Here is a 143,687-nt window from a genome sequence, read left to right as displayed (position 1 = left end):
TTTGAAAAAAGAGAGAGAGAGAAGATTAAATTATTAAATTGAATTTATAATGCCGTTTCTGGCAAGGTCTGTTTGCTGTTTGAAAGGGCAGACATGGATGTGACTGTGTGCCACCATGGGATGATGCTGCCTAGCCGAAGGCAGATGTTCCTCATCGCCACTTGGGCTCATGGCATACCCTCGGCTCTCGCCCCAGCTTGCTTTAGCCCAGCAGAAGAGGAAAGTGCCTGCAAAGCACTTTTCCATCAGCTTTAAGAGCTGGCAGAGGTGCTAAGTGCCCTAACGATGCGATCCTGTTTGCACAGAGTTGTGGGAAGCGGGAGAGAGGATTTCACGGCTTTGGGAATACAAAGGGCAAACACTGTTGAAAGAATAACACTTTTGTGCAGCAAACCAGAAGGTACACAGCTGCCCACTGGAAGCCTTTTAAACATCGGATGGCCATTAAACATACAGTCACAGTCTTGCAAAGTGCAGCGCGAGAGGGAGGTTATTTCTATTATTACGATTTTCTGTGATACTGACGTCTTCTGAGCAGCCTGAAATTGGGCAAGAGGTTTAGGGAAGGCTGGGAAACGGAGGCAGGCAGCGTTCCTGCTGCTTTTGCCCCGAGCTACAAAACTCCCTGTGTTAAAGAGGTTTTCTTCAAACACAGGTGCCATCGCTGCTTCATCCCAGGGCTATGAAATATTCAGGCGTCCCGTTGTGAAGGGGAGGAAACCAACCCCCTTTCCGGGGAGTCCTCTGGCTCCATGGCAGCGCGAGCCCTGGCTCTAGAGCACGGATTTGAGCACATACCCGGAGATTTGAGTGCTCGAGTGCTTTGCTGAACAGGCTTGCTTTAAATATATGTTTAAAGTTAGGCATTTTTCAGCCTGGGACCTGGCACTAACAGACACATCAGCACCCAGCAAAGGACTTTTCTCACCAGGATCTCGCAGCGCTTCGCAAAAGGGGAATGAGATGCTGATCTGCCCTTAGCAAAGGGTGAAAAAAAGGAGAAAGAGGGAAAGGGAAAGAAAAATTTTGGAAAAGTAAAAGAAAAAGTAAAAGATAAAAAGGAAAGACAAAGATAAAATGAAAAAAGAAAACAAAAAAGAAAAGGAAAACAGAAAAGAAAAAGGAAAAGAAAGAAAAAGAAAAAGGAAGCTAAAACTAAAAGTAAAACTAAAAAAGAAAAAGAGAAAACGAGAAAGAAAAAAAGAAAAAGAAAAAGAAAAAGGAAAAGGAAAAGAAAAAGAAAAAGGAAACTAAAAAGAAAAAGAGAAAAAGAAAAAAGAAAAGGAAGACTGATGGTAGACTACACCCTTTCGCATGATGTTGTTTTCATGGTTGGTTGGCAAATAGGAAAGATGCTGGTGATGGGAAGATCAGACTAAAGCTTTAAGGCTCATTTGCCCTTAAAAACCAACAAAGAGTATGGTCAGGTACAAATTAGGAGCCCAGAAGCTACTCAGTTCACATTCAGAGCTACTCAGAAACAGCCTGGAAAGGCTCTTCCGGACTCAAAATCCTTCTCCGGCCATGGAGAAGATGTGGGTTGAGCAGCTCCCGGCAGCTCCGTGCTTGTGACCATCTCTGAACTACTCACCAAGTGGGTTTCCTTGCAAAGAAAAATCAGTTTTCTTTCCAGATTGAGAAACATTGTTCCTTTTTCTTCAGCCTTGCAGTTTCTTTTTCATTATGGCTGGGAAAAGGGAACAGAAATATAGACACGGGCGAAACGTGACAGTATTCAGCTTAGTAGGGAATCTGGGGCAGTATTTTGCTCTTAGATCTGTACCGCAACTCTCATCTTTATTAGAGAGGTTGACAACTGTGCTTATTTCTCTGTGTGATAAATCTACTGTAGTAAAAGGCTGTTTCCAGATGGTAATAGCTGGCATATGGGAGTATACACACATATAAGCAAAACATCAGTACCCCCAACAGAAACCGTCAGCAGGCTGGTCAAAAATTCCTCAATTTTAATGGTGTGTGAAACGTCATGTGAAATGCATTCACTCAATAAAAATCACGGGAATGCTATTTTCAAATGAACTCTTTAATTAAGAATTTTTTCTTTAGTCTAAAAGTTTCACTTGGTCCTGGAACAGCAAAAAAAGCCAACACAGCCGATCTTAGCAAGATGAAACAAGAGTATTAGAAAACTAGGGGTGGGGGGGGGGATGGGGGTGTGTGGAAGAGATAATTTAGGTTGTAAAATGCTAATCAGCTTCTGGGATTGCAAAAGCATTTGCTTGGGGTTTTTTTGGCTGCAAATACATTTACCATGAAGACACACAACTGCATTCAACTTGGGGAAAACCAGGCTGGGAGCTGTCGTGCTTGCGGAGGAGGTGGGGTGGGAGCAGCTCTTTGCCCCCCGAGGCAGACACGAAGCTGTCACAGCTGTAATGTACCTTTCGAAGCAGGTTAAATCTCCCGCTCTTCGTTACCGTGTGATCTATAGGAAAGCGCTGGCTTTTGCCTGTTTGTTTCACATTTGGATGGTGTCGCTCACATCCGCACCCGGGACGGGAGGTGAGCAGGGTTGGGAAGTCACGCCGTGTCCTCCCCTTCCTCCCTCTTGCCGTGACTTTCTTCTGCTTCTGCCTGCAAATCTAATAAAACACAAACCCTGTGCATTTTGCAAAGCCTTTAATTTAAAACGCTATCCATATATCCAGTCAGCTTTATTTTGCCACGGATGGTTTTTTTAGCTGTATTTGCTGCTTTTGCATTTTTTTTCTGGGGTCTCTGCTCTGAATCTCCTTGGATTTGTGGTCAGGTTTTGCTCTAGGGACCACATCTGCCCCCACCCTCCTGCCTTCATACTCCTTCCCTGCACAAGTCCTTCCACGCAGCCACAGAAATATGCTATGTATTGCCTATGTGCTATATATTGTCCGTCTGCTCTATGTGATCTGTGTGCTACATATGGCCTACGTGCTCTATAGCTATATATTAGTATTCCAAATACATTTACATACAGTAATTGCTATAGGCACTAACAGATTTTGCCTAGAATCACCCAGGTTTGGTTTATTTTACGAAGGCAGCTCCCTAAGCCTGTCTTCGGGGACACACCAACCTCCAGCCTGCAGAAGGGTATGTTGTTTTTCCAAGGTAAACAGTCCCATATCCACGCTGGCTCCCACTCAGAACGTATTAGCGTATGGATTACATGTAATGCAACCCATTATGCAATGCAGCCGGGATTACAGCCCGATAAACTCCATGTAAGCGCGAAGCTTTGCAAAGCCGAAGCCGTCTTTAGCAGCCCTTGAGTGATAGTTACCGATGTGAGGCTGCTCGTGCGTGGTGTTTAAAGGCTCAGGTCCCACGGTTTTTAGCTTTCCATTTCAAATAACCCGGGGAGCTGAGCCTCCAGCCCGCCTCTCCCCGGGGAAACACCTCGGTACGGGGTGCCCATAACCCCAGGGGAAACATTTGTGGTGTTTCGGCTCCTGGGACACATCCTGATGGGGGATGCATCCCTGCCACAGGGTGTGATGCCTTTTGCAGCATCCTCGGGTCCTCCTCGCTCCGCTCAAACACTGTCCACCTGGTCCAGAATTACACAGCTGGGGCGATGTCTGCCATAAGGTTATGTTGTCCGCACGGCCTTTTTTTTCTTCTTTTCCCCAAATCCAACTAAACTATCTGCCATCCTTTGCCTTTTTGGAGTATCGTGATAATTGTGTTGGAACAGAGGCTTTCATTACTGAAAGCAATAGCTTGCAACTGGAGTGACATGAATTATTTCTCTACTGAATGCAGAATTATTTAATCCGAGGCCAGGATTTGAAGCCAGCGGTATGGGGTGGACGCGGATGCCACACAATCCCAGTAGTAGAGACATGGGGCTGCTGCTGATTATCTGGGGTTGGGGCTTGGGCAGGGCATAGCCTGCTTTTCAGGTAGGATTTTGGGGAATGAGGAGGTGTCTGATCTGATAAAAGGTGACCTGCTGCAGGAACCAGCCAGCATCAGGATTTCCCGAGCCTGAGGTTTAGCCTGTTCAAAGCTGTATGAGTCTGTCGTGGAAAATGAGAGAACCTGGAATTGCAATGGTCGTTGATAACGAGAGAGCTGGTGGGGATATTAATCTTCCTGCTTTCAAGGTTAAGCTTAATTAACCTCTGACTATTAGACGCCAGGGTGAAGCCTCGCAGGAGGGTTGGAGCACCCGAGGGTTGCCGGTTTCCATCCCTTAGAGCAACAAAGATTTTTTCCAGCCCACCTTGCCCAGTCAGCCCAGCAGCCCTCAAAATCCCTGTCTTGCCTTCCTGAGCTGGGACCGAAGGATGCAAATGGTAAAAACACTGATGAATACAGGAAAATCAAAATTTCCCAGGGGCGGGGAGGATTTGGGGTTGCCACCGCCTCTCCAGGTTGGCCCAGAGGAGTGGAAGCTGCAGAGCAGATGCAGTAAAATATGCTTGGTCCAGGGGAAACACTTCTCTAAGCTGTTGTAGGTTATTAGGACCGTACAAAGCCGGGCTGTGCCATAGGGATAGAAACCTCCGGGCTGCACGGCGCCTGCAGAGCAAGACCTTTTCTAATCCCTGACCTCTGTGCAGCTAATGCAGGAGGTTAAGGGAGTGAGGACAGATGCTCCACTCCTGTAGAAACACCCGACTCGGCTGCTGCCACACGTCAGGTTTTGTCCTCCCAGAGAGCTGCTGTTGAAGACGGGGAGAGAGGGAAAGCAGCAAGGAATCATGTCTGATTAATCAAATAAAAGCGCGCACGTCCGCGGGGATCAGATCAGCCCTGCACGGGAACATGAATGCCACCATGCCGGATTAAGCCCCCATCCATCTCCTTCAGCATCTTGCACCGATACTGGCCATCGCCAGATGTTTCTGGGGAAGGTGTAAGAAAGTCTGGGAGCAGTCAGAACCACCCCTCTCCCTGCCGATGTTTTCTCTCCTCTGCCTCTCTGCCCTATTTCTCTGCCGTGCAAACGGGACTGCGGTGGCCGCTTTGCTCCAGGCTGCAGGACAGGCTCTGTCTGCTGGAGGGTTTCTTTATTTTTTTTAATTTTTTTTTTTTTTGAGGTGCTATTTATCACCGTTGCAACTGGCAGAAAATGCTGCATTTGTGGTTGGCGGCGGAGGTCGCAATGTGACCCACGACACCCTGCCAAAAGGCACCGGGGACGTGGTGGGGACGGTGGGCTCCCAGCGCTGGGCTGGGCTGCTCTCTCCTGGGGACACCGCAGTGTCCCAGCCTCTCGTCCAGCAGCACGGACACAGCCGTAGAAATTCCAGCCAGCTCAGGGAAGGGAGCGAGGCAGCGGCTGGAAACACTTTGCAGCATTTCTTTCGTATTTGAAGTTTTCCCTGTCCCCCCGGCAGCTCGTACTCGGCACGTTAAATCACTTTGCCTCCTTCTCCTGGCACTAAGCCTGCCGGAGGCAGAGCCGCAGCCCCTGCTCTGTCCCCAGCCACGGTCCCAGAGGACACAGGACATGGATTTTTCCGAGCCGTTCCCTCCAGCAAAGGCAAACGACGGGCAAAGCCCAGGAGTGGTCAGCTGGGGACAGGCACTGGGGCCCCAACACGTGTCCCTGCCTTGGTGGATAACTTCAACACCTTCCTGGCCTTAAGGCACGACCTTCTCTTCATCTGCCCCTGCTCTCGCTTTATTGCCCTCCTTAACGTCTGGATCCTGTTGCTCTTTGCAGGGCGGAGGGCTGGTGTCCATCACGCTGCTGCAAATGTGTCTTGTGTTGAGCCTCCACGAGCGCAGCTGTGCTGCGGAGATGCTGATTATTTTTTTTCTCTAGAAATAAGATCCATCTTTTCTTAGATCTGCAGGGCTAATTGAGCAGAGGAATTGATTACCATGGGCATGAAAAATTTCTTATCTCTTTAAATCCATAAAGACTCGCACCGCTGTAGTTACAAAATCCCTGTAAAGTCCCTGAGGTGTGTTCTGCCGAAGAGCAGAGATGCTTGCGGGGTCCCTTCCTTGAGAAACACCAAATCCAGGGAGTGATGCCCTATTGCCTGATGCCTTTTCAGACAAAAGCCACGATTTTGTCTCAAGTGGCTCCATGTTGCTCCAACCAGCAGGACTTTTCCCCAGCCATAGTGGTGGAGACCATGGTGGCAGCTTGTTTTTGGCTGGGAATGGGGCTGATGCGGGTACGTCTGAGCTCACCGGCACCGGAGAGCGGGCACCGACATCTCCCCAGCTCCACCACGGCACTGTTCATCTTTGGCACACTCTTACCCACCGGCCTGAAATGCACGGGACTTAGAATCATGGAATCACAGAACGTTTTGGGTTGGAAGGGACCTTAAAGATCATCTAGTTCCAACCCCGTGCCATGGGCAGGGACACCTTCCACTAGACCAGGTTGCTCAAAGCCCCATCTGACCTGGCCTTGAACGCTTGCCGTTGCTTGAAAGAAATGAGATATACTTGGTGGTAGGAAACTTGTCACGGCGAAGGACCATGGTGCCAGGTATCTAATATTTTAATGTATGTATTTAATATTTTTAAAAGGTATTTTAAACTGAGCAAAGTTTCTGAACTCCAGGAGGAAATACAGTGAGAGGCACTGTCCCCTGATGCATTCAAACAGCTCTGATGTTTAAATTCTGCCTTTTGCCGTGAACCTCAGCATCCCTCGCTGACAACTGTGTGTGCAGTCACACAGAGTATTACAGGCACCAAGCGTTACAGTTTCAAGCCAGGCTTTGGGAGACTCTGTGTGTTTGTGACGAATCCTGGGCCATTAGCAATTGCTTCATTTCTTTTTCCTCTAGGATATTGTCAGCAGCCTAAAAGTGGATGCTTTTTTTTTTTTTTTTTTTTTAATGTATCCTTTGTGGGCAGAACCACGTAGTGAGTAATCTGTGTGCTCCAAACAAGATAATGCAATGATACAGTGGACCCCCTGCTTGGCTGGAGATTGCTAGATAGTATATGGTATTCTGGTGAGATAATAACCCCAAATGGAGCGAGTATTTCCCCCTGCAGCATTTATATCAAATACTTAAGGTAGCCCTTTGTGGACAGGGAAGTCAGAGGTGCTATCATCTGACTGGAGAACAGAAAATATTTGAAAAGAAGGGAAAAAAGAGCCAGTCATTGAGATGATCTTATTTTCTTGAACTTGCAAGGCTGGGAGGCTGGGGGATGAAAGGGGATGGAGGGAATAATTGGAGTTATAAAGTGTGGGCAGCAAGCTTGCTGCTGGGTGAGTTAATGAGCTATATGAAAATTAAATCCCTGGCCCCAGAACCCTGTGTGAAGATGCTCTCCCTTGTGTTTTTTCTTGCTGGCTGTCAGCAGGTACTAGAAAACAGGATGCACGGTGGCATGGGTTTTGCCATAGATGATGCCAGGCCAACCCGCTGTTACCCGATTTCTTTCTTCGAAACGGAGCAGACTTTCCGGACTTTACAGTGGCTGCGGTCTGCCTGCCTTCCCTAAAGCATCGGTCGTGTGCTGAGAGGAGATTACAGCAGGAGTTTGAGGGTCAGTGTTGTTATTGTGGGCTGGGGAATGGCTGTGAAAGCAAGGGGATGGGTTAGAGGTGATAAAAAATAGGGCAAAATGCCATATTGCAAAGGGGAGCTCATGAATTTGGGAGATGAAGCAGATTTTCCCATAAACTGAGGGCTCATGAGCGCAAATTACAATGAGGAGAAAGACCTTGGTGCATTTACTATGAGCAACTTATATGCGATGCTGCTGGAGAAAAGAAAAATGTGACCCTAAAGCGTAACAAGCAAAATAGAGATGAGGAAATATTTAAGCACCCTACGAAACGCTGGGGAAATCTCTGTGGGAATGTGCCACAGAGTTCTGGTCTTTGCCCCCAAAAGGCTGAGTTTAAATCGCAGCAGGTGCAGCAAAGGGTCGCTGGGAAGGGCAGGGGAAAAGGGGCCTATTTTAGGCAAGGAGATAAAAAATATCATCTGTGTTTGGCCGAGGAGGTTGGGAGAGGACGTGACGCCTGCCTATAAATACAGCAGGAATGTAAACATCAGGGAGGGAAGCAAACTGATTTAACTCAAAGGGCGATGTCAGCAGAAAAACAAATCGCTCTGAACTGGGCAGGAATAAATCTAAGAGGAGATCAGCACACAGTTATAGGATCCTGGCACGACTGGGGCTAATAGGATCATTGGGGGTGAAAGACCTCAAAACTAATTTTGAGGCAGAGCTTGTTAAATTGATGAAAGATCTGACAGGGCTGTTTCTGCTGGCAGCAAACTGGGGGCTGAGCTGGGAAATCCCTTTGGGTATGTATTGCTGTAAACTCCCTGACTTGCATCCACAGTGTCCCAGTGACCCTGAGCTTATGGTAATATTAGTAGTGACTTTTAATAGCACCACATGATTTTTTAAATTTTTTTCCATGCCTACCCCACCAAATAATGTGGAATATCTGAAAATGCCTCCTTGCACCAGGCTGGATGGCTGTCAGGGTTAGCACGGGGGGCTTCCCAGCAAGGTCCCTGCTATAAGTACAAAGGAGGGGCAGCAATGCAAAGCCACCCGTAAATGAGCTCACGCGGGTCCCGTGCTGATGAGCAGAGCGAGAGCAGAAATGCTGTTATTAGTCCCCGAGTGCTCAGGAGAGTTAATGAGCCTGGGCACGGGTTGGGTGCCGTGCCTGAGCCGGCTCCTTTCACCTGGGCTGGGGCGCTGAGCCGTGCCTCGGCGATGCTGGGTGGTCCCAAGGCTGTTTTTAGGAGCTTGGAGAGGGTGATAAAACCAGCACAGCTTCAACTGGTGAGGCAGGCACGGACCGGAGGATTTGGTGGGGTCTGGACGTTGTAAAAGTGGGCCAAGCAGTGTCGCAGGCTGCGTGATGCTCTGCCCTGGGGACAGGGGAGGCAGCGGGAGCTTGGAGGGACCGGGATGAAGGATGCTAGTGGTGGGGGATGCTCGGCAATGCCTGGAAGAAGGATGTGTGCGGTCGTGTGGGCACAGCAGAACCACTGTGAGCTGCTGTGTACTGCTCCTGTTATGGGAACCACAATATTGCATTAGTGCTCTATAAAACAGCAGCCCAGAAATGGGCAAAACTGACTTTTTTTTCCCCCTAGTTTGAATATTTCCTGCATGCTGAGAGCCTCCAGACAGATGAATTGTAAAGTCCTCTTGGTGCTTTTTGGGATAGGCCCTTGCAAGGAGGTTCATGGGCTGCCAGCCACACTTGGGATTTTGGAAGGGGTCATGCGAGGGAAGTGGGAGAGGCTTCCCTGGGGGGAAAGGGTGTTTGTTGCGCAGCAGGAACAGACCTAGGAATGATTTCCCTATTTTTTTTCCCTAGGCATTTCAGTTTTGTTAATCGGACGAAGCTTGCAGATCTGTTAATTCGTTGGACTGGAATATGCTTAACCTCGTGATGAGGGTGTTTGGATAATGCGTTTGGGAGGCTGTGCTGTTTGGGCACAAAGGGGTTTGCTAAAGCTCATGTGGGGTCACAGTGACCTAATTACGATTTAAGGGAAATGCTGCTTTTGTAAATGGGCTGGGTTTCACATAAAGGAAGAAGGTACCTGGAATGTGCTGTCAGATGTAGGATATGGCGTTAAATGAGCATGCAAATTAGATGGCTCTCATTATAAAAGGGCAAGTTTGATGAACAGTTCCTGAGAGCTTTCCCCAGAATGACGCCTTTGACTTCTGCCGCTCGTCTTATTACGGCAGGACAAGGAGGCTGGGCGGGTGGGAGGGATAATGAACTGCTGATAACGCTGTGCCTTGGAAGAGCACGGCTTTGATGCTGGCAATAAAGAGCGATCATTTTGCTGCTGAGCCCAGTGCCAGTAAATCTGTGCATCATCACAAAGTTTAGCACGGCTGCTCGGGAACACGGCAAAACCCCCATCAAGCCCGGAGCGGCTGAGGTTCGTTTGAAAGTCAAGGTCAGTGTCGGTGGAGGTTTTTGCCAGGTCTCATGTCTAATGTCCTGCTGGGCCTGGCATGGGCAGGTGAGTCTCTCCTGGGTGTATTTACAGTCAAACCCAGGGCTGCATGGGAATTTCCTCCCAGCACCTCCCAAAATTCTCCCCAGGAGCACCCCAGCACCAAGGGCTGCCACCAGCCATGGTGGAGAACAAGTCAAGAGTCATCTCCCCGCACTTGACTAAGTCTTAGGGATGAAGCAGAGCTGGTTTTTTTCCTGCCTAAAATAATCTTGACTATTAAACCTCAAGCACTAGACCTTCTCAGCCTGATGATATCATTTCAGAGGCATAAGATTCCTCTCGAGCTTTCTACTTGCTGGAACAACCTGTGTTTCAGCTCAGCCCGCGCGTGCCGGCTGTGTGCTCCAGCCCAGCCAAGCACAAAGGCTCTGGGGATGTAAGCAAAATCCCATTTATCTTTTCTGAACGCCAACGGTTGGAGGATCAGAGATGTCCATCACATTTAGAAGCAGGTTAGAGGAATTTTCACATGCAGGGAATAGATTTTGCTGAATAAGATGGTTTTTGCTACCAGTCCTGCACTTGAAGATTAAAGCCTGCTTCTCATCAGCTGCGTTCCTGACTTTGGTGGTCACCTCCTTCGGTTTATCGGAAATATGCTAACAGACATGGGGAGAGCCTTGGGGTTAATGGAGTGGAACTGTATTTGTGGGATCTGTGCTGGATCCCCCAAGCGAGGCTGCAAAGGGTTTCCTTAACTTCGCTGCTCTCGTGGAAGAGGTATTAGGCTCTGAGACACATCTCCAGCCAAATGTCCTCAGGTGATGTAGATTTTCGTGGTTCTCCTGGCTAAGTTTTCTCTGGGACAAGGAAACTGATGCCCTCAGTATCTGTGAATATATCAGACCCAAAGAATTTTCCTTTTGGACTCATATTCTTCTGGACCAGAAATGAAAAGCCGTCCCATGCATTCTCCATGCCGCTTTTCCTCATCTCTCCTGCACCCTTAATCTTTAGCTGCAGGTTTGTCAGGGCCAGGACTACCCCTCGCAGTGTGTCTGTGCGGGTTTAGGCAATGAGGTCCTGGTGTTGGTTACACTCCTCAGCAGGAATAGAAATTCCCTTCAGCTGGAAGCCACACGAATAAACCCTTGAACTGTAGCAGACCCTACGCTGCTTTCCTCACTCTGACTACAGCAGTTAGCAGCCCTGTCATTGTCACTGTAATTGTAGGGGACTTGGAAACCCTGAGCCCTGCCAGAAACATAACTTAATCTTTTCTGAGATGTTGCTTTTGGGGGCTGAGCAGAGGGATTTGCTCTTCTCGTGGTGGCAGGGGACCAACCCTGAGCCCAGGGCTGGCGGGGAGGGTCTGGGGGTTGCTGCACGCTCCTGGCACGTAACGAAGAGCCCAGGTAAGGGCAGCACGTAAGCTTGTTACAGGGGCTTATTCGCCAGATGGACGAGCCGTTCCCAGGTAGATCTTATTTTTCATTAATATGCCATTAGCCTTATTCGTGTGCCCTGCTCACCTCTGGCTGTGTCATCATCTGGCGGAGAGAGATTGTGTTTCCAGCTCAGCCTGTCCTTGGCATCGCATTGCCGTCGCTCCTCACCTCCCCAGCCGAAAACAAGCGGTGAGGGACTTCGGACCACCTGGCGACAGCCGCGACAGCCTGCTTGGCGTTCAGAGAGGTTCCCAAATGTGGCGCTGGGTCACGGTCCCGAGGCTATGGGGAAAGGCACTGGTCCCAGTGCAAGAGCACGGCTCTGCCGTCCCCTCCTCAGGTGATGTGCCATGGGGTGAGAGGGACTCTGCTCTGGCAGAGAAACAGGCTCCAGGGACAAACTCCTCCTCCTCGCTTCCCCTGCAGCCGAAATCGGGAGGTGACAAGCAGAGAGCGTAAAACCATCATGAAAAATTAATTAACCACGTTGCCCAGAGAGACTGTAGATGCCCCATCCCTGGAAACTTTCAAGGTCAGGTTGGACGGGGCTCTGAGCAACCTGGTCTAGTTGAAGGTGTCCCTGCTCGTTGCAGGGGGGGGTTGGACTAAATGACCTTTAATGGTCCCTTCCAACCCAAACCTTTCTGTGATTCTATGATTTGACTGCAAGAGATGCCAAAGGTTTCTGTATCTTCTCCAGGTGCACTCTCCTAGCATTACAAAAAAAGCCCGGGAGCTCAGAGCCGCTGGCAGGGTATTTGTGAGCTTTGCAGCATGTTGACACCAGGACAGGCAGTTTACACAAAAAACCTCGACCTGCGGCGCAGGGCAGAGTGATTCGGGGCCGGGAAACTGCTGGGTTCATCTGTAGCATCTATCAAACTCCCCTGAAAAACTAAAGCCTGGCAAAATCCCTCATCCTGTGTCATTCTTTCTTAAATGTTTTCCGTCAGTACATTTTGTTCTTCGTTTTCCTTGGGACATACTGAAGTGGGAGATTTTATAATGATTCACAGTGTTCTGCCGAGCAGCTTCAAGCAGCAACCAGGGAGTCTGTTAAATAGGCATCCAGCCCGGAATATTTTGTACACTATCTAAATGCAGCACTGTAATTAAAAGACATGCTTGAAATAAATGACAGAGGGCTTGGGGTTTGGGGTTTTTTTTCTCCTTTTTTTATCCCCAAGGGAGATGCAAATTGGGGGTTGAAGTTGCACTGAAGTATCAAAAGGCACAACAAGCACATTTGAACAAATAGTATCCAACAATGCCGGCCGACGCAATTACTTTCAAATACTAGATGTTCAGTTATCACCCAGGGAACTTTCTGTCTGATTAAAAATAATTATTGCTGGCGTTAAATCTGTTTAGAATTACTCGGTGCAATTCATCTCCTATCGCACACTGCTACCATATGCCTGGTTTGTTGAGTGGAAAAATGTCTCTTTCGTTCGGATAAATAATGCTTTGTAAATATTTAGAGATGAATGTTCTGGATCACTGAGCGGCTATATTTTTCTGATGATAAATATGTGCAAATGAGCTTGATTTTGGCGGCGGCTGCATTTGAGGCAGGCAGTATATGGGGCCGGATTAATCCCTATGTAACCGTGCAGGGGCCGTGCCAAGATGACTTACTACAGGGATGGCAAAAGGGTCATTTCTGCTGCTGAGTACACGGGGCAAAAGCAACTTTTAAAAGATTTAAAATCTATTAAGAGCAGTATCTGCAATGCTTTCCAGCTAGCCATGGTGGCGGGTATCTGGATATTTGGCAAATGCCGTGAATTTCCTTCATTCCCACTGCCGACATCCCGGGAGGACCCATGGGACATAGGGAAGGGCACAAAAGCTGGATCCCACATTGTGTCCGGATCTGACCCTGCTCCCCAACACCTGGAAGAAGGGTCTGCTCGAGGAGGGGGACGCACAAACCTCTCGGCATGCTCCAGACTCCTGCCAACCTGCCCACCGCCGTCGCAGGCTCATGGGGCTGGGTGGGACTGTGGGTTATTGCTCCTGAAACCGTCTGATGGCAAGGGAGCTGACGTTTTGCATCTTTCCCCTTCTGCACATCAAAAGCGCTGCGAAGAAACCGCTCAGCTCCGTGCCAAGGAACATATTTGCTGAACACATATAACCACCAGTACAGCTGCTCTGGCTGAGTCTTGGTGATTCACGGAAAGGGAATACAGCGAGGGCTGTCAGAGGGTGCACAGAGTATTTAAAGAAATATGGTTTTCTTTGTCCAGAGGCTTTAAACGGGGTGCGATCTCTCCCACCAGTAAGACAACGGGCTTTGCGAGGATTTCAGCTGGACACATCCCTCCGCTCCGCAGACACCTCCCAGGGAGCTGGGGTCTTAGATAGCATGTCTAAAAGATGAATTTCTTTCCCTCGGGATATGCATAGGAGAGAAGATGCAAGTCCCAAGCTTGCCGGTCATCTGTACTGAGGTCCTGCCACCTCTTTGTCTCCATCTCCTCTTTCTTCCAGGCAAATTAAAACCAGCAGGAGATCTCAGTCCTGCCTGACTGGGGCTGACTGTCTCAGTGAACGCTCTTTGGATGTATTTGCTTTGCATTCGATTAAAACATGAAGGCAAACAACGGGCATTAATGAATTCATTCGTTTATGATGACAATACGTTTTCGAGTCCTCCAATTGATTTGCCGAGCAAGCTGATAAAAAGAGCAAACCTTGCATTATTTACCACCCCGAGTCTAAATGTAATGTCTGAATCAACAGAGCTTGTTTGCTTTTTAAAATTCAAATGAGGATGACAATAATCTCCTTTTCAGGAGGCTGGCAGTCCCCCGCAGGAGGGGTTTTACCCACCTCTCTCAAAAAGATGTCAAGGCTTGAGGCCAGCCTGAAGGACCTGGTGTAACTCCTATTTCCCTGAGCTTCAAGGTCTACACTAACGCATACAGGGGCAGACGCAGGGTCAAAGTGTAAAAACTCAAAACCAGAGCAAAAAGGCTTTTGACAGTCAGCTGAGTCATCAGCTCCTCGTGGTTAATTAGACATAGTTCCTAATTAAAGTCATTATTTACCTTGGAAAGCAGGGAGACTGGGCTGCTCCAGCCCTCGCTGGGTGCAAGGCTTGGCTTTGACATGTTTTCTGGGGATGCCGAGAGGGAGGATGGGTGGGAAACGGAGGCACACAGTTCCTCTGGGTGCCTGGAGACAGAGAAAAAAACAGAAAGTAATAAATAGGAGCCACTGGGAGGGTCGGTGTCACCTCTAGTGCTCCGGAGTTTCCTCTGCACCATCCCATGTACAGTGGCAGCCACGGGATGGAGGGGGATGAGTGGTGGGAGCCCAGCTGACCATAGGCTGGATCAAAACCACCCCTGTGCAGGTTAATAAAAAAAAAAAATAATTAAAAAAGGTGGATTAAAGAAATTCCTTTCTCTCTCTGGAATATCGGAGGCAGCAGGCCATGTGTCTGCCTCCGTGCTCAACCCGAGAGTGGATGGAGCAAACCCATCCTCCGCTTTCCGCTCCAAAGTGCAACAGCATGTTCAAGCCTTGACCAAAGAGTCCATTACAAAAGCAAGTCAAAGCCTTGATTTAAACCAGCTTGTTTAAATATTTTCACGCTCCCTGTGGTTAGATTCCAGACTTTTGCTCCCTGATTACTTTAGCCTGGAAAAAAAAGCGATATGTCGGAGGGTGAAAAGAAAGGCCTGATTCATTGATGATGGCACAGCACTGCTGAACACAGGGTGCTACAGTTTCCCCAGGAATGCTTTTGGATCTTAAAATGTCCTGTAGTACATAAAAATAATGAAAGATTGCCAAGGAGCAGGGGAGATAATTTTGCCCAGTCTAATGACTTATGGGATGCTGTTTGGGTGAGTGGTGTTCCAGGGATGCTCCCTGGCTGCAATTAGCAATCAGTTGTAGTTACTAATGAACAGCCTGGGCTTTCAGCACCGTCAGATTATTTTTGTTCAAGATCCCGAAGGGACTTTGGGTTTCCTTGGCACCCCCTTCCCCGCATGCCCATGGCGAGGGGTCGGGATGACCCTCCCCATCTTGTTTCTCCTGAAGAGGCAGCTGTGGGAGGGCAGTGGGGGCTCTGGGGTTGTGCTGGCTCCGTGATCTGCTCCAGCTTCACCCACAAATTATTTTTGGTCATTACTGGCTTCCCGCTGCAGCCAGCTCCTGGGGTCTCTGGGGCATCTGCTGCCACGGAGACGCTCAGCGAGCAAAAACCTCCCAATGTGCTCACCTTGATGTCCAGACCCATATTTTCTTGGTTTTTTCCTTCAGCCAGGGATGTGCTTGCAGGAAGCCCTTCAAAAGCCACAAACTTTGATGTCCAGGGAAGAGACTGAGGAGATCTCGCCCATACCCCACATCTGACAGGCACTTGTGTCCTTCTCCCCTTTTGTTGGGGACATTGGGCCTGGCTGAAAGCCCATCGTGGCCATGAGCATCTCTCCAGGGCCATGGACCAGGCGCAGGATCAATGTTTTTTGCAGAAGATGATTTTTAGGAGGAAGGAGGCAGCTGATGGCAGCGTGCGCTCTTTCCAAACAAAGAAAAACAAGAGTGCCCCAAATAACTCCGTTCTTGCTGGCAAGGGGTATTTTTAACTAGCAACACGACACAAAAATAACACAGACGGCTGGAAAAAAAAAAAAAAGGAACGGCTGTTTTGCTGGGAGAGGAGTTTGTTGTGCTTCATGGGGAAAGCAAGCAGTATCTTTTCGGCAGGCTTCTCCCAGCTCTCCATTCACCATGCCATTCCCAGGAGGTGCTACCCATGGTGTTTGCATGAACATGGTGGATGTTTTTAGATGGCTGCTATAAAGTAGTCAAGGTTGAAAGGTCAGGCTTGGGTAAAAGCAGCTCCCAGGAGCCTGCTTTTACACCCTGGCCATGCTCTAAACCAAGAAAGAATTGGTCAACTTTACGGGTCCGTTCATCCAGAGATACCTTGGACATCTGGATGCTCTGGCTAACACTGTCGGAAGGCAGAAAAACCAGCTCTGACTCAGTGCCATGCCAAGAAATGACCTTTTTGCAACATGCCTGCCTGCAGCCTGCCTTCCCCATCATACAGCAGAGCCGAGGTTCCCCTGGACCACGTTGGGAGCGGGGCTGAGCCTGCCTGTGGAAGGGAGAGGGCTCTGGGACATCCTTTAGGGTGACCGGGGTTTTCTAGATGTGATAAGAGCCTTGTGGCTTTGGGGTAATTTATGTACATGCCTGTCAGCTGGCTCTTCCCTCAGTAAAGAGCAGGAAATGAGCTGGGGTAAGGATGGGATGTGCAGTGTGTGTGGGAAGTTTTGGAAAGAGGCTTAGACCCCTAGGCTACACGAGGCATGCGGAGGCTGCCAGAGATCTTATATATTTAGGTGGAAAAGCAGGCGTACCCCACGCAGGTAACATGCACACACATGCATATGGGAAATGAAGCCTCTCTTGCGCTTATCAGAGCTTCATTTGGGGAAAGCAGTCAGGAAAAAGAGCAGTTATGGAGGAAAATCACGTCCCGCGCTCATATAGCAGCCCCGTGCCGGGGGAAAATCAGGGCTCCCGTCTCGCCGGCCCCTCTCCGTGTTGCCGTGATGTGAGTCAGCTGCTTCCCTCCGCCTTCCCCTCCAGGATGAGTAATTCAGCCGTGATAACCTTTAAGGAGTCCTGGGGACTGTCACAGCTTCATATTTAAATGCAGCCTTGTGTTTTATTAGCAGAGCCCAGGATGGAGACAATGTGCCAGTGTAGGAAATGTGGAGGTGTCTGCTGGGGGTTCGAAGGAGAACCCCCCCCAAGAAATGCATTCAGTTCCTATAGGAGCATCTGCATTCGGTGGGGAGGGAGCCCCGTAACTCAGCCTTGCTGAAATTGCAGCAACTTCCAGTAAATCTTATTTGTGTTTTAATGCTTAAAAGCTCCAGCAGCTCCGAGAGCCCTTGCCGCAGCGTTGCAGCACCTGGAGCGAGCCTTTGCCGAGCAGATCCTTGCGGTGCCGCGGCCGTGCCTGGAAAAGGAGATCTGGCTGCAGCCTGTCCCCAGGGCAACCCGGCGGCGGCAGCAGCAATTCCGTCAGAGACTGTGGACCAAAATGTATGTTTCTGACTCAAAACCGGCCCCTCGATTTTCTTAGGCTATGGGCTCTCTGCAGGACAGGTTGCTTTCATAGAATCATAGAATCATTTAACTTGGAAAAGACCTTTAAGATCATCGAGTCCCACTGTAAACCTAACACTACCAAGTCCACCACCAAACCATGTCCCTAAGTGCCACGTTTCTGGCTCCTTTTATTCGTACAATGGCTTGGAGAGGTGAATCCTGGCCTGTGAGTGGGATATTTTGTGGTTCTGGGGTGCAAACTGGGGTCATTACCCCAAGCATGATGGGCTGAGTCCAGTGAGTGCTGCGATTTCCCCGAGTGGGTCCTGCACTGAGGCCGAGGGTAGCAAAACTCACACCAAGCCCTCTCCCTTTCAGACTCACACATAAAGCATCTATACCATGTAACCGATGTACCATAATTGCACTCGGGTCGGTGAATCAGACAGGCAAGCAATTTATGTCAAGATTTCCCCACCCCTCACCCCTTGCAAATTATAATGTACTATATTGTCATTATAGGATTATGATTATGTTTAATAAGTAGGAATTTTGGGTGCTGGCAACTCTTTAAACTTTACTGCGGTGATTTCTTTGCCCGTGCGGAGGCAAAGGCAGGCAGCAAAGTCACGCGGACAGAGAGGGCTGTGTGGCCGCCCCGAAGGAGATGGCTTTTGGAGGTCAGGATGAAAGGAGCTGTTGTGTGCGCACGTCTGCTGCCTGGCATGGGAAGGGCTTGGTGGTCAGCAGGGCTCATCATGTGTCAGCTCTGAGCAAAGTTGCCGCCCTTTGATTTTGGGACCGAGGGGTTTGTGTGATCCCCTGGGGTAACGTTCAGCTCTGTGTTGGCCATCATGTAGACCAGGGATGCTTCGGGCTTTGAAGTCATGGGGTTTTGCAGAAGTGTGTGATCATTCAAGGCAGCGCAAGGCCTTCGTTGTGGTCCTCTCTCTACACCAAGAACCTAGAAAGATGCTGGTGGCGATGCAGATGGTGAAAAAGCAGAGGCAAAGAGAGCAGGATGAGATGATAGCCACAGGTGAGCCATTTTAAAACCACTCCTGCTCTTAGGTGACTTGCACGTGCTGGTCGTGTCGTGCCTCTCTCACATGTTACAAGACCTATGCCTCAAGGGACTGTCCCCAAAGATGATGGGCGCGTGTGAGCCGTGTTGCTTGGCCAGCGACTGGTGACTCCTCGGCACCTCTCACTGCCCACGAGCTGTCCTGGTTAGGGGGAATAACGCAGGCGCTGATACATTAAAATATAAAAAGACATTTGGGTACGTGGACAACAGGTTGCCCAGAGCTTCTTACCTAACTCAGTTCCTCCACTACCTGGAAAACAGCCCTGCATGGGTTATTAAAATGTAAACTTCATTTTTTTGTGGGTACTGAGCAGTTTCAAAATATGACATTTCAAACCCCCAATGTCAAATTTAAAAAAAAGGGACTGCTTTCCATAATCTGCTGATTTTTTCAGTGTCAGTCTCAAGATTTTGGGGGGCTTGGTCTATACATGGACAATTGCAGCTGGTAAGACTGGACTGAAGGACTATTATGTGTATATTAAATCTCTGGTATTCAGTTATGTGTCATTTGTATGAAAATTGAAGCCACCTTCTTCCTCAGATCTCCTGCTAATAGTGTTGTTTTAATTTGGGCTTGTTAATGGGCTGTGTAATTTAAGGACAAACCCCTGTGTTTGAAGCATTCCCAATCACTTCAAGTCACTCATCAGTGCTAAGGACTGTCCTGCCTTTGCAGAAGGAGGCAGCTGGAAAAAAGCAGAAGTCTCCAGAGCCAAACTAGTGGTGAATGTCTCCATCTCAAAGAAGGGGTTATGTATGTGTACGTTTGAGTGCCCAAGAAATCCGGGGTCTGTGCATACTTGTGAAGATGCAGCAGGTCTTTGGGAAAGTCTGTCTCCCTACTGGCACAGCCCTTTGTGCTGGGGTAAAGAGTTGGGACAAGGGATCGAGTTAGTCATGCCCAGTTTGGCAGCCGATGCTCCAGCTAGGATTTCTTCTCCGGAGATGCTATCTACTGGGATTTTCCTCCCATTGCCTCCCTGATGGTCTGCTGGTCTCCTTGAGCAGGAGGAGGAAAAGGAGAAAGAAGGAGAAGGAGGAGGAGGAGGAGGAGAAGGAGGAGGGCTGTCACAGAGTGCTTGTTCTTCTGGGGAATTTTTAGCACCCGTGCGTACTCCCTGGGCTTCCTATCACGACCTTGTCCTCTGCAGAAGGTTCTTACTCTCTGTGCTTCTGCCATAGCTCCTACCTCACTCTGGGAAGAGAGGTCCTATCTCCTATAGCTTTAATTCATCCACCTCTCACCGTGCAAGACACAAGAGCAACGTTAAGCACATGCACACATCTCTGCTAATTTATTGTCCAGCTTGGGAACTCTGTGGCTTCTGGATATTGCTGGGTGGTTTTGCAAGCGAAATAAATATCATCCCTCCAGGATTCAGGCTGATAGCTTTATTTTAGGCATTTTACCCAAGAGGGAAATATAGAATCTACCCTTTAATTCTTTGCTGAAACCTGTTCCTTCTGAAAAATGTTTCTCAACTGAGTCATGAGGAGAAGAAATACGTCTAGTTGCAGAGCCAGTTCCCACCGCTTGGGATTTATGCCACAGACGACGTCATTCCATCAGGACGTAGCTGTTGTGGGCACCTCGCAAACGAGATAGTAAGTTGCATTTATCCTGCTGTGTGCACGCAGAACAGGTATCTTCACGATAAATCCAGTGCCAGTGCCTCACTGGAGGATTTTGTTTCTCTGGTAGGAGGAATCTCATTAACACAAACTTCAGAGGAATCCAGCGCTGCCAGCCAGAAGACAAATGCAGCGGTGCTGTCGTCATTTATCAAATGGAGAATGACCTTTGCTATCCATTAGGATGAAATGAAAAGCTTTGGGCTTTAACTTTGTTAAAATGCACATGGCTGTCTTTTTAGATCTCGGAGTCGGCACATTGCTGTTATTAATCAAATTGTGCATTTTGCTAGTGCTTAAACAGTATTGTTATATAATTCAATCTCTGTGTAATTTCAAGACAGCAGGCAGAAGAATTACGCTGAGCCTGGCTGCAAAATCATCCTGCTGTGGTCAATGGCTGAGGAGGCCGAAGGGGTTTGGAGCCAAGTGCCAACCTAATGTTTTTAAATCACATCACTTGCATTCAAGTTACTTTAGGCCAGAATTAAATATGTGTGTCTATAAAGCTGTGTGCGTATGCCTGGGAGAGCTCAACTGAAGGAAATGGGTGCATCTCACTCCGGTCTGCTATAAATCTCCCCATGGGAAGAGGAGGTAGGGATGGCTTTGGTCTTGTATTTCACTTTGAAAAATGCTGTTGTCCCAGGGAAAGGTGGCCATGCTGAAAAGAGGGAGAAGGCGGCATTGTTCTGCTGGCATCGGTCATCAGAGAAGGGACCCACAGAGGGAAGCGGGGCAGGGGGTGGGTGTCTTTACCTCTGTGCCCCTCCGCTCCCAGGGGTGGCTGGGGAAGGGGCTGGCATGCCAGGGCAGAGCATGGCTGGAAAATCTTCTTTCCACCAGCTATTTAAGCAAGAGGCCTCAGGATATGGGTCCGCCCTGTTTGCTCACACCTCGTCTCCGACAGTCATCTACCAACACAAGTTCAGCTGTTCCCCAGGAGAAGAAATCGGCTGGATGAGCACGTCCAAAGTGTTGCAGTCAGCAGCTCAATGTCCAAACGGAGATCATTTGGTGTCCCTCGAGGGACTCTGTTGGGACTGATGCTGTTCAGCATCTTTATTAGTGACACAGACAGTGGGATTGAGTGCACCCTCAGCAACTTTGCCAACGACACCAAACCGTGTGGTGCAGTTGATACACTTGAGGGAAGGGATGCCATCCAGAGGGACCTTGACAGGCTTGAGGAGTGGGGCCAGGCCCATGAAGTTCAACAAGGCCAAGTGCAAGGTCCTGCACGTGGATTGAGGCAATCCTCAGTATCAGTACAGACAGGACGATGAAGGGATGGAGAACAGCCCTGCGGAGAAGGACTTAGGTGTACCGGTGGACAAAAAATTGGATATGAACTGACAATGTGTGCTCACAGCCCAGAAAGCCAACCGTATTCTGGGCTGTATCAAAAGAAGTGGGGTCAGCAGGTTGAGGGAGGTGGTTGTCCCCCTCTACTCTGCTCTGGTGAGATCCCACCTGCAGTACTGCGTTCACCTCGGAGATCCTCAGTACAAGAAATGCAAGGACCTGTTAGAGCAGGTCTGGAGGAGTGCCATGAAAATGGTCAGAGGGCTGGAGCACCTCTCTTGGTGTGGAGGACAGGCTGAGAGAGTTGAAGTTGTTCAGTCTGGAGAAGAAAAGGCTCTGGGGAGACCTTATTGAGGACTTTCTAGACATAAAGGAGGCTTATAAGAAAGATGGAGAGAAACTTTTTACCAAAGTCTGTAGTGATAGGACTAGGGGTAATGGTTTTAAACTAAAAGAGGTTAGATTTAGATTAGATATAAGGAAGAAATTTTTATGACAAGGGTGGTGAGATACTGGAACAGGTTGCCTAGAGAAGTTGTGGATGCCCCATCCCTGGAAGCTTTGAAGCTCAGGTTGCTTTGAGCAACCTGACCTAGTGAAAGATTTCCCTGCCCATGGCAGGGGGGTTGGAACTAGATGATCTTTAAAGGACCCTCCCAACCAAAACCTATAATTCTAAAGCCTCACAAATCCTCCTGACCTCTTTGGCCACCGTCGCACGTAGCCTGAACCCAATGGCTCCTTGTGTGTGTCTGGCAATTCTCTCCCTCCCTTCCTACCCACATGCTCTCCCCTGCTTTTTTCTGGTCACAGTGAAGCCCACCTCCACCCTGGTGGTCATGTGGGCTGATAATTTGGGACCATCTGTGGTCTGGACAACTCTTGGTGTTCTCACACCAAAGATGAATCTATTTTTCTGCATAACCCCTCCAGTCCATTCATGTGTGAATTAGGTCTGGTGAAATCAGTCTGAGGTCTCACCTTACAGGCTTCTCCACGTGGTGGAACTGAAAAACTACGATTGGGTCTCTGGTTAGAAAAACTACTGGGTTTATAGGTTGTAACCCAACCTGTAGTTATTTCAATGTAGGTCTGTGCAGATGCTTTATGTAAGCCTAAAAAGATCTTTTTTTTTTTCTTTTTTTTTTTTTTCTTTTCTGCTTAATGTATCTGCTTATTTACAAACATAAACTAAATCTAGTTTAGAGCACATGATGTAACAGGGTCTTATATTGAAATAACAGCAAGCTTTGTGTTCTAGCTGGTGTAGCTCAGCTTGCAGATAAGACCGTAATACTTTTACATATAGACAAGCCCAGAAGCAAACATATATATACTTGTAGCTTCAATGCAAAAAGCAAGAAAAAGTAATGATCATGAGTGCTGGAGCCTTGTAAATCAACTGAGCACCATCAGCTAGTCTGACAATAGCTGGACAAAGAGCAGCTGATACCTCAGTGGAAATCAATCTGTTAATGGACAGGTTTCCTAGAGTTAATGTGAGTCTCTGCAAGAGAAAGGATCTGAAATAATTAGCTGGAAATACATCCTTGTTTGAGAAGGGTCTTTGGGAATTGTCTCTTTATCTAAAGTTATGTGAGCTTTCAGTGTGCTGGTGACATTGATGCAAATCACCTCTAAAGCGGACACAATCCTGAATTTTTGTTATACCAAATATCACGGATACTGGTATATAGGACGTGGCATTTACTTCTGGGTGCTTGTAATAAGAAAGTTTGCGTCACTCAGTTACAAATCCATATGTAAAAGTCATTCCCAGTGTGGACCGTGAATACCTGGAGAAGCTGTGTGGCACTGCATCCATGTCTTGCTCGGGCCGGCTCTCCCCTGGGAATGCCTCTGCTGTGAGAAACTGAGCTAGGAGGCTTGAATGAGGAACAAGTGACTAAATATTGACTCAGAAAAAACAAAGATCCCATTTAGATGTAAATGGAAAAGGTGGGGGGTGAGGGGGGTGTTGGAGAAGGAGGAAGGAAACAGAAATACATAAAATAAGAGTCTACAAGCAGAATTATCTTGTTGCAGAATCCGTTTTCCAGACTTCCCTTGGTAAGTTATCGGCAACACTCCACATATTTGTGCAGCCGAATAGCTGCAAGGCACAAGTACATTCTCTAGTAGCAAATAATTCCCTTTCTCGATAACATCTTCAGCAGGGCTTGGCTGCAACGTGCAAGCGCAACGGCACGGATTTTGCTCTGGAGGTTGGGGGGGATCCAGCCTGCTGTTTGTCAGGCAGCTCAAATTCAAAGCAAAAGCAATATATGCACCCAGGAGAGGAAGCTTTCAAAGACACTGAGGTTTTCCAGTGGGAGACAGGCACATTGGTGCCCGGGGGACCTTTAAGCACTGTCCTTCACCCTTTCTACATAGTCCGCATTCAATCAGCGAAGATAACCAAGAGGTGATGGGAGTGTTTTGGTTCTTAGCAGGATGGTGCCTGGGTACCAGCTCCAGACACAACAGATTTTTGGGTGTGGAAAGGGCTGGGGAAGAGACACAGGACAGGAAAATATATTGTTTTCATCTTGCTTCCTGGCTGTGTTGTGGGGCTGGGCTGCTCATAGGGTCCTCTAACGATGTCAGCATTTGGACCTGAGATGTGTGATGTGTTGGTGCTGCCAGAGCCGGGTCCGGACACTGGCCCTTCCCATGACCCACCAAATCCAGCCTCACCCAGCTCACCTCAGCCAGGCCTGTCCACCCTCTCCCTTGCTGACTTTGGTTATCTGCAAGCAGACCGTAGGCATATTGACAATTAAATGTACGTGCTCCATGGCAGATATCAGCATGGACATCAGCTCTGGGCTGCTTCTGAGTTAGAGCAATGGGAAGGTCTACCAGGGAAACCCTGCAAATTTAACAGAGTAGTTTCTTCTTTGCCACTAACACAGGATGCACCTTGGTGTGAAGCGTCAACACTTCGGCATTTGCAAAACAGGGTCTGTCAGACCTCTCCGCACGAACACTAATTGCTTATACGTGGTGAGGCTGCACAGCCCAACAGACAGACCTGGACAACTCTGGCCCTGGCCCAATTCCTCTGTGGCCGTCCTGTCTTTGAAAGACAGGTTGTCCGTGGGTGCCACCCATCCGCCTTACGTTGGTTGGGGAGTTGTCACCCCTGGGTCCGTGAGTGTGTGGCTCCAGAAAAGGCCACAGCAAGTTGGAGTAGATCAGATCTGGAAAGATAGAGTTCACCTGTCTCCCTGGCCAGCAGAATGAGTGCTCAGGATGTGCGAAATTAGGTTAAAATGATGTAATATCCATTGGTTCAGCTTTTTATTTCTCTTCTGTTGGTGTCACTAGCAGTAACTGACCAAGACAAAGTGGAGTACTTGGACAGAAGGGTAACTGCGCTTTCAAGGTCAATCATTTTTCTGAGCTCCAGCGGAATAATAAAACACGAAGGAGCAAAAGTCAAATCCCTGCTACAGGGTCCCAAGCCCACCTCGCAAAATCATGCCACTAGCAGGGGTTCCTCCGCTGCTGCTCAGATCAGTCCAAGCGTTCACATCAAAGCGTAAAACCTCGCAGGGATGTGCTTGCCCACGTTGGCTTGGCTGCACATGTGAGAGGTTACATGTGTCCTGCCCTCGCCAAGCAGAAACACCCCTTTTTTCTCTTTTTTTTTCCACTTGCTGAGAAAATGGAGGCAAACGCAGGAGTCTGTCATCCAGGTGCATAGGATTCAGCCGCTGCTCCGCACTGGAGGCACCAACACAAGAAAAATCAGTGCAAGAGCTCAGCCAAAGGACCCAGCCCCATCAGGGCTCCCATCAAGCTCTGTTTATTCCCGTCTTGAATTTTTCTGCAGATGAAGAGCATGTTATCCTTGGAGACACAACCAGGAGCTGTGCTTGCAAATTGAAATCTTGGGGCCTGCGCGCTTGCTGGGAAGCGGTGCGTCAGCGGTGAACGCTCGCAGCACGCTGTGCTTCACGGGGGCACATCTGCAGGGGCTTCGCTGCTTGTAAGGGTCTCTTGCTCCACAGCGGGGGAAAATGTGATTTTCCTGTGGGTTTTTTTTTTTTTTGGTGGAAGGCTTTACAGGCTGGGATTTGGAAGCTTTCCCAGTTCTTGCAAATAAAACTGTGAGTCTGTCTGTGGAGCGTTGGAAGAGGAATCTCAGGAACGTGGGAGCGTTCTCCCTGGAGCTGCTCTGGAGTTTCTCCTCTTGCTGCCTTGAAATACTCCTAAGGTGGTGGTTGTTCTGCACATCTCCATGTGCTGGAAACAAAGGAAAAGTGGGACCTAACAGCAATTTGGTTTGAAATAGGCCCCCCCCCCCCAAAAAAAAAAAAGGGTAGGATTAGGCCCTGCAGTTGCAGAACAAAAAGAAGGAAATATCAAGCCTATGTTCTGCACAGTAAATGTAGGACAAAATTAATACCAGCAGCGGTCCCTGCTTCAATCATTGCAGTTTGTAAAAGACCTCAGTGCATCCTTGCGCCCTGTTTTTCATGTCACCACACAATGGAGGCTGTCTATTTGGGGCAGCTAACCAGCTTCCTAGCTCTAATGGGACTTGAGCAAGCCAAGAGATATTCAGCGAGCTGAGAGAAAAGGCTAGAGCTGTCTCCCAGGCTGTATATATCGAAACGAGAGATGTTCCTCTCTTGTTGTTCCCCATCTACATGAAGGATATGATGACTAATCATAAAATTTTATGGAACAAAAGCTTACGGGCATTGTATTCCCTATTTTGTGAGTTAGGAGTTGCAGTCAGTTCAGGAACGTGATGAACCCTGAAAAGTAGAAATTTTATCTTCTTAACCAAGGACTGGAGCCATGCAGCACCACTGGCGGGATAATCTATTTCCTCCAGGCTGCTGCCTTAAAAATGTCAAGAAGTTAAAGGGATTTAAGTAAAAATAGAAAACGACATCCTGGATGACGGGGGAAGGCTTCGCATCCGGTGGGGAGCTGGGGAAGGCAGGAAGGCACCAGGCAAAGCCCAGCACCGGCAGGGAGCCCAACTCATATGGGGACCTGCGGAAAGTCAAAAATCCACCCTGGCCCTTTTTCTGGGGGAAACATGGGGTTAATTCTGCTTGTTCTTGCTACTCTGGCATGCACATGGGGTCAAAATGAGACAGGGGCCAGGGCTTGGGCTGGCTCTTGGGGCTGGTGAGGTGGCGGTTGGAGGGTGAAGCGCTTTCTGCTTCCCATGGCAGTGCCGGCCTGAATGGCAAACCCCTTGATTTATTGCACATGGGAAATCTCAGCAAACAGGAGATCTTGAAATTTCCTTTCGAGTAGCAGCGGATGGGCAATGGCAGAGACCCCGAGACGGAGATGCAGGGCCATCGAGAGCTGAGCAGTGGCATTTTTCCAGGGCTCGGTGCTGAAATATCGTCTCGGTATAATTGAGTGAAGAAGACTCAGTCTGTCCTCTAACAGCAAATTAAACACAACTTTGTGGGTTTGGTGGTTTGCTGCCAAGTGCCAATACAGCTCCATATTAATAGCTTATGACAGGATTATTCTCCCTGTTTTTGGCAGGAAGGAGCTCTTTGGCCTTAATCCTGCTCGTGGCTAAGGAAAGAAACCCAGCACATCCCCTGTATTTACCAATGGCGTAACTCTTCACTCCCAAATATAGCTTAAATCCCAAATTTTCAGAGATAAGCAGAGTAGAACAACCCTGCATCAATCCGAAAATGCCGCCGGGCAACAAGGAGAGGTGAGGAACCTTCGTACACATTCCAGCCACCGAACTCAGGTTTCCCCATGAACACAGATTCCCCCAAAAATATAAGCCGTCAGGCTGTTAAATCGAAGGCTCTTTAAAAATGTGTTTATACCTGTAGCGAGCTCAGCATTTAAATGCCTGAAAGGGGAAAAAAATAAAGGGAATAGGGATGGAAACAGAAAAGCAAAAGGGATTTGAAGCGGCAGGTTTAGGAGGGCAAAGTACTCAGCACACAACTGGGTCAAAACCTCTTTTGGGGACATCTGGATGAAGGCTCCCACAGCATTAATCCTTTTTAAAAATCACAGACTCCAGCCAGGGACCTCAGTGGTCACGGAGGATATATTTCAATGGAAATCTCCAAATAACACATGTAAACTAGTTTCCTGGGAAGCCCAGCATCCCACCCTTGCCTGCGCTTGCAGCGATGAGGAACTGGACAGAGAGAATTCAAGGGCTTGATTTTGGGAAAAGCTGAGTTGTCAGCGCTACCAGCTGAGCTTCACTGGAGTTTTGAACCAGCAGCATCGCTGGAAATGAAAGCAGGGTTTTTCTCCAAGAAGGAATTTTCAAAATTTGTCCCTAATTGTCAAAGTTTCGATTGGCTATGTCAGAATTTGCTGGTTTCTATGTGGGCAGTAGGGCTGGGCTGGCACTGGAGGCTTTTGGACTGGCCAGCACTGGGGTTAGGGGGGAACAACAAAGATACGTGTGTGCAAACCACCAAAACCCCCAGGAAAAATGAGGACAGCCTTGAATTTTTATAAGGAGGTCGGTACAGCCATCGCTTTGTTCTTCCCACAGACCTGCGGACAATGTCCCTTCTCACTGTCACATATTTGCAATGAGGAGGAGGGGAAAAAAAAAAGTCAAACTTTGTCTCCTTCACCCTGACTGTGCCAGCCATGCCCTGTGGGCACAGAGGAGGTGACGGGGTGGCCGGGGTGGAGGTGACACCCCACAGCACCGACCTGCCATCGCTGCATCCCTCAGTGCTGCACAGAGCCGATGCGAATTTTGGGAGGTAGAAATGTTCCTCTCGACTTCACGCTGGAAACTGTGTGGAGTAACCAGGAGTCAAAGCATGAATAAATAACTACAGGGGGGAAAAAAAAAAAAAAAAAGAAACCCAAAGCCTCCAAGATGCTTGAGTCTGCTTTAAAGTTCTCACGTGGCATGAAACAGAGACATCTGCACTTTTTCTGTGCTCCCTTATCTTACCAAAACCACAGAGGAGCATTTACCCACACGCACACAAACATTTCTGAGAGGATCCAGGCAAAGACACACTAAAATATTTAAATGTAGCACCACGCTCAGTCAATGACCTTTGCATAATTAGAAACTCTTTCTCTTTCTGATCATGGAAACGGCCCGTGGCTTCTGCCTTTGTTTTGCTCGCTATAGTCTCCATATGCCCCATTTGCATCCTGAAATTATCGATCGACTGCGCATCTCAAATGCCAAGATTTATAAGCAGCGATGGCAGGGTTGGGGGTCCCAGGTGGTGGGTTTGGAGGTCACCGAGGTTTTGGCTGCTGCAGATGGGACAAGCAGAGGGTTTAGCTGTGTAGGGCCTCCCTAATGAGTTGCAAGTTGGGTCAGTTCTTGAACAAGGAGGCATCCTATGGCCCTGTTCCCATCTGTTCCCCAAAATGAGGCTAAGAAAACACGAAACAACTCCCCTCTCGCACACAGGGCTGTCACAGCCTGTTCCTCCTCGTAAAGATGTCAGCGTGTTCCAATCATTGGCTTCATCACATGCCTGGAAATCAGTGGGTTTAACAGCCCATGGAGAAGAAAATGGTATGTGTCTTTTTTGCTCAGAGCAGGTTTAGGATGTTTGTCATATAATCAGCTTGGCAGGGGCTGTAAATGCGGCCACAGGGCCACGTTACATTGCTTTCACCCTTTGGAGAACCGGAGTCGTAAGACCCCATCCTTCATCTATGAAGTCAATGAGATTTCGCTACCAGCTCTACGGTTCCTTACTACCCAGATGTGGATTTATAAGGTTGCTTTTGCTTTCCTGGATGCTTTGATTTGGCTAAGACTTCTGAACCGAGGAGTCCTTCGTTCCGCAAGGCAGATGGCGATTTTTATTAGCAAGTGGTTTCCTGTTCTTTCTATTCCTTCAATAATGTATTTTCTGTTGCTGTAGTTGGATGTATGCTATATATATGATCGCTAACACTTAGCAATGAATTCATGTTGATTTTCTTTCAGCTCAAAGGCTTTTTTCATTCGTCTTCTGTCTCTTAATGGCAACAGCAGGTATATGTGTGCTCTTTTGGTACAAAAAAAGGTCTCACAATCTTTTCATAGCTGCTTCTACTGTTTCCATACAAAATCTTCCCTAATTTAACATACCTAGTAAATCAGTAACATATAACAGTGCCTTTTCCCTGTCCGAAAGGCGAGTTGCTCTCAACCTCTTCCAAGATAACTTGGCTCCTTTGTTAAGGCAAGACATTATCTGATGAGGTACGAGGCATCTTCATCTCCTAATGATTCCAGCGAAAGCCAGTAGCAATCAGGGACCTACCAGAATTGCATTTCTCAGCCATTACCTTATTGCTGTAAAATATAGTTTCAGCCATCCATCTGCTAAAGAGCCCATAATAATGACAACTCAACCAGCGTCTCAGCCGATCCTGACAATAGCGAGCCTTTCAGCTTACAAAGCTAACGACTTACTAATTACCCATACCGAGCAGGCGTAGGAGAAGTGACCATCTATAATCATCTATATAGCAAAAGCTCCCACGACCGGGAGGAAGGCAGTGCTCCGGGTTTCAGGAGCTGCAGTTGCACATTGACTTAACAGGATGTCGCAGGACATTGTTCCTTTTGCTACATCTTCCTGACATCTGCGCCCGGCTGGTGGTTGGGTTTTTTTGGTGGGGTGTTTGTTGTTTTTTGGGTTTTTTTTTTCCTTTTTTTTTTTTCTCGTGCTCAGATTTCAAGGTTTTGGGGGCAGCGACAGCCTTTTTTCTGAGTTTATCCATCGCCTGGCTGAAGGCAGCCTGGAAACCTGCCAGGAGCACCTGGCAACGCACTTAGTAAATTATAGTAATGAAAAGAATGTCAAATGCTAGGAGGTAGTTATAAGGCTTTACTGATGTATATACTTTGAAGGCCAAATGCTGCTTTTAACATATTCAGGTATGACCTGGCACCTCTTTACCCTAACAAGATGCAGAGAGCAAACTGATTAATTGTTAGGTCTTAGTGCTGGTGAAGTCTGAACTGCCAAGTAGTTATTATCGCAGATCCTATAGTCCTTAGCAAAACAGTGTTTTTCTTCTCTTCTAAAATCACACGTGTGTATCAGTGCTGCAAAGTTTGCAAAAGGCAGTGCTGAGGAGTTTGGGGAGATGAGGTGATGGGCCCCTGCCAGCTCAGTGCTTTTGGCCACGGAGCTGAATCCTGCTTGGGAACAGCACGGGCTGGATCGCGCTGGAGATGCGGAGGATGTTTCTGTAACCCGCTGATTATCTGCTGGCTGAATAGGAGCCAGGGGACCGTCTCTTGTTTCTAATATGCAATAATTTCTAAAATGCATTTCATTCTCTATAGCAGATATATGTGAAAATGATGTTTAATTTTAAGTGGCTTTGTGGGTGTTCACGCTTTGCTGGTGGGTGAAATACTTTGGCGCCTGCAAATCGGGAAAGTTTTGGGTCTGAGGTTCATGGTGCTGACATAGCAGAGCTCCCGTCATCCCGGCACTCCTCGAGCATCCCCTGAAAAGCAGATTCCTTGCTTAATAAAAAATGGTTGTGTGATACCAGCAGCTGGATGAGGCTTTCAGCACAAACAGGGATCAGTGCAATTAGCTAACAAGCCCTCGCAACAGGAGCCTTTCATACGCAGGCTGGTGTAGGGTAAACCAGAGCCAGGCTGAGACTGTGCACCCGAGCCTTGCCAGAGCTTCAGCACTTGAAAAGTAGAGCTCCTCTCCTACCTTATATCCTGCAATGATTGGGGTGTTTTTGTTACGTTCAATGGGGGAAGTCTGTTTGATTTATGGGATGGCTGAATATGTCTTTGTGGATGGGGACCCAGCCATCTGCTCTCGAAGCTGCTCTCCTGGGGGATGGGGAGCATCATTGCCAGGGATGGTTCCCATAGTAGGATTATGTGGTCCAAGCCCAGGGAAGAAGTCTCACCGGCTTCATCTGCTGGGATGAAGGTCAAAGTAGCAGAATTTCCCCTAAATTAGGTATAAGTAAATTATAGGGAAACTGTCCCCATCCTCTACTTCCCACCACTGTGGTAGTGTTAATTTTCAAATGGAGGCAAATTTAAGAGGAAAGAAGGGAAACATCTTGGAGAGAGAAAGTCCATTCCCAGATGAGCAACAGGGGCAGGAGAGAGCATCCTGCAAAGAGGGATGCAGTGATGTGAGAGGGGGCTCAGCTCTGGGCTGCAGGTCCTCGGCAGGGGCTGGAGCTGCGGATGGACCTGGATCCTCCTGGGGAGAAGGCAAGAAAGGCAGCACTCAGGTTTGGGTTGCCAATGCTTCTGATCTTGGCAGACACCTACAAAAGGTGTTTAGTCCCCTTAGGTATCACAGGTCCTTCAGGAGAGAAGCTGCAAAGAGAGCACACAGTGCCACACAGTCCTCCAGGGAAGATGAGCGACTTGTGGGGCACAGGGCAGAGCGCTGGCTCTGCCCCATAGGAAAAGGGATATGGACCATCCACCCAGAATAGCCCATGTCTCTGGAAAAGATGTACAGAAGCTTCTTGGCACATTTTATTTGTCTTTTAGACTTAGGTTGATCTCTGAGCTGATCCTTCAAGAGGAGTACCTATAGTGACTGTAAAGTCTCAGGATGTCTTTCTTGAATGATAATAGCTCAGTTAGAGCCGGTCATTAGACAGATATGGCTAAGGTCATCTTCACTTATGTACTTTACTCGGACATTTTCTTGCTGGGTCCTTCTATAGCTCTTTGCAGTCAGCTTAAAATTTTTGGCTTCTCAGCAAACTTTCCCATTAAAAGTCAGCTGCCTGGCCAGGGCCCCACAACACCATAAAACCCCGCAACAGCCTCTCCCTACTGTGAAAATGAGAGCTGACTTCTAGCCTTTGGTTTCTCTTGTAGTCAGCTGCTAATCCATGAAGCCCTTTCTTTATCTTATGCTCCTTTTATTGCTTTGACAGCTGTTACGGTGGCAAGGCTTTCATGAACCCCAGGTATGCGATACACATTCAATCACCTTCTCCATCATATTAATTGACTGCTTCAAAGGACGTGAATGTGTTATAAACTTTGGCTTTTTTCTGCAGAAGCCCCCTGATGCCCTTTCCCTGGTGTATCAGATCTGCCAAATGCATCCCTGTGTATCCATATGTACCTATACTTGATTGTATTTTCTACTTGTTTGCGTAGTGCAGGTCAGACTGATTGAACCACAGCACTTAAACTTGCCTCTTCAGAAACCAGTGTCAAGCACGCTATTTCTCATCCCCTGTGGACAAATACTGTTATTTATTCATATAATTATATTTTAATCTCTTTACAAGTCTTGGGCCTGTGACATCTCACACTGGCAACTTGCTCCTCTCTCAATTTACCTGTTTATTCCAAAATCTCTGTTGGTGACACTTGTATTTAAGAAGCTCATCAGACCCATTCCAGATAAAGAGGGGTTTGCTGTGGGAGTCTCCAGCCTCCTGTCCCGGCGCAGACACATGGGGGGCTCACTTACATGACCTGCCAGGGTTTTTTATTTCACCCAAAACTTCTTTCACGCTTCCACTGCTTGCTGGCCCCAGTGAGTCCCTGGTAGACTTTCTGTCTCTGCTATGTTTATAGGTGCATTTTTATGCCTCTGGCAAACTGTTTGGCAATATCTTTCTCACTTGCCTTATCGTGGTTTTATATTTGCCAGTGTTTATGCTATATTCTATTTTCCTCCTTCAGATGTAGCTTTTTGATGGCTATCTTTTTTGTGTTCTTAATAGCCACCCTCACTCTGCTACTTAACTTCTCTGCTTTTAAAAAATCCTTTAGGGTCTTTCTTAAGGAGTGTTACGTGTGGAGATGGAGCCTGTAACATGTCTTTAAGCTATTGCCATGATACTTGAAAGCATTTTATCCTTTTAGGTCTTCCATTCATTTTTTAATGTAATTCCCCTTTCTGAATTTTAGGTGTTACTGTGAATCAAGACCACTTCATGCCATGGTGGAAAGTAGCAGGTCCAAAGCACACAGGTAGCTTCGTAAATCTAAACAAAGGCAAATCTATTTTAGCTCAATCTATGTTAGGCACTGAACCCCTGAAACACAGGACCAAAAGGGTCCCCGAAGCATGCTAAGCTCATTGCTGCAACATTACAAGCAATCACATCATATTTTTCCTGTAGTATATTTATGAAACCTAATTTTAAAACATCTACAGCTCTTTCTTCTGCTGCTTCCACTTCGTGGCTGCTCGAGAGCCTCAGTCCCATGCGAGCTGGGGACTTTCTACCTACCCTGAGAGGTTTGCACTGACCCAGGCGATACCTGGTTGATCCTAACTTTGGAGCTGAGACAGTTTTTCTCCTTTCCTGGGGTTTATTTCCCACCCTGGAGCACCAAAGCCAGGCTGCTGTGACCCCAGAGATCAACTTTCCCAGCCCCAACCGTCTGCACCGATGGCTGAACATAACCCTGATCCTGCTCCTAGAAACCTTTCTATTAATGGCAATAATATAGGGCTGGGAATGGAAACCTTTATCCCTATTTATGCTCCGGTCCCATGTACCATGAGCTTCACGTGCAGTGTAAGCCACAGATATGATGCGAGGGCTATTTACATCTTTCAATGCTTTCTCTGTATTTCAAGCTCAGTCCCTAAGCCCTGATTCATAAAAGCGCTGAACTACTTACTCGGAGTCCAGCACATCTGTAAGTACTTTGCTGAATTAGAGCCTTATTAATCTTCCTGCATTTAAAGTAACTTTTTATTACATTTTAAAAATAAATGGGCATGTACTATTTTTTCATGTTTGGGATTTTTTCAAACATTGATTTTAAGGCTCTTCTGGCTTGGCTGGATATCCCTTCTTCCAGCCAAGCAGCTGCTCGCGCTAAACCTGGGAGAAAACTCCCTCTCGCAGCGCCAATGCTGCCGGGAAAGGAGCTCCAAGTTATCTGTGATTCCCACTTCCAGGGGGAAAACAACCAAACCTCCCTGAGGAGCCACGCTGAGCCATCCCGAATCTGAGACCGCAAGGCATTTTGCGTTGAAAAATAATGGATGTAGCTGTGGGTACATTTCTCAATTATTTCAATGGATTTTGGGAAAAATGCCAGCGAAGCGTTGCTTGCACAAGTTGCAAAAGGGATTTTTGGAGCTGGAGGAAATAGTGGTGCTGGGATTTGGGGCTGAGACCTGTGTGGGAGGGGGAGCCGTGCGGTGTACAGCAAAGCTGCTCCCTCCTCCCAGCTCCGCTTCATTAGTCAAAATTAAAAATTTAAAACTTTAAAAAATTAAAAAATTAAAAGCAGTTTTCCAGTGCTGGAAGCAGTAGGTCCTTGGAAACTGCAATGAGAAAACCTACAATTTGGGAAGAAAAGACACAGGAGCCCTTAAAACACCTTGTGAGGCTGGGGCTGAGCTTTCCTCTTTACTTGCCAGCCTAAAATATCCCGTGGGGAGATGCAGAATGGAGAGATTGTGCATGTATAAATGAAGCACATCCAAGGAAAAAAATAATGCATCAACCCAAGCGGCAGGGGTTATCTCGCTGTCTCCCACCACAGGTACATGGTGGGCAGGTGCCTCCCCACCCCAGCACAGCTCATCCGCCTCCTACAAATACATCGGGTGCAAATATTCCCCTGTGAATCCCACTGGGCTCTTCTTTCCAGGCCTGTGCCTTTATTTTTCAGCCATGCAAACCAGTGCATTTTCTGCAATTAATAGTTTCTGCATTTCTGTATTTAAATACAGCAAATGCACTGGTTGGCATTCTTGAAAAAAACCCCAAACGTGCAGGCTTGGCAAAAGGGTGCAGAACCTTGCAGTTACGAGCCTTGTGTGCAAAGCTCTGCGCAACTTTTCCCTGTTCTCCAAAAAGCGGACTGTTAGAAAATGAGAAAGTGGAAAAAAAGGGCAAAATCAGATCTTCAAGGTCCTTCCTTGTCCCTCCATCCCCGTGTGGGGCTGGGGGAGCCACAGAAGATGCTGCAAATCCATCCACGTTAATGGGATGTTTGATTTACGGGAAGCTGGCCTGAGCTGAGCTGTTCGGGAGCGTTTTTTGGAAGAGTATTGAAGTTTGTTTATGCCATGCAAAAGCCAAGCTGCCACGAAGGTCTTGCTTTCGGGGGGAGAAGTTGAAGAGGATGCAGCCAGGAGGTTTGTTTTTCACACTGGTTTTGGGGATGTATTTGTTTTCTTTGACAGTGACTTACAGCCTGGCTTTCTTTCCTATTTTGTTAGGGCAATAAAGAAGATAAATCTGTAATAATTCAGCTCTCTGTCTTTAATAAAATCTTGTCTTCTTCACACAGCCCCTGGGAAGATCTCCATTTTGCAGCCCCGCGAGATTGGCTGGGTTTTTCCATTTCACCTCTTCACCAGAAACGACAGAAAAATAACATTACCGGGAAAATTAATAGCTAAATACAATTTCAGGCAGAGGGAAAGCTTTCGGCAGGAGGAGAAGGACTCGATCCTGAGTCTGACCGTGCCGGCCTGGCGGATGGTTTTCGGCAAAGGCCAGGAGCAGCGTGGCGGCTGCTGCAATTACTTTTGTCTTCGTTAACGGGCTCCCGGGTTGGAGACCTCAAATAGCAGCTAATGAGAATTTCCATCCTCGACGCGGATCAATGTCGAGCTAATCTTTGTTGGTTTTGTGCTTGCGTCGGGTACCGAGGAGAAAGGAAATTAAGCTCCGAGCGAAGGGGGCGGTGGGGGAGACACCGAGGCAGCAGCGGGCTGGGGGAGGGAAAAGTCCTTGGAAGTCACTGCAGAAAGTTTGGGGTTTGTGGGTTTTTTTGCACCCCGCTGCCTTTTTAGCCTGGTTTTGCATTGCACGAGGCCTTGGTGTCTGGGCATGTGCCCCTGGGCGTTTGCCTGCCCACCAATTTTTTGACATAATGATTTATCTCACCCCAGTTTGTCAGAAATGGAGTGAAAATCTGTTTGCGCTTGAGCGCTGCGGGGGGTGGGCTTGGGAATACCATGGTCACCCACCTTTGTTCCAGACTTTTTCCTTTCTTTTTGGAAAGTTTTTTTGAAGGAATAAAGCAGCTGGGGATGGTGGTCGCACCTGGAGAGATGAGTCGGAGCATTGAAAAGCGCCGGCTTCGCAGAGCTCTTCCCGAAGAACCAAGGTTGGGGGGGTGAGGGCGTTTTTGCAGCCTCAGAAGAAGGTATGGGAGAGAAGAGGCTGGAAGTTGGGCTCTGCAGCTCCATCCTCATCCAGGGACGAGAGAGGGGATAGCGGCCATTCCTCGGCCACGAGCGCAGAACCGTGACGGTGGCCCCGTAGCTGGAGACCGACGTGCTGGAGACGGCGGGGAAGGTGCAGGAGGTGGGTGGTGGTCTGGAATCCCCCTTTCTCTGGGGTGGGAGCTGACCTAGGAACTTCCCTGAGGGGGGACAATCCAGAGCACCACAGCTATCGAGAACCCCTGGGGGAGGTGATCTAGAACCTCCCCACCCAGCTGCAGCCAGCCCACAACCACCCTCTGGGGCAGGAGGTGGCCTGTGGCCCCTGGAGGTGATCCAGAACCCTGAGGTGATCTAGAACCCCCCTCTGGCCCAGACAGGTGACCCAGACGCCCGGGTGATCTAGAACCTCGGGTCTCCAGGCAGGTGTGGGTCTAGACATGGGGCAGGCGGTGATCTAGAACCCCATGCAGTGATCCAGTCCCTCAGGGGATCTAGAACCCGAGACACCCCCCTCCCCCCCCCAGACAGGCTGCGGCCGGGACCCTTCGCTGATCCAACCCCCCCCCCCCCTCAGGCGCGTGCTGGCCGGCTCCGCCCCCTGCTCCCCCTCCGCGGGGCGCGGCCCCTTTAAGAGCGGCCCCGTCCCCTTTACTCTATGTTTACATAACACAGCGAGGCCGTACCATTTGCTAGCGGTGGGGAGGGGTGGAGAGGGGAGGGTGCGAAGAAGGGGGGGCTCAGCCCCGCCCCCCCTCCCGCGGGCGCGCTCTCCTAGGTGGTGAATGGGAGCAGAGGGGGTGGGCGGGGCCACGCCTGAGCCGGGCGGGCGCCGCTTTTCTCCTCCCGCCCCCTACCGCAGCGAGTTGGTACGTCCCCCTCGGCGCTCCTCCTCCCTCCCCCGGGTGTAGTGGCCGTTGTCGGGCGGCCGGCGGCTCAGTGCGGGGCTCAGCGCGGAGCCCGCTTGGGACCGTCCCCGTTTCCCCACCCCCCCCCCCCTTCCTCCTCCTCCCCTCCCCGGCGGCGGATGGGACTGTAGCGGCGGGTGACTGACTCCGCGGCGGCCCCATGTTTTCCCCCAGCCAGGAGGAGCACTGCGCGCCTAACAAGGAGCCCGTCAAGTACGGGGAGCTGGTGGTGCTGGGGTGAGCGCTGTGGAGGGACACCGGCGGGGTGTGTGGGGGGGGGGGTGGTGGTGTGTGTGGGGTCCGGAGAGCGCGGCGGGGGCTCGAACTGGGGCGGGGAGGGAGGGGGGGGCGGCGGGATTGCCCCCCCCCCCCCCGTTCCTCCCCTCAGCCCCCTGCCGCCTTCTCCCCGCTGAGGTAACGCTCGGAGGCGCGAGACCCCCGCGCGCGGGGCGGGGTGTGGGGGGGGGGGGGGGGGGGGGGGGCGCGCGCCGCTTCCCGCCTTTCCCCCGCCGGCGCCCGCGCGCTCCTTGGGCGGCCGTTGGTGGTGGTGGTGGTGTCACCCCCCCCCCCCCCCCCCCCAGGCTCTCGCGCCCCCTGCTCCGCTGCGTGGGGAAGCCGACCCGCTTGTCGGGTAACTTTGCCTGTAAGGGGAGAGGACGGCTCGGCCTTCCTCCCGCCGCGGCTTCGGGGCTCTCTTCGCGGGGGGGGGGAGGCTGCTGGCGGCGGGCTGTCGGTCACGGTGACCGTGGGGCCTGAGGGTTGGAAACAAACTTTGTGCGGGGGAGGGGGGTGCAGAGTTGTGCCGGAGGAGGCCGTGGGGAGACACCCCCCCCCCCGCCTTTCTCCTCCGTGCCCCGGGTGCCGTCCTGCTGCCGGTGCCGCTCGCAGGTGCTGAAGGAGACGCAGCCGCTGGCTGAGCTCTCCCTGGCGGTTTCTCCCCTCGCTCCGAGACGGCGTCCTCCTTGCAGATTGCAGGGGAGATGACTTTGGAATTAGGAGGAGAGGCGGGGGGGGGGGGGGCGGGGGGGAGGAGGGTGAAGCACTTATATTCAGATTCGTGGTGGAAATGTTTATTTTCTCAGCTTGATACGGATCTTAAAGTAATCCGCTTGGTATTATGTTCTTGCCCTGCTGTTAAAAGCTTGAAGCCTTTCTGCTGAACACCGTAGAAGCAGATGAGGGAGAAGCGTCTAAGCCGTGCTGGCTGAGAGCCCTTGTGAACCTTATAAGAGATGCTTAATTTTTATAGTTTGGTATGTAGAAGCATATGGTTAATGGAATAATTTTTAATAATAAATACATTAGAAAGGTTTCAAGCCAGCCATGAAGCAGAACAGTTACAGCCTTGCTGCGTTATTCAGCCTCCCCCAGAATCTGTTACGTATTTGCTGCAGGGTCATAGAAAACCTTATGCTGGTTCGTTAGGGATTTTTTTGTTTTGTTTTGGCCAAGTCATTTCACAAAGAACTGTGTTCAGCTCTGCAGAATAACTGTCTGAAGCTCTGGGAGCAGATTAAAAGAGCAGTTGAGACTGGGTACTCATGTGTCCAATGGTGTACCTTTTTTCCTTAAGGGATGCTGAATCTTTCTTATCACGAGACTAGGTCAAGGTACAGTTACCATGGAATAAAATACAGCTGTTACCATGAACGTGGCATAGCTGGCACTTGAAAGACTTGAATTTAAGTCGAGTAACTTGATTTGGGAGAAATACCCATATCAAACTAAATTTAATAAAGAAACCTTCTTACTGTTTCATTTGTGGAAATGGAGGGTAACCTCAGCTGTGCAACACTGTCTCTAACAATAAAGTCATAGTAAAATGTTGAATCTTTAATTAAATTAGAGTGCATAAATTGATGTTGTGCTGCAGAGGCTTTTTGTGCACAGCTGGAAGCATTTTCCTTTCTGTTGCTTTACTATTTTTAGCAGCAGTTGAAAGCACAGAAGTATGAAATGTTTTGGCTCTGATCTTCACCTAGCAAAGTCTGGTGTGCTTTTCCTTTAATATGGAGATGCATTGATCTCAGCTTATCGGTTCTGCCAGAGGTCTTGATCTTCACTGCTGTGTGTTGAAACATGCCAATAAAATTTAAATAAACTTTCTATGACTGAGTTTAGTTGTTATTTGAGTATCAGCTGTTCTCTAACACTACTGAGGTTGTATCTTCTGGGTGTTACACGTACTAAAAAAGCAAACAAATCCTCTCGTCCTTGTAAGTACAGTTATGAACAAGAAGTCTGCAGATGGGCAGCTGAATCTCTCTGGTCAATATGTCTCTGTGGGCAACGCTGAAACAATAGGGCATTGGCTGTCACAGCCTACTGACACAATGTGCTTGGTGGATGTGATGTAGAAATAGGTAGACATGATGGAAGCAGTCCAGGAAATGCCGTGACTTCAGTAACTACGCTTTCCGTTTTTGAACTGAAGATGGGGGTTTTAAGATCCATTTGATACTTTAGGAGTTGATTACTGCATTTCCTATCAGAGATGTCTTAAATGTTGTATGTAGTGCCATAAATAATACAAACATATCTCTCTCTTTCTTTGGTGACTCAACATTTGTGATTAGGAATGCTTGGGACAGCTTAAGCATCTGTTCAGTATTCTAAAAAAAAAAAAAATTCTTAATACCTGTTTTGTATTAAAATCCTGTAATCTGGAGTTCCATTTAAGTAAGACAGTGTGAATCTGCTCTCCTCCCCATAGTGAAACTGAGACCTATGGACAGACAGAAGTGTAGCATCACAGCTCTCGTTACAACTGCTTGATTAAAATTGATAGAGTGACCTCACAGCTAGCTTTAAAAAAAAAAAAAGTTGTTTTGAGACACTGTGTGGTTTTTAAAAAAAAAACCACATTGGTTGTGATGTTGATGAATAACTTCTGTCTTGAGCTGTGAGACTTTTAAATGAGGTGGTGAAAAGGATGATGAACAAAGGAACTGGCATACCTGGCAAACTGCTGCGAGTCCTGTTTTTAAGATGACAAAACTTTCCCTTTATCTTTTGCTCTTAACTCTGTCTTAGCAGTATTAAAGTAGGGTTGTTGTATACTTGACCTTTAAATCGAGGGGAAGGTGTTCTTTTGGCAGTAGGTAGCTCTCCCACCAGAACATGTTCCTGTATTGTCTCCAATAGTTGTGATTGCTTGTCTGATCATTAATGTGATCAGATGGTAAAGCCTAAAGCATTTGAAGTCAAGTCATTATAAGTCAGCAAATACATTTCTAATAACCTTCTCCCAGCAGTCCATTGCGTATTTTCCCTCAGTGATGTGGCAGTGCATGTTTGGTTAAGATTTTGTCGAGGTTTACATAATCAATGTTGTAGAGAATAAAGAAGGTTTATGTAAATCAAGCCAGGCAGGTCAAGATGGCTGGTAAAGAAGAGATCATCTGCTTGATTGTGAATCTGCTTGTCTATGTCTGCTTGTAGCATCATCTGTTCACAAAAGGCTATGGATTTCTTGGTGAAGCAGAAACATTCATGTTCTAATTTTTTTTTTTTTTTTGGCGTGGGGGTGGGGGGAGCTTTATTTGCAGTCCTGTCAAAATAATGGCCCATTATATGTTTCTTGGAACATGGGGCTGAAGGGAGTTTTGAAGGAGATAATGAATACAGTAACAAGTACCTGAAGAGAGCGTTATGGTATTAGTATGTTGTTTGTCAGTAGCCTTCATTTGACTTGTCTGGTATCTGGTTAGTGATACAGAGCAACTTACAGTTAAGAACTGTGCTAGGGAAATCAAAATTAACCTCTTGAGGTGTATGTCCTGTCCACCTCCTCCCACTACCCCATTCACACCCCCCCCCCCCCCCCAGCTTTGAATTGCACTGTGAATAATTTATTCTGGCATAATGGCATTCAGGCCAGCATGGCTTTTTCTGGTGTGCTGGGTGCTGATCCCTGGCTTCGTGGGGTAGCATTCAGTGAGGGCAGGTGTCAATGGCCTGGTGCCACTGAATCTCTCTTCCTTTGGGATGACTTTTCCAATATTTAGTGATGTTGCAGGGCAGCTTTAACTTCTCAGAAAAGTCACTTGATTAAAATGATATAAGTTGAAGGAGGAATACCAAAGAAGCCTAAGTTTCACCCAATGGTTGAGTTCTCTAGCAGTGAAAAGTTTTTGTACCTGACATTAGATACTTTCAATGTGATGTATTGCAACCAATACTAAGGAGAGTTTTGGACTGGGTTTCTGATAGGAGTGTGCATGTAAAGGTAATATTTCTTACTAACCAAAGACTTCTGTTAGCTACTCGTCAGCAAGGAGGTGCAGCCTGGTGCGTCCTCAGCTGAGGAAGACTTTGTCATCTAGATGTCATGGGTTTTGCAATATCTAATAAATTTTTTTTATCGAACTAGACAAACCTCTAAGGGCTGTCGCTCAGCATTGTTATAGCGGTCACTTTGAAATCACTGTCAACATTTTATGTATAAATTTTCCACAGTCAACCATTAAAATAAATGAATTGGTTAACTTGGAGGCACTGTGAATTGTTATGTGAGCTTTGTTTAATGTGGACTATTGGACATCCTCAAATAAACAGGCTGTAGTTCTGCTTAAATTTAATCTTTTGAAAAAAATAGAATAAAATTCTCATCTATATTTACAGTGATAAATTCTGTGGTAACTTGTTCTGATTGATGGAACACTTCATACTCGGAGCAAATTTAGATTTGAAACATGTCTTTGTGTTAATCTGACGGGACCTCCATTTCTAGAGTCCTGTTTCTCGTACAGGCTTTTTCTGACTGATCAAAGTTGCTCCTTAACCACTACCTCCTTGACAAGCTAAATAAAGTTCCTGAAGTGTTTCCTACTTTTTAAGCGCATTTCCAGTTTTTACCTTATCTGCTTGGCTTTTCATGGAACTCTTTTGTTAATCTCTTGCTGTGCAGTTCAGGAAGAAGCTGATGTAGTTTTCCAGTAGTGTTGACAAATGCAGATGCAGTATGGTATCTCTGCTTGTCCTTGATATCTCTTTGCTTCTGTTTATGGGCCAAAGACAGAGGGAGGGTTGTACTGGCTATGGCATTAAACTGGGGACTTAAGTTGCACTTACACAGTTTTGCTGTTTGATATCAAGCTGAAGCTTTGTTTAACGTTTCTGTAATTTTCTGCACTATATGGTGTAGATATATTGGTGAAACTGCTCAGGTGACTCGGGTTCTGCTTTTGAACTTTGTTTAAAAATGTACTTTAGGCTTCATTTAAAGGAGCGTCTGTAGCAAGTAATGGTAGCCACCCATTAGATATATTCGAGGTTATGATTCTCTCTGAGAATCATTTGCTTCAACAGTCATAGCTGGAAGGCTGCTGTTCTGGAGAAACTGATCTATTTTTTTTTATTTGATATTGACAGTGGCTTCTTGGAGACCTTTATGTCTTGTGCTTAGTTTATGATGTATCTTACACGCTGCATATTGAGAATACGTGATCAGTGCCAGTTCAGAGCGTGCAAGTAGATTAATCAAACACCAGAAGTAGTATGTCTGAATAGAACATTAACTGCATTGTAGAAAAAAGTAGTAGAAAGGATTGTATTTGAGGAAAGATTCATGGATTTTTCAGCGAAAGCTTGTGTATGGCTGGATAGAGCAAAGGTTGTGCTTCGTTTAAGCTAAGAAAGAAAACATACTCGAGTTGGTTCTCTGCGACTATCCTAATCCTTGGAGTACTTTTGACTTTCTCAGAGTGCAGATTTGTATCCAGCTGTAGGCTTTATTCACAGTGTCTCAATACTGATGTAAAAATCAGAGAACAGAAACTTCAAACTCTAGAAGCTAAAGATCTGTATTTGTTGAAGCAAATCAGAGCATCAAACATCTGCATGTTTAATGCTTGTTATAAAAAGGAAAGCGAGTGCATTCTGGAGGTTAAACTGTAATCCCCTTGGCATGTACAGGCAGTAGGTCACACAGGAGTGGAAGACAATTTTTTTTTCTTAAAATATGGAAAACAGACTGTTCACTCTGAGTAAACAAGTCTGAAATGTAAGACTTTGCCTTTGACTGATGCACTTCTCATGTAGAAGCAAATAGCTTCTCCTTTCCTATTTTGGCAGAATCAGGGATGCGTAGTTTTCCATTTTCAGCTGAAATTTCTAAATGAGTAGATACCATGAAAGTCCACTTGGTTCTACTTTAAAATATGCATATAAACCTAGAAATTACTTTCTAGGCTATTAATATTTGTTCTTTGTTGCTGAAAGCAGCATCTTGCTTAAGCTATTTCATGCTCCATCTTAACAGCAGGCTGTTTTTCAACTGTGATTACAAAGTTGCTTGAGAACAGATTTTTTCCTAAGAAGTCAGGAACTTTTTATTATCCAGTTCAAACTAAATTATGGCTGGTTTATACTCATTTATTATGGAGCTAATGCTGCTCTCTGACTTGCTTAGTCCTTATTCCTCAGTAGCGATAGCACATTGCATCTTCTCCAAGTATCGAGTTGATACCTTCTTCTGTACTCTAAGCTAACGAGAAGCTATGTGAGCGTAGTATGGCACTGAGCCTGAGCCAACATGCCTTGCTGAAGGTAGGGTTTATTAGTTTAGAGTGCCAGCAGAGAAGTTGTACAACCATTTGCAAATACTATAGGCGTGCCTGTAGGCAACAGCTGTTTAGGTAGCCTGAACCAGCCTGTTGTCTTGTGTCATTTTTCCTGTTGGTATTGTCAGCACATGCTTTGGTTCTGAATTTGTCTCTTGAGTATCTGACTAGTATGGCTATGAAACCTTCCAAAGGAGACTCCTCTAGCGTGTTGTACTGTTACAGTCTTTCTTCATGTTTAGCGGAAGTGCTTCTCATGAGACATCTAGAGTTGCGTTTGGTTATTTTGCACTGTCATAAACGTGGCTTATTTGTCCTGTGGTCAGCAAGGCAAGTGAAGTAGAGGAGGATTCAGTCTGAGCTCCCAGCTTGAAGCAGAAACTCTAGTTGGTTTCCAGGTGTACTTTGTGTTGTCAGATCCTGTTCTGCTTGTACTGTTTGATACCCTAAATGTCATTTGTGTTGAGGATGCTTTTCCTTTTATCAACAAATATCCTTATGTTTATTCTCGCTCTGTCCCAAGGTCACTGCTGAAGAGCTTGCATGTGACTTGTCACAAGCCTAAACCTTGAGGGACAGGAATGGGAATGCTGGCATAGAGAGCATGCCCACTTTCAGAGACTTGTAAGGCAAAGCTTCTCATTTTGTTTGTTTTATAAATACATTGCTAAATGGTGCCCTCGCAATTTTCACTTTTATTGCTTGCATATGCTAATAGTGTGTTGGAGGGGTCCCATTTTTCTTTTAGATGATTTGTTTCCCTCTTGACAAGGTGTAGTTCAGAATTTTATGCCTCTCTTACCTTTGCCTCCTATTTTTTTTAGATGTCTACTGGTGTAGCTTTATACAGGTTAGTACTGGGTCTTGAGATCATAGTGTCATTCACAAAGTTTGGGGGACCAATTTAAAACTTCTGGCAAACTCTGAATAACATCTGGGATTAGACTGTTTTAATCCTATTACTCGGTGGCCCAGAATAGGTCTCGGTCCTCATATTAAGCAAATGGTACAGTCAAGAGCAGTAGGGGCTTCCAAAGCAGCAGATTAGTGTGCTTTGAGGGCAGGGGAATAGCTGGAGCAGTGCTGTCCCAGCTTTTCAGCTGTGGTACACCACTGTGCATCCTCCCTGGATGACCAGATGTGCCCCTTCTGTGATGACTTGTACATTTAACCTTGTAATATGACCTCCTGTGCAAGTACTCTCTTGCTGGGTCTCTGTATACTGTTGATGACTATATAATGGGTGCACTTCTGGCTATGCCATTTAAAACTAAACAAAGACTGGGGGATGGGAAGGGTGGCAGGCAGTAAGCTGTGGGGTTTTCTTAATGTTTGAGTAGGCATCGTGGTGCTGGGAGTTCAGCAGTAAGAGTAATGAGTAACCTGTCTTTGGGTTTGACTGACTCTACTAAATAAACATCTTTCTACTGCCCTTTCCACAAACAGCACTTGTTGGCTAGCATTATTAGAGTTTAAGATACAAGAAGGTGGTCCTTGTAGGAAAACTTTGCAGAGCAAAGCTTCAGCAGTTGTAATATAAACATTCAGTCTTTGAAAACTTGTTACTGAGGGGCTGTGTGACAGGAGAACACGGCGTTTTAATATGATTGCATTAAGAATGATGTGTGAACAAGGTGATACTGGACTTGCGTTATGTAGTTGTAGTTTTTACTTGTTCTGATTAGTGTAATGTCTGTTCCAAAAAATATCAAATATCAGCTGTTCTGCACTAAAGTTTTGTTCAGTTCTTCCAAGGCTAGAATATGAATCCTATGAGGTCAGTCAGAAGTGTGCATGCAGCTTCATAGTAGCGGCAGTTATTAGCTCATGGTGAAGAAAGAATAATTCAGCTAAAAGCTTTCCTCTGTTTCGCAACAGAAATGTCATATAGATGAAAGATATTATAAACAGCAGTTGTGAAAATGGTTACAGACAACATCTACAATGCTGAAGAGTTTGTTGTATTAAAAGCGAAGTGGTTTTGAGATGAGCTCAATTTGATTAGGCATGATATGAAGGTGCTGATTGCTAAAGGGCCTATTAGGCATGCTTCCATCAATAGTAATTTGTTTCTCCTGTAGGGAGGGAAAGTAAGCAAGCCCTGTTTTGTGCTTCTGGAAGTGATTTACTGTAGGTGGGTTTTTGTTCCCCATTTAGTGATATCATCTTTAATATTGGACTTAGGCACACTGCGTATCCTGACCTCACTGTAGATAAAACTAGCATGCTTCAAGCAGGATGAACTAGATGTGGGGCTGTTCCTAATCTAATGTAGCAGAAGGCTTCTAGTGCTAGGGATCAGTACGAAGGCCACACGTGCCCTTATGAGAAGTGTTTGGCGATAAAGACCTAATGTTTATCTGTCATATTTATTGCTTATATTAACTATGATATAGCTGCATTACTGTGTAGCAACTAATTGTATTAAACTGAGGTGAAAGCAGCTAGTTGCAGTGTGAGACAGACACTGACTTAAAACATCAGTTTACTGTGCTGCCTCACCAAAGGAATGGGGACAGGTGAGAAAAATTAGAGATAGCTGGCACATAGTAAGTTAAAAAGAAAGCCAAGAAACATTATGGTCTTCCCCTTGAGTATTGTAACGTTAACTGATCCCCGTTGTTGCAAAGTTCTCCTTTTTCCTCTTTACGTTCAAGGAACTGAGGATAAAGAAGTGTTGGAATAGTCTTTCTAGCTGATAAACACTGTTGGAAGGCAATCTTTGTATTCAACTGTAGTGATGTGTTTAACAGGCTCTCAATTTACTCTTCACCATCAAATATGTATGCTACCTTTGTGTTAGAATCCAGTAAGTTCGTAAACTGTCATGAAACAATTTTATTCTTCAAATTGGATGGTTTTAGTAATGCCTAAACAAACAGGTAGGCTTTGAACTTATGAGGTGTATCCTTTTAAGGCACGCGAATGTAATGGATGAAGACAAAGTGGTACTGACAGTGAAGACAATTAGTCACTGTATGCAAGTAAACTAAAATTGAAGCATATAAAAGCTTAAATCTCCTCTCGTGTATTACAAATAAATGGGAGGCCAAATGTGCAAACTCTAGCACGTGCCTTTAGGAAGAGTGAAAGAACTGTTTAGTCTAGACACAGAAGTTAATGGGCTGAAACTTTGATATAAGCACAGCTGTATTTCTTCATGTGCAACAGCATGACTTTATTTTGATTGTTGATGTCTGATTTAGTAATGGTGGAGTCATAGCCTTTGAAACAGGAGTAGCGTGTGTATGTCCCTCTTTCACAGGAAAGACTGAGCTGTTGAAAGATACTAAGAGCTGTACAGTTCCTGCATCCCTGCACATCCTGTGACAGGGTTCTGTATCTCACAGATGACTGTGTTTTTTGTGGAACATTGACTAATAAACCAAAATGTTGCTGTACTTCCAACTTGCCTTCCCCCTAGTCCATGCTTGACCTCTTGAGAGCAAGCAGCTGTGAAACTCGATACTTGGATTCAAAAATCATTTTGGCATTGGAGAGGAACCTTTCAGACTAGATAGGATTCATTACCTTGTAGTTGTCCTAACTATTCCACTAAAAGATGTGTAAGACCTACTTTGAATTACATTCTGAATCTTAAAATTTGCTGGAATAGTTTCACTGTGCATCAGGGAGTGAGTTTTGAATTAATGAATTTAGTGTGTGGCCTTCTGTCATAGGGTGTGGGCAGAAGTCCTATTCCAGAACCACATGTGTGATCAGAGAGGTTGCAGTGCTTTCCTGCAGGTCTGTACCCCCCCTCTGGCAGAACAGCGGTGGAGACAGTGGATGTCTTTGTAAGAGTGTTCCCTAATCTGATTCTGCTAGAAGATTTAATTAAATGGGCTGTCATACCTTGGTGTTTTTTGCCAAAAAACTACCAGCAGATTAGGCAAATGGAACAAATTGGTTTTAGGGCAGATCTATGAGAAGGTGAACTTTGATATGAGGAGCTGAGTAACTTCTTCCATCAGAGCTAAATCTGGAGAAGGTGGTTTGGCAATAGCTGAATGGATGAGTCTTGCATGTTTTTTTCTCCTCATTTTTAGCGGGTCTTCACTGGACTAATGAAAAGTTTGAAAACATGAGACACGCCTTTTAAGGCTACTGGCAAGCCAGCTGCCCTTGGGATGGTATTGGTGTTCCTAGAGTTTACAGGAACGTGCCTCTGTAGGCAGTGTCTGTAGAAGCAGTGATGCTTTAGTCTTACTGACTGTGGTGAGATTTTTCCCTAGGTAAGGTGTCTTGCTGAAGGTGCCAGGGTGCAGAGGGATTTGTTTTTAGGGATGTGCACTGCAATTTTTTTCCACAATTCTAAAAGCATTTGTTAAATAACCCTTTTTGGTAGTAAGCCCCTGCACCCATTTAAAGACTTTGACAGAGCTTTCCCAAAAGCTCTAAATATGTTCCTTCTTTTGCCTTTGAGAGATAAATAACCCATTGTTTGCAGTATTTTCACAGTCTGCTTGCTGTCAGAGCAAAAGAACCTTAACTTTTGACTTTTGTTTTGTGCCTTACTCTCAGTATTTGAGCACAAAATACTGCTGTTACATTGCTGGCTCAGCCCTGCCTTATCTCTTTGGTTGCACAATCACACTTCCAGCTGCAATACTTGAATGCTATATATTTAGTTTTATTGCAAGTTTTGAGTTTACAGCATGCAGAGGCTAGTGTAATATAGCAAATACCTTTCCATGTAAGGATGCAGGAAGACTAACTACAAAACATAAAGTACAGTTCCCTCTGTAAGCAAAGCTAGGGTTTAAGTGATTAGCAGGCTCTAAGTTAAGCTCAGCATACCCTCCTAGTTTATTATGTGCAATGTGACTTTAAATTCAATCCAGGAATTGGCCTCTGATCATATATTGCTAGTTCGCACCTTAAACTCCTTGGAGGAGACTGGTTTATATTAAGGCTTTACCTAGTGGAAATCTTTCAGCATAGAGAGAACAATTGTAAAATAATACTTTGTTAAAGGGTAAGCAGATCTTTCTGTGGCAAAAGTGATTTGCTCTTTCTCCTCTGGGCATTTCAGAGCCAGTGCAGGCAGGAAGGAAGGAACTGGATTTGGGGTTGGCTAGATTCCAGTTGCAGACTCTATTCAGACCCAAGCCAGAAAGAGTATAGGTTGATTTGTAAGTTTTGGGCAGAGATGGCAGTTGAGAAAAAACAGCTGTCTTGGTTTTGTGAACTCATGAGATTTGTTATGAATATGTCAGGTGGTAAAAGTGTGATGCTTTGTGCTATATAGAGTTAGAGAAATATAATGAAGATCAGTTTGTCATGCATAAGTCAAGAGAGCAAAACACTTAGTTGAGCTAAACTAGAAGAAATATTGGTAGGTAAACATGTATGATGCTCTCTAATATCCAGAAAATTAGTGTATTCATTTGTAAAAACAATAAATCATTCATTAAAACCAGATGTGCAAAGTGATGTTCTCTCTCCCCCCTCCCTCCCCACCCCCCCCCCCGCACCTGCCATCATTCTTACTTAGGCTTCACTGTGTTCATGCACATGTAAGTGATTGTAAGCAGTCTTTTGTTTACTTAAATGAAGGCAACTTCCCATCTATATTCATTACTAAATCTAAAGAGTGGTCTGGTTAGGGATAATCTAAACTTTTCGTTTTCTTCCTTCTTCCACTCCTAGGTTTTACATACGCTGTTGGCTGTTTTTGGAGAAACAGTTTTATTCGGTGTACAGACCTATGCAGAATGTGACAGCTGTTGTCAAAATTAAAAAAAATAAGTGGTATAGCAAGCAGCATTTCACAGGACCTTTTAGCTTCCTATTATTTGTTGTTTGTTTTATCATTCTTTGCTTTGGAAGAACAAAAGTCCAGGTAATGTCTGTTGAGATATGCAGCTTGTCTTGGCATAAATTAAGCCTCGTTGAAATCTAGAGCAGCTCTGAACAGGTGCCTATTTCAAATTGATCATGGTAACTTCTTGTAGCCTCTAGAACTGCTTGTATTTAAGTTGTGCGAGATAAACTGTTTAAGGATCTGCTGCCTCTTTGAGACTGTAAAGCGCAACCATTGGGTAGAGGCAGAACAAGGTAGTTGGTTTTGGGGTAATGACCCAAACAGACGGTGTAAAGTCACATGTCTGAGGTAGTTACTGCTCCTGGCTGTCTAGGCAGTCTTCTTGCTGGAGGACACCACATCCTCAACTCTGCTGGTACTATTAGCTCCTTATTCCAGTCATTTTCCGTCTGCCTCTGAATATGCTGTGATTTACTGAAAGATGTAGTGACAGGTGAGGTTGTAATCTGTAACTGGAAATGAAGTATGTCATTGAACTCATTTTATTCCAAAGCCTCCCAATGCTGTTTGAGCTCTGTTGAGGAGAGTCTGTAAGATGAATGAGCCCTCCACATCTCTGCCTCGTTAGATATCAGGGAATCGTGTGACTATGATTCTCACCTCTGAGGAGAAGCTTCAATTGGAGCTGTCACTTCAGTAGACAAAGAAGGAATCCAACTGCAAGACATGTACCCAGAGGAAATCATGCTTTGTGGGTTCTCTGGCTTATGAAACACCTTGTTTTTTGATTGTTCTCTTTGTCACTGCTGTTGCTTCACCTCTACTGCCTGCAGTAATGGTGGCATGGCAGCTTTGATTGAATGGGAATGGACACAGATGTTCTGGCACTGCAAGTAACTATGGGGAAGAGGTTTGGATGTACAACAGTGGTGTAATCCCCTAGTGGCAGTCCGGGCCACACCATAAGGTCTGTCACAGGTGTTTGTGAAGAAAACGTCAGTATAGTAGATGTTCATTGTGTTGTATGTACAAGTTGGCACAGTGCCTTGGATGAAAAATTTTCTGGTTGTTACTGCAGTACTAGAAATCCTGAAGTACGCGTGTTCCATGAAGTATTCAGTGTAGAATATTGGTCTTGTGGTGATCTGTGCTTTTACTTTGGATCGGTTAATATCTGCTTTTTCACTGGAAAAAAAGTCCCTGAAGAATAACTCTAAGTGTCTGCTTTTCTTGGAAAACCAGCTTTTTGGAGGCATTTTGAACACAACCTGAAACTTTGTTTTAGGCTTTGCAAATAATGTCTCATGTAGTTTAGCAGCCTCATACTTTTGCCTCTCATGTATGAGCTCAGTTCAGAACTAAAACTAGTATCCTGTGTTACTCAACATAAATGTTAAATGTTCTGAATGTGAAAAGTCTCCCTTTCCAAGTGGTTGTAAAATAGCCTGGTTGAGGATTTTTGTCCTTGGCCAAAACTCTGAAAGGAGAAGTTTGTTTGGGACTTGTCCAGATGTGAATGGCTATCTAGGGGACTTCAGTCTTGTTCCATTTTAGTGGGCAGTTCCAGAAGATTTACTTCTGAGTTTTAAGACAAAGATATTGAAACAGACTGACAGGGTGTGTTTCTGTATGTCATTCTTACCTTCTGCTACCCCTCAAGGTGGTAGAGTGATGACATCTCTCTTGCCTTAGAGATTTCTGCATAATAAGAAGCAAATGCAATAGCTCTTCCTCTGCTTTTGGTAGGGCTGTAGGAGGAGAGTAAAACAGTTGTGGGAGACCTTACAGATATGGGTATAATGCCGAAGTATTGACAGAGTAGCAAGGGAATGTGCTCTTTATTTTTCTAAAATGCATATGCAGTATATTTAGCTGGGTGAGGGAGAAGAGGTAAGAATTTGGGTATTTGCAAAACCCACATAGAAAGGCTGGGTGAGGGAGAAGAGGTAAGAATTTGGGTATCTGCAGAACCCACATAGAAAGGACATAGATTGTCTGTACAGGTGTATACTTGTGCACTGGCAGGTCAGTGGGGTGCAAAATTCCTTAGCATCATACTACTCCCCTATTCAGTTAAAAACGGCATATCATGGCCAAGGTGCCCTTATGGAGAGTGTCAGGTATAAAAACCTGAGGGCAAAAGGGAATCTCTTGAGCCATATAGCTATAATCGATTACTTGATTTCTGTGTCTCTGAACTAGCTCTTTTCAGACATACTTTGCTGGGGAATCCACTTCCAATTTCAGTCTTGTGCTCATGAGCTTTATTTCTACAGCTGAATTTCCATTTGGCTTGCAAATGCTACTTCTAAGTCCTGTAATACTGTTTGGAATTATAGCCTGTACTTTGGGAAACACTAGTTTAAACAGATCCTCTGTTTTCTTGGTCTGGTTTTCCCCATAGGGCATCTTTGCCTTTAAAATCAAAGCAATCTAGATAAATAGAGAGAAACATATGGGGTGGCTTGTTTTTTGAAAGCTGGTGAACAAAAATAGTAATAGTATGCTGACTGTCTTTGTGGGTTTTGGCTAAGAAAAAGAGCTGGATTTCCAAAGGAAAAAATTTGAGGGAGAACTCTATGTGGTTTTAAACTTGTTTTCTGTTCTACAAACCATTGTGCCACTTGTGAGCATTACTTAATATCTGTTGGAATGCAGAAATGCAAACTTTATGAAACTTCAGATTGTAGAGTATGTAACCAGAAGTAGGCAGGCTGGATTAGCACTGCAAATAAGCTAAGTGAAAACTTTGGTCCTCCAAGAAACTTAGCTGCTATAGAGCCAGTGTGGCTTGTAAGGTTTCAATGGTTGCATCTGTATATAAACGCAGTCTTACATGGTTATCTTGCATAAAACCATGTCTTGCTGCATCACTGAGAACAACGTGCCTTCCCATCTGGAGACAACAGTAGTGCAGAATCTCTTGTTTAAGTAGTTGCTGCAAGAAGCTGTATAATGAGGTTCTTCTAGAGATTAGAATCTCTGAGCATATACAAATGAAAAAGTTTAGGAATACATCACTTCTGTGACTTGGATTCATGCAGATCTTGCATGCAGATACCTCATAATTCTGAGACCTGTGAAGGGTCAATGTTTATTTGATGTAACATTTTGGGAAGCCCTCTTAAGGGAAGAAAAATCTCAAAATTCTGTGGGTAAAAGTGTGGAACTGAAACACTTTGCTGTCATAAAGCTGTATAGATCAGAATTAGTTTTGCTGATCAGTAGCAAACATTTAACAGACTTGCAAAATCTTTTCTTGCCTAGAGGTGACTGATTAACTTTGTTATAGATTATGATGAAAGCAAACACCCAAGGTTGCTGTCAATTAGTAAGTTGTCAGAGTGTTTTAAGTCTGAAGAAGATATATCGAAGTGTAGTTCTCTGCATTGCTGCACTGTTAATTTCTGGTTTATTAAGACTTTTTTTAAAAAAAAAAAAACAACAAAAAAACCAACCACAGCTTCAGCTGTGCTGTGATGCTTGTGTACTTATGGTACACACACTGATCTGGTAGGTTTCAGGTAGTTGTTCTTTAAAACTGGGTATGAAGAATAATTTATCCTGTATGGTTTTTAGGGGACATAACACACTTGTTACCAAAGAATAGGTACTGCTAAGCTTCCTTGCTAGCTGTTCTAGGTGTAATGCTGCATTGCTTCATGGTGCTCTCCAGACTTTGAGAGCTGTGCAGTTTTTCAGGCTTCTGTGTGTTCTTTGTCTCACTGGTTTTATTTCTACATCTACCTCATAGAAAGCCTATTCTTTTCTGGTTTATATTGTTTGGAGAATAAGAGTTAAAAGCAGGAACCTCTGACGCTAACACACTGAATACTACATGCTAAAAGTAACCAGAGAATGATTCTCAGCTAGGTTGGTACATCTGGTCCAACTAGGTGCTAGTGCAGCAGCCCTCTAAAATAACCTCCATCTGGAAACTTTGGACCTCTAGATCTTGCTGGGTAGCAGAAGGTGGGAAGGTAATTCTTTGGTTTTTCTTTACTTACCTGCTCTAAATCTGCTTGGAGCAGGCTGTGCAGTAGCTTATCTTGCCTTTGGCTGCTTGTGCTGCTGTAGCAGTCGATGATAATGCAACACCAGCGATATTAAGGAAGCTGCTATGTTAAGAGAGGCAGTAATGCTTGCAGGGGCTATGAAGAAGGAAACCCAATTCTTTATTTTCTGTTTCCGAGGCAAACATCTGGGATTCTGTTAAGCAGTTGGGATTGAACAGGGAGCTGTACATTTGTAAGGCAGTTTTTTTTCCCCTGGGAAACTAAAATGAATGTTTAAATAGATAGGATTTGACACAGATGTTGCAGGTCAGGATACAGTAGTTGAGTGCTTCACTTTCTATTCAGTACACTGCCTGTGAGATCGCCTATATTCACAAAATGGATGCAAATTGTATTTCTTTCTCTGTGCTAAATGATACTGGAACGAACCTAAGATGATTCCTGTCATGCTTGAGTGTTTGAAAAAGCTGTAAGTAACAGACATCCTGGAACTTCTTGTCTGTGGAATCACAAAAATGATGTTACAACTGCTTTTATTTGGAGGATAGCTGAAGTTACAAGAAAGTTATCACTTTTTCTTATGAAAATGTGAACTGTCAAATAGTCCTTGATAGTGTTTTAGGAAGAGCGTTTGATTGCTTAGGAAATGAATTGTCTGGATTGTGCTTTTTTTTTTTAATGGCCCAAATGGTCCTTTGAATCAAATGTAGTTTCTCCATAATGTTTAACGTAGTGAAGTTTCAGATGTAACATGGTGTTATTACTGTTCATTCCTCAGACTAAAATTTGAACAGCTTGCTTTTGCACCTTCAAGCATGTATGAAGCACAGATAGGTTGGGAGCATGTTTGGTATGTCAGGGCAGGCGTGTTTTGAGGTCTCTTGTCCCCTTGCGTTATATGAAGTCTAATTTGTCTTAATTCTGAGACTTGCAGCTTTTTTTTCATCTGGTATTTAAGAGAAGATTATAAATTGTTTCCAGACAAAAGTATGTGGATCCTAAGCCTCTGGTGTTTTGGATAAACAGTCTTCCTCCTTCACTTCTTTCTCTCTTGCATCAAAACCCAGCTGTGCATAGTACTTTCCTTTGAAAGGGATTTTGTGTTTATCTGGCTTGTTTTGAACGCAGTAAAAGTTAGATCTCACTTTCTATTGTATCTATCTGTATTTAGTTTAACAGAATGCTGTATCAAACAATTTCGGTGGCATTTGGCTAGATTATAGATAGTTCTCAGATGAATAGCAATTTCTCTATAGTATGAGACGTTTAGGGTTGGAAAGAGGATTCTCTAAACATGGTGCTTTGACCGCCTCTTATGCTCTTTTAGCTAGAATAAAAAGCATGCTTTGAAATGAACTTGATTAGTTTATACCCTGTATTTTGCTGTGCACTAGCATTGTTGGTTTTATGCAGTGGTGAATGGTTTTAGTTGACAGCTTTGGAGATGGGCTTAAAGCACCAAATAAAATTGCCTCCTTGTTAAATGAATGCTGGGGGGAGCAGTAAAATGTTGGAAATAAGGATTGTTAAGGAAGTCATTATGTGAAAGAACAGATTCTCTTACCCTTTGCTTTCTGAAAGGAAAACCTCTTGCATTCTAATGTTCTTCTGGCTTATTACTTATATTGGAATTGGTATAATAATATCTTAAATACGGGGTTTTGGTGTTGTGGGTTTGTGTTGTTTTTTTTCTTTTTTTCTCCTCTCTCTCTTCTGTTAAAGGTAGCTGCTCTTTTTTCCCTACCAGTATCATGGTTATGGAAGGCTTCTAAGTAATCTGTATTGTAGGTGAGACTACAATCCTTCCTTTCTCTGGCTGTAGTGCTTAACTGGGCTGCCTATACAGGTTTTTAGCTATTAAGTTGTTTGGAACTGTCAGGTTATTTGACTGCTTTAATTGAAGCTTATCCTGAGGCTCTAGTAGTCTGCATCAGCATGCTCCTTTAGGGTCTTCTAGAGTATTAGCTTTTAATCAAACTCTTATGCTGCTTATATAGTTGTATTGCAGAAGCCTATGCAGCAAATATCCGTTACTGCCGCTGGAAATACCTATTTCCCATTGTCTTTAACACATGCAATTGAAGAGCTCAAATTTCTTTAGTCAAACTAAGGTTGCAAAGCCAGCTGAAACTTCTGTAGAAACTTATATCTTTCAAAAGTGGTGGCAAGGTCTGCTGTCTTGTTATTTCTGCTTTTGTGAAATCCAAATGATTTTCCAGAAGAATAATCTGGGGCAAGTAACAAGCCACTTAAGAAAAATATGGTCAAAGAGAGTTACAAGAAGTTTATATAGTAAGTTCCTCCCAACCCTGCAAGAAGTATCAGGTAGTTTACACGAATGTCACAACTATGCTCCTAACTGGGTCTCTGTCATTTTGTGTTACAAGTAGGTAGAGTACAAGTAGGTAGAGTAATGAGGCTCTGACTCTTGTGCCCGTCACTTTGAGACTGGCTGATTTTGCTACTTTGCTTCTGTATTTTCCTAGTCTGTTTTCCCACATCAGTGAGGGGGAGAGTACCAAAATAGCAGAGAGATTTGGGGATTTTTGAGGAAACTGGATGTGTAGTGTAAATAGAGCTGATTAAAAGCAATTCTTGCACAACTGATTTGGCATTTGCAAGCCAATAGCATCCTTTTAACTTTTTGTGTAGGGTGAACTTAGTATAGATCAGGTGTATATTTTCTTGAATTGCCTATATTATGTAAGCTAAAGATGCATGAGGTTTAGTCAGCTGTATTTTCTGTAAATATTCTCCCTAAACCAAACTTTTTTTTTTAACTATAGTTGTTATAATAGTGGGGTAGTCCTGCAGACAGTGGAGGGAATGTGTGGAGTGGAATAGTTCAAAAAGCAGCCTATGAATTAATCTTAACTACAGTGTACCAGATCCTTTCATCACCTGGCAGGTAGGAGGGGAATGGGAGGAGGCTGTAGCAGCCAGAAACTGGCATTTTCCCCTCAGAAATAGGCTTTTTCCCCACAAACCAGAATAGCAATGAGTTCTGTTCCAGAACACCAAAGGAGAAGTAAGGTCACCCTGGAGAACCCCAGCTACCTCACAATTGATTTCTTGTGGCGTTTTCAGTAGATAAGGTTCTACTTAATTTGTATACCTTGTGAAGGAGGGAAGTAGGTTCTAGCTTATCTGATCTGTTGTAGGTGCCTCTGAAAGATTCCTCCCCCCCACCCCGTGGTGTACATAACCTTTTAGCCATGTGTTCAGTTAATCCACACTTCTGATTCTGATCAGAAAGAGGCTGGCTGTTTTTGAAGGTAAAAGCACCATAGGAGTAGTATATAGCTTTTGGTCAAGCTGACTGCTAGGTTCCTAATGGTAGCAGGAGCAATTAGGAGCAACTTTTGAAGGGTAGCTTAAAAAAAAAACCCCAAAACAAAACCCAAAACACCCTAATCACTAGCCTGTGATACAAATCAGACTTCTTTCTGAAAAATCTGCCTAATAACTACAGGGGTTATCAGGTCAGACTGCATTTCCCTGAACCACTGCAACCTCTTTGAGGCTCTAGGACTGTACAGGTAGCAGTAAACTAGGCAGGCAGTGCTAAAATTTGGTGCTGGGAAAGAGGAGGCTTGGGGTAGACACACAGGATTGATCAGTATGCGAACAAGTATTCCAAAAGTACCGGAGAAGGGAATATTTCCTAAAATGTTTTATGAGATTAAAATGACTTCACAGATGCTAGTTGTAAGAACAAACACTTGTCTCAAGGAAAAAAAAAGAAAAAAAAAAGCTGATTATAGCCACAATTAATTACTCCAGCATACCTTTCTCAGGGATAATCAAGTTCACAGATGCAAAAACATTCTTTTAGTTGGGGAAAGAGAGGAGATTATTTGGTACTTTGGAACTTGCTGGTTTGGATTTTCTTGCTCTGCAGGAAGACTCCTTTATTAAGCTGTACTACTGGTAGTGATTAGGAAGGATTTATGCCTATAGAGGTGTCTTGGCCAGCAGAGTCTGAGGTGGGACTGTGTTTTTCATTCAGACTTCCTCCAAGGTTGCATAAACCAGAGGTCTTGGATCAGTGGCTTTTGTTACTCAAAGGATGGAAGCCCTTTGCTTGCCCATCAGTTACTCATTGCTATAATTATTACAGTAACAAAAACTCAAGGCTACTTTAGTTTGCTGCTGTAACTTCTTAAAATGTTTTCCTTCAGAAAGAAAGAAAAATCAGATGGGAATCAAATCTTCTAGCACATGAGCCTGCTGTGAAAAGGAAAAGAGAACAGGTTGTTTAGGTTCTTTGGTGGATTTGGCAGGAAGCGCAGGAGACTTGCTTTGACCTGAATCTCCCTTGCTGCATGCATGGGGAGAATTTTAACTCTAAAGATGTTGGAACAAGATGAGGAGGCCTGTATTTTCCAGACTAACTGAAACAGAAATGTCATGGAAGGACTGGATCAAGCCTTCAAGTTGGGGATGAACTACATGACTCCTTGAAGTTCTATCTAGCTCTGTTTTCTGTTGTTCTGTGTTCAGGAAGCAGCTGTACATTTTGCCAAAGGTACATGCGATGCAGTGGGGAAAGTGCGTCTTTGGAAGATAGAAGGGAACCTTCTGGTCAGTCTAGGCTTGTTGAGCTGCTTGTTGAGTGCCGGGGGATGATAATGACAAGGATGACAGTATCCTCCTTCCAACCTTCAAGAAATGTCAAAATTCAAGTTTTTTGTTATAATCTGTTGTAGTCGTCTGAAGCACTATACTAGTGGTTCAAGAAACAATCTTCTGTTCACTGCCAAAACTTTACAGGAACAGGTTGACAATTAACAATACCTCTGGTGATGTAGGTTGCTTCTGAGACAGAAATTGATGCATGCAATAATCAGCTGGAGGTAGGCTTAGACTTAAATTCATATTGAGTTAGTATCTGTAATACTGATACACAGTACCAGAGAATGGGGTTCAAAGGAGAATATAAACTAGTACTATCCTGTTGGTACAGAAGTACTACTTATCTTTGCTTTTCCTATTTGGCAACACTTCCCAATAAGATTAAGTTTGAGAATAACTTCACTGTTCTGTTTTACTGACATTCTCAGATAATTGGCAGACAGCAACTGCTTGTTTTATGAAGGTCTAATACAGAAAAACATATCTGGAATAAATATTGTCTTTAAAAAAAAAAAAAGAGAAGAAAATCCCAAACCATTTGAGTTCTTTTGCTGAAATAGCACATCAGTTCTCCTAGATACAAAATGAATTGTTCAGTATGATAGGAGGGTGGTGTAAAGAGTATGAAGTACTGGCAGTGGTATTATATATATAAAAGGAGGTAAAAGTTCACTTATTTTGTTGTCAGTGTTGCATATGTTGAAGCTTTACGTTTGCGTTTTGAAATAAACTAGCATGTGACTTTGTGTTCAAGGGAGTAAATGTTAGATGCTTCAGCAGAAGAGGGCTTTCCAGTTAATCAGGACTTGAGCGTACAGTCGTGAAAAGCTCTGGGGCTGGCTGTTGCGAAGGTGAATAATGTATCTTTAGACTGCTAATGTTGTAGATGTCATGATAACTATAGACTTGCAATACTTCCAGAGGAATCTCTCCTGCCCTCTGTGCCATTTTCCCCTTGTTGCTGATACAAGCGCTTCTGTGGCTTTGCAGTGAACTGGAGAGCGAGGAATTGATGTGGTTTAAAACTAAATTTAAAGCATAAATCTGGTTTTGTTTCCCCTTCATGTGAACAAGGGAGAGAAGTAGCAGGAACAAACCAGCAAATGAAAGGTGGGACTGCTGCTTTTAGCAGCAGGATTGGCCCACGCTAGTTCCATTACGGTAAAAATACGGTGTAAGCACAAACTGAATTTTTGATATGTGCAGAGTATATACTACTGGATAATACCAAATATGGAATCAGAATGTACTTAAACGGAAAAATTCACTCAAGCCTGACTTGATTTCTGCAGCTTTACTGTTTAGCGCAGCAAAGATGTGAGCTATGGTAACAACTAAACTGTAGCATGTCATCTGTTCATGTAGCTAAGTCTGTGAAATGGGATGGTTTGCATCTAAAAATGACAAGGTGTGCAGTAGAACTGTTAGTAGTAGGTGAGGAAAGCAAACAAAATTACACTTTTTTCTTTGTCCAGGGCTGTGAAAATTATGACTTGTTCAGTTTGTAGTCTTGTAGGAGGTAGGTTGCATAGGTATGGAGAAGTTCTATGATAGCTTGTATTTTCATAGCATTGTAACAAAAAAAACCCCCAAACAAACAGAAGAGCTACATGCAGTGTCTTCTGTGTCTGGTAGCTAGTAGATACTCCCCTTAATTTTGAGGATTACTTCCCTGAGTTGAAGTCTAACTTTTCAAGGTGCAGGTCAAGATTTTTAAAGCTCTTGTCCTAAATAACAGAGCTCTTGTTTACTCTTTGCTGCTGGCTAAGCCTGATTCCTTTTAAAAAAGCAAAACAAAACAAAAAAGCTTGTGTAACAAGCTGTCCCACAAATGGTTCAAAACTTGTTGATGATCTCTGCAGTAGTCAAGTAGGTTCCTACAAGACTTGTAGAAAATAGGAACTTGCCGCAGTGTTTGGACCGTGGGAGAGAGCGTGTGTGGTCTTGCTCTCCAGACAGTCATGAATCCATGCAGAGGAGAGGCTTTCATTACATATCCCAACCATAGGAAAAACTTAATTGGAGTTTGCATTTCATTATATACCAAAGTCCTTGACTGTTTGATATAAATATGTAGGAAACTGGCTTTGATAATTATGGCGCCCATAGCCTATGCCAGCACCACTCCCTTATTTGCAAGGAATAGTGCTATCAGCAGAGGTAATTGTCCCATGAGGTTTCATAATGCTAGTTGTCCCAGTATTGCTGTCACTGAGAAGCATTTGGAAAAAGTATAGGGCTGCTCTTACCACATGCATTGGTCTGATGTTTTGGAACATTTGGGGAGCTTCTGAAGTGCCGTGTAGATCTGCATGTGAGCAGAATGGTCTCAGAAACGGTCATTCTGTCTCTGAAATTTAATTTCTCCTAGTTGATTTTATTAGTTGGAAACAACATTTGTTGTAGGCTTTTTGGTGAGAGGTAGAGTTCCAGCTGCAGGTTGTCTTTGGTAGTGCTGTCCATCTTGTGAAGCAAAAAGTTGGCATGCTAATGTGCTGGTCCCTAGGGTGCCTCAGGCTTCTGGAGCTATTGGAAGGGTGCAGGGAGAAGGGAAATGGGCTGATGCTGGTGGAGAGGGGTTGTGGGAAGATTGGACAAGGAGCTTCTGTTCTGTTTATGAAGCTCCTGTTGGCTATGGGGAAGCTCAGAGTCCCCCAGTGTTCAGTGAGGGGGAATTTTTGGCCTTAGTCCTTGTCCCTCCTCTACCTGTGCAGTGCCATCCTGCTGCTGCCAGGGAGGAGGCAGTAGTGGCTGACCCAGTCACTGCTTAGTGGAACAGTTGAGAAAAACGAAGGATAGGAGAGGGCTGCTTCTCTCGCTATAGCTCCTTGTAGAGGTGTTAGAAAAGCTGACTTGGCAAGGTGTGGGTGGCTATGCCTATATTCCTCCTCCTGAACGCTGAAACCCACTGTGTCCTGTGGGACAGCTCAGTTCAGTAAGGCAGGGACTTGCCCAGAAATGAATGTGGGTCTGCTGCTTCAAGAGCAATCTTAGTTTCGTGCTTACCAGGACACAGACGCTGGGTGAGCATGTGGGTGCAGGTCCTGTAGTGGCTGACAAGATCCCATGGCATTAATACTGGTTCATTTGGTATGTAGACTGTTTAGGTCGTGGCAAGGAAAGGTGTGGCCCAAGTGCCATGGGGAGTGCTGGTTTGTGATGAACAAGTTGGGAGTCCTAGCCTAGAAAAAAAATCAAGGCATCTGCTGGCTGTGGAGAGGAAAGAGGCAAGTTCTCTGACATTCTTTTTTTCTCTCCTGTAAAACTTACATATGCCTAGTAATTGTCCTAGCTCTTTTTACCAATGTCAGATCAAAATAAAACTTGCAGGTCTATAATTAAAGCATAACAAATAGTAAAACTACCACTCAATTCCTCCTGCCCTTTTGTGCAAATGAAATTTAGAAATTGGCACAAAGAAAACTTTCATGAAAACTTGTCAGTGCTAATCAGGATGAATGAATTAAACTTTGACTTTGCCTTTATTTCCTTCCTATTTAAAGTTTCCAAAATGCTTTTTAACTGTGAGTGGCTTCTTTCTTTCTCTTCTTTAAAAGACAATTAAATCCCACAGAGACCTGAAATGAAATCAAGTAGCCTTTCCCAGTTATAATTGTTTTGTGAACATGAGAAAAAAACCCACAAAATAACCCCACTAGCCTGGCTTTAACTTTCAGTGGAACTACTTAAATTCAGTACTGCTTAACAGTTACACAAATAAAAAAAATTCAATTGCAGAATATAAAGCTAGTGATGATACTACTTATATTTCTGAAGGAGTTGTTCCTTTCTTGGGTTTTCAGATAAAAATACTTGTAGAAAGAACGTTGTCTTCAGGCAAGTTAAAACTTGCTGGCATATTCATGGTAATATAGTGTGTTTGGAAGAAAGCATGTGTATATATCTAGGAAGATTCAAGCTGCAGTATCATATCACTCCTGTTCTGAGGGCTGGTATTGCCTGTGGATTGTACTGATATGTCTTTCTAGCAATTGGTGTCTTGTGACGAGGATCCGCTGTGTTAAGTGAGTGCTACTCTTGTCTTGTGTAGGGTTAATAACAAGTTTCTAGGTATGAGTAGGCCTGGCATGAAGTAATAGTGACTTCTGTTGTTTTTCTGCTGTGTTGGGGAATCTCTTTTAATATTCCAGAAAAAATACAGTAGTCTTCCTTATGAAAATGGAAGTGGGAGAACAAGTTCAATTGTAGCCCAGCTGAAAGCCTCTTAACTTAATATGCGTCTCTAGCATCATGTATTAAATGTATATTTAAAAAAAAAAAAAGTGTCTTTATGTTCTAGAGTACTTAAATTTGAGATTATTTCAGTCCTTAAATCTGTTCTATTGTGCTCACAAACATTCAGCAGTCCTGCAGTTCAGACCACCGGTATTTAGACATTGTGCATGTGAGGTTTTAAACTATTTTCCTGTGTGACACCAGGTGATCCTTGCCTGAAGTAAGCAGTAAGCCTTCTGCAGGGCAGTGCTCCAGAGCCTTAACAATGAGACCACTTACTTTCATCCACTACCCATTTCTAATTTGCTTGCGAAAGGATACAAGGCTCTCCAAGTGCATTCTGTTGTAACACTAACTAGTTAGTTACACATACAAAAAGTACAGATAAGGAAAAAAAATAATTCTGGGTTACTGCATTGCTTTTCCTAGTCAGCTGTTGTCATAGAACTGCTCTTACAGCCTGAGCAGCGAGTGGCCATTAGCCTTCTGCAAGGCTACAAATGAATGATTTTAATCTACGGATAGTGTGGTGGATGTAGAGCTGAACTAAGTGTATCTCTAACCAGCTAATGAGTTCTCCTAACTTTTTTTTAACCTCTTTTGCTTTGCAGGGAGTTAGAGGAAGAGTTAAAGGTGACTTTCTTCTCTTTTCAGATTCTTTTCCTGACTGTGATGTTAGCTTTTAATCATAAAGACTGTAGGAGAGGGATATATGTGATCAGTGTAGAACAGACCCCACCAGAAAGACAAATGAGGTTTATAAGTGGAATAACATCTGTAGTTCTTCAGGCAAAAGTCTGAAATCTCTGAGGATCAGTTATGGAAGAGGCATCTATGCTGTAAAGCCCTGAGAGATCTTCATACATCAGCTGAGAGTTAGCGAGAATGTTGCAGGTGACAGTGCTGTCATGAGAAGTGTCTACCTGTCCTAAATATTTGGGATGGGGTGGTGGTGAATTCAATGCTTATGCATTGCAAAGGAATTTCCAGTTGATCCCTTCCCTGGAGAAAGAGCTATGTCCCCTTGAGGCTTAAGACTTCTCTGAATAATTAATCCGTTGGGTCTCTGTCCACAGAGAGAAATGAAAGAACTGTCAAAGGCTACTGTGTTACACCTGATAAAGGAAGTCATTAGTGAGTCTTCAGATACAGTCACATAAATTAAAAACACTTGCATCCTTTTTCCTTAATAATAGATGAAGCCTTTAGGATTAGAGCTTAAATAAAAGGGGGGAAAAAAACCCTCCACAGCTAAAAAAACCTTATATGGGAGTAGAGTAAAATTCCCCTTCACTTAGTTTTACTCGCCCCTGAATTACTTTGTTTTTCCAAATCACCCCTGTTCTTCCTCTTGTCTTTTCCATTCCTGCATGAGATGTGGGGAAGGGAGATGGTAGGGTAAAAGCATTTTTAAAACTCCCCATGTTCTGAATTACGGAGAAGATTTGTTCTTCAAAATTCCTTTAATTCTAGAGGTGAAGAAGTATTTCTGTGGCTGAACAACTCTATTTCGTTTGTAGTTTATTGCCTTATTAATGATGAATAAATTTTCAACCATTGGTAGGTAAAGAATGTTTGAATGTTCATAATTCAGGAAACAAAACTTAGCATGCTTGTTACTTTTTTGGTTTTGCCCATGCATTTGACAACATCAGCATACTGTGGCCAAATTGTTGCTCTCCTTTTCTGTATTCCAAATTGTGGTGGTTTATGGCAAACTCTTTTTTTGTTTATTTCTAGGTATAATGGATCCCTCCCTAATGGCGACAGAGGACGCAGGAAAAGCAGATTTGCCCTTTATAAGCGACCTAAGGCAAATGGAGTTAAGCCCAGCACTGTTCATGTGATTTCTACTCCTCAAGCATCGAAGGTACGTGACAGTGGGGCAAATCCTGTTTTTCTGATGATCCTGGGTGGAGAACAACTCATGTGTTACTGCTGATTTACCCTGCTGCCAGTTCATTCTGTGGTAGATAATTTGTTTTAATGAAAAGTCTGCAGTGGATTTTCTTTCTGGGCGTATATAGCTTTAATTTTAATCCAGTTACCTGTTTAAAATAGTCTTTAACCTCAGATATGAGGGAATCTGACCCTTCTGCCCCTGTTCAGAAAGCTGACTTTGTCAGTGCTGACTGTTTTATCTGAGCCATAGAGTAGTAAGGTGACGCAAATACAAAAAGTATTTTAATTTCTTTCTCACTGGACTGTAAGATTGGTATGTCTCTTTCTTCTCCAGGAGGATAACTGACATGGTATTAAAAAAAGTCACGATCCCTCTGGGCCTTTCATTTTTGTTGCTAATAATCATATTGTATATGTTTTTACCTGAAGTTTAGTGTAGGTGAAGGAGGAAAAGCAGTAAAATAAATATATTAAGGTAGTAATTTATGAAGGAAGAGCAGTAAAGTATGTATGTTAATATAGTAATATATTAACCCATAGAACTGTCCAGGTTACAATTCTGGTGGTGGAACATATTTCAAGCTGCAAAAAGTCATGCTATCTCTTCCCTCAAAGCCACCTTCCTAGAAGCAAAAAGTGACCAGAGTTTGGGACAAACTGGAGGGGGAGTTCTGTGCTGACACTCACAAAAGTGGATGGTTTGCAAGAGGCATACATCACTTTTACAGAAATGCGTATCGGAGGAGGGGGAGAACCTACACCATTCTCAGAACTGTGTTGTCTAACTTAGATCAAGAGAAGAATATTGTTTAATACATAGTATAGGATTATGTTTTCTTTTATAATACATACCATACACAGTATAAAAGCTAAACTTGCCAAAATATAGAGTATCAGAGCTTGGGGTTTTTTAAAGATTGTATAGGGCCTGCCTAGTGCAGATAAATACGTAGTCTTTTGGATTAAAAGCATCTGTAAATATTTTTCAGTGTTGGTATTCTCAAAAAGAAAGCATTTGTGAGTTAAATTTTCCTGACGAGATCAACCTTCAAAATAGGCCCTTTAGTATATGTTTGTATGTTGGTAACTCTGGTCTGTTGCTTAAAATGTAACAAATGAAAAAAATGTGTTTTACATAGCTGATGGAAATATACACATGTTCTCACTGGATAAGCTTAAGCATTTGGACTGCAGATAGTATTTTGGCATTTGAGTTGCAAAATATTTAAACACCTGGCAGAAACTGCAAGGTATCTGGTTAATGTTCGTCTGCATTGTTATTGTGCAGATAAAATATGTTTGCTGTACAAATTAGTGCCCTTATAAAGATAGCATAGGTCTGAGACATTAAAGCCCCTTCTTTGAGGATTTGGATTCAGGTAGATATGTGAGGTTGAATGTATGGTCTTGCACTTTCTCTGAACCCTTTTAAAAGAGCTTATGTGTATTTAGACTGTTGTCTGGGGCAAGGCTGGTGGATGTGTGCCAGAACAGTGATGCAGTGGATTTCAGTTAGTGCTCTTTCGATGCACAGAAGGAACACTTATGTTTTAAGATGCTTTTGTAGGCTTTTCTGACATCTTAGATACCAGAGCCTAAATCTGTTTTACTAGGAATGGTTTCTGCATACAGCTTTTGTAAATGACTGCAGACACATAGATTAATAGAGAAAAGCTTTGCTCTTAGAAAATAATGTGCAACTTGACCTCAAAAATTTTGTTCTGCTCTCAAGTCTTTCAGTCTAACTCTTACTTAAGGAAGTTTAAAATGGTGGGAACTTGTGCTGCACAGGATATTAACAAGTTTCCTCCCTTTACATCCTTCCTTCTAACTTTTCAGATAGCAGTTCTCTGTTTTGCTTTGCTTGTCTGTCACTGTGTAAACTGAATCTTTGAGCAGAAAAAACCCATGTTATTTTTAGAGTAGTGATGCTTTTTTGGGTGGTGGATTTAAGCAGAGGTGGATAAAGGACTGACTGTCTCCATTTGTTTTGTCTCTGCTGTGGCATCGATGCTTGCAAAAGGTGCATAGCTGGTTTTGTGCTAATTGCATTAATGCAGCAGCTCAAGAACTGTAGCTGTCGCCAATTTTAATTTAGTGTGTAAGCCTGAAAACTGCAATAGATTGTAAGAGGATGCTTGTCATGTTCCATTGTCCCTGCTATGCAGGTGTCAAGGACAGCTGGAGTAGCACTGGTTTCAGTAGTAAATTTAGCTCAGCTAATTGCATATGAATCAGTGCCTTTTGTTTCTTCCACTGGCGTGCTTGTTTTTTGCCACACTGCCTTCTGGAGGTGCTGAAGAAAATTTAGAATTGTTTGGCCTTCTGAGGGTATATGGGTATATTTGGGGGGGAAGGCACTGCATGGGGTAATGAGTCTCAAGTTTTTTCAGAGTATTGTTAAAATACGCATGCATCTCTTCAACATTATGCACTTGACTTTAAAACCTATTTTATTAATTATGCTTAGGTACCATTCAGGCAATTTTCTAGTGTCCCCTGTTTTACAAAACTCAGACTGCTTGTTTGAGACAGACTTTTTCCAGCATTGTCAAAATTGGTGTTACTGTAAGAAAGGAAGCTTAAAACTTTTATGCAGCCTCTTGTTTGTGTGTGTGTATGTGTCTGGGGTGGGGGGAAGTGTGAGACTTTCATTAACTGTGTGTGAACCTTACTCAGGATTTTAGTAATCCCCTTTGCTAGACTAGAGAGTTTGTTTCAAAATCATCAAGTCACAGGAGAGGCCATTCTTTGCATTGGGGCTTGGGTCTTATGATGAAGAGGAAGGCTGTTGTCAGTCATGATCATAATGATCTGTGACACCTTCCTCTGACTACCAAACTCTTAGGTGTGAGTTTGCTACTAGCTTATTGTGACATAGCTAGGATTGCTGAATTTTATTTTCAAGCCGTTAGAGCTATTTAACAAAATCAAAAGTTAGTTGTAATGTTTATTTTGTTTGGTTGAATTGTCTTAACTGTTGCTTTCACGCACAATAGTTAGTGCTGTGGAACTCAAGTCTAGGTCTGCCGGTGTTGGGAGAATTTTACTTCTGCAGAAATTTTCCAGTGAGTGCTGAACTTCAAGTGAGAGGGGGGTGTAAGTTTTCAGAATAATCACTTGGGAATGATGGGATGCTAAACTAGAGTTTACTAGGGTTTTTTGGGGGGATGTGGGAGGTTTTTTAAGGGTTTTTTGTGGTTGGGGGTGTGGTTGGTCTGGGGGTATATACATGTCTGACAGGAAAAGAGGTGTCTGTAACTGAAACAAAACCAGCTTAATATTGCTATAGAAAAATATTTGAGGACAGTATATCTTTCTTATAGATCTTAAGTAGGTGAATAATATGATACCCTGTCTTATATAAAACTGTATGATCCCAATTTCTGCTAAGCAAAGATGTTCATGTTCCTGTACGCATCCAATCTGTTGATTCAGTGGGCTGTTAGGTTAACGCTTGCCCCTGTGCAAACACAGGTGGATCTTCACTCCTATTTCCTCCTCTTCATAGCCATCACCAACTCCTTGTTGGATGTTGTTAGTTGGAGGAGTTCTTTTTGTGGAACAGTGGGAGAGAACTCCCCCAGTTCCATAGAGGGGGAGCTGCTAGCTGCTGACATTAACAATGAGATTACTGGTGATACTGAACACATGTAATCCCCCATGACTTTAGGTATGCATACATTTAGATTTCTTTATTGGTTTCTCATGCTTTGGAATTACACCTACGGAAGTGAAGTTTAGAAAAATGAAGATGATGCTTCACGTGCATTTGAGTTACTTGAAGTACAGCATCAGGAAGGGTGAGTTGTTGACATTAGCCCGCCGGGATTCCCTAGGATTACTTTGGAAGCATGAATGAATTCTACTGTAACAGCATGTGCAATATTTGAGACCTTACAAAATATTGAGTCAGTGGGCAAGAGAATATAACTAGGAAGCACTGGAAGTAGTCCTTTCTAACGAGTGACTGCTGTGCTTTGATAACTAAGGAGTTGCATTCTTAACACTGACTTGATGGGGATTGCAAATGTCTTTTGATTTGCTGCAGAGTACAAAACTAAAAGCCACCTTTAATACCTTTTTATGGTGGTATGTCTTCGTATTTATTATGTCTGTCTGTCTTGGGATCAAAGTTTTCCTTTGGTAACCTGTGGTAGATAAAGACAACCTATTTTCTCCCCTATGAAATTACTATTTCAAGCTGACTGGAGAAGATCTTTCCGACTTCAAGTCCAATTACCTGCCGAGTTGGCTTCTGCTTTGTGCTATCACAACAGCAGCTTATATAGTCACTGGCTGGGTTCCTGCAGCTCAAATCAAGTTTCATGCTGCTACTGGAGAAGAACAAAATGCAGCCATACAAATAATTATTAGGTTAGGGAGAGAACTACAATTTGTGCTTTGAGTGATGAGAGAAAATGAAAGTATAGTATTCTTGTGATTAGTTATTTACTGTAGATATTGCATCTGCTTTGACGTACTTCGTGAATTTTGAGTAAAAAGACCAGAAATCCTTTTGGCACTGACAGCTTTTTGGTGTTCATTGTGGATGAGAGCTGTAGAGCTCAGCTGCTGTCAGGAGGATACTGTGTCTGTCAGTGGCTTCTCTCTTTCGTGTTGGGCTTATTTATGGTGTTATCAGTTCATGGAGCACTAATTTGTTCCGAAGTAACTTAATCAGATAGGTATCTTGAGAGTCCTGAGTTGTGCAGAGGCAGCTTTTTCTTGGTTCATCAGACTGAATCTGCTCGAATAATAATTTCCTCGGTGTAATGTCCTTTTTTTTTTAAGTGCATCATCTTAACGCACTAAATCCCTATCCCTTGCCCTTGCAAATAGTAGGGAATGGTTAGAAGAAAATGGTTAGACCAATTTCATTAGTAGGGCTTAATAAATAACAACTGTTACTTGGTTTGAAGCTCTCCTTCCTGGGCTTTTGGGACCTATTGAGCAGAATGCATGTCAAAGGTTTTGGAAAATCATTTTACAGTGTTTTCTAACAAAAACCAGATGGTTAGTGAAGGAAGGGGAATTAAAAATTGCTGAGGACTACAACAATTATTTCTTTATGACTTAACGTTGTTTTTTGTTTTCATGTTCTCCCTTCAGAGGGTAGACAAAAAATCAAAAAATGCTTTCCATGTAAATTCTGTTTAAACTACATCTGTTCTAAATCAGTATTTAGAGCAGATTCTACTTGAATTTGGGTGCCCTTTGAAAGCAGAGGAAGGTGCAGTGATCACCAGGGGTAGTGTTAAAAAACTTGGGAGCGTTGCATTTCCCCATACACTCCCACTTCACTTCCTGCAAGGTGCCAGGCTGTGTAACCCGCCACTGCACAGTGTCTATCAGTTTGCAACTTCCTTTACCCTGTCAGAAATAACCTGGGGGAGTTTGGTCTTATGGTAATGGAGAAGTAGGTAGAGACTGTATCTTGGCTGAATTTCAAATGCTGTGGTGTAAGGTCAGATGCTGCAAACCTGTGCTGCCCATCAGGGAATGTCCTGAATTCTTCGTGCCACTGGAAAAGCAAGTAGGATATGTACTGCAGGCAGCAGAGCTGCTTGTTTCACTGAAAGGTAACAATTTCACTACTTTAGCTTCATGTAGCAAAACTTGTTTAAAACTAATGTGTTCCAGTTTGACTGGTTTCTGCATGCTTCCCCACTATTCCTCAGGATTTAGAGTGGAAATTTTGGACCACCTACTGTAGTGGTGAAGCTCTGTCGTGTTACCCATTTATTCTGTTTGGACTCTTAATTGGCTGGAATGGATCTTGTCTTAGAAGTGCATTCTCCTGAGAGCAGGGCTGGTCTGAGCTTCCTAAAAGTTAGGAGAAAACCTGCAACTGGTTTCAGATCAGATGAAGCTGCATGGCCTGAGTGTAATGTTTCTGCCTGCATGGTGGGTACTGCCTTTTGAACTTGCTGTTGGGGATAAAACATCATTGCAAGTTGGCATTACTAAGTGAGAACCTCTCTAGAATATTAAAAAGTGATGCCAATCTGCTGTTGTGTTTGAGGTGTTTGGATGGGCTGTGCTGCCGCACGATTATGAACAGCCTGATGACTACAGGGGCTTGTATACAACCGTCGGAAGAGTCTGGGGCTGTTAGCATCTATAATACAGGAATTCCTAGCTACCGTTTTGGAAACGTGCTTCATCACCTCTGTCATGGAGGGACTTTACACAAGTCTGAAGTGTGACTTTTGCATTAGCTTTGAACTGCAAAGTCCCTGTAGAGAGAGACAGTTTGATTCTAATAGAACGTAGTTTTATAGCACATATGGCACAGAGAGCCTGTCCTTGACTAAGACTTGTACCACAGAACTGAAGACAGATGTTCTGTTACTATGAAGAGGCGTAAGGCAGTGGGCATCTTATTCTTGTGTTACCCACTTTCAATGAAGTTGAAGGTTCTTGGAATGTTTGTTGCTAATGATATCTATATAGGTTGTTTATGCTCAAAAGAAAGTGTGGTGACAAGAGGAACATGCAACTAATAATGTATGTGCTTCTCCTGTTATCTCAAACTGTAATGTCCAAACAAAATTGTCTTGAATGGACGGAATGTTGTGTTTTGGAAAAATAGGTAGCATATACTCAGTAACAGCAGTATGGAACAGCTTTCCTGGAACAGAGGAGTTGGAACTGCATCAAAGAGTAGATGAGGCTCCTATGCTCTAAGAGGGGCAATTATTTTGAAAACACAGAAAGCAATTCAAGCTTCATGGGCCAACAGTAACTTTTCAAAGAAACAAACAGCTGCTATTCCTGTTTTACAAATTAGAAAATACTTATTTTCCAGAGTGCTTTGAGATTTTGTTGATGGAAAGAACAAAATCTAAGTATTTCTCTTTTGGGGAGTCTTTTATGACTACATCTGTAAAATGAGTAATTTTATCTGTTCGCTACGTGAAGTACTAGAGGGGTGAGTGACTTGTGAGACTACAAGATTGCTCTTTCCACACTTTCTAGTCTCTTGTCTGAGATATGTTTATGCTTTCTTTTAGATGAAGGACTACTTTGTTTTGGGATCCTGCTGGTTTGCTCCTACTGAACACCAAAGACCTTGCAAAGATTTTTAGGAGAAAACAGGGAGTACTTTATCAGGATAATTTCTTTTGAAGGGATGTATCCCCAGCAAAGTGCTTATGATGATGCTTCGTTCACTGAATGCTCCAAGCTCTTTAGCTCTGCGTACAGAAGTTCTCTGTTATCTGTGTTTTGGCAGTCATAAGAGCAATTCAGATTTCTTTAGCAGTATGGGTTTGCTTCTACAAGATCATTATCTTTTTTTGATCATCTCATGAGCTGTCCTTCCATGAAAACAAGCTTGTCTAGCCATTGGGTCTACATCACAGCTTGTGCTTACATGACCTCCATGCAAGACTATGTGTGTTGTGTACAGACTTGTCTTTAAATTCTACATATGTCTCTTGTCCATAGTGATTCTGCCAGTACTTCAGGAAGTTCTGGACTCTGCAGATGCCTGGTGTGAGATAATGTGTATGGTAATATATACTTTGGCCTTCTAATTTCAGTAACAGCAGATGCCTATCGTTTTGACTTGAGGAAGCTCATTAAAGGCCCAGCACTGCCAACTTGCTTGGTTGTACAATACTCTGTTTTCCTCCAGCTCCATATCAGTGTGAGCTCAGAGAGATCTCTCCTACACTGAGTTCACCACAGTCAGGGAATGATGGATGCTTTCTCCTCTGCTTTTTGATACTGCTAAGCAAGGAGGGGCATCAGTCCCTGTCAAGCTGAAAAACTGTGGATTTGGTGCACTGAAGTCAGATGTGCATATTCCCCCTGGAACTCTTACTCCAGTGACTACTGGCCTGGCATTTGACTGGTTGCTCATGAGCGTGAGACCAGTGTCTCAAGTGATCTGTCTTGGACTGGGATCATTTAGAAGTGTTGTGCTCTCAGCCTTGGATGTTGACAACTACCACTTTTGTGGTTCCAGAGATCTCCCTGGGAACCATTCCTGTTTTCTAGGTTTAAGATACTGAGACATACTTTTCTTTCTCTTTTGCCCTAACCCAGGGTAAGGTAAAGGAAAGCAAACATAGGTTTGATTTTATTTTTTTTTTAATTTTTTTATTTAGTTAGTTTTCTTTCATGGCTCCCATGTGACTAAAGAAACTTTGGTTCCAGGGCTTGTTTTGTAGTTACCTGTAGCTGCACAATTCTGTTTCTCCTCCCAGACTTCTCAACTGTTTGGAGGCTTAGATGACAAAGCACTCCCAGTTTGCAGTTTTGATAGCTCTTGTGTCTGAACCAGTACTGCTCAGCTTTAGTGAGGGCTGTTCTCCAGCAGGAGAATCTGAAAAGAACCTGCAGCTTTCCTGGAGATACAAACCACATTTTATGCTTGCTTTGCAGCAAGGCAAACTTCTGGTTTTTATTGCTAGTTAATCTCAAATCTCAGTTAAATTTAACTGAAGTGATGCTTACTTTTGTAGGATCAGACTTCTTCTGGGAATCAGAACTTTGTGGGACCAGAGCTTACACATTTACACATCCCTGATGATCAGAGTATTTCTGAACCTGTAACAGCTTGCTTGTTCCCCAGCTCTTTGGGGAATTTTCTATAGAAGCTGTTCTTTGGGTAGGGGTTATGGCCTCTGAAGATTAGAGCTTCTGTTCCCTTCCCCAGTGCTCTTCCTAAGCAGCTACTGTTGCTGAAGCTTGATTTCAGCTGAATGAGATTATTCTACCTTTCCGTTCCCTGTCTTTATAAGGTATGTGCTTTCTTGAATGAGTTGTGCTGTCTTCAATATTGACATGACTATATTCATAGGACCAGCAACTCCCCATCTTTACCACAAATGGCCAAAGGTTTGTTAATCCTCTAGCTGTGTCAAGACCCATTGTGGTCTCTCTTGCGTTGAGATGACTGAACCATTCCTAAAGAATGGTTCAGCTCCTGAGATTGGCCTTAGTTACGTGTCACTGGCATAACATAACACTACAGCTGAAATATCTAGATGCTGTACTTAGAAGAAAAAACTGTCCTTCAGTCCTTGGCTTAAGTGTGGACTCTGGGAGGCTTTTTTGCACAGATGGGTCTTTGGGTATTTCTGCTTGGAGTCCCTCACTGTATGGGGTGGATATAACCAGATTACACAGATAACCAGCCAACCTCTCTCTTTGAAGCTCTTTCTTTCACAGTATTTTGACTATGCATCTGTTTAACATGCAGTCTCTTCCTGAGTCCAGAATTCCAGAAGAGGTGATTAAGGAGATCATGCGGTTGAAAGAAGGTGAGGGAGAGGTGTGGTTTTGTGCTTGAGGTTTTGGAGTGCTTGATGAGTGTTATTAAAGCAAAACTTTTTTTCTGCGCATGGATGCAAAAGAAGTGCATGAATGGTCAAAAAAAGTCTTTAACAATTATGGGCTAATTTCTCTAATTTGCACATTTGATGGCACTGTACTTTATATATCCAAACCTTACTAGTCTTGAATTTTCTACAAAGCAGGTTTGGAGGAAATATTAAATAGGACAGTGACTGCAAACCCACAAAAACTGGAAGAACTGGAAGGAGCTCTGGGGGGACTTTGTGGATTACTTTTGACTGCTAGCCTTCATACAATGACATTTACTATTACAAACTTCAGACAATAGACTACTGTGTAAGACATGCAGAAATTTTTCCTCCTCCCTGTTTTCTTTTGCTAGCATTTGTTTTTCCACACCATATTCTTTTTGCTTCAGCCCACCAAAGAATCTTCCACTGCTGAAGGTCAGCAATAAGGCAGTGCCTTGGTGGTCCAGGTGGGAGGCAGGCAGGAACAAAGCTGACCTCGCTTCAGCATGGGCAGCTGCTCTTATTTTTTTCCAAATGAAAAGCTGGCCTTGAAAAGCTGGATTGTGAAACTTCTAATAGCTCATAAAGCGTTCTTCCTAACTCATCCCTCTCCCTCAAAGCTTTCTCAAATCTTACTGTTTGGTGTTTTGTCACAACAAATGGCTCCATTGCTGCTTGAGTGTAATAAATAAACTGTAAGTCAAAACAAAATGTTGGCAGTTTTGTGCAAGAGACGGACCATGTTAAGTATCTTAAAATATCACTCTTACGATCTTGACTGTTACTGGGAAGGTCTAACGCTAGTTTTCTTGGTTAAAAATATCTTGATTATTTAATGTTGTATCTTAGTATCTTTATACTATAGTAGCAGATACTGCTGGAGTTGAGCATATTACTGTCATTATGTGATGCATGTGAAAAACAGGACTCTTCCTGAGGAACTACTTTTTCCTGGAAATAATATAAGAGGATTTCATAAAGGAAAAGTTGCATATCTGTTAAGTTCTTTTAGATGTGTAAATTTACCCAAAGTCTCAAGTAGATTGTGAAAAGATCAGGCTATTGAGTTAAGGTAGTCCCATTCATTACTCTTAATTCAAAACTTTTCCAGAACTGTTTTTGTCAAATACCTTTTTAATGTACATATTTAGATGATGCAACGTATGTTTTACAGCTGTTTTTCTAGACTGGTTTTATGGCTTTTGCCATGGAAATATTTTAAGGATTGGGAAAAAAGAAAGCTTTCCAATCGTTATTTAAAGAATATCGGATTTTTTTTGAGAGAAAGAATTTGTAGCTTTAGTCGATACAAAACTTTGTACCCAAGTTTTACAAATGTAACGAGTTAATTCAATAAGTCTAAACAGGAGTATATGTTCTGTACCCTGTAGTTTGTTTCAATGTTGGATGTTGGACAACTGCTTCTTTACAATCCATTATTAAAACCCTTTGGCAGAATGCTTTTCTTCCTGTTGGCTGTGGGGTTTAATTCCAGCCCTTCAAGTTCAGAAGGCTTTTTCCTGGGGAGTTGGTGCGAGGAACATTCCCACATCCTGACAGATCAGCCTGCACCTCCCCTGCAAACCTCTGTAACATCCAAGTTGATTTCTAATCCTTAGTGCTCTAGGATTAATCTCCCTCTATACCAGTATCTGCATACTTCTGCTGCCCTGTCTGCTAATGCCTTAGTTCCAGTTTTCATCATTTTGTAAAATCTTGATGTGTAACACTGTCTAATGCTTTGGAAAGTCGGTGGTGAAGCAGTGGCATTGCATCACTTGATTCCATCACCTTCAGGAGGGATTTCCCTTCCTGCAACCCCTTTGTGTCTCTAGATGAAGATGTACTTGCTAAGATGAAAAAGTAGGGCCCTGACTTTGTGACTGTGTGAGTAAACACTCAGGAATTCTCTGTAGAAAATACTCTGATTAAACTTTAGCCATACTGATCAATAAAAATACATATATGCATACCAAATACAGATGACAAGAGGGAACAGCATCACGTAGTGTGGCAGTGTGAATGTACTGAGGGTTTTTTCAGACTGAAGTAGTAATTTGTTTTACTTGGTAGCAGTGAAGGTAACCACATTTAGCCTTAAAAGCACTAAACCCACTTTGAAACAGGAGTGTAGAGGCACCCTCCTAGGTCAGAGAGTTGGATAGCTTCAAACAAATCTCTGAAAAGGATTAGACTTTGGAATGTAACAAACAGTACCTCTGCTTCAGGTAGGATGGTGGGCTATGCAAATGCTGAGAGATGATAGTTCTGTCTCAACAGCCAAACGTTACAGCTTTCACAAAGCAGTAATCCTTTCTGTTCTGGTGTTTGCCATGTAATGCTTAGCTGCAGTGTTGATGGCAGAGCATTAATGTGAATTAGATGATCTCTGATACCCAAATAGTCTTGCTCCCAGCTGTAAGTGTAACAGTCCTGCCTAGAATGCCCTGAATAAGTCACTTTGCACTAGATAAAAACAAAACCCCACAACAGTGCTCAAAGCTAGATACAGTGGAGATAGTCCATCACTTTGGCAGCATAGCTGTTTCAGCAGCTCTTACTTGTGGAGGTCATTGAAAGGAGTGTCAGGGCCATTAAGGCTGGGCTTGAGTCTGAGAGTGACACCTCAGTAGACATGCTTGCTGTATGCGTGAAGATGCTGAAGCCTTGTCTGTGCTGGTTTAGTCTACATGCTGGTGGAGTCTAGAAGGTGGCTCAGCTGAGCAGCACATGCCTATTCTAAAGCAAACTGATTTGGTCAAGGCTGCATTGACTAAGTAGCAGCTTAGACATCTGATGTGTAATGGTAGGTCATACTAATTTAGGTATCTTAATTGCTGATTTAATGCCAGCTGAAAATGACTCCAGAAGGAACTCGAGCAAGTTTGGGTATAGTGGATGTTTGCCTCTTTGGGAGCCTCATGTAATTTGTTGGCCTTCAGTAGTTTTTCTGCCAAACACTGAAGGAGTGTCTGCAGAGTCATTTTTTTCTGTACTCCTGCCCAGATTCAGATACTCTTTGTTTTGAAGTCAAGGAAGTCGTCTTCAAGGAAATGTCATACCCAGAATTGTTTTAGTTGTGCATAACTCTGCTTATACTTAGGTCTGCCTTTGCTAGCCCTGAATGCTCTGTCTTAAAGGCAGTACTTTCTTGGCTTTCACTTGCCAACTTGTGAATTGAGTTATTAGTACTAGTAAAAGTTCATAAATCACAGATACCTTGATTCTATCTAAAGCAGCATGTTTAGTGTTCCAGGATTGTCTCAGTCTCGTGTTTCTCAAGCTTGATCAACAGAAAGGAAACAGAACACTTAGGATACTTGTTACAAGTACATAATGTCTCTTCTGTATCACTTGTATAACTTTTCCCGTTGTGTGTCAATATGTATTTGAAGGACAATAAAGATAAAAAGTAGGTTTTCTTTAAAAATGGAAAACCTCTTCTGAATATTAAGGACTCGCAGTCTCATTTCAATGATTGGCCCGAGTCTTCACATTAATTTGACATGATGGTTTGCTACTTATGCACTTTATTTTGGCGTTTGTTTTTTTGCTTATGTATTGGTCCAGATACCACACTCCTTTTGTTAACTAAAATAAATGACTAGTGTTAAAGGAAACTTGCAACCTATTGTGGGGGGACATGCAGTTTACAGTTGCAGCCCTTTTTCATGAAGCATCTCGGATATATTTAAATCTATTTACTTAGTGCCTGCTAACTGTAGCCAGTATGATGTTTGAATGCTCTTTCATGCAGAGTAATGGAAGACTTGGAGTGGAATAAGAGTCGCCTTTGATGGAATTTGCTAACATAACTTTGTCAACAGCAGGCAATTGTATACAGAACAGAAAGGCCAAACAGGTACTAAATGTCTTGGCATTGTCAGTGCCATATTAATCTGACTTATGATTGTGTCTTGCTGTAGTAGTTCTGTATTAATAGTTTGTTACACTGAGTGTAAGTTTTGCTCCACATTGAGGGGGGGGGAAACACCTTGCCTTTAAAATAGAGATTGTGGCTATATTAAAGTGCTTTTGGCAGAAACTGAGATTGAGACGTTTCTGGGACAGGTCATCTTCTCATCAAGTATGCAGTTTTGTTGTATGTATGCGTAAGCGAAGTGAAAACTTGCTCTCTGATGTGGTGTTTCAGATGAATTGCTGCAAAGTTGTTAGGTTGGGAGTTAGTTCCTAACTTTGCCAAGATTTTAAAGCATTAAAAATTAGGGCAGAGGGGGTTGCATTAAACTCTTAAACAACTGACATACAGGAATGGGCTGTGACATAGTTTTGGAAGAATGTATTGTAACAACTTTCTATGAGAAGGTGACATAATGTAGAAATAAGCTGATGAAGAAGCTTGCGGTTTGTCTTTTTTCCATTTTACATGATCTCCTGCACGTTTTATGAGAATAGATACCGTACATAGCTTGAAGAAGTGGGCTTTTGATTTAATGAATTGGTTTTAAAGGATGGGTTAAAGCCCTTCTGCAATTACTCTCCTTCCAAACACACCTCCCTTCTCCCATGCCCTGCCAATTACCCATCTTGTGCTGCTCTCTACTCAGTGCTCTTTTGTCACTGGTTTTTGGGGTGGGTTTTTTTCCTAGTTGGCCTATGATAGATACTGGTTAGATGCTTTTGGTAAGCTTTTTAGAGAAACATTGCTGAACACTTTCATTTTGGAAAGAAAAATGTTAAAACTGTACTCATGGGGTTTCTAAAAGCGAATTTTCCTTCTCATTTTGCATTTAATATATAAAACATATATGCACTGTGCTTAGCACTCTTTACTGTTGTAGAGCCTTGTTCCTACTGGAATACATAAAGTAAAAATAGTCCAGTATGCTCAGGAATTGTGAGACTTGATGTGTCCCAGTTTTTATTTGTACCACTAACACTTGCACGGTGTCGATCCATTGCTCCACAGTGGTAGCATTTGATTTTTATTTTTCTTCCTCTTGAGCTGGCAAAATGTGAAACTTGTTTTTGCCATAGCAAGTTTCTTTCCTTGTCTCTGAACACAAATCGTGGCAGTGTAGCAACAGAAAGGGAGGGGATGTGTTGACAGAATATTCACATATGACATTAGATCTGGAAAAGATACTTTAATTTAAAATGTGGAACTACAAACTGTTCTGTTAATCATTTGTTTTCAATGCTTGTGTTCATGAAGGTAGCTCAGAACACTGCTGATTCTGGCTTAAATCCTAAAATCTTCATTGAATCCTAGTTTTGAATCTTCATGAATAAATAGGTCTTAACTTTGTAAAGCAAGAAATTGTAGGATTTTATTGCATTGCTGTTTGTTCATGTTTCTGTGAAGGGTGAAGGGGAATCTTGGAGTAATAAACATGCTTCTGTAATTAGAATATTAGTTACACTAGATTATCTCTTTGGTTTACTATTTCGTACTGAAAATCAGTACTTTATATGCTTTGCTAAGTGGGATGCACAGAGGCAAGCATTAAAAATGACATGTTACAGTTGACTTCAAACTCTGCTGCTGTTTTTGTATTTTCCTTGGTATTGAGGCCTTCTGCTACTGAAAGGAAAAAATGTGGGATACATGCTGTTCTTTCGTAGCTATCGTTTCCTCAGAACTATTATTTTGCTTGGATGCTAGTCTGCGCAGAAAGTGTCACTCATCTATCCGTGTGTCTAGCAGCAGAACACTGATTTGCGATCTTCTAGTGTCACAAATAAAATGAGTCTGTCCAGATCTGGACAGAATTCCAGCTTGTTTTTCCTGTAGCATTTGCACTGGAGAAGCTTCACAGCAACAACTCAGCTTTTTTCCTCCAGTAGGAATGCCTGCCTGTCTGTTGTTCTTAGAACTTAAGCACATTGTTCTTTTATGAATTCCTTTTCCATAAGTGGTGTGTGGGTTTTTGTTTGTTTATAACAAAAAAAAAAAGTAAAATTTTGCATTAATTTGTGAAATTGTGTTTGAACTTCCTAACAGAAGTTAGGTTGATGAGCAGTAATACACAGCTGCAATTATCTCTGTACTCTCGTGGGGCTTCATTAAAGTGGCTCCTCTTTAGCTGCTTCTGTTTCTCAGCATAGTGAAGTTCAGGATTCAGCAGACCCAACAAGTATTTGCGTGTAGTTCCTGCAGATGGAACGTTTAACCACCCTTTTTTGCTGTTCTGGTAGCAACAGGAGAGTCTGTGTGAGTTCTGACAGACCTTTAGTGTTTAAACCTACTTGTTTGATGGTGATGCATCAAAAGTATCGACTGTGTTGCTGCATCAGCTTGTTCACTGCTATCAGCTAAAGACAGGGACAATTGCATCTCTGAAATGGCTTTAAACTAGTGTATTTCTAATATTAATACAAATTGACAAGCACTTAATACTTTAACTCCTAAAACCTTATGCTATAACAATAGTTTCATTATGGGATAGTCTGTGTTTCGGCAGGATCTCCTGAAGTTTTAGATTTGATAATCAACCCCGAGGGCAAGTATTTAATACTTCAGACCTTCCAGGCTGTCAGTTATGCATCGTAGTAACGTTGTCCTCTTCAGGTAGTGCTTTGTCTTTTCATAACAGTTAAACCTTCTTTCATTTGACAACTTTGGCTATCAAATCAAAGTTTCAGCCTCAGCACAAGACTGTAATAAAGATGCATTGGATTGTGGTCACAAAAACTGTCTGATGCTTATACTTTCCACTGTGTAAGAATGTGTCAGTTGGGCACCTGATATCAAGACCCTTTAAATGATTAAACTCCATATAATTCATATTAGAATTTTTTTATTTAGAACTAAATGCTCTTTTTCTGCATGTGTATTTTAGTGGGGCATAGTTATTTTCCCACAGTGTATATGGCGATATCTTTGCCAGCATTTAAGTGTTGAGTGCAAGTCAGAGGAAACAAGTAGATTATGCATGTGTTTGTATCTCCTTGTTAAGGGAATTTCTATAAATTTTTGAAAAGAATGTGTGTAAGTTGCTATTTACAATTCACAATACTCTGTTTATGCCTGGAAAATCAATGTTAACTATTGTTCAATGTTTATTTTTACAAATAGACATGATATGGGGTGGTCTGTCCAAAATATTATTCTTGAAAGAGAATGTGTATATATATAGATTTGGCACCATGCAAATCCTGGCTTTCTCAGACTCTGTCAGTAAGGAGGAGGGGGAAAAATGTACCATGACCAGTGAGAATGAAATGTTCTACTGTTGTGCATTATTTTGTTCCTTTTCAACGGAAGACAGGACTGTATGAAGGATGAGACTAGGTTTTTTGCAAGTGGGATTGTCATCTGTGTTGAAGACAAATTAGAGCATCCAGGAGCACAGTCTTTGGTAAGTGTGGTAAGCAGCATATGTGAGAAACTCATTCAGCAAGTTCTAGTTGAAAGAAATTCCATGCTTGCCTACATAATAATGCAAGGAATCTGTAAGTCATCACTTGAGAAGAAACTTTCTCTGGCATTTCTGTAACTTGCTGAGGATTTGCATAAATGAAGTGCTGATATAATAAAGGACACTTTCAGAAAGCGTATGGCGAAGTAGGAAGGGAGAATGTGGTATTCTAAACTACTTTCCTGCTCATGGAGGAAGGGGGCAGGAACTTAGCATGAATGCCATGATCTAGTTCCTCATCCATTTCAGTTGGATTAGGTCCTTTACAGTATCTTTTGTATAGTTAAAGTAATGAGGCATACTTTAAGTTTGTTAGGAATATGAGAGAGCCTGGCTGTGTTTCCTTCCCAAAGGTAGGTGGGCAAGATAAAGCTTGGACAGCACCTCTTCAGTGCTTTTTCATCCCTATTCACACATTTGTTGCCTGTATTTGGGGAAAAAAGCAGAACAGTGCATGCCTGTTCACTGGAGGGTTATAAGGTGAGTGCTGGTTTGTTGAGTACATACTAGAAGAAACGCTTTTAAATGAGTGCATTTCCAAGAATCCTAAGTGGCCAAAGAGAGCACACACTGGCTTGGTAATTGAACTGGTATTAGAGCGGTGGGGGAATTCCTAAAGAGTTTTATTGGTCTGATAAGAGTGTGAAAAAGTAAACTGCGTGATTAGGGACCAGAGTTGAATTTCTTACAATTCCACGTACAGGATGAGAATCCAGCGCTAGTGAACACAATTCTGTGGATAATGTGCTTTTGTCAATAATCTACTGATTTATATGGGACCTTAGCATGCAACTTGTCTGATTAACTGTATCAATACCCTGTTGCATATAATCCTAAACAAGTTCTTGTAGTTCAGCTGCCTGGTGATAACGGTCTAACTGTGCTGTTACTATGGTGAATGTGAGAAAGCTTACTTGTGTTTAACTGGGAGCGATAAAATAACTGCTAGTGTCCCACAGTATTGTGTGATGCTGTGAAGTGAGAATTGTATACAAGGATGGTAGAACAACTGATTGATGATAACTTGTGTATTGTATTTTCCTTTTTCTTTAAGATTTTTTTTTTAGTTAATGATATTCTGGTATCAAAAGTCCAGAGGAGAGAAAAGTGAAGGAGCTCTGTGTGATATCATCTTAACCATTATCAGCTGGTCCCTAGTTAATTTAAATCCCAATAAATTAATTGTGAACTTTAAATTCCTGAGTGGATTACTAATGGGTTTCCATAGTGGTAAGCAATTTACAGCATTTAAATGCATTATAGGAAAGAAAATGTTAAAAAAAACAACAAATAAAACCCTAAATAAACCCCACAAACTTTTTTGACAAAATTGGTAGCAGTTCAGCTGTCAGAAGGGTAAATAAAATAAAGGTAGCTGCATAGAGTAGTCTAGATGGCTTGGTGATACATGTTTTTAAAAAAGGCATGTTATTTGTCATCTAACTATAACCAAAATACTAGCAAAGCTAAATATTTGGAGGGTTTCAGTAGTGTCTATAGCTATTACAACAGGGGCTGTATCTTGGAAACAGCGGGTTTTTCTACAATCAGTAAGGAGTAACAGATTTGTTGGTTTGGATGAAAAGGGAAGTAGTAGGAGTAAGTGAATGGTAGCATTGTACAGTCTGTGTTGATGAGGCTGCTTAATGAAATACTGTCTGCGATTCTGCTGTCAAGTTTTCAGAAGCATTTTGAAAAACTGGAGAGGAGGCAAGCAGGAGTTGCAAAAATGATTTGAAGGAGGGAATAGAGAGACTCTGACTTCTATAGCATCAAGTGAAAACTGGCAGCTTAAACTAGCTATTCTACAAGTTTTATTCACTACAGCAACTCAAGAAACTGCCATTTCCATGGCAGAAAGTGGCTCACAAATTTGCTTCTGAACTGCAGCAACTGCCTAGCAATTTTAACTTGGTAGTGCACGAAAGCTGAAGCTCCTTGAAGAGCAGTCTGGTTTGCTTCTCAAAGACTATTGAGCTCTGTTAGTGTGTGCATCCTGCAGCCATGAAAATACAGGATACTAAAAGGCATTCTGTTCTAGCAGGAGAATCAATAGTGAGAGCTAGAAGCTGAAGCCAAACCAACTGAGATGGGAAGATTTTAAAGAGAATGGTTAACTACTAGAGCAAGCTAGTAAGAAAGATGACTTAATATCTTGATGAAATCAAGTTGGCATGGAGGAGATTGAAAGATCTTAGCAAAACACGTACTTAAAAACCTATATGGGGACAACTGGATGAAATTGGGGGATATCTGGTATGGGGAAAATTTGAGCTGATTACAGAAATTATAATTAAGATTTTTAAACTCTGAATTAGCTAAAGTGCTCTTTGGGAGAAATTAATATTAAGTGCACAAAGGTATTTGGTTATTCTGCAGCAGGTGTTCACTGTTTTCTTTGAAGTTGGGGTGGGGGGTGAGAACTTGTGTTGCAGTAACTATGGTGGTGTCTTGAGGATGGTGGAAAACATTCTTGTCTTATAGTAGCCACTGTTTGCAATGCATGAAACTGAATGTGGAGGGTAACAGATCTTGTAAAAACAAATTAGGGCTGTTTGTGAGTAAATGCCAAGATTGAGACTCTTTTTTTTTTTTTTTTTTTTTTTTTGGTGTGTAGAAAATGATAGTGCATATTGAGAGAGAGTAGTATCTGTGTATACAGTGTGGGTAGAAAACCTCGGAAGCATTAGTCTTGGAAGACTAAAGGAAGATACCAGCTTTATTGCCTGTATGTGATTTGTAGCCTCAGCTCTGTCTGCAGAGGCATCATATTGCAGGGAAGGAGGTGAAAACCATGCCTTCATGGATGTAGAGAAACACTCTCAGCTGTTGGGGCTTTTTGTTTCTGGTGCTTCATTACACAAAGATGCCATCCATCTTTAACAGAGTAGAGATTTAGGAGATTATTTGTTACTCTTATAGAGGCTCAGTAACAAAATCCGATACCAAAAAACCCTCAAACTGAAGTTTGTATTTAATCTGCAGAATTGTAAATTTTGGAATTATGCTGTATGCAGTGTGAAGAAGTGGTTTATAATCGACAGTAAATTTTGGGTTATAGCTTCTGCCATCATTTTAAATCCCTGTGTCATCCCTACTCGCTGACCTAACTTAACAGTCAGAGGGCGAATATCTTGAGTGAAAATAATTTTAGATCAGTTGCCATGTACAGAAACAAAAAATGCCAAAATGAGATACTTCAATAAAAGGTGTTCTAAATTACTCATTATATATATTAGCTATAATAATAATAGTGGTTGATACAGCAGGATAGACTAATGTAGTTGGAAAAAAAACAACCAAACAAAAAACCCAACCAAAAACGTTTTAGTTGTGAAATCTTTCCTACTTACTAGGCTTTCTGTTAGTGAATGAATGCCATTATCCCAGAGATTAAGTAAAGCATGGGAGACTCAATACAAAAATTAAAGTTTTGATAGGACAAGACATGCTGAGACAGTAAGTTGTTCAAAGTCATGTTGCAGGTGGGGGATTGCATTCTGTTATTGAGATAGACTCAAACCCTTCCTTACATGTTTATAGAAGAACTGAATAGGGGTTCCTCTACAGTTTTCTGAAAGTAATTCCTTTAAATAAAGCAAACTATTTGTGTACAATCTGTACATAAAAAGAATTGTTGTGTTGGTATTGCACTCCATGTGGTCTGCATTTCTCCAGCAATACTACGTTATTAAGTTCTTGCTTTTAAGGACCAGTGAATCTGTCCTAGCTTGTTGGGTAGTTGTTATGAAAACTGTTAAAGCTTTTTTCCAGTTATAATTATATTAAATACGAATTTGAATACATTCTTCAGTTACATTGGCTTTGAAGATACTATATTTTTCTTTGTATTTCCATTTATTATAGTTTCTCTAAAAATATCTAAGTTCTTAACTATTTTACTATTTGGCATTTGATCTGGATTGCCGTCTTCATCTGCTGTTTTCGTAGATTTACAGTTAATACTTTGTCAAAGAATCAATTGGCTTCAGTGCAGATTCCCACATTGGCTATTCTTAAATTACTTTTTTAGCTTGGCAGAGTGGTGGCTGATCAGTTTTTGCAATTTGATCTTCATGGTCACTGCTGTTTTGGTTTTTATAAAAACAACAACAAAAAGGCCTATTCACAGTTTTTTCTACTGCTGCCTGCATTAGATAATCTGATCATTTATTTGTAGATAGGTTTTGCTCCAAGGATTCCCTATAGCTGCTTCTTCATTTACCCATATGCTGTTGACTTCACCTGCTGTTCTTACATTCAGTGTTCTGAGGATTCCTTTGGATACTGTCCAGATATGCCAAGTGTACTGGAATTTGACTAACATTTAACCCAAAGCCATGTGACTTCAGTGGTTTTAATTATATACTATATATATGTATATAAAATATATACAATTTTCCAAATCATGCAACAGCTGTCATTAGATATTTGGTCAAGAAAATATAAAGGGCAGGTAAGTCTGGAGGTGAAGGTGGGTGCAGAAAAAAGGGACAATGCAAACTATTTAGATGATTCTGGGAATGCTTTCATGCAGCAGCTCTCTAGAAAGTGGTAATGGCAGAGGGCTTGCAGAAGGGAATCTTTTGTTCTTACCTGCAGCATAATTTTTATGCTGGAGTCATCAAAGCTCAGACTTTTATGAGTGTTGGTCTGTAATACACAGCAGTTAGTATGTATTCATTTCATGTGCCAAATAAGCTTAAAAACCTGTGTAATGTGAATAGTCAACAGACTAAGCTTCGGGCCTACTTGTGTGGATGGAAGAAGTCCTTCAAACTGCTTTGTCAAAAACGCATTAAATGGTGGGTATTGGCTAGCTCAGCTCACAGATTCAAACATGTTCTGGAACTTCTATGCAAGCTGCTTCATTGGCAAGAGCTGTGGTCACAGGCTGCAAAGAGTGAGTAAGCAGTAATGTCTTCAGCTGTATGCAAAATGTGTAGGTGTCTGTACCAATGTTTTTTAACTGGCAACATCCCGCTCGCGTGCTGCCTGGAAGGGAAAACAATGAATGTCTAGCCCAGCAGTCAAAAAACATTAAACTTGGGGCAAAGTCTTTTGGAAGTTGAGAGCTATAACTTCAACGCAGCGTGGTATCATACAAGGGAGTCTTGCAGGCTGCTCGCACTGCGTGTTTGTTGTGCTGCAGTGTGAAAGAGGTGAAGAAATGAAATATTGGGGGGGTGGTTTTGGGTTTTTACCTCCTTCTTGGTAAACTTGTAAAATTGTGGATGGTGAGGTGGTTTGACTCAAACAGGTCAAATATTGTGATTAAAAATCTCAGAAACATATATGTAAATTTATGAATTCTTAAATGTAAGCAATAATCTCAAACTCATTTATCATCTTTATTGTAGGCAGCCTAGTAGTTCTGACTGCTAAATACTCTTAACTGTCACAAGACTGAGATTCAAAGCTCTGCCAGGAGAGTTCAATGCAGTGAAGACTTTCCAACTTGTTAAAACCTGCTTTAAACAACTGATTTAAGAAATCAAGTAGTTTAAGATACCAAATTAAAAACATGATTTAAATCAGTTAATACTGGGAAACATGATTTATTTTTATGTAAAGAACTTGTACCCAGGCATGCTGGGGGCAGGGGAGGGGAGGTACTTAAAGTGCTTTTTGCTGTCTGTAGTTTCATAAGCCTTCTTTATTCTCTGCATAAATGTAGGCTGCTTTACCCTCAGAAGCACTTGATATTCTATAGCCCTAATTAAAACTGTGCCTTATGTATGCTGTGGGCCTACTAAGTGCATTGTGTCATCGTTTAATACTGTTTCTCGCCATTTGTTTCATTCGATATAAACCCCCAAATCCCATACATCACTGGGTTCTAGTGTCTTTTTCATAGAAATAGTGACGTATCCCATAACTTTGCTACTGCAACTCTAGTCTTGTGCTGTACCTTTAAAAAAAAAAAAGTCCTTTTGACCATATGTTCAGATAACTTGGGCCTTATTACTAAAAGTACATGTGGAAAAAATGTGTTAATACATGATGGAGTTCTGCCTTGCTTATTTCTGAGAGAGCCTGTATGTGTGTTTGGGGGAGGGAGGCAAACGGGTCATATCAGTGGTAAAATCATGTTGCATGAAGTGCATAGCTTTTGATGAGCCATTCTCTTATCTAACATTACTTGTGAATATAAAGCAAGTTGCCTGTAAAGCTTGCTTTAAATTTTAATAAACTGCAGAAGAGGTAAGTGGTAACTTCTGAATATAAGTGCATCTAGCACAGCCTGCTAAAACCAAATTCCAGTATTACAAATTTTAAAACAGATCTTTGTGGCTTGAATTTTTAAGCTGGAATGATAGATTTAAATTTTAGGGACATAACTTTTCCTTCCTTGCCTCTGTCTGAATCAATCTTACTGAAAAATGACAGAAGATTTGAATTTGAGAACACAATGAAAATAACAGGAACTGAGACCTACAGAAGCGACTAATCCTCTAATTACTTTCTCTGAACACTGGGAATTGTGCTGCAGAATATCCTTCAGCACAATCTAGAGTAAGCTAAATTTATTCTATTCCAAAGCTATAGAGGGAGGGATTTTGCTGCCAACTCAGAATAGTAATGGACTGTGATGGTCTTTATCTGACAGAAGTGAAAAAGATGTGGCTATTCTGTCACATGTCTGTCTACAGGCTTGAATTTTCCTGGGTGTTAATTGCCCTGTGCTCACCCTTTCATGCCCTGGGTTTTGAAATTTAACGAAATGATCAGGTAGGTAGAGCATTTCACTCTGAGGGGCAGGGGCTGAGGATGTGGCATATTTGCAGCGGTGACTGTTTGTGCTGGACTGACTATAAAAGTTCTCCTTGACTCCACTCTGATATCAAAGCTATTTAGCCATATTTTGACTGAAGTGCTCTTAGACAGTTCTTTAGTACTTGCTTTGCTCTGTAGTGTACTGTTGATACCGAAACTTTCCCCAATCTGAAGTTGCTTAATAGGCAGTTTAAATACCTGGCTTTCAGTTGAACCTCCCTGTACTAGTATTGAATGTATTTCATGAACCTAGCTGTTAGCTTGGACTGTAAAGTTTTTGGAATGACAGCCAGGGACAATACAGTCTGATAAATGAATCCTGAATTTGCTTGTTAACACTTTGTTACAGTTAAGGTGGGTGACTGAGAGTGGAATATGTACTTGTTGCTTTTTCACTGTCCTTCTCAATTTGCAAGATGGAGAGGCAGTACTAGTTACTGCGTACTCCCAGAGCCGTGCCATCTCCTGCGTGAAGAGATGGTCTTTTTTTTAACCTTGATAATTCAAAAAACCCAGCCCCATACCCCCCCAAAACCCAAAAAACTCCAAACTTCTGATTCTGGCAACCAGCCAGACTTGTTTTCAGTTCTGTTCAGATTCAGAGACAGCACTGGAGGGGCTTACAGTCAGTTATGTTTTGAAATGAGCTTGGCAATGGCACATATTGTGAAGAAAGCTCCTTGTTTCCTACTTGTTTGCAAGTTGATTTTTCCACTCCTGTGCAGCAGCATAAATCAGGATTGCATTTTGTCTGCTTAGTGTGTTATCTTGTTGACTTAAATCACTTACGTAGCTCAGTCAAACAGAATTCAAACAAAGACTGGGGGGGGGGGGGGTGTTAAATACACTAAGTTGTGTACAAGGAATGTGAGTAAGTTCTGATCTTTACACAGGAAGATGCTTGGTGATATGTGTACATGATAACTGGAAGGATTAGAAATACTTTTGTTTACTGTAGATTTGTAGGACTTTACAAAAATTGAAAGTGATCATTTCCCACATGTGAGGTACGTGCTATTAACTGGCATGCATTTCCTCTACTTGAGTATTGGTGTACCCAGAGCCTGCTGGTCAGACCTATTGCCTTCATCCATATAGGAGACAGATCCTACAGATATACCCTTTTGTGCCTTCCGCACCCAAACTGTCTTGCAGTAAGGATGCTTTGTTTGAAAGAGGGGCTTAACTTGCTTTTCCTCTGAGAGCTACTGTCAGTAATATTTGTCCAGCTTGGTTCAAGTAACAGTTGAACTATTCTGCAGGAATTTTTTTTGTTGGCAGTCTCCAAGAAGGAAAATGCTACAAAGTCCAGTTTGTTGTGATGACTTGTTGCAATTTCTATAGGAATCTCAGACCAATAGAAAAGAATCTGATTGCTTTTGGGTTTGTTCTATCGAAGAGTGCTTTCTATCAGGACAATGCCTTAGCTAGAGTGTGAAGTCTAGAAAGCAACTTCTGTCCCTTGTTGGGCTTTCTAAAATGTAACTGCTTTCTATAATTACTAAATGGCTTTTTGGTAAACATAAGTTCACTCCCTCCCACCCCAAGATTATTTTTTTTCTTTCTTTCTTTTGTGTAGCTGCTTAACAGGTCTACTAAGGTAACTGTCTGGAGAGTCTTTGGCTGTCTTAATGTAAAATTAATTTGTGTCAGATTGAATTTATGGTTTCTGGAAGCTACAGAATGATATGCAGCTTCTCATCTTACATGCTCTCCTTTGGCAGGCAGGCTTAGATTGGTGCTCATGGGTGCTTTGATTCACAGAAGCATTCACTGCTGATGCGCTGAGTGTACAAATCTTTCAGTCTATGTATTGATAGAAGCCCTTGAGGGGACTTTATTACTATATTTTTTTGTCTGGCTTTTAGTTAAGGATTCTAATTTGTGGCTATTTTGTGTGCTTGGCATATCCAAGTACATAAGTGTAGCCAGGCATCTGCTGCTTTTGTTCCTGATGTATATAAATGAATTGTAGACTGTTGGCACCAGAATGTTCAGCTACAAACACTGTTGCATCCTTCTCTAATTACTGATATTTTTGTGGGTGTATCAAGAGTTTTGGGGGATGTGCTCCAGCTGCAGTGGAAAAATCACGTTTATGCCTTCATGTTTAAATTTATAGGCTTGTAGTCTTCCAGAAGAAATCCTACTCTTAGTGAACTAATGCCAGGAGTTTTGGGGTCAGAAGGTTTGCTTTCAGAAGGTCACACATCAGGGAGGGTCTTACTGGTCTTCAGTATGTGATCTTAGTACAGTGGACATCATATTCAACACAGCTTTTGGCATAGTAGGCTTTTTTCCAGTCAACCATTTAGTCTCTTTCTCCCTAAAGTGGCTGTAGCTGAACTGTCTCTTGTGCAAAGTCTCTTTTAGTAGACTGCAAATCTCTTCAGCTTCTCTTGCTTTTAAACAAGACTTCTTAGGCTTCTTTACTGCAGAAATGAGGAGAACTAGCTCCATGATACAAAGGTAGTAAGCCTTAGTACTACCAAAGTCCTAGCAGCATGACCAGGAACAGTAGCTCTCAGCAGAGCTCAGCTGCTTATCTCTTCTTCCCTGTTTATTGCAGATAAGGGACCTTGAATGCTCAGTATATTGTAACAGGTCTTGTTTCAAATCAGTATCCTGGTAGGAATATGTTCCAACTTTTTGGTCCTACTCTTCTGGGCTGTTTTGCTTCCATTTCACAAATGGCAGTAAAATACTCTGCAAAACGGCTTTGCAAATTCATGCCCATATGCATTTTTCTTTTAGATAATGATATGACTGCACGGTGGGTTGAAGCTGAAACAGGAACAGATGTGTCTTCCAAAAGTATCTTAATCATTCTTTTGTAATCTGTATTGACAGGTACATGGAAATCTAAGCTGTAACACAGTGGGTAGATCTCTATACTCTGTAGTGATCAGCTGAGATAATGAAAAGAGAATACCTGGTGTAGTAAATGAGAATTTATAGTATGACTTTTTTTAAGTATGAATAAATTATTGTTGGCTACCAGTATATGAACTGCAAAATTTAGAGAAGTACGCATGAACTGACTGTCTGAAACAATTGTTCAAAACCAGTTAAGGTTACATATCAAATAGATGAAACTCAGTACAGGATGGTGATAAACATACATGTCTCCTGGGTTTCCAAGGCAGGTGAAATGTGTGCGCAACACAGGACTACAGCAGGCAACTCCAGAGCAGTTGCAATAGAAAGTGTAGCAGCAATGTGCAGGCTGTAATTTGCCTAGAGGAGCATTCTGGAGTTTGGGGTAAATGATTTATGCTGTGAGTAGTAGATGTATCTGACACTGCCACAGCTTTGTGTTATGCCTCTGAGCTGTCTCTAGCTCTAGTCTGCTTGGGGGAGGAAATCTAGCAAGCTGACTCAAGGAGGAAAACTACAGACTTGATTTCAAAGATGGATGAAAGTTCACTTGCAACGTAATGTTACTGAACATGGATGGAAGAAAATGGAAGGGGAAAAGAAAGGGGTTTTCAGGGTTAGGAAAAGCTAAAAGGTAAGATTGGGAGGAAAATGATTCACAGGTTGGTTAGGTAAAGTGTTGATTCACAACCACTAAAAGTTTGTAATTTACAGAACAATTCCTGAGCCACTGTGCCATATAGCTGTGCCTGTATAAACTGGCACCTGTTTTGAGCTGCTTTTAATACTTTGAATTAAATGGAACAACTTGGCTTCCTTTACCAGAGCTGGGCAGGAGTCCTAGGTATGAGGTAGGACTTGGGTCTAGTAAGTGACTGCAACAGTGATTGATGGTTTTGGCCACCTAACTTTAATCTGTGCAGTTTAGTCAACGCCCACTATGTGTTTTGAAGATGTGTTTTGAATACTCACTTCTGTCTGAGGAGTAGCCTACTCTACGTTATTCCCTGGAATGACAGCATGCAATCAAGTGTCTGTTAACCCCAACCTAGTTTTACAGTAGCTTATCAAGAAATACTTTTAGATTGTTGCCTCCTTACTTGTTGCAGTACCCAAAATAGAGAATTATGGAAATGACATATTTTGATGCCTCTTCTGGAGAAAGGGTGGTATGCACTGTTCTGCTTTTGGCTGGGATAGAGTTAATTTTCTTTCTAGTAGCTGGTATAGTGTTATGTTTTGGGTTCAGTATGAGAAGAATGTTGATAACACACTGATGTTTTCAGTTGTTGCTAAGTAGTGTTCGTATTAAGTTAAGGATTTTTCAGCTTCTCGTGCCCAGCCAGCAAGAAGGCTGGAGGGGCACAAGAAGTTGGGAGGGGACACAGCCGGGACAGCTGACCCAAATGGGCTAAAGGAGTATTCCATACTGTGTGAGGTCATGCCCAGTATATAAACTGGGGTGAGTTGGCCTGGGGGGATCACTTCTTGGGGACTGACAGGGCATTGGTCAGTGAGTGGCGAGCAATTGTATTGTGCATCACTTGTTTGTATATTCCAATGCTTTTATTATTACTGTCATTTTATTATTGTTACTATTATCCTTATTATTTTCTTCCTTTCTATTCTATTAAACTGTTCTTATCTCAACCCATGAGTTTCACATTTTTTTTCTGATTCTCTCCCCCATCCCACAGGGAGGGTGTGTGTGTGTGAGTGAGCAGCTGTGTAGTGCTTAGTTACCGGCTGGGTTTAAGCCACAACTATATTGGCTGGTTGTCTAAAATTGCACACAAACACAAATTCAGCAAATGGAGAAAATCATTTAACATCTGCCTATTGAGTTGATGAATGGTAAATTGCTTGAGTAGTAGTGCACAACCTCACATGTGCACTTGTAGCAGGTGGCTTTGATGTATGCTAGAGACTAATGTGTTGTCCTTTCTGCCCCCTCCCTCTCAAATCTCCAAGCTTAGCATGAAAGGTTACGTAGAGCAAACTTGTGAATACTTTGAAAGCCATAAATGCTTGAAGTGTAAATAAACTGGACTATTTGCTGAAGTTGTTTCTGCATAGGCACTGAGCTTGTGGGCCATGAGTTTGAGGGGTTTGGTTTGCAGTCAGCGGATTGGAGAGAGGTGGCCTGCAAGTTACATGCATCAGCTCGTTTATTATGACTGGGATTGCAGACAGTGCCACACATATGTAGTTTTAAACTGTTTCTTTAAATGTCAAATATCTGTTGTCCAATTATTTCTTACATGTGCATTTTTAACTTTCCCCCAGTCTGTTAGTGTTTGGATCACTTTACAAATGAAGAAAACTGTCTGAAACCAATAAGGAATTTGTAATGTTTTTACAGTTAATTGGTGTTTTTCAGAAGGCAAGAAGCATTGCTGTATTCAGCTTTCCATGTACTGAAAAAAAAAAAAGAAATAATTTGCCAGTAGGTAGTTGCAACATCAGAATATGCATTAAAAAAATTTGTCATAAATGCTCATTAAGTGCTGCATACAAAATTTAATTTCTTTATGGTGCCATATTCTTTTACATTACCTGTGTTTGCTGACTCTTGGTCTTTTTTGATCATTTCCTAACACTCATTTACTTGTCAAGAGAATATTGACAGGTGAAATATTAGAAAGAGACAAGGTATTTGGCATTGGTATTCAAAAAAAGTGTGCATAGATGCTGTTGCAGTTCTAACGTAGACACTTATAAATAAGGAAAGGAAGGAAGAATATTGAAGGATAGGCTTGTATGGAGCTGTGCAGGAAGCAGATGCAGATTTGTTGAACAGCTGGGCCTGTGATGCTGGTTGGTACGGTCATTTCAGCCCCTCCTGTAGGCACATAAAAGCCGAAAGGTTTCCATGATAATGTCTCTTATTTTCTTTGCAAAAGCCTAAGGGAAAATTATATAATAGCTGTATCAGTAGCCAGAGGTCAGTGTAAATTTTCAGTGTTACTGAAATCTAGTGTTAGGAAGCAGTAATTCTGGTCAATTACTGTTGGGTTTATGTTGAGACAGTAAAACTGCAAACAGTTTTAATGTTATATGAATTGACATTTGTTATCATTTGCCAGGGCACTTCTGAAGTGGACACACTTCTGATGCGGGGAAAAATATCAGTGTGTCATGATCATGAGCTTTTGTTGTGTTTTCTTGTGGTAACCTAATGTCTGCTGGCTCTGGCAGTCAGTCTGTCCAAAAATCCAGTGGATGTGTTCTTCACTTTAAAAGGATTCCTTCCTTGCTAGCTAAAGCTGCCTTTTAAGTTGCAAGATCTTTTGTCTGACGTCCCTGAGTGTTTCTTGTGTTCTCTTTTTATAAAATAAATTGAAGGCCAGCAGCCAAGTAAGAAAGCATTTAACTCGTGAAGGCACTGCTGTCATTAATTTTAAACACGTCAGTGTAGTGTCGGTCAGTTTGACTACCAACAAAGAAAACTAAAGTGTTGCCATAAATCATTTTATTGTCCTAATCCAACCTAATTAACTAAACTAAAACTCCTATTCTAATGGAGCAGCCCTTCCTGTGAGACATCTGCCTCTTTTCTTAATGGGTTTTAGCCCTCACTTTTGCTGTAGTGCGGAAGTGTTGGTAACCATAATAATGTTAAGTCCCTCCCATGATCTTTGGGGAGCTAGCTAGGCACAAGTGAACTATGAAATTTAAATTTCCAAATGTAGAGGGGTTTTTTTGTTGGTTTGTTGGTTTTTTTTTCTTGGAAACACTGTCAACATACCAGAAGAAAGCAGCAAAATCCCAGTTTCTAGAAGTGGATTAGACCTGCTCCCTGCAAGCTTGTAAGCAGCAGCTTAATGACTGTGTGGATTTGGGGATCTGCTTCTCTAGTTTACTGACATACTCCTTAACACAGAAGGTTTGACCTGATAGTGTTAAGTTAATGCAGTCATGTGTGAGCTCCTGACCTGTCCTTGAATTCTTGGGGTGAAGATGACTAAGGGAAATAAGCAACTTCATCAGTGCTAGTGTATGGGAGAGAGCTGTGGCACACCAGAAGATGTTCCTGTATAGAATGTATGTAGATGTAAAGAGTGTGTGGTAGACAAATGTAGAATCTCATGCTAAAGCAGTTAGTATAATTTTTAGGGAAGAAAAAAAAAAACCACGCTTGTACATTGCAAGCCTTTCTTCAGGTTTGATCCTGAAGCCAGAATGTTTGCTACGCCCTTATGTCTGTTGTTGGTCCAAACAGTGGCATGCTTATGACAGAAGACAAACTTTAAGAATATACACTAGTTCGTAACTGTGCAAAATAGGGGCTTTCAGAGCTCTCAGAATAGCTCATAAAGGAGTGTAAGGAAAATGTGGGTTTTCTCATTGCTCTTGGAGAAATCCAACACTTGGTATAGTTAACCTCTTGAAAAAGAATTCCATCGTAGGTCAAATTATTTTACAGGCTTTTTGTATGCTCTCGCAGAAGGGGTGGTCTGCTGCCATTTTGCCTCCTTGTAGCTTGCGGGTCGATAAGAGCATTTCTAGAGATGTGTTTGACACTAATCTGTCATTGTGCAACAGGAAACAGCTGAAGTTTTTCAGATGTACTGACCTTTCTGCTCATTTCCAGGACAGTAGCCACCTATGCTGAGTCTCTGTGGTTCGGAGGGAGGTGGCACGCAGTAGAGTGGTGTCACTCAGTGCTGTGCACACTCCTGGGTAACGCTCTATGTCTGCAAATACGATGGTGTGCGTTGCTGCCAGTCGGTTGGGCCTATGTCCAATCTGCTGAAGACTTATTTTTTTTTAGTTTTGTGTTCCTTCCTTTTTCTGTATCTTTGCTAAAAAAGCAGAATACTTAAGAAATACTGGTTTTGAAATGAAACCTTTGTGTATTCTTATTCCCCTTACCTGCAAGGTGTGTTTATATGTAGGGTGAGGGAATTCTACTTTCTCACTTCTTGAAAAGGTGGTAAAACTGGTAGCAGCTACTTTTCCAGGGGAATGAATGGAGAGCAAAGAATTTAGGTGGGCTGGGATGTGCCAGGGGCTGGCTGAGTTGCAGCCTTGCTGCTGGGAAAGCAGTCTCTGTTTGATCTTAGTTCCTCTGAGACCTGACAGATTTGTAAGTCGTAGCCTTTAGCTGCTGCTTTGATTGTGAGTGCAGAGTGCTGGAACGAGGTTTTGCTTTCAAAACTGAGAGAAAAGAACAAGAATGAAAAGTGTGTGTAAGGAGGCAGGGAAAAAACCAAGGCCAAGTGTAATTCCAGCCAGTGGGAAGGATGTAACTGAAAACTTGAGCTACTAGCAAAGTTTAAAGAAAAAAAAATTGCTTAGGCCATGTTAGTGTGGGGGTGAGACAGTGGGCCCGCTCAGATGCAGCTCCTTTTCGGTCTCTGATAACATATGGCAGTTTTGATGACCCTAAATCACTGGAGTGCAAATCTCAAGGCAGTGGGAGTGCTACGTAGTGGGGGTAGCTGCAACATTTACGTTGAGCGATGGGGAGGAGAGGAGCCTTCCTGTTAAGGTAAACTGTCTCAGCATATAGTGAGGCTTGCAGCTGCTGCATACTGTCCTCCAACTTGAATACCCTATGGGGATGGATGGATTACTGTGCGAACATGGGTTCTGTCTTGGAAGGATGCTGGGGAAATCTGTCCCTTCATGCCAAGTGTAATATGGGACTTCAGGTTTCCCTTGTTGCTTTCATTTGGCATTTGGACTTTTTAAAATCCCTCAGCCCCAATGTGGACATAGAGTCACTATCAGTGGAATTACTGTGGAAAAATCTTTTGCTGCTGTTATTTGTTCCCTCTGTTCCTCCACAGGATTTTTGTCAGTTGGTCTCCACTTTGCTATCTGTTTCCTCCAAAGGGAATTACTTGAATTCAGTGGCTTGAGACAGCTAATCATATAAAACAAACTGTTGCGTAGGTGGCTGAATTAATCTAGCCTGTATCTCCCCACCAGCATTCCTACTGGACAAGAGATGGCACATGCTATGGCCAGTCTGGAGCCACAGGTTTCCAACTTGTTTGGCAGGCTCAGACTATATACGTTAGCGAGGTTTTTCCAGCATTTTTTCTTTTGGGAGCTAAGTTAGGTGGTTTGGGTTTTTTTCCCCTGTGTCAGTTGATGATTTTAATTAAACTTTTAAGAACCTGAATGATAGGAGAACACTGCTCTCAAATTAAGCTGATGTTGGCCCACACACTCAAAAGTTTGGTGGGCTCTTGAGTAAAATCTTTGAAAATACGCACTGTTGCTCTGGTGGATCTTGGCAGCCTTGGGGTGGAGGTGAAGAGATACAGGTACGGTTTAGTGCCCCGTTTTTGTTCTTTCATGTTTTAGTTCCTGCCTGGAAGGTGGGCATGGTGGTATCCAGCTGAAACTTTGAAGTTATCTGCTACAACAGGTGATGATGCTGTATGGCTTGTGAGAGTCGGGGCTCTTCTCAACTTCAGTTACCACAGCATTGCGATTATGTGACAATATCAAGGTTTTTTGAGGAGGGGAAATCCTCCTGGCAGAAAACGTCTAGAAATTTGAATGTTAAAAGTGGTAGAAAGGCAACCTCACTATTTTGGTTACCACAAACCGATTTTAAGGGGGTTGGGGCAATCAATCTCCAGACTTTATTGGGAGGTGTAATAGTGTGGTTCTGTAGTGCCTCACACTGTCAAAAATCCTTCATGATTTTGCCTGTGGCTGCATTCCACTTACAGTACTGTTTTATTAAGATATTTACCTTTCACTTGTTATAGTCATTGTGAATAGTTCATAGTTCTTCTGTTTTGTGTAGTTCCTGATACAGTTCCTAAATACTGTTACTTTTTTTACTTGGAAGTGTCCAATTTTTGAGACCAGCATTTAAAATGCTTGTAAAACGTCTTTGAATCGGAGCAACTGTTGGTGATGTGACTGTGAAAGCACACAAGTTGAAACATTTCTCATAATGTTCTTAGCTTTTTGAAAAATGATTACACAATTCCAGGAAATTAAATGCAGCATTTCACACTGAAAATAACTGGGTTTAAGTAGTGGAAGACAAAGAGGAAGGGAAATAAGATGAGGAAGAAGAGTTGCAAGGGGAAAGGAACACACACAGAAAAGGAAAATATTATGTCCTACCCTATTATTTCAGAGGAGATACTGACCCTGGTCAGCCTAATGGGAATTACTAACGTATTCAAGCCTTAAGTTCTGTAGGTGTACATGACCTTACTAAGTAATTCTGGAAGTTATTATATTTCACCTCTTGGTTTTTCCATCGGACCTTAAAACTTCCAGTTTTGGGTCTTCCTGAAGTTTCCATTTGATCCAGTATCTTGTCTGGCAAGAGCATAAGCTTAGGGCACGCATCTGTGCCCTGGAATTTTACCTGGTTGCTGGTGGTCAGTGCTGCACAGACTAGCTGGAGCCGAAGCCAGGACCATCATGTTAACAGTTGCCAGTGGGCCCTCTATTGTATCCACAGCTGCAACACAGTTTTGTGGAAATGAATGAAAATTTTGTGTGTGAAAGCTATTACTTTCTGATGTTTGAAATGATGATATGTGATAATATGAATATAAATTGATTATTGACATATTATGCTTAAAATGCAAGGCATAGGTGTGTCTCATTCATCACTTTATTTCATTTATATTCTAGGAGCACCTGAGACCTTCTTGGGGCTTGAGATCCCCTTGTTAGTTGTCAAACATGCATAGAGGAAAAGCTCTTCATAGATGCTTCAGACCTACAGTTCAGTGTCCTAGCAGGTCACAAAGTGTTAATGACTTCATTAGAATTGCATTTGAAGACGCTGTTTATTCTTGCAACATACTGTGTGCCAGCGTAATAGTTATTACAAAACACTATAAATTTAAACTGGGAAATTTAGATTCTGTGTACTGCTGATTACCAAATATGTTTACTTCACTTTTCAGCTGTTAAAACTGTTGGAACAAAATCAGGGAAACAAGACTTTATGGGTTGAAGTTTTGTTAAAAGCTTCATTGCAGAAAAAAAGTACTGAAAGGGACTGGGAAAGGTCATCTTGCCTAATCCTTTGCCTCCAGGTATTATCACCTAAGCCTAAATCTTTAGCAAGTATTGGAGCTGCTAAGAGCTTTCAGCAAGAGGCTTGTTGTAAAAGTAGTCTCTAATCTGTTGCTGTAAATGCACAAGGTTTACAAGAAAGAATTCTTCCCTTATGTTGTTTCAATAATTCTGTGTCAAATACTTTTGCTAACCCTTAGAAGGTTTTTAGTATTGCACATAGATGTTTCTAATACCTCCAAAATTCAGCAAGATTTTTAATGATTTGTTTAATAATTGATCTGCAGCATTGGGATGATTTAGACTTTTGAGAGATGACAGACAGGCAAGTAGAATATATTCAGTTGCTTAGTTTAATCATCCCTGTCTCTGAATTTTGTAGGTGAAGAGCAGCATGAAAGAATGGAGCTAGTGAGAGAACCTCTTCTAGAAAATTACCCCCCTTAGCAGAAAACTGGAGAAAGCTTTAATTAACCTATTAATTCAATACTTAAGTGTCTGCAAAGTGTTTTCTAAGTAGTAACAGTCATTACCTTTCATAATTGTGTGCAGTTATATGGACCTTATATTTACATATATTTTGCCATTAGCCAATGGATTTAGTTTCTTAGCTTGTTTCCCTCTGTCCTGAAGCTTTTACTAGTGCCTTTACATCGTACAGCTAGTGCAATTACGCTTTGACACTGCTTAATCATTTGAAGTGAGTGTTAGTCTTTAAGCCTGAGAAATGATCGTCAGTGCCACAGATTTTTGTATGCTGAGTCTCAGAGGTTCTGAAAGTATTGCTGGGCCTTGCCCCTTCTTATGGCTCTCTGCTGTGGCAGCTATGCTCTGTGTTTATTCATCAAGGAAAACTGTTTCTCACTGTTTCCTTCTGAGTTGGGATTGCTCTTGTGCTGTGGTGATGTCTCTGTTCTGTTCTCTGAAGTAGTTGCTGGACTAGTAAAAAAAGCAACCTAGAGATGTGAACCTTGGAAGCCTTAACAAGTAAGGAATTCAATCTTAGTAAGATATGGCAGAATAACAGGAGTTGTTCTCTTCTAGTCTTGTTTTAAATACTGAAATACTATTTAGTCTTTGATGCTGTATCCGTACCTGTAGAGATCAGTTTCCTTTGACAGGCAGCAAGAAGTATCCTTTAATGAGGAAAAACAGGTTGAAAGTGCTCAGTCTTTTTGTCACAATTTATAGAAAACTGCTAGACTTTTTCCGATATAACTAGAAAACTACTTAAATGTAATGATATCCCTGAAATCCTGGCACTTTTAACTGGAAATCAATTTTATTGCTCACTTGCTTTAAAAACAGTCAAATAAACAAAAGAACCCTAAACCTCAAGTCTTTGCTGGGATACAAGTTCCTGTAAGGGTTAGGAACTCAATATAATATCAGAGAGAAAACCATGTGTTTGGAGTCTAAACTGTGAAAATGGTAGGTATTGGGTACTTCTGAACTAGAAACAAACAAGTGCAGCTTGGGGTTTTCCATTAAAAAACAAAACAAAAATCATACTGTGATGTGTTTACCCAGCCTTGTAATAAAATGTTATGATACACTGCTTTTCCTGATCTTAGTAAAGGTGTTTATATAGTGAAATGAATTTGGTTATATTATTATTGTGGAAGCTGTGTATAATAGACATTTTTTTATCCAACAGGCAATCAGCTGTAAAGGTCAGCACAGTATTTCTTACACGTTATCCAGAAACCAGACTGTTGTAGTGGAATACACTCATGATAAAGATACAGACATGTTTCAGGTAAGACTCTATGCAATACATGCATTGTTTTTTTAAAAGCAACATATGGAATCACAGTTCTACATTGTATTCTTCTGGGTATTCTCCATGAGCTGTGGAATTTCCGTGGTTGAACTGAGTTTCGTTAATATGGGAGCACTTTGAAATTTTGTGCTGTCTGCTTTTCTCAAATGGGCATCTGTTAATATCCTTACTACCTTACTGCTTTTCACTGTACTCTGCTTTTTCTGCAAGGACCGTGTAGCAACTGTACAAATAGTACTAGAAAGAAATGTGTGCTCTGTTTTGGATTCATCAATAAGCACAAGAATATACCCCGCACCCTCCAGTTAATCAAGTAGCTGGAGTAAAAAGGAAGTAGATAGGAGTAGGTGTCACATCCCAATTTCTCAGGATGATGACTCGGGTTTGCTGATTCTCAGGTGAGCATTAAGGTGAAACAACACCAGGGATCCTTTAACTCACAAAATTCAGCTTTTATTCACTCACAACAAGAATTGGCATGAAACTATGTCAGTAAACTGTGTAATGTGCTAACTGTACATCACCAAACACGTACTACTAAGCCTTGCTTATTTGGGGATCAGTTCAGGGAAGAAAATAAGGGGATCCCTTCCGTTGAGTCATGAGGTTCAGAGTGGACCCCCTTGCTTTCTAAACTCCTTCTCAGAGGGGAGCCTAGGGGTGGCTGGATCCACTCCTATTCCCAGACTGGGTCAATGGTTTATGTCTAAAGGGATGAGGTGTAGGGATTATGGGCCAAAAAAAAAAGAGACAGAGAAAACATAAAGATTTCGCCAGTCCTGGGTCCAGTGTTGGTCCAGCCAGCTGAGAGGTCCAGTTCTGGGGGATGCATGCACATGGGGCTTCCATTTGTGTCATTTTATCATCTCCCCGCCTCTTGTTCTGCTGTGTTGGGTGTGTGTTTTCTTCCTCTTTTTTTTCTTAATGTAATTCTGTGGTGAAATTTGTGTACAAATGCTACTATATAGCTTTGTCTTAGTGACATAGAGATCAGATTTCTTCATGTAATAAAAAAAAAAATGTAATAACAGTTTCCATCTGGCATCTCCCGAAGTCTGTACGCTGCAGCATCTATATGCTGCTAAAAATGAAGATTTTCTTCAGAGTTTAGTAACCATTCTGTGCATGATGCATCAGTTGGAGTAGAGCCTTGTAGTTCGTACCACTATAAGGACCCACAACGTGTAGCCTGTACCCTAAATAACTGCAAGTTTATGCAAGAAGCAGGCACATCCAATATGAAGAACTGATTATTTTTTTTCTGAAGAGCAGCCCTTCAGAAGATGCATGGTCCAATTCTCCCTATCATCAGAGTGAATTTCTGTTGAAGTCCAAGAATCTACAGCTGTTAAATTATCTGCTGGCTGGTTGTCTGGTTTTGCCTTGTCTCAGGAGTGAGTGTTTTTAATAGCACTTCTTTGATTGACGGTAGATGCTAGCAAATTGATTGACTGCCTGGTTTTTAGGCAGCTTTTAACAATAACCTGTAGTGTAGACAACAGCAGCTGTCTTATGCATCAGTTGGAAGATTTATGGTTTGTTATTGGAAGTAACTTAGTGAAATAATACATAATATGACACAGTTAACAAGAAGAGTCCCAAAATATAGCCAAAAATTACTAGAAAGAAGGAAGTCTTCTATGCTATAGAGGCAAATGGAAGAAAAATGAGTAATAAAGTCTGTAAAGAGTAGCTTTGAATAATAGAACTAGGTCTGTAGTGACTGTAGTTTGACTACAGCTTCAGATCAGTTAAAATTTTTGCTGGGTAAATGTTGATAGTGTCAAGTTCTTTGTTTCTGAGGGCTTTCTTTTCAGGTGATGTCAGTCCCAAAATCTTGACTTGATATGGATCATGAGGAAATGGCCGTATTTTAAAGGCCACATCTTAAAATAATTTCTAGTGTTGAAATGTAGCACAATATGTGAGACTGATCCTCTAGAAGGCTTTTTCAACAGAAAAATAACAACCCAAACAACAAAAGAAACCCAAATATTTAAAATATTTGATGTTGTATAGACATACTTGTGACACAAATGAGATATATAAAGTAATTACTTTGCTTAAAACATTACATGTAATTTCAGAGATTTTAAAAACTGCATAAAAGCTTTGTATATAGATTGTAATGCTTGTATCCAAACATTCAGATTTCATGTTGATGATTAGTTTGATGTGAGGAAGACTGGGAGCAAACACTTGTATGTTTTATCATCCTTTAAGGGAAAATAAGGCAAGCTTTTCTTTAATTTCATCTAAAAGCTTTGAGAGTGTGATCTAATTGAGAGACTGCAACAGGCAAAAACTTTTTACGAACAAATTTATTTCATGTTCGTTATTGATGATCCTTTAAGAGGCTTCACATACAGATAGAGAATAGTCAAGAACGATGAATAATCTTCCTGCTACTGGTCAGTGGTGACTCCTAGCAGGAATTGCATTGGATGGGAAATATAAGCCTGTTAAAAATAATACTGTAAAAGGAAGGACAACATAGCTTTATAAGTTTTAGCTTCAACTTGTCAAGTTATATAAATCAGAAATGTCCCATATTAAACAGTTTCTAAACTCTGTCTCTTGGGTATTCTAGTAGTCACTTTCTGTGAAAAATTGAAGTGCATACTTCTGATTAGGCTTTTTTTAGTATTTCCTCGGTGCTTGATCTGCAGCAAGCTCATCACATTTTATACTTGGGTTGAGACCCGTGATATGGAGAAAGTAACTGGATGTGTCACTGAAGATATGAATTTCGACATGTGTTCAAGTTTAACACTGCAAAGTAGAACCGAAAGCAAAAGAGAGGTATGGGAGAGATCCCTGTACTGTTGCTATCAGTTCAGTTGTAATGGGTTAAGTATTAATAATATCACTTTCCTTGACTCTTGAATAATGTTTCTTTACAGCAAATCTGGTTTGCAGAGATGCCTGTTAATGATAGAACCATACATGTCCTCCCATAGCTGGCTTTGAAGAGCAAGAAGCTAAGCAGAATGTAACTGCTTGGGGGACAACGAGATCATGTTTAGTGAGGAGGTTATATAAACGTAGATGCCTGATACTGAAGGTAGTTTCATGTGAAGAATATTCTTAATTTTCTTCTGTTAGATCACAAGGTGCCTGTAAAATTAATACTCTGTTCTACTCCTTGATCCTCAGCTCTACTTCCCAGTTACGCTCAAAGTTGGTGTAACGCTAATTTGCCTGTAGAAGTATTGATAAAGTCTCACTCTATGTTTGGTTGGCAGTCAGATCCCTCCATCCGTTTTGTCATGAAGTTTTCTGTTACAGTTGCCAAGATGTTTCCAGTTTTAGAATTAAAATTTATAGATGGCAAGATAGAAAAATATTCTTGTCTAGTGATCAGGTGTGTTTTATTTCTGCTGAAGAAAGTTTTTTAATTTCTTTAGTCGTGCATGTGCATGATTAGGAATAAATTTAATCATATGGTGGCTTTTACCTGAAAACTCTTCTACTCTGGAACTACAAATTCTGAAAACATGAAGGTGGGTAGCTTTTTGTTATGATGTATCAAAATAACTGAGTTCTGGGTCTAAAAAAAAAAAAAATGCTTTCTTTTTATGGCAAAATAAGTTGGTACTAGGAATGTGAATAAAACTTGTCATTTCAAGCTAATGTTTTCTTAATTGACAGAATATAGTGGTAAGTAATTTGCTGTGGTTGGATTGTGAAATGCCAAGGTGATAGTACTTTCATGTTGTTTACAATATAAGTGCAGCTGTGTTGGGCAAGCATGTACTTCACTTGTAGTAAGTGAAAATTTGTCATGCCATGTCAGTGATGTATTTCTGCCTAGGACAAATGTGAAAATACAGGTTAGTCTCAGATTGGATCTTGCCATCCAAAAACGCAGAAGACAATAGTTTACTGATGTCATCAACATCAACTTGGCAAAACTGTGTCCTTAATGCTTGATGTTTCTATGGCTCTTTCTAATTATGCCATTAACTTCTTTTTTTTTTTCTTTTTTTTTTTTTTTTTCAGGTTGGGAGGTCAACAGAAAGCCCCATAGACTTTGTAGTAACAGATACTATTTCTGGAAGTCAAAATAATGATGAAACACAGATTACGCAGAGCACCATATCCCGTTTTGCATGCAGGATTGTTTGTGACAGGAGCCCACCATATACAGCAAGGATTTTTGCAGCTGGATTCGACTCATCTAAAAATATATTTCTTGGTGTAAGTACTACTAATAATTATGTTATGTATGAGCAAACTCTGGTTGTTATTCCCTGTTATTTTCAAGCCCCAAAATTTCCTTGTTCTAGCTGATAACTTATACTGTCGTTAGACTTATTACTCCAGTGTACCAGCTGCAGTGTTAAGTAGAAACTGCAGTTTTATGTGTCTGATTTATTACCAGCATGGACTCACGGTCATAATTGTCTTTAACAATGAAGCTCTACTTTAGTAAATGTTAGTGGATTTTAGGTTGGTTTGATATATTCTTGATAGTCATTGTGAATAAGCCTCTGTTGCAGTTCTGAGTGCTGAAGACCAAGGAGCACATCAGCTGCATTATGGAAAAGGATGTGCCTGTTGCAGTGGTATTCCATTAAGGTAGTTAAGAGCATGCTACTGACCTTTGAGGCTTTAACTCTTACCTGAACTGCAGTCAGAGGCACTCAACTGAGTAAAAAAAACCCCTAATATTTAAGATAGAATAGTAATTGAAGATGCATAAGCAAAAGATGTTACCACTCTGGCATAAGGTATTCTTAAAAATGCTTTTTTTGTAAATCTATGTCTAATTGCTGCCAGCTGGTGAGTAAATGTTGTGTTTTAGACAGGGCTAGTAAAACTTCAGTGTGTAAAACTTTAGTCTATAAACTTTTGGACAAACTCTTTCTTTCCTGGGGTGGTTGTCACATGCAGGAAAAAGCGGCAAAGTGGAAAAATCCTGATGGCCACATGGATGGATTGACAACTAATGGGGTGCTGGTCATGCATCCAAAAGGAGGGTTCACGGAGGAGTCTAAACCTGGAGTTTGGCGGGAAATCTCAGTCTGTGGTGATGTGTACACTCTCCGGGAAACCAGATCGGCTCAACAAAGGGGGAAACTGGTAAGTTGAAACTAACTGGTAATTAAAAGAAAACAAGGGATACTTGTTTTCCTGGCATTGAATGGAGGCAGTCATCGGGTGACTGCAGAGTAGCAGCATTGTCCTGGGGTAGTCGGCACTGAAATCATCTAAGTAGATGTGTATTACAGTAGATTCTGTACTGCTGTTCTGTTTCGGTTTATACAGGCGAACAGTCTTCAAGTTTTCTGCTAATGTCACTTTTCAAACTGAAATAGCATAGAGTGTAAAAGCTGAATAAACTTTGCTCTTGAATCTCCATCTCTGAAATGTCCTCCTGGGACATGGGGGACATCTGGAAGTTACTGTGTGGGGAGCTGTCTTTTGCAGTACTATCTTAGAAGGAAGAGTCTACTTGCATGCAAAACAAGTTTGGATCATGCTGCTTCTGTTTGAATACCTGCCAATAGGAAGATAAGGGAAGCCCTGCTAAGTATATTCCTGTTTTATCCTGTGAAGCAGGATGGGCTTTGCCTTTAGCAAAAGTGGGATGTTTCAGCTACCATAGAAACCTGTGGCATACATAACCAGGAGAGAGGTTCCCATGAAAGCACGTGTCCACTTCTACATAGATGATGGGAGTGAATTCCCATAGTGCTCTTGTTCTTTCCCCTTCCCAAGATCTGTGGGGCCTATGAAGGCGAATGCTATCATCACTCATCCCTTTTCCCCTTGCCCTCAAAGGGGGAGGGAAGGGGAGGGTGGAATCAAGCACCACCATGTAGAAGTACCCCAGCAAAATACACAGACAACCATATTTCCACTCAGGCAGATGAGCTTCCCCAGAAGTCCTCTTTGTTTCTGGGTAGGTTAGAATGCTGTCCTGCCTGCAGACCTGGAAAAGCCCGTTCTGTTCTTTGTTAGGGTTCAGGAAGTGAGAGGATGTTCAAGGGGCATCTTCACAGCAGCTGAAGATGCCCCTTTTCTTTTGTAACTTTATGATCCAGCTGCTGGACTTGAAAGACTAAGAAAGTGTGCATGGTGGGGGGGAATATCCTTCTCCATGCCAAAGCTGCTTTTGTGCTGCTACCTTGAGTTCCCATTAGCTTGATGATGATAGGAGGTATCCCACATACTCGTGCTGAACTGACTTTCCAACTCTGCCGTTGGCTTTGCAGCAAACTGACTGCTTAAAGGAGTTAGGAAAATGGAGTTTGACTATTTTGTTCTGCTTTCAGTAGACAGCCTGCAGTACATAAATTGCTTTGTCACTTTAATGGTGGCAGGCAAACATCGCCTCCGGGACTGGGACAGATGATGTTGCAATTGCGCCCTTTGTATGTGGTTAGCAAAACACCTTTTTAGTGCTGCTAAAGAAAGGCATACTAAAACAAATAAATTCCCTTCCCTGCATCCAAAATGACTTGAATTCTCATTTAAATAAAATTACATGGCACACTGGTATTGATGTGATCAGTATTCGTTGATTGGGTTCATAAAACCAAACGTACACTGTATAATGAATTGAACACATTGCATACGAGAGAGCTTTTTGCTTTGCTGTTTGTGAAGGAATTATCTGAAAAGTGCATCAAATCAAGGCTTCTCTCATCTCTGCTTGAACTGCCAAATTTTTCTGCTAGAAGAACTTTACACTGGTGACCTCTTATCTGTAGTCTATTGTACCATCTAGGTGTTTTGTGCAAGTATGATCCACAGTTAATCTGTGAATTTAAACTGGATTAAAATGTAAATGCCAAATTGGTTGTCATTCCTGGTATTCATAGGCAGACATGATGATTTAATGTGACCTACTTAATGTATTTGTTTGTATTTGGGTATTTGTTTTGCCTTAGTGGTTAAAGCCAGGCAGTAGGTCTGTTACGCTCTTTAATTTCATGAAGAACCTTTTTAATATATATTCATCATTACTGAACTGGTAGCAATAGCATAAGTTGCTTATATGTTGGTGACATTAAAATAAAGAATCTTTCAGCAAAGTACAATGTGTGTTTGGCATAATCCCTTGAAAATGTTTTAAGTACCTGCTTTTAGTCAGATGAGAGAAGCCTTTAGGCAATGCACATTGGGGCTGTATTTGTATGGAATACCTCATTAAATAAAGGGTCTAACTAGTTGGGGTGGTTAATTGTTCAGAAGTTGAGCCTGTGTGGCTTCAGTTACAGAACTTGTCACTTGAGAAATTCAGCTGGTAATTCACTCTGCTGTAACGATAATCCATGCAAGTACCTGTGCATGTAGCTAGTATTGCATTTGTCATTTATCCCTAATCTATCTGTGGAAGAGTTTCACTGTTGATGAGGTATGCTGTGGGAGCTCTTGCTTCTGGAAAATGCTTTACACTTACCACAAGCCAAAAAAAAAAATGGTATCCGAGTAGCAGGACAGCGGGTCTGTCTTGGGTAGCAGTTTTTAGTCCAAAAAGGATCTTTTGCTGCATAAGCAGCCTCTGCCAGTCTACATGAGCAAAGAATTCCAGGGGAGCAATATGCTAATACAGCCTGTAGGGAATGGAAAGTTTCCTCTTCTGCCTATCATGACTTACCTTAAACGTGACAAAGGCCTACAGACAATATTAGAAAGAAAAAGTAGCATGCTCAGAGGTAGGGGGTATTTGTGCAGAAGTTAGTGATTACTAATGTAATACCTTTCCCAAAGAATTACGGGCAGAAAGACTGTATAATAGTTAGTACTGCCCTAGCATGTAACAGCTGCAAATTTAGGACCTCCTGTGCAAGCACAGAATAAGACACCAATGCTTATTATAATCTTAAATACAGGATAAGAGACGGATTCAGACAAATGAGGGGCCACAATAAGACAAAATTAGGTAGCATGCTAGGGAGTGTAACGACTTGCTGAGAAAGTTGACATGTTTACAGAACTCAGTTATTTGTTGTCCTGGTTTCAGCTGGGATAGAGTTAATTTTCTTTCCAGTAGCTGGTATAGTGGTATGTTTTGGGTTCAGTATGAGAAGAATGTTGGTAACACACTGATGTTTTCAGTTGTTGCTAAGTAGTGTTCGTATCAAGTCAAGGATTTTTCAGCTTCTTGTGCCCAGCCAGCAAGAAGGCTGGAGGGGCACAAGAAGTTGGGAGGGGACACAGCCAGGACAGCTGACCCAAATGGGCTAAAGGGGTATTGCATACTGTGTGATGTCATGTCCAGTATACAAACTGAGAGGGGCTGGCTGGGGGTGGGCAGATTGCTTCTTGGGGACTGACAGGGCATTGGTCAGCGAGTGGCGAGCAATTGTATTGTGCATCACTTGCTTTGTATATTCCAATCCTTTTATTATTATCATTGTCATTTTATTATTATTATCCTTATTATTTTTTTCCTTTCTATTCTATTAAACTGTTCTTATCTCAACTCATGAGTTTTACGTTTTTTCCCCAATTCTCTCCCCCATCCCACTGGTTTGGGGGGGGTGAGTGAGTGAGCAGCTGCGTAGAGCTTAGTTGCTGGCTGGGGTTAAACCATGGCATCTGTAAAAGCTCTCAGGTTTAACTACTTACCCTTGTGTTCCACCACTAGGTAGAAAATGAGACCAACATCCTACAAGATGGCTCTCTCATTGACCTGTGTGGAGCCACCCTTCTGTGGAGAACTGCAGATGGACTGTTTCACACTCCAACTCAGAAACACATTGAAGCTCTGCGACAGGAGATAAACGCTGCTAGACCACAGTGTCCTGTTGGGTTAAACACTTTAGCATTTCCCAGTATCAACCGTAAAGATGTGGTAGAAGAGAAGCAGCCTTGGGCATACCTCAGCTGTGGTCATGTTCATGGCTATCACAACTGGGGACATCGCAGTGACACAGAAGCCAATGAGCGAGAATGTCCTATGTGCAGAACCATTGGCCCCTATGTGCCTCTTTGGCTTGGTTGTGAAGCAGGCTTTTATGTGGATGCTGGTCCTCCAACTCATGCTTTCACCCCTTGTGGACATGTGTGCTCTGAGAAGTCTGCAAAATACTGGTCTCAAATCCCACTGCCTCATGGTACTCATGCATTTCATGCTGCCTGCCCTTTTTGTGCAACACAACTGTCTGGGGAACACAACTGCGTCAAGCTAATTTTTCAGGGTCCAATTGACTGATATTACTTTGCAATGACCACAATAACATTTTCTTTAACAATTTACTGTGAAGATTTTGCCACTAACTCTAGATTTTACCTTTTTTTATGATGTTATTAATAGGGTGGTAGGGAGGGGATGGGGAACTGACAAGGAAATTCTGAGGGACTGTGGTGGAATTGGGATACATTGATACCTGGAACTTGACAGATATCAGTGGTGTTGCATGCTCAAAAGCAGCATATTCATGAAGTCTTCTTGGTCAAATTGTAGTATATTTGTAATCTTTTTATTAGTACCCTGGATCAGAAGAAGGTGTCTTAATAATGATTTTTTTAAGCTAAGATTTTTTAATGGAAAGGTTTTTTCTTCTAAACTTTGACAGGCCTTTAAAACCTATTTTTCAAATCTAGAAGGAACATACAGAATGTAACTGTCTTTAAATTTGCAATATAATTTAACTTGAATAGTTTCTGAAGGAGCTAATACAGAATGTGTGGACAACCATAGGTGAATGTTCACTAGAGGTAATTGGATATGTAAGAGAAAAATTAGCTGCCTAAATTGTAGAGTATAAAAGCTATTAAAATATCTGTTATGGTATTACACAGCTGGCCAAAAAGGCATCAAGGATTACTTGAAACTGAGGAAATCTTGTTTGCATTGATTTCCTTTCAATGTAATAGATATCCACTGTTCATTACGTATGATATCTGGCTGATTTTTTTTTCTCCCCCCCCCCCCCCCCCCCCCCCCCCCGCCCCCCATTTAACCTGCATCTGGTGAAACTGCTTTACTTTTTTACATACTTAGTTCCATTTTTTAAGCCAATGTTCTGTATATGTGTAGTCTGGCCTTTTTATTTCTGCTTAACTTAGGTTGCCCTAACTGCTCCTTGCATGCCCAGGATCATTGGGTTAATTGAGGTGTAGCGAGCCTTTAAAACTACATTAATGAAGGGGTAGTGTCGCAGCAAGATAGAAGGTTTAGGTACAACTTATACAGAACTTATTTACATAGACCTGAATTCAGGAAAGCACTTAGTTTGTGTTTAAATATAAGCCCACGGATGGGACTGTTTAGATTCTCAAGTGCTTCAATGGATTGTGGTTATATGTTGCAATGTTTTGAAATGAAAAAAGCCGTTAAAAATAAGTTATTTTTTTAAGCTCACTTACTAGCCAAAATGCTGTAAGGAGAGCATCGTTTCTAGTTCAGCTGAGTATTTTTGTTCACTTTTCAACTTGCTGCCATCTGTCACCTTTTTTTGCAGATTGAGATCTGTTTGTATCCATTTTTTTCGAATGTTTGCAAATTAAACAACATTCAAATGTAATCAAAATATATGCACCAGGGTGGTACGTCTGAAGTGGATCACTTGAAATTCCTGACTTTCTGAGAGAGCTGATAAATGTTTATTATGGAAATAATTAAATCAGAATTTCATATGAGATGTACCCCGCCCACTGTTAGTTTCATTTCATACAGAATGATAACTCTTTGATTTGTGTGTGTTTGTTGTTGATTTTTTTTTTTCCTTTTACTTTCTGTATTCTTGGTATCTGAGGTATCAATCTATCCAGGTTTAAAAAAGAAAAAAAGAATTTGGGAGAAAATTATAACATCTCTAGATGAAATTGATCATTTAAGCTCAGTTCTGTTTAATCAACTATAGCTTTTCGCTATATTTGTGCCCTTTGTATAAATATATAATTTATATGATTTTAATATATTCTGTATATATATACTTGAATTGGCCTGTTCATATTTTGGTTGTAAAATTGTTTTATAGTTAACCTTATAAACATTTTACATGTCCCTTGCCAATGGTGATGGGACGTACTTTGTCTGCTGCTGTTTTTAATATAATTTTGCTGTATAAATGTTCAGCATTCTAATAATTTGAAAATAGCTTTACTTTTCTTTTATGCTTTTGCTGTTTAAAAAAAAATCTGCAGCATTTTCTCTAAAAATCCCAAACTGTACAGTTTTTGTCCCACTCAGTGATTGAAAATAGGATGAATCTTGTTGACCTAAAACTCTATATGCTTCTTCCTAGTGCCTTTTCAATGAGATCCTCTTGTGATTCTGTATTCTGAGTCCTTACGCCCACAAGTCAACCTTGTGGCTAATCTTCATTAAGAGTGGCAGCCCAACCAGATTGGGATGAAACGCCTTTGGCCTTCAATTCCTTGTCATGGTTTCTGTCATAAATGTGAAGGTGCCTCTCCCTTGTTTATATTCAGTACAAGTTCCTCAGGTCCCATATGCATACTGCAGCATTATTTCTATTTAGCATATACCTCATCTGTGAGAGGCAGTCTCACCTCCACCTCATTCTTACTGGACTCTGTGAAATACTTAACTTTGTTTCCCACAAGAGATGCTATGAAAACACACTTTCAGGAAATGTTCCTTATTGAATTAAGGCCACGAGCTGTGTGTTAAGGCTGGTGACCAGAGGTCTTGAGCTCTGTGTACGACAGCTTCACAGGTCTGGGGTGGCAACTGTATTACTGAGCTGAGCTGATCAGGACTTGCATGCATAGTCTCCCTCTGAGCGTAAATGGATTGTAAACACGCAGGTTCCCAGGCATCTCTGTTATCGAGCTTTTTTTACTTTCTTCCTTTGCAGTTGCAGTTTAATGGCTGCTTCAGGGCTTCATATAGCTGCTATACCCTGTGCAAGGTGAATGTACAGTGTTAGAAGAATCCTCACTGGAAGCACTAGTACACCATCTGGTTGTGGTGCGTTTGGCTTGCATGAAACAGAAGACTGGCTAATGGTTTGTATCTGAGGGAAGTGTCAGTTTGAAAAGACTGTGTTTTAAGCAAGGTATTTTCTTTCCCTGTTGGCAGTTCTGTATAATGCAAGAAGTACTGCAGGAAGGAAAATTCTCGTCTTATCTGGGAAACAAACTTCACAGTTCCTTTGCATGAATCCAGGTACTTCGCCATTTACCAGTATTTGAAGCGAGGGCAAGTCCTGCAGAGCTGGATTTACTGGGAAGGCAGAAGAGTTTGTCTCATTATTTTTCTCATCACTACTGCCGCAAATGCTGCTCTAATGAAATGATGGACCATTTGGCTGCTTAGCCCTTTTCTCTTTCCCTCATCTCGGTAAATACACACCTTCGGTGGTCTGGTAGCTGAATAGGAGAAAGTAGTTTCTGGATAAATAAGACTGGTTCTGTTTGGAGTGAGTAAACTTGAGAACCACCCTCAAACTTTGTTTTGAAAGTTTATTTCATTATTTCAGTGTTATGATATTTCTTGCATACCATTTCAAATGCTGGCAATGTATTCTGTAAGGATTTTTTCACCTGTTACTGTTGATTCTATTTGAATGCTTCAAAACCAGCTTTGACTGCATAACTTATAGCTAAAAGTATTTTTCTATTCTGATCTTAAAAAAAATCTGTCATATCCATGCACACTGGAGCTGTAACACTTTCCTTTTTCCTGGCAGCTTTTTGATAGAGTGCTGAAGTCTAAATAGATGACTGAGTGGTAAGCGTTGTTCTTATTTTGAATCGTGGTCCAAATTGTACAAAAGAGTTAGCATGATACTGCATTTTAATCACAAATTTTTTTCAAGTGTGGTCACTTTGTGCCTCAAGGTACAGTAATAGTACTGTACTGGCAGAATAATTAAAGGAGGATTTTTTTTCTTCTTTGTGAGGGTGGGAATGGGGCTCAGAAGAGATGAAAGCCGTTGTTGGGCTGGTTCCAGCAGGGACAGACCCACCTTGAAGCGAAGGCATGCCAGGAACCGATCAGAAATGTGATTGTAGCTGTTCCTGCTTTCAGACCTGGTTCATGCTCTGAAAAGGATTCTCCTCAGTTCGTTAGGAAGCTCTGGGATGATGTGGAAAGGCTTCCTAACAAAACACTCTTCGATGTTTTAATGGCAGTTCCTGGAATTTGAAGGTTCTACTTCAGAGCCTGAGCGAGGAGCAGAGGTGCTGAGTGTATCATAGCGAGAAACTGCAATAGCCTCTGAATAGAACTTTGATTATTTTATTATTTTTTTAACTCCACACAGCACCCAAAAGAAACTAGGTTTCAACTGTGGTAACTCTCCCTTCAGTGCTGTTGCACTGGAAGTGGAAGGAAGCTTCTCCAAGGCCATCGTGTTTCTGTTTGTCCAGCTCATAGTCTTGATGCTTTTCTGGGGTCAGAGAACTGTTGGTAGTGATCTGGCCATCATGAGAACTGAGAGAGGCATTTAAATGCATTTTTAGTGTGGTAGGAAAGCTGACCTGGCTTGACTCCTGCTCTTGCTTAAAGTTGAGCTGCAGATATGCCTTGGAAATGAGCTGTGCTTGTAAAGGAATGTTCTGTCACAGGTGGTTAGGTCTTGTTTTCCCTGAGACTGTTGTTAACATGCTGCATTGGATGCGAAGTGGAATCGACAGGTAGAGCTGTTGATGGGCACAGGTAGGAACAGAAGTCTGCTGGGCACTTGAGCTGAATAGGTGTGGACAGCCCACTATTCTGCAGTATTCTGGCCAAGGATTCCTCCTCCTTCTCGTTTGCTCAGTTTTCAGCCTCTTGTGAGTTCTTGGCTCCTCTCATTTTCTGTTTATCCATGTAGTCACAGGTAAACAGTAAATAATAGCTTGGAAAGAAACAAGGAAGAGAATTAAAAAGATATCTTCAGGCTTGGTTATCTCTTCAAAGAAAATAATAATTGGAGTTGCAAATGTCTTTTACAGATTTTTCTCATTCTGATTTTTATAAGCACTCTTCACAAGTCTTCGCACTTGGTGTTGTAAATTAAAAAGAAAAACTTAGAAGGTAAGGCTGGATTTTTGGGGGGAGGGGGGTGGAATGGGGGTAGTTTCTAGGATAAAGTCGCAGCAGTTCTGCAAGCCCTGTGCAAACCGTGTCCCATTGACTGCAGCAGACACTTTGGTCTTGAAAGAACAGTAGTTAGCCTCGACAGGTAGTAAAGATAGAGCTTTACTTTCTGTGTTGATCAGAGTTTTCATTTATTGGCAGCGGAACAAAAATATGAGTTGCTTGGACAACCAAACTACAGACAAACTGGTGGCTGTCAAATTTCCTTTTAATGGGGCATATTTATACCTTCCTGGTGGGCAAGCCAGTCTCTGAGTCACCTGGAAGTCCCTTCTGTTTGTGTCATGGTGATTAGGGATGGGTATCGCTTTCCTCTTGGATCAAATACATGATGGAGAGCCCCTGGAAGGCTCCTTCTTGTGGCACAACTGTAGGAAAAGTCTTGTTCACACAACGAGCCCTGTATGATAGAGAAGTGATGTTTACCTTTAAACAGTGTTAGCAGCTGTTAAAACTTCTGGGTATATTTGTAAAATTGGTCTTTTATAATACACCATGTAAAATGGACTGAAATAACTTCTTTGCTGTTGTACCTGTGGAAGTACAAGCCATTTTACAGGGAAAAAAAAACCTTTAAAAAAATTAAAATATTATCTCAGTATTGTCACTGACTCCTTCAGTTTTTTCCCTGCTGTTTGGTTGTCAGGGTTTAACTTTGATTTGCAAAACCATATAAGTAACTTCAAAAATAAACAGTTCCTCTTACCCTTTTATCCCCTTTCTACTCCTCAACAAACAAAAACCTAAGCCTTTGATTGATGATTCTTAAGTATTCAAGGTAGTGGAGTGTATTCAGGTGTGAGTGCCCTGAAATTTCAGTTAATTCACTTCCCTGATTTTAAATTGAACTGTTTGTTTTCAATGCCAACTGCCTTCTTGCGGTGTTAACATAATTGCTAAATAAAAGCAATTTCCAGGAATAATATGCTTTGTGACTCTTAAAATTAATTTCCATAATGGTAATTCAGTGTTTTGTTTGCATCTGTGTATTCATCCCCTTTTGTATGCAGTCCCTGTAAGTACATAAGCTTCACTTTTTTATTTTTTTTTTAAATGAGGTAAAATGAATTGTCAGCCTTTTTTGGTAAGTAGAAAAAAAAAATGTTGGCGCAAGCATAGGAAAGGGAAACAAGGATATCTGCAACTTTCTCTAGATGCAGTGTCTGCCAGCTGGCTATCAGGCTTCCTTGTAATTGAAGAGTGCTAAATACTTTCCAGGGAAGATGCTCCCAGGCAAACGGGAGAGGGGGAAGCTCTGGGTTATTTGTGTCCTCTGGGACCATCCGCTGTCTGTATAGGGACCAGCTTCATTTCAGGACATCTTAAATAAGCTCAAAGTGCTGCTGGACGGGCACTGTGTAGATGTGGTCTCTGACACGGAGGGTTTCTGAATAGGGCTTCTGTGCTTGAAGAAACGCAGTACACGGGTGCAGTCATACCTGACCAAAGATAGGGGTGATCCTATTTTGTTTAAAACTGTTGGAGGCAACCTAAGAGGAGAAGTTCTGCTGGGAATGTTGGTGGGGGAGAGGTTTCTGCTAATCCTTAGAGGAGGAGATGAGCATCAAGGCAGGAACAGGGAGTGTTCAGAGCTGAGGTGGTTGGTGGTGTCACCTGAAGGCCTGGGAAGAGAAGTGTCACCGCTCGGATCCTGAAGCAACACTGTAGTACCCCTCAGCAGTAACCTTTTGTGGGCTTTTTATGCAAATTGTGGATTTTTGTATCGGTTCTATCAGGCAACACCACAATTTTGGGTTTTGATTTAAACCTACAGCTTTAAGTCTGTTCTCACTTCGTTTTGTGCAAGACAACGGGACCAAATGTCATCCTAATGATCCTATTCCTTTGATTCTTCCAGCTACTTGATTAAAGATGCTGTGGTCTTTTTTTTTCACTCCCTGCTGAAGAAAGCGTGTACTCCTGCCTCTGTGTTAACCTAGCTGTAAAACTTCACTACTTACTGCAGCTGGTGCTGCTGGGAAATGATCTTTGTGAGAGGTTTCCAGAGCATTTGTGATTACTGCTTTTCTTTCCCTTTCAAGGTGTTGCTGTATGGATGCATATTTTTAGGAGGAACTTCAGAAATCTCTTTCATGTAAAACTAAGGCAGACAGAAGTTTGACATAGGAGTCTGAGCCTGATACTTTTCTTTTTAACTCACTGAAAACTCATGTCTGAAGAAAGCCTCAAGATGAGGGAGTACTTAACAGCAGAAAGGAATTCAGTAGATCTCCTATTACATCAGTGTTTAAAATTATAAACATGCATGTATATAATTACTTCTGTAAAGAAATACATTTTGTGGAGTGTTTGCCTTAAATGCTGTTTTCTTAAACGCTCTAGCTGAAGCGAACTGCAGAGACAGGGGCCCTGGCCTTTGAACTGAGCAGGAATTTGGTACTTCTGGTAGAAATTACCCTCCGCGAGAGCAGCAGAGGGAAGAAGGCTGTACTTCAGTCTAAAACTAAACTTGGGCTCCCTTGCTCTATTGTGAGGCGTTGGGGGCTGTTGCTGCCCTTTCCAAAGAAGTGAGTCTGAAACCCCTTCTCAGTCTGGGGTTAAATTGCAGAGGGTGGAAGGAGCTGTGCTGGCTGTGGGGCAGGCTGAGCCCACAGACCAGAAAAGGGATGCTGCTGCCCATGCTGGTGGCTTTCCTCACGGATGGTTTCTCTGTTGTCCTCCTGCGCATCACCTTGCGTAGGCGAGGGAGGTGTGCCACAGGCAGCTCCTGAGCTGCTGAAATCCAGCTGTGAATCTGCGGAGCAGCTGCATAGCCAGGTGTTAGCAACGAGAGGAGCTGGGGGTTGGCCTCAGCCTCAAGGGCGATGTGGGATTTGGGCCAAATTGCCTGTCAAGCTAAGACCACAAATCCTGCTCAGCAGGCTGGGGAGAACAAGGAATAACATCTGGCTAATCTCAGGTCTGTGACGCATCCCCTCCTCTCTTTATTTCTCTCTGATTAAATCAAAGTGAGGAGCCAGGGAAGGGGTGGAGGAAGGGAGAATGGGCCAGAGTACCTCTCCTGATGAGAAGGTCCGGATGAGGGCTGGGCTCAGCTTTGTCCAAACAGTGTCTGTAAAAAGTGGAGTCTCTCCTCGTGCCAGATGTGATGCAGCAAACCCTACCTGTGTGTGTACCAGCAGGCTGGTGTGTTCCCCAGCCCTGGGCTCACCTCTATCCTGCTTCATACTCATGAAAAAACTACTTTGCCTTTTCTCTCCTGTGTATTTTCTTGTCCCCTTTGGAAATCTTGATCTCCTGAAATCTTCAGGTCCATGCAGAAAGGCACTTAAGAGGGCTGCCATAGCCACCCTACGCTATGGGGGCTGTATGGGCACCTAAAGCCAAAAAATTATTGGAGCACAGGAGGAGGCAGCAAGTCAACAGAGAGGGCAGGTCTGACTTCTGGCTCTTCCCTGCTCTACCCTTGGGTTGGATGTTTTTCATTTCCCCTTTCCTATCTAAAGAATAGGAACTACAGGGCTACCCAGCCCTGCTTGGAGGGTTGAAACAATAATTTGAGGGTTTTCTGAAAGAAATCTGGCCTTTGACTAAAGGGTTTTACCCCCCTACCTGCAAGCAGAAAAGAAACGTTTCCCTTTTTTTTTTTAATGGGAATGTTCCCTGCAGAAACCAGTGTCTTCCTTCATGTGTCTGTTCTTCCTTCATCCTCCGTGGGCTCTGAGGAGTGCTGTCCCTTCGGTAAGATCCATTTTCTCCGTCCTGTCCCTTCCCATCAGGATATACCACCCCAGTCCCAGAGCCCTCTGGCCAAGTCGTACATATGAAGATCCTCCTGCCTTTTCCTTGGCTGGGGAGAGTCAGCCCCTCCTTGGGAGGAGAGCCAGGAGGGTCACTTCAAGCCAAATGAGGAGCGGCTGGGGACTTGAGTGCATGTAACCAAACATGTCTAGACAGCCAGGAGCCTCCAGCGGAGAGAACAGTGAGTTTTTACAGGCAGTCCCTGACGTACAAGGAGAAATCTTTCTTCCCCAACACACGTGTGGGCCAGATGTTCTTGCTGTCGCTGCGGTGATCTGCAGGCTCCTGAGCTGCGTGGACAGCAAGCAGCGAAGGTGGGCTCCTGCTCTCCTACCCAAGGTGAGGTTCCCCAGGCAGGGGCATGCATGTGTGCAGCAAAAGCAGAAGGGGCTCAAACACATGGTGCAGCAGGGACCTGGGCAGACAGGCAAGGAACATGCAGGGAATCTGAGAATCATCGAATTACAGAATGGTTTGGGTTGGAAGGGACCTTAAAGATCATCTAGTTCTAATCCCCCTGCCATGGGCAGGGACACCTTCCACTAGACCAGGTTGCTCAAAGCCCCATCCAACCTGGCCTTGAACGCTGCCAGGGATGGGGCATCAACAACTCCTCTGGGCAACGTGTTCTGTGCCTCACCACCCTCACAGTGAAGAACTTCTTCCTTACATCTAATCTAAATCTGCCCTCTTTCAGTTTAAAGCCATTACCCCTTGTCCTATCACTACATGCCCTTGTAAAAAGTCCCTCCCCATATTTCCTGTCAGCCCCCTTTAGGTTCTGGAAGGTGCTATAAGGTCTCCCCAGAGCCTTCTCTTCCCCAGGCTGAACAACCCCAACTCTCTCAGCCTGTCCTCATAGGAGAGGTGCTCCAGCCCTCTCATCATCTTCGTGGCCCTCCCCTGGACTTGCTCCAACAGGTCCATGTCCTTCTAATGTTGGGGACCCCAAAGCTGAACGCAGTACTACAGGTGGGGTCTCAGCAGAGCGGAGGGGCAGAATCGCCTCCTTTGACCTCCTGGTCATGTTTCTTTTCATGCAGCCCAGGATATGGTTGGCTTTCTGGGTTGCAAACACACGTTGCTGGCCCATACTCAGTTTTTCATCCACTAATACCCCCAAATCCTTCTCCGCAGGGCTGCTCTCAATCCACTCATCGCCCAGCCTGTATTTGTGCTTGGGACTGCCCCAATCCATGTGCAGGACCTTGCACTTGGCCCTGTTGACCTTCATGAGGTTCGCACAGTCCCACGTCTCCAGCCTGTCAAGGTCCCTCTGGATGGCATCCCTTCCCTCCAGCATGTTGACTGCACCACACAGCTTGGTGTTGTCGGCAAACTTGCTGAGGATGCACTCAATTCTACCATCTGTGTTGCTGACAGATGTTGAACAGTGCTGGTCCCAATACCGACCCCTGAGGAACACCAGTTGTCACTGGTCTTCACAGGTTTGGTCTGTCCACACGTGGTTCAACTTGGCAGCAGGTTTGGTGGGTCCTGGGCAGGGAGGACTTGCTGCAAGCCATCAGGCTAGAAAGTGCACGCCAAGCAGCTCTCTGTGTGGGACTTCCAGCGCGTGGAAGCACACAAATATGCAGATCTCTTTTTTCCACTTGGACAGAATTTGCAGGGAAGAATGATATTAAAATTGAAATAATTCACAGCCCTCCAGTCAAGAAGCAGTTTCTATAGCCTCAGTGGAAGGGTGTTGTATTTAAGGCAAAGGAGTAACTTGCTTGTCTTCATCCTAAGCATTGTCTCATCCAGTTTCCAGGGAAGGGTTTTTTTGTTGTTGTTGTTCTTTGCTCACAAATACAAAGCTCCACTGCTGTAGATTACTTTAAATAGAAAAATTTCTGATTTGGATAGTTTCCCCCGCTCAGAAAACTTCAACCGCTTTGGTCTGAGTAAGCTCTGCAATGAGTATCATCACTCATCCATCAGCTTCCAAACAGAATTGTTGGGAATGCCTTGTTCTATAGAAACTCTCAGCATTTTAAACTCTTATCGTGAACAACCAAATAAATTAAAATACTGAAAACATCTCTAAGAGGACGTTTCCAGAAAGATTCAGAAGTTTGAGTCAATGACTCCACAGTGGTTGCTGTTACTGGAAACGCCACGTGTGCCAGTAAATATACCAGAAATTTCCTCGAAAGCCCAAAGTCTTTTCAAGTGATTCATGATACCAGGCAGGCTGGGAAAAGAACCCAGACGTTGTTTGCAGATTTGAAGGACTTGGCATATTTCGTATTCAAGGTCTGCAATTAATAAACACAGAGCCTGCTAGGAGATAGGGCCCTGGCCCCTCATCTTGGCAAATGTAAGTCAATGCCCTGCTGCAGGGACTGCTGAAACTACTGCGCTACGCTTCTATGGATCTGGCTTTTTTTAAGGGAAGTTTTTGGAAACAGATCTGGGGGGGTTAGCAGGGGTTCTCCGAAGCACGGCTGTGTTTAGCCTGGGAGGATAAAGCACCATTAGCGTCACTTCGTGTACAGCAGCCCCGGTTGTCCCCCTGCATCTCTTGTGCTTTACGAGCAAGGATCAAAGCAGCCAGGTCCTGCCCTTCTGAACTGAAGACATGCTCGCACTAATGGATTTCTCTGAAAAAACAAATGTCTTGGTTTTGAAGCAAAGAATAAATTTGCAGTAGGAAACCAAAGTGTCTGACTGATGCTGTAGCCCAGGATTTGCTCTGGCAGCCCTGTCCGTTGCACAGATTTCCTTCGGGACCCTGATCTGCAGAGCATCAAGCGGCACTAACTGATAGCTTCCAGCCCCGGGGCTTGTATAAACTTGTCACATCCCTCTTAAAAGAAGAGGGTTGAACTCTCACATCTTCACCTGCTGAAGAGCCGTACCAGGGTGTAACAGGGGTGGCTCGTGTGTCTCAAAGGTTGACGTTTCAGTGTTTTGGGTTTTTTTTGTTTGTTTTGCTTTGGTTTTTTTGACTAGTATCAGCAGGTTTTGCTGTGGCTTTGTTCCTGTTGATAGAGTATCACTGTAGAATTATGCACCGATGCCGAGTTGCCTCCTGCTTTCCTTGTGAGCTGTCCTGAGCCCCTCCATGGTGAAAATCCAAAGCACCATCACCCTCAAGCAATTGCTCTACAGGTTTCTGGTGATCTGTCGGTTTCCCCGCAAAACAGCCTGCGGGCTGTGTTGAAGGGCTCTATGGAAAGGAAAGGGCCGTAACTGTCCCAGCACCGGTGGCCGGGCACAGTGGGATGCTGCGGGCAGAGGGAATGAGAGGAGATGGACGCATGGATGGGACCCCGAGTGGGATGAGCCATTGTCATCAGGTTTTTGCCGGGGTTTTGGTGGCTCTAGAGGCTTGTGGGGCAAAATACGCTTAGGCAATGCCTTGCTGGTGTGTCTGAAAGCAGATGGATGAGGAGATGGCTGCTGAGAGCCTGTGCCACCTAAGGTGGCGCCCACTCCTGCTGCGGTGGTGCTCCCCAAACCTTCCTCCTCAGGGTACCGCGTGGGAGCTCAGCCCAGGAGGGCTCGGGGCTTAGGGACCACCTTCGATCCACAGGTCTGAGACGCAAGGGATCAAAAACCCAGCCCAGGTTGCTGGATGCCAGCCTAATTTGAGCTTGCATCCGACTAACGCATCTCTCCCAAGATCACGTCTCATCATCATTTTTGAGCCATTTGGAGAGGAATATCCCTGACTTCCCTTGGAAGCTGTCCTGCTCTTAATCACCCTCCCCATGAATGAGGTGTACCTCGTTATTTTGTCTAGTCTGGCCCTGCTTTTTAGCCATTCTCTTTCAAAACAGGCTACAAGCTCTTTAGTTCTCAGGTTTTTCTTCCTGTTCACGTGCACGGACCTATATAGTCAAGCCACTGTCAATCTTCTTTCCCATAAGCTTAAGCAGGATGAGATCCTTATGAGCCTTTCTACATGGTATTTTCTCTGCCCTTAAAACCATTTTTGTGCTTTTTCAAGTTTCTCTACTAGATCTGTGCACGCGCTTTCCTGCTGAGCTCCTCAGTGGGATACAGAGATATAAGATCATATCCCATCCTTGCAACCGCCCTGTTCATACCCGCAAGGTTCTGGGCAGCTGGTAAGTAATGGGGCTTGCTGGTTTTGTCGAGCTGAACTGGGTGGGATTGGGGCTCCCCTGGTTGCAGACCCCCACCCTGTGGGGCTGACAGCCTCCCCCCGCCCCGAAGCCCCCCCCTGCTGCCATCAGCCCCATTCCCGGGGCTGCTCAGCCTGTCAAACGAGCCCGTTTGCTCTAATAACCGTCCTGCCTTCCTCGTTACTTTGACACTCTGCATGCACTCAGCAGAGACGTTCAGATGGATTTTCAGCTCATTAATAGCAAGGTCCCCAGGCAGCTGCTGAGCACTGATCCCTGCTGCACCCCAGGGAGCTCCCCCAGGCCGGAGTCCGGTATTGACCATACCGTAAGCCACTTAGCCTGTGTTTATTGATATTTCGCAGTCCTGCTTTCAAATGTCAGGGTTTTTGAAGTCAAAAGCCTCCTGGAAGTCTCTCTGCATTCCCTACAGTGCTGGGCTGTTAGTAAACCTGAGCGTTAACTCATTAAGAATGAGAGCACGTGTGTTTCATGCTTATTTCCTACACAACCACGCAGTGGAACCAGTTGGTTTTGCATTTCTTTATTCTTTGAGTTGAATCTTGCACAAATGCATGCGGTTTTCCACCTGGGACAGCCGTCTGGTGGGAAGCAGCCTGGGTTACCCCCCTTGCCTTATTTGATCCTGGATCCACACTAAACCCTCTTTTTATTTTTCTAGTACTTCCTTGGTATCCACAATTAATTAGATATTAGCACCATCTTGGCTGCCGTGAGGTTTTTCGCCTGCGGTTTTTACAGGAGAGGAGCCGTGATGTGCAGCAATGACTGACTGCTGCTTCCACTAGTACCAGTGAGAAGTGCCCTTCTTCACCCAGTTTGTTAATGCACAAGCAAGCACTCTGCACCCAAGCATTTGCTTTTCACTCCCCTATTTTTCTCTTTTCTCTCCCCTCCACCCCCACCCCGGTGATAACATCAGACTATGTACTCCAGGATTTACAAGGTAAAGCCGCTCCTCGGAGAATACTACAGCAGCGATCAAAGTCCCAGTAGCTTTTATTCCCCGGTGATTAGCTGGGTGCTCCCACCGGGCCCCGCGCTGTGCCAAGCAACACATCAATTTTATTTAATCGGATTATGCAAAGCATTTTGCTGTGCAATGGCAGGATGAGGCAGACACCTGGCACGGCGGCTGGGATTATCTCCATCGTCGCTCAGATTTGGGGAGTGCTGCAAAGCGCTGGTTGGGGTGGAGAAACCCAAAGGCAGGGCTGGGTGCTGCAGGGGGGGGCACTGGCGCACTCTCTGGGGATGCTCGCTGGGTTGCTGAAGGGGATTTTCCTTTAGTTCCCTCAGCAGGAGCAGGAATCAGAGTGGTTTTGTTCTTTCTGCCTGGTCCTGGGTGCAGGATGCAGCCATGGGAAATAGGGATTCGCCCTGTCCCTGTATCCAGCTCCTGTGAGCAGTGCCGACTCATTCAGCAGACATCCCTGTCACCTAAAAGGGCTTTTTTCTAGGATTTTACCTGCAAGTTTATGTCCGTTTCCTTCTTTTCTAGCAAATCCAAATCCAGCAGAGCAATAAGGTCCCCGACACACACACCCCATTTCTGTCCCTGCCACCGCTCTTGACCATAGGACATGAAGCTCCGAGGTTCCCCAGGTACCAGACGGGATTTTGGGTGCGGAGGCAGTTTCCTGGAGCTTCCCACCAGCTATTGTGGCTTCATCCTGATTCCACCCCCCTTTTCCCCCCCATCTGCTTTGTTTTAAAGTTTAACATCTGGAGCTGTGTGAATGTATCAGAATTACAGCTATCTTTTCTTCTTCTTTTTCTTTTTTAAAGCCCATATGGTTGCAGGGAGAAACACAAACCCAAAGAGAAGATACATCAAAAGAAAGCCAAATATAGAACACTAAAAAAAAAAAAATTATGACAATTTTGAATAATAGCAATGTATGAGTGAGTTTCTAAAAAATCTGCCGACTTTGAAGCCAGTCTCATGACTTATGAATATTTAGAGCTGACAGTCCTGGATACAGGCTTTTCCCTGAGCTTATTTGGAAAAGTGGAGCTAAACAAAAGTGCAAAGCTGAGAGTGTGATGAGCTCAAAGCAACCCAGCCTGGCAGGGCATGTTGGAGTTACGTGAACTCGGTTTCTTCAGTTTTGGGGATTTAGCAGAAGGGTGATGTTTCCCCGAGATGTGCTGGGGTTTTGGGAAACAGCCCACCCTATTAGACCTGCTCCATTGGTCCTTTGAGCATTTCTGGGTGATAGCTCTGAGCCTGAAAAGGGGACATTGGGGCTGTTTTGCTCTTGGCTACATCCTTCCCTGTCCCAGGAGATCCATGTGGTCTTCCTAAAGTGCTGTGAGATGTCAGAAAAGAGCGATCTCGGGGTTTATTTCCCCTTTGGAGCATGGGGGAAGGATGCTGCTGCTTTCAAAGGGTTTGTGCTTTGGAGACTCGAGACTGCAGGCAGGTCTTAATAAAAAGGAAAGGCTGGAGGAGACTGCTGATGAACAGGCTGGATTTCCCTGTTTCCCTGCATATCTCCAGTGTCTGGGTCCGGAATGTGTCCTGGGGCTGATGTGGGATGCAGTTGTAGGTATCATCCATGTGTATGATGTTTGTCATGTAAACTCCACCAGAATTAAGCTGCTGGTAGGAATACAGCTAAGAGCATCGCTGGGGAACTTTTAAAATTATTTTTTTTTCTTTTCAAGCTTGAACATTTACCATGAGCGTAGGAACACGCGGTGTGTGCAGAGGCCAGGTGTTGGAGCCACGGGTGGGTGTAAGGGTGCAGGAGGGCTTGTGGCTGTTGGAGTCCACGGGGACTCATGGGCTCGTGCCCGGGATACCCGGTGATTTTGTGCTTCTCCCATCTCGGTGGGTGCTGCTGGTTTGCAAATCTCGTACTGAGCTGCTCGCTGAGCATCCCCAGCTCTGCAGGTCCTCGTCAGCCCAGGCGGAAGAGATGCACCTAATTATTTTTATCAGAGATTTACTGTTTTCCTCCCCTCGCCAAAGCCACTTTGCTTTTACAGCAAGGGCTGCGAGGGCTTTGTCACGGCCGCGCTGTAACTCACGGGAGAGCATCAGCGTGATGGAGATGGCAGCCAAAACCACTGAGCTTTCAGCAGATGTTCAGCTTCTGCAATATATAGCGCTGTGCGGGTGCAGGAGATGCTCTTGCTGTCTAGTACCAGCCACCGCGCTGAAAAATAGACCCCCCAAAAAAACTCCAGAGGGTTTTTCCCAGTGACTTTGGCAGGAGGAAAAGTAGAGCTCGACAAATAACGAAACGAAGGTGCAGCTCAAGGTCTTGCTGGAGGCTGTTTGATAAAGGTTTGGGGATGCTGCAGGAGGGCTGTATTTGCAAGGAAATACTTGCTGTAATAAATAAAGTGATTATACGTTTTTCCAGATGTATTTAGGGCTAGGAGGCTAAGAGGAAATTCCTAGCTGAATTCCTGTCTGTGGGATAACGCTCTTTCCATCGTCTTCCCTGCCAAGAATCACTTAATTATGAGTAATTAAAAAAAACAACCCCAAAACAGGGCTTTGATTTGGCTTTAAAATGCTGAGGGATTTGGGGACAGGAAAATGGAAGAATGGAATAAACAAAAAAATGAACCGAGTGACCTCCTGTGCGGGTGGAATTTGGCAGAGAGGGGGATGCTGGGCGCAAGGGGATGCTGCTTAGCAGGGCCGGGATTTTGTCCCGGTACGGCACAATCCCGCACCCATGCTGGAGCCAGGGATGCTTTTTGGTTCCTTAAATAAGCACAGCTCCTTCTCACCAGAAGAGTTGTTAATTGTGTTATTTCCCTCTTCATTCTCCCTGGCAGGCAAAATCTCTGTTTGCTGCAGGGATTTGGGGGTTAGTGCGAAGGACCGGAGGCCGCTGGCTCGCCGGTGCCTGGAAAGATGCAGCTTTCCCAGGAAAACCTGGTGTATTTGGACAGGGGCTGGCTCTCAGATTGAGGTGAAAAACCCAAGCTCTGGAGCATTTGTGGTCAACATTTTTGGAGATTAATTTAATTTTCCCTTTCCTGCCAGGGATTTGAATATGGCCCCCCAAAATGCAACACTTAAAGCAGCAAAATGATACCAGTGTGTGAATGTATCCCTGAGAAATTAAAGGTTTTGCTCAACCCTCATCTTATAGAAAATGGGGGGGTCCCATCCCTCAGCTACAAGCCACCAAGGAAAGCCCGGTTAGTTTGAAAAGTTGGGTTGAAAATGCCTTTTGCTAACTGTTTTTCCTGGAGACGTGCCATTGCTCTGGGTCATCCTGGCATAAACCAGTTTGATTTTGAAAGTGCTTAAAAACCACACACAGATCTGGGGGCTGTTAAACACCTGTACTAGTTTTTGGGGAGCGATTCCCTTGGCCGGTGGCTTGGGGCAGCCCGACCCTGCCTGCTGCTGCCCACGTGTATTCAGAGACGCTTTAGCGAAGCGTAAGCCCAAGTGGGATTTTTGTGTGGTCCATCCGTGTTATCCTTGTTCCTGTAACTCGGAGACCCACAGCACCGACGGACCAAGGAGGGTTTGCATGTGTACGTTTACCCTGCCAGGGCTGTGGGTTTTAGGTCCTGGTAATAACTTCTCCTGTTCCGTGTTGGTGTGGGTGCCCTGAACCCCAGACTTGCATTCGCAGAGGATGCACGCGTTGCAATGAGTTACGCATCGATACCGTGAGTGTCAAAGCCCGTCGGGGGCAACCTCCCAGACTGATGGCTATGGAAACGCTCCTGGTTTCACGGGAGAAGGGGAGAGAGCTGGAAGCGATGGAGGGAAAATATGATGTTGAGGGAAATGGGTGGGAGAGGATGGAAAAGGAGGGACAGGCTGATCCTTTCGCCTGTTTAGGTTATGATAGCCACGAGGGCAATAAAACAAGCGTGAGGTTGGGATGGAGCCTGCATCCGTAATCTCTTTCCCCAGGGGTTGGTCCACCCATTTGGGTGTGTGGCCCGGCTCCCGTCCAGCCGAGGGGAAAGGTGGGGAGGGGGTGATGAAAAGTGCTTGCACTTGCTTTGCATCTCTCCAAACTCCGAGTCACAGCTGCGTAAACGACCCCCAGCTCCCCGAATAACGTTGCTATTTTCCTTTGGCTGTCAAGGGCAAAAAACCCAAAAGCTTGGACCACAGAAGGACCAGGGATGCTGAGCAAAGCTCTCCCTGTGCCTCTGCATCCCTGTCCTCGCCCGACATGCGTGTTCATCGGCCAGAGGCAGTAAAGAAAAGGTGATGGGTGTCACCCAACGTCCAGATGGGCATTGGGTGTCTTATAGAGAGGGAATGTGATAACGTAACATTTATCAAATGAGAAGCTGCAGCACAATGCTACCCTGGGTTCCTCAGTAGCTGCCCAGATGCAGCCGCCGGGCTGGAGAGGAGCCAGTGATGGCGGGGAGCCTCACGGCGAGGGCTGGCTGCCACTCAAGAAGCAAGATTTATAGCAAATACCGAGCTTTGCCTTATCTGCTTGCGCTAAAGCTGCAATCTTTTTCAAAAGAGACCGAAATCCAACATAACCAGGATGTTTGTGGTTGATGCAAGGTACTTTACGTTCCCATTTAATTAAAATTTAGGCAGAGGTGGGATTGGAAGCAGCCAGGCTGGGATGTGCTGGGCTTACTGGGTGGGGGCAGATGCACCCGTCTGCCAGGCGCTGGGGGGGGGACGGGACACCCCCGTACCCACAAAATGCTTCCTTAGCAAACGCGCTGGGGGGGATTTACGTAGGATGCCCGAATCCTGGAGATCAGGGAGGGGACGGCCAAATGCCTCTTCTTTGCTCAAACCAGATGTCAAGGCAGAGAAATTTGGGGAAAGCCAAATGTTTGGTGGCTTAGTGGGAGACGCTGGTTGAAGTTGGCGCTCTGCTTTTGTTCATACAGCTGTAAGCATCATCTCAGACGCTGATTCAGTCTCTGCCCATCATCTCTCTAGGAAGACCGAGAATAACAGCTTATATCTTCACTCCCCAGCTGTAAAATTCTTTTAAACCTTTTGCAAAAAGCCTGTAGGTTTTGACAACATGCTCCTTTTGAAAAAAGTCGCAGCGACCGTCTCGAGCAGCCCTGGCTGTGATCTTTAGCTGCCTGGGAGAGAGCCATCGGCACGGATGCGGGCTGAATAATAAGGACTCCTGCAGTTGCAGAGGACAGGACAATATATTTTTGCAGGGCAGTAAAACCTGCTCGATGCCAGGCTCTGGCAGGAGCTGGGGCTCTGCTCTGTTCCTTCCTCACCTCCAGGTACGGCATTTCATGGTTTCAGCCCCACGCCACGGCTCGGCACAGCACATTTCCCGATATCCCATCCTCGCGGCGGTTTTTGAGGCGCGAGTGATGCCGAGCAGGGACTCACCCGGCTCCCGCAGTTTTTGGGCAGCTGTTGAAAGAGACTCTATTGCAGAGCACTCAGTTTGTGTTTAATCTCCCCCCCCCCCCCCCCCCCATCTATATCACAGGGGAAGGTTTTATATACGGCTCTGACAGCGCCTAACGGCTCTACCGGAGCGGGATGCGGGGAATTTATAGCACACCGACTGCTGCCGGTTAATACGCAGGAGAGGCTCCGAGCGGTGAAGGATTTCTGGGTTTATCGGAAGGGGAGTACAAATGTAAGGCAGGAGCCGGCTGGGGATCTTCCCAGCTGAGGCGGTTTAACCTGCAGGACTGGAGACTTTTAGGGCTGATGCGAGGGTATGGGGATTGCTGTGACGGATGGCCGGGCACCCTGTCCTCTCCTGGGGACCGGGGAAGGCACGTCCGAGGGGGGACCCACAATTTTCTGATGCCAGACAGTTGCACCGGGAAGGAGGTGGGAGATGAGCTGGGGTTTGGGGGTGGGATTTGATGCCCAGCGCCCTAAGAGCTGCATCCCAACACTGAGCAAGGCTGGATGAAAGTGCAGGACAGGAGCAGAGGGTACCTGCATTTCCCTCTTGCCATCCCAGGCTCTTCCCCAGCATTGGCAGTGCCTTGAATGCTGCGGTCCATCATCTTAATCCAAAAACCAGCCCATTTTTGAGCCTAGCTGGGTTTTTGCAGGTGGAAGGAAAAGTTGATCTTGTCCTGAGCTCAGCGGAGGCTGTTCCCTTCCAGGATCAACACTGAAGTACTGGCACGGTGCTTTAGTTAGGCTTGGTAGGGACTTTCCCGCAGCACCCCCCGCTCTGCGCCTCGTCCCCCAACTCTGCCCATCAGTCCCACACCCAGATACCGCCTTCATCTCTGCTTTTCCATTTTAAATCTCTTGTACTCTCAGTATCTTTGAGTCTTCACTGGCTTGGAGACATCTTTTCTGTGGTTTTTTTCTTTCCCTCTGTCTTACCCTTCACGCTACCATCGGCTTTCTGACATGGGAATTTTATTGGAATAAAAGTAGATTTTTATCTCCCAAGCCTGTTTATTAAACTCTCTCCCTTCTTTCACAGTAAGCTACCACCCACCCTGCCGGACGTTTGTCGATTCAAATCAGGTTTAATCAACTCATAATATTGGACACAGTAAAATTGGATTTCTGAGAGCCCAATAAAGTTGTGCCACTGCACTGTACCGTAGCTCGAGGAGCTCAGATTTCATCACATCATGTCGGCAGCCGCAAGAAACAGCCCATAAGAAACTCATCTACTGTGCTCCAGCAAGCTGCTAAAAATGGATGAAGCCTCTCCCGAAGAAATATTGACTATTAGTATTCTTATTAACATTCTGCTGTCAGAAGTGACCAGTGGTAATAAATACGGCTGTATCTTTTCATCGTCCTGCCCATTCATCACTGTCTGGCTGAGCTTCCCGCGGTGCCAGGCACGCTCCCCATCGCCGCACATGACCCCTCTCTTCGCCCCGTCTCCTTGCCCAAAAGGAGCCATTTGCCCTCGTGCTGTGACCTTGATTTTTATTATTATTATTATTATTATTTTCTTTTTGCTTTTTTGCTGGAGCAAACGGCAGAGCAAGAAGGAGACCAGCTCGCTCCGCGTCTCCGCTGCCAGAAGGTCCCACAGAGATGGGAAAGGGCAGGATGCGGCCCAGGTGCCCGCGATGCTCCTGCTCGCCTGTAATTGGGTTTCCATAGTTATAACGAGAAGTATTGGTAGACTTGGATTATCCTCACATCCTATTTCTTCCTTAATCTTGGGTGAGCTTTAGTGCTTGGGTAAATCAAGCTTTATTTTTGCAATTGCTTTGAACTAAGCCTAGCGGAGCTTTCCTTGCCCTGTGCCACTGCCCAGCACCAGCCTCCTCGTGCCGCTGCAAACCTTCCTGCAGCTGCACCGTAAACCTGATCTGGGAACCGATCTGAATTAAACCAACCCTTTTCTCTTTTCTTTGCAGGCTGGTTTTAGTCCTGACGAGCTCCCTGATCTGGCTGCGTGCGTCTGCAGGATGGCATCGGTCGTGTACACGGGAGGGGAATAAGCGGCGGTGGGAGCGGAGGGAGGAAACCGGCTTTTTTGGGTATTAAAGGGACTGAAATGATGGTGCGAGACAGAAGGTCTGGGCTTGACTCTTTGCCCAGAAGCATTACCTGGATGAGAGCAAATGCCAGCAAAATCCCTGTTTACAAATTCATTTCAGGGCGGGCGAGGGCCCTGTGTCTCGTTTAATTCTGGCAAGGACGCAACTTCCCTCGCTCGCTGCAAAACCAGCCGCCGAGGAAGCGTGCAAAAGATAACGACGTAATTAAAGCCGAGGGTGAGCCAATTCACGCATTAACGAACGTCGTTTCCCAACGCGGGGCAAAGGGAGGGTGAATTTACCACTGCGGACCTCGCCATTTCCTTCCTCCCCAATTCTTCCCGGTACTCGGTTTCGCCGCTCCTTTTTGCTCGGATCGTGGCGTTTAGCTCTGCCCAAGCAGGTTGGATTGCCGGAGCCTGGACCGCTCCTGCCTGCACAAGAGGGAGAATCCCAAGGAAGGATTTATATATTTTTAACACCGATCGATCGCTAAGCGGCTGCTGCTCCACGGAGGGATGCCTTTTGGATGGGAGCAGCTTCGGGCAGGCTGTGCTTTTGGCGCGATCGATGGTGTGAGCCCCCTGGATGCTTTTTGGTGTAGTGGGTTCGATGGTTTGATGGCGATGGAGGCTGCTTTGAGGGCGAGAGATGGTCCCTGGCTGCAGCACGGCCGTACCTTGTTTCATGGGGTCAGTGTGCAGAAGGGGTCCCTCGACCACGTCCTTCTCCAAGGTCTCTGCTGGCTGTAGCGATGCTTCAGAAATTCATCTGAAGGCAGAAATCTCCCCCTCCAAAGTGGGGGGCTCAGCCACCAGCTCCACCCGTGGTCTTGTCCCCGCGAGCGTGGGGAGAGGCAGAGGGTGGCCGTACCCCGACGAGCAACTGGGAGATAAGGCAGCCCTTGCCGGTTGTCAAAATTAGCCTCTTCCGAGCTTAAAAAATTTGTATTAGCATCGCTTCCAGAGCCTGGTGTGTTCCCACATCCCTGCGGCAGCACGGCAGGTCCCCGGGGAGGGGGGACATGGGGGTTTCCCGCACGTGTAGTCCCAGGAGGAGGCAGCATCCCGCAGCGCCGTGCCCTCCGCCTTCTGCCGGGCTGGGAACGGAGCCTACGGAGCCAAATACTCGCCTGCAGATATAAAGACAAGTGCTTTTGGGGGTCTGTGCCCGTGAAACCAAACCTCATGGGGGTTTGGGCTGGGGACTCGGCATCACTCGTGAATTTGGCTGGGGGGGGATGGCATCCCTGCCCCAACACACCAGTGTAGCTGTGGCCAACAGGACCAGCTTGGATGGGGCTTTGCTGCTCTGGAGGAATGAAATATTCACTGAGCAGCGAGCGAGCTGTCTCTGCTGCTGAAAAGCAGTGTTTTAGTGGCTGGGAACTAAGGCTTACCAGCCAGCCTGGGGTAAAAAATGCTGTAAAGGCAAAGCAGTTTGTTCTGGTGGGCGGCTTAAAGCCAAGCAGGGGCTTTAGAGCAGGTTTTTCCCCCAAGGCATCGGTGGTCATCAATTAGCCAGAGGCAAAAGCATGGGGATATGATCCAGATTTTCCCCTCGTGGTGTTTCTCGGTGGGGCCCGTGGAGCAATTCTTCCCAGACGTCTCCAGCAAACCTCACTAGTTCCCCTCCCAGGTTTGGAAATTAAATCTGAGCCAATTTCTAGGTGTCCCAACCCACCCGGCGCAGAAACCGGCTGCTCCGAAATAAATCAACCGCGGTGCGGAGGCAAGGTGATATGAGCGGGGAGATTGGATTAAGGAGCGAAGGTGGACAAGACAGATGGTGGGGTGGGAAGGGATGAAATGGGCTGGTGGAAATCGAAAGGGAAAAGATGACAAGGACACGGGGCTCACTAAAAAAGACAAAGTGCTGGGATTTTCCTGCGGGGAGCTGCGAGAAAAACAAAACGCTGAGGAATGTGTTACGTTGCCGAGGATGTTGGTCGCTTTTGGGATGTGATGGGCTTTGCTGGGGCAGAACACAGCGGCACCTGGCCCCACCATGGTCCCAGCCCAGCAGGAGTAGTTTTAATTTTTAATTAAGAAGAAGTACTATAACCCATTTATTAAATATGTTTTGAATGGTTCCGTCGTGAATTAAGGTCAAAATACGATTTCTAAATTCTCAAGCTATGACATAGGCTTAGCTTTATTATCCATATATTGCATGATTTGTAGGAGCCCCCATCATTATTTTGACAGTTTTATCATACAGTAATAACTTCCTTTTAGATAATTACAGTTACTACATTCAATTTCAATCTTCTGTAGTGCTTTTCTTTAGATAATCACACTTAGATCATGTTTCTTTAGCCATACAATGCAATAAACTTTGGATAACAGCACTGATTATTTTAACACTGTAATTTCAAAGCTTACCAAAACAAGTTCAAGGGTTAATTATACAAGAAAACTTGCATCTTTAACTTCTGTTGCCACAGTCATTTTATAAGTAATGAACATCTACTGTTCATTAGGAACATTACCGTTGAAGGAAACAAAAAGCAGAATAGGTAATGTTAATACCTAACAAAAGTTACTTCAAGTTGGTAAGTTGTATCCATCTCGTTTCACTTGATCCCTGTTTCTCATCCTAGCACGTCCCCGGCGGGTCACGGAGGGGTCCCCAAGGGTTGCCAGGGAAAGTGTTGCTGCCTCCTTCTCCCGGCCAAGCACCGTGGGTGTTTGAGACCATTAATTAGGCTTTGCCATCAGTAACGAAGACAGATTCCCACTCGGGAGCGAGCGTGGGCTTATAGCTGATGCTCTGGCCACCTCCAGGGTCAGAAATATCTTTGCATCGCTCAGACTGGAGTGATCTCTCCCTCCAGTCCCCGGTCATTAAAAGGAAATTAATTTTACTGGGTGCTGAAGTAAGTAAACTCTCTGATTTCTGGTCGGTTATGACTGTTAACCAGCTAGATCTCACTTTAATAGCTTATTTAAAGCACTGGCCCTCTGACAGCCTGGGTGATGGATGGAGCTGTCAGCGTCTGCTTCGTTTGGAGAGGAGAGGAACATCTCTTAAACTAGAAGCTCTATAAATCAAAAGGATGAAAATCAGCAAGTGCATTTTTCTGGACAGGGGCGTCCTTCTCCCTGCGGAGTGTAACAGGCACTAAATTGAGGTTGGATTTATCGGGTCTGAAACCCCTTTCGACAGGCGCTTTCGCAGCTGGAATGGAAGAGAGCGGGCACACAACGGCAAAGCCGGGCGGCAGCCAAACCGAGCGCCGTCTCCTTCGCAAACCCCGACCTCGGCGATGCTGACCGCGCTGGCCAACAGCCCCTCGATGGTAATTTCAGAGCGATTGCTCGTAGATACAGGGTACTGCTGCTTTTTCCCACGGTCGATGCTCCCCAGATCCCGTGTGCTCCCTGCAGACGTGGGGATTCATTCTGTCTGCGATGCCCGGAGTTTTGGCAGCGCCGGACCCATCGCGCTTGTGTTAACGGGAAAAGAGCAGCATAAAGTTTTGCACGGGGAGATGGTTCTGCGTCCTCCTTCGCTGGGGAAAACACAGACCCCTTGTTCAACCCGTGGAGCTCAAGCAGAAAGCAAACTCTTGGGTTTTTCCAGCATTGACACAAACCCATCATCATATGGCATGAGGTTGAGCAATATATCAAATATTAGCAGGGCAGATTGTTACTGCTTCGGGCTCTGCCAGGTTTGAGACCCCAGTAGTACTAGAGCTTTTTATCCGTGTTTTTTCAAGGCTGCCTTTCCCACAAAGCTGATGGACAGGCGCAGACCCCCCCCCCCCCCCCCCCCCGATGAGTTATTCACAGCGCCTTAGTTTTGTTTAATATTGAAAGATGTTTAAAAAGCAGCTCTGACCTAGATTGGAAGTTCTTTGGGGGAAGGCTGTCGCTGGCACAGGCGGGTTGGGGAGCCCCTGCCTCGCCAAGGATAAAATAATCGCTGCTGTGATAAAATAATCATTTAGGGGTGGGAATTAACCCACTTAATCAGCAGTGCTCTTGGTTTGCTCCTTGGCGAGTGCTCAGAGGTGATTTGAGGTGCTCTCCTCCTGCTCGGCCCCAGCAGTCGCCATGGCCGCTCCCATCCTTGCCTTGCTTCCCTGATGGCAAAATGTTTGGACTTTTTCCTTTTCTCCTTTTCCTTTTCCTTTTCCTTTTCCCTTTTTCCTTTTTCCTGTTTTCCTTTTTGTGTTTTCCTTTTTGTGTTTTCCTTTTCCCTTTTCTCCTCTCTCCCTTTTCTCCCTTTTCCTTTTTCTCCCTTTTCCCTTTTCTCCCTTTTCCCTTTTCTCCCTTTTCCCTTTTCTCCCTTTTCTCCCTTTTCTCCCTTTTCTCCCTTTTCTCCCTTTCCCTTGCGTTGCTGGGGCTCCACCTGAGCAGCCCCCAGCTCCGCTGGAAGCACCCTGCCCTGCCACAGCAGGCAAGCAGAGGGATCTTTTGGACTCAAAGGACAAACATTTTTTGAAAGCACACCCAAGGTGCTCTTTTTAGGTTGAAATCTGCATTTTTGAAACAATTCCCAACATGCAAGCGCACCCTTAAAAAATTCACAAGTGCCGTCATGTCGCCCTGAGATGGGTGTCTGTAATGACCTTTAAAAAAATATGAAGTTTAATTTTTCTCCTCCCAAAAATGTAAGCGTGCACCCGGCTGCCGCGGGGCTGCCAGGGCTCTTGCCCTGGGGTACGTGTAAGCTGTACCCCCTTCAATTTGTGCAGAGGATGCATTGAGGATGTTTCAGGGGTTCCCCCTAAGGGGAGCCAGCGGTGGGGAAGGGGCACAGGGGTCAGCTGGGGCTTCCCCCCCAAAAAAAACACCCCTTTGCACAGCCCTGATGTCTCACACCAACGCAGGGCTTCATCTTGGAGGCTCGTGATGTGCAAACCCCGTTCGGCTCCGGGTGCAAATCTCTTGGGTTTGACATACGAACGCTGCGATGCTCCCACAGCTCTTCCAGGCTCGTCTTAAATCGCTCTGAGCGTTCCTTTTTGGAAGGAGGAGGCATTTTGTGCCATTGCGATGGCAGAGCGCGTCTCCCTGCCCATCAGGTCCAGGGGTTTCACGGCAGAGCCGTTGAAGGGAAAGGGAAAACTAGTGAACCACATAATTAGTTTTTGCTTCAGTGATTAATATCACTTGCAAACAGGTAATCGCAGCCCGAGCAGGCTCCTTCGCGACGCTTTTCCTAATGAATGAATGTAGCTGGCTGGTCCTTTGCCTTTTAATATGAATACAAACGGAGGCAGCTGCCGCCAGAATAAATAAAGCTTCTCGCAGCGAGAGCAGACCTCTTCATTCAGGATCAGAAACTCCTTGATATCCCCCAGCAGCTCTTCGCTGCCGCCCCATCTTAAACCATCCCCACGCAAAACCCCAGCCCGGCATCCTCCCGCCGCCATCCGGCAGGGGTATTGGCTCTTCCAGCCTTTCCTGCAAATTGATAATTCCAGTTTGCTTTCAACACTCAGCAATCAGCCTGGAGAATCGTATTTGCTGGTAGGAGCAGGGGTAGCAATTGAGCGCGGGAGCGAGCGGGCTGGCTCGCTCGGCATGCGGGAGAGGCATTTGTACTTAAGTAATTGGATAGCGGCGGTGTATAAAATCGTAATGGTTTTGTAATCTTGTCGTACAATAATCCCGCGTGCGGCTGCAGAACGCGCCTCCCCCCGACCCCCGAGCGGAGCGCTGCCCTGGTTTAAATGTGATTTAACGAGGCTGGAAGAGCAAGCGCTGATTGCTCGGGTTTTTGCAGGCAGGCGGTGTGGCTGCCGCTGTGGAATAATAATAATTTTGGGGAACGTTGCTCCAGCGCTGAGCGGAGGAGCTCGGTGTCAGGATGAGCCCCAGGGTCAGCCCCGGCGTGTGCCCAGACGGGACGGAGGGTGATGCAGCCCGGTGGTCCACAACATAGTCCCCATGCCAGGAGCCTGGGGCTTCTCTTTTTCTCTCCCCCCGCCCCCCCCTTTTTTTTTTTTTTTTTTTTTTTTTTACAGCCTAAGCAGTTGTCCAGGGCAGTTGTCCTTGGGTGCTGAAGAACTCCCTCTTCCCATTGATATTTTGGGTGCCAAATTTCCATATGCAGGCTGTGCCTCTCTTTACACACCCCAGTCGCTGGTAATGGGGTGGGGGGGGCACAACTCAGCGAAGCCGGGGACACAGCTGACCCTATTGCTACAATATCCAGGCACTTCTCGTATATTTAAAAATAGAAACACCAATAACGATCTGTCTCTGTATCAAGCCCGGAGGGGAAGTAGCTTGATTAGCTTATAGATCTCCTCGTTTCTGTGCGAGTGACCGCGGTGTCCGGGGAAGGGGGTGGAGGAGGTGGGGATGTACAGGGAGAAATTGGGGAGCAGCCGGGAGGGAAGATCCACTGGCCACATCTATGGGTCATGGTGTGGGTGTCCAGACAGTGCCGATGTCTCTGGGTTTGTGTCCTCAAAACGTCCTCTGAGGCTGGTTTTTGGTGGGGTGGCTGGTGCGGAGCTGATGGATGAGGGGGAGCCTTTGGGGCACCGCGCCGGGCTGTGTCACCGTGATCGATAGTGGGGAGACGGAGAAATATGAATAGGAAGAAGGATGAAAAATGCAGGAGTTCGTGAGCTGGGGCTGTTTCGTCTCAGCTTGTGATGTGCGATACGTGGTGTGGGTCCACCTGCAATGCCTTTGCCCTCGCATCCCTGCACCCAAACCCAAGGTCCCCAGGGAAACCCCATGGGTTAAGGCTGGGGCTGCTCCCAGCGCTCTGCTTTTTGATGTGACCAGGGAAATATGGCTTCATCTCCCTTCCCCAAATCCAAGCCGATAATACAGAGCAGATTATTTTGCAGTTTGCAGTTGCCACCCTCTGCAATCCAAATAAAAACCCAAATCGGTGCAAGCGGGAAAAGAAGAGGGGAAGACGCTTGGGTCCCATCCAGCCGGTGAGCGGGTCGGTGTGGAGGTCGCGGGCATTCACTGGTGTGGGTTGAACGTATGGATTAGCCACGGCTCCGTGTGTTCTGCTGGTGGGAGTCAATCCTATGGGAAGCGAGAACAGAACGGGCCAGCGCGTTGTCCGCTGCACCAGTCCTGCAGCTGCCGGGAAGCGCGCGGGATACAGCAAATATGTCTCCCGATGGTCGGGGAGGGACCGGTTATGTTTTAAAAAAGTGATTTATGCTCTAATCGGTCTTGAAGCTTCATTATTCCAAGCATTAGTGTGTCTGAGCCAGTGGCCTTATTTGTTAATGCACTGAAAGCAGCAGCAGATGTGCTATTTTTCATTTGTGACCCGATCAGCTCGCTGATTCATCTACTTCCATTTTCATTTCCCTGTCATTGATTTATTAATGATGTCTTACTTATCTGGGGGTCTTTCAGAGGGCCAGCCCCCAGAGAGATGCTGGAGGAGCCCTCTCCCCTCCCCAAATATCCCATTTTTCAAACCATATTCCTCCTCATCGCTCCAGAGATTAGACGCTTTAATCATTTCGTAACTGAAACAACCTCTGTGGCTTGTACGATTTGTGGATAATTTGTCTGCTGAAAGAGCAACCTCCCTCTTTTCCACCGCAGGGGGGGTACCCCGTCCTCTGGGATGTATTTGGGTATGGGGGGGCATGGGGGCTCCAGCCAGGAGCTCCACGGGATGCAGAGAGGGGATGTCCAGGCTGAGCAAATTGACTGGGTTTCTTGCTTTTCCATCCCCTCCGGGTTGGTCCAGCCTGGAATAATCCCCAGGGGCAGAATTTGTGCAAGAAGCTCCATTTCCCCCTTACTTTGAAAAGCTGGTGAGGAGTTTGATCAAACTGTGAGGAACTTATATGGATTTTCGTGGACAAGCAAGTCCTTTCTGCGCTGCCTATCTGACATGGGCCATGCTGGATACACAAGAAATTATTTCTTTTCTGCATCCTATTCCAAAAACTGTCTTTATTCCCACAACTTTCCTAACAGTGAGCCTGGAGTAGGTTACTGGTTTGCCTTTGCTGTGTAAGGGGATTCTCCTCCTGCCTCTGTCTCACTGATCAATCTCTTCTGGACAAGCCACCAAGCAGAGGGAACTGTGGGGACCTGGGAAAAAGCTATGGCCAGCCCTGTCCCACGGTGTCCCCAGGGATGTCTGTCCTTGGCCACTACCAGGCTTTTGGCATCCAGCATCTCTCGAACTTTTTCCTCCTGAAACCTTTTTTCACTTGGCATCACGTTTCGCTGAGCTGCCCAGAGTAAACCCATGCCCAAAAAGCCCTTCTTACTGGAAAGTGTCTTTACTGAGCAACTCTGACCTAACGCCTTTGGGGCTTTTCAGAAACCAAATTCTGCCATTAAACACACACATGAAGCCACTGGATTTGGGGAAGGTCATTCCGATTTTATTCACAGATCCTCTGTGCTTTTATTCAGCCAGCCCTAAAGCATTATCTCTTGCCCCTATAAATTGCTCCTTGCTCCCAGCTTTCCTGCTGGGAATGCCTGGGAAATCTTATCTGTTTCCAGCTGCTCGCCTGAATCCCTGGGGGAACCGTCTTTTGCTTCTGAGGATATTTGAGGGATTTATGGTGTTGTTCAAGTAACTGATCCCTGAGCTTCAGATGTGCCAGTGATCTTGCTGCTCCATCTGATCGCTGCTTTGATTTCCAGCTTAGTTAACTCCTTGGCTCTTTGCAGGATAGTTGGCTCGTTATACAGTATGTTGGCCTTTATTGGAAAAGCTGCTTTTTTGCAGGGAAAAAAAAAAGTTTCCTGTTGTTTTTTTTTTCCCTTTGCATCCTTCTCACATGATGAATTTTACATGCTGATAAAGGACTTGCAGGATTAGAGCCAGCAGGTCTGTGTTACATTATTGGCACTATAGACAAGCCCTTGCTGCTTTTATAAATGTAAGTACCTTTCCAAATCAATAAATCATCATTAACATTGCTTTAAATTGGTACAACACGTCGAGGGAATTTGCTGGGTGATTCTTTTTCTTCCTGATTAATTTACTTTGCCCGTGTAAAATTCAGACACTTCAGGGGCAGATCCTCATCTCGATGTCCTGGATTTTCACCAACGCCATCTCCGAACTCTCGCTTGGCTGTAGCCCAGCTTCAGCTGGGTACTGCGAGAGGCAGAAAAGTGGTCTTGTGGTTTTGTTCTCTTTCAGAAAGGAAAATATCCAGTGCCACAAACAGGGATAAAACCCTTCCCCAAATCCTCTGGGAGCAATAGCTTGGGGGGTGCTATTCTCTTCCCCTGAGCCACACATGCTCGCTTTCTAAGACTGCCCAAATCTGCATTGAAATGGAAGAAAGGAGCTCAGTGTTTCGGTCGGGGCTGGGAATAATACACATTTTGAATCGCCCGGGGAGCGCGATGCACCCCACCTGCTTCTTCCTCACAATTAGGGCCGCTGAGCTAAGGCCACTTGCTTGGAAATGCCCCGAAGACACGTTTGCACATTGACACAGTCCATTACCCTATCTCCACCGGTTTTATTGTGGCTATTTATTAAAGACTCTGGAAATGTGCAAAGCTTTCTTTCTGCAAGGAAGGGGCCTGTTACAGGCTCGGGAGAGACTGAAATCCCAGCCACCCGCATGAAAAATCACTGCCGCCCCACTGTGAGGGGCGAGACAGCCGAGACCCGCTCCCGTGGGCACATGAACCTGATTTATGCCCTTGGTAGAAAACTTTCCCAGCTTCTTTTTTTCCCTAAAACATTTTGAAAACAAAGCATCTGAGCACCCCAACCCCTGGGAGCACCTCAAGCCCTGGGGCCTCGGCTCATCTTCCCTCGCATGGGGTGAAATGCAGGTGTTGCATCGGAGCCCCTCACTTCAGCGTGCGTGCGTGTGTGTCCCCTCACGGTCCCTTATTAGTGGGGTGTGGATGAATCTCCCACCTTTTAAAATTTTCTTGCCCACAGGCAGTTTGCAACCTTGTGGCTTTAGCCTCTCCATCCCTCCAAAGTTGGGGGTCTCCTTCTGGCTTCCCCCCTGTATTTTCTCTCCCAGCATTTTCACATTTGGGATTTGGACACGAAATGCCTTGCATTACCCCCCCCCCCCCCTTTTTTTTTTTTTTTTCCTGCTTGCTCAGAGCACCCCAATAGCTTGCTGTACAGATTTGGGAAAAGCCAGGTGGCGATGTGGCGGCTTGGGCTGCCCTCTCTTGGCATTGCTGCATGTTGCACAGAGCAAAATCTCCGGACGGAAAAAAAAAAAAGCTTGTTTCAAGAGAGCATCTTTCCTGCTGCAGCTGCCTCCTTCGCAATGCTTGATGAGAAGGGCTGGTTTAAAGCTCTTCCATCCTCTGCTTTCATTACATGGTGGTCAGGTTCCCTGTTTTAAGGTCAGGGACCATATTGCGACTCCGTGATTCGGGCACATCTGTCTGCCAACTTCCTTAATGAACCTTTTCAATCTCGCTTTCGGCCCTACAGTAGCTCCGAAACAGCCCTTGGGGGAGTAATTAAGGATTTTTTCACAACATTTGTGAATGTGACCTCCTGCTTCCCTCCCCTCCGCCCGCCCCGACGGTGGAAATCACTGCAGTGCACATGTGATAAGGCACGAAATCCCCCTGAGTCATGAGGGCACGCTGCTCGATAGCGCTTGGCAAGTCCTGCGACTCCTTCTTGGCAGGCAGGCTGCTGAATCTCATCAGCGAGACGGAGAAAGGTTACAGCCGAAGGTTACAGGCAATCTTTTCCTTTTTTAAAAAAATATAAATTTGGATAATATCGATCTGGTTAACTTGCTTATCTGCAGCTTGCTGGTTTTTCACTCTGCAAGGTGCAATGGTGGCTGGGGGCACATGATGCCAGACCTAGGAAAGGGCTGTTTCCCCGGTTTGGAGACCGTAGTCGGCTTATCTGTGGTTTTCTCTGTAATATCTCCAGTCTGTTGTGGTTTTTTTGCTGCGAGGGCTTTGCATTTGCAGAGAAGAGATCTGGGGGGATGCTGCTTGCAAGGACCAGCTGAGTCGCCCCGTGCGCTCTCGTGCCGCTAATATGGTAGGCAGTTGGGGGTCAGCATCTTTCCTTGGGCTCTGGAGCAAAACCCGAGGGTTCAGCCAAAAAAAAAAGCCTTTTTTTTTGCTGAAGCAAAGACTTTCTAGAGTCACTCCATGGTCTGGCACCCTCTGGTTTCCAGGGCTTGAACCTGCTGCTCCCCACAGGGTGTGGGTATGGGTGCGCCGGGCATTTGCAGAAGTGGTACCAGGAAAAAAAAACCAACCTCAAACAACCCAAAGCCACATCATCTTTTTGATCTGTTTTGTAAAACAGCCCTTTGGTTTCCAGGCACCCCTATCTCCAAGGGGCCAAAGGACATGCTGCTCTCTGTCCCTGTGTTTGCCACACAGACCTGATAAAATAGCTCTTGACTGGTAATTTCTCTGCTGGGTTTTCCTCTGGGGCTCTTATCGGGATGGTAGATAAGACAATGTGAGACTGAGCGAGTGGATATGTCAGACAAAAAAATAAATACTGTGCCTTACAAGTCCTCTCGTGCGTCCATGAATTTGGTGCAGCAACAGCCAAGGAGCCTTTTCCCCTTCTCCGCTTGTTTTTTTACAAAGTAATGGTCTGATCCTGATGGGAACGAAATCAGAAAGCTGGGGCTGAAAACATCGTTGTTTATGAAAATACTCATTAAACGGCTGCTCTCTGACTCCTGCCCAGCTGGATCGGGCACGGGGCTGAAGGTTCTCCTTGGCAGAGGACTGCATTGCAGTTTACAGCCGGCTCCCAGCAGTGGGGCCACGCTCCAGTGCTTCGCATGGAGCAGCGGCCGCACATCAGCCCCTTTGCCGCAGGCTGCGCGCCCGGCCATGGGGAAAAGGACCCCCAGCATCTCCTGAACACCAGCCACGAAGCCGAAAAGCCTTGGGGATTTCTTAACTCATGCCTGTGACTTTGCAGAGCATCCCTCTTTGACCAGTTGGTTTAAGGGAATTACCTGTTTTGCTGCCATCGTGTCTCTGGGGATGAGGGTACTTGCGGTGTGTCGGTGCTGGCGACACCAGAACACTGTGGGATCCAGACCGGTTATCCCCAAATCATGTCTGGAGGTAGAGCATCGCTTTTCCTCCTGCACATCGCTTCCAGAAGTTGGGCTTATAGCAGGGTATCCCAATGCCCCCACATTGTGCCCCACCACCCTAAATTGAATGTTATCCCTAATCAGTCCTATAAAAAGCGACATTTTTCTTCTGTTTTGGTTTTTGTGGGTTTTTTGGGTTTTTTTGGTTTTTTTCCCCCAGCAGATGACTTCTCTAGGTGGAGCAAGGAGGTGACCTTGCATCTCTTTACGGTTCGGTGGAGCCACAACCTGCGGGAGCCGTGCCCAGCTCTCTGCCCCCACCCCCCCACACGCTCAGCACCTTCCGATGCTCCTGGGTAGCCCCTTCTCTTCCAGCCTCAGCTTGGGATGAAGGTAGAGCTGCTTTGGAATCAATCCCAAAGATGCTCTGGAGGCCACGCTCGGCAATGCATCCGGGATAACGCTCACAACCCAAAGCTGCTTTCCGAAATACCTTCGTGTTCTCCGCCAATGTCCAACATTGGCTGCTGCCCTGTAATGCACAAGACGAGCAAAACCCTCTGGTCTGCAGAAATGACCCTAAAGCTGGTTATGAGGTCCTTGGCTGGGAAAGGGGAAGGGGAAGGGGAA

General features: G+C 44.1%; 1 protein-coding gene across 2 annotated transcripts; it reads left to right on the top strand.

The window, feature by feature from the left end:
* The first annotated feature begins 37,502 nt into the window (after positions 1 to 37,502).
* PELI2 (pellino E3 ubiquitin protein ligase family member 2) lies at positions 37,503 to 116,974 on the top strand. Of its 2 annotated transcripts, XM_049828556.1 has the most exons (7): positions 37,503 to 37,710; positions 64,431 to 64,560; positions 100,616 to 100,717; positions 104,744 to 104,941; positions 105,638 to 105,826; positions 109,344 to 109,812; positions 112,525 to 116,974. In XM_049828556.1, exons 1-7 carry the CDS (start codon positions 37,634 to 37,636, stop codon positions 112,533 to 112,535), a joined length of 1,176 nt encoding a protein of 391 aa, XP_049684513.1. In that variant the 5' UTR covers positions 37,503 to 37,633; the 3' UTR covers positions 112,536 to 116,974. The 2 variants fall into 2 exon arrangements, with proteins under 2 accessions (XP_049684513.1, XP_049684512.1); XM_049828555.1 differs by lacking the exon at positions 112,525 to 116,974 and having other exon boundaries at positions 109,344 to 110,631.
* The last annotated feature ends 26,713 nt before the right edge of the window (positions 116,975 to 143,687 follow it).

Source organism: Accipiter gentilis, chromosome 25 (genome assembly GCF_929443795.1).
Source record: "Accipiter gentilis chromosome 25, bAccGen1.1, whole genome shotgun sequence".
Classification (NCBI taxonomy): Eukaryota; Metazoa; Chordata; class Aves; order Accipitriformes; family Accipitridae; genus Astur; species Astur gentilis.
This window is presented reverse-complemented; position numbering and strand designations above follow the sequence as displayed.

Coding starts and splice junctions, on each gene's coding strand:
- PELI2 (XM_049828555.1), top strand. CDS start 37,634: ATGTTTTCCCCCAGCCAGGAGGAGCACTGCGCGCCTAACAAGGAGCCC. Junction 64,561..100,615: donor CTACTCCTCAAGCATCGAAG/GTACGTGACAGT, acceptor TTTATCCAACAG/GCAATCAGCTGTAAAGGTCA. Junction 100,718..104,743: donor AAGATACAGACATGTTTCAG/GTAAGACTCTAT, acceptor TTTTTTTTTCAG/GTTGGGAGGTCAACAGAAAG.